The sequence below is a fragment of the Pristis pectinata genome, chromosome 13, assembly GCF_009764475.1.
Source record: "Pristis pectinata isolate sPriPec2 chromosome 13, sPriPec2.1.pri, whole genome shotgun sequence".
Lineage (NCBI taxonomy): Eukaryota > Metazoa > Chordata > Chondrichthyes > Rhinopristiformes > Pristidae > Pristis > Pristis pectinata.
Window position 1 is genome coordinate 3,928,766 of NC_067417.1, and position 144,179 is coordinate 4,072,944.

Here is a 144,179-nt window from a genome sequence, read left to right on the forward strand (position 1 = left end):
TGTTGCTGTATTTACTGCTGTATTTATTATTACTCTGTATCCTGTTTAATCTGTGAGCTTCATGCAAGCAAGGAGTTTCATTTCACCCTGGTGCGTATGACAATAAACTAATCTGTAGCTGAATCTGAATCTGAATCTGAATAACCACTGCAATTTACCCCCACAGCAACCTTGGACCTTGTCCGATTCGAGATATTCCCTGTGTCTTCTCCATCCTTTCCCACCTTCCCTACAATTTAAAGCCACCATTTTTTATTCTTTCCCTCCAGTTCTGATGAGAGGTCTCCATTTGGAAACATTCACTCTGTTTCTTTCTCCACAGATGCTGCCTGACTGGCTGAGTGTTTCCAGCATTTTCTGTTTTTATTTCAGATTTCCAGCATCTGCAGTTATTTTTTGATTTTCAACATAAGAGGCCAATTTACGCACAGCAGAATCAACAAATAGTGATGAATTAAGAAGCAATTAATCTTTTATTGGGTGGTACATTGAGAATTACTATCTCATAGCTCCAGAGACCCAGGGTCAATCCTGACCTCCAGTGCTGTCTGTGCGGAGTTTGTAAGTTCTTCCTGTGCTTGCTTGGGTTTCCCCCAGTTGTTCCGGTTTCCTCCCACATCCCAAAGACATGCGGGGTTGATGGGTTAATTATCTTCCGTAAGTTACACCTAATGGAGGTAAGCACTGGGAAAATCGGGGGGAGTTGATGGCATGTGAAAGGCAATAGATTACAGTCAAATGAATCGGAGAATGGGACTGATGGGAATTCTCTGAGAGCTGGCATAACTCAATGGACTGAATGGCTTATGTCTGAGAAATATGAGAATGAGAATAAGATTGATTGAGGATAAACATTGGTCAGCAGACTGGGGATCTCACATTCTCTTCTTCTATATAGTGCTGTGGGTCGACATATCCAACTGAGATGGAACCTCAGTTTAATGTCTTTTCCGAGTATGGTACCTCATTCAATACTTTGCTTCCTCATGGAGTGCCACTCTGGATTTTGTGCACAAGGCTCTGGAGTGGGATTTGAACCTGTAACATGCTGACCCCAACCCAGAGAGGGATAGAAAGCATCCTATCTGGATGCATCACAGCTTGGTGTGGCAACTGCTCTGCCCAAGACCGCAAGAAACTGCAGAGAGTTGTGAACGCAGCCCATCTCAAAAACCAGCCTCCCCTCCATTGACTCTGTCGATACTTCCCGCTGCCTCGGCGAAGCAGCCAACATAATCAAGGACCCCTCCTACCCCGATCATTCTCTCTTCTCCCCCCTGCCATTGGGCAGAAGATACAAAAGCTTGAGAGCACATAACACCAGGCTCAAGGACAGCTCCTATCCTGCTGTTATCAGAATCTTGAACGGACCTCTCATACAATAAAGCATGATCTCTCAATCTACCTCATCGTGGCCCTTGCATTTTATTTGCCTACCTGCACTGCACTTTCTCTGTAACTGCAACGCTAAATTCTGCTTTCTGTTTTTCCTTTTTACTACCTTGATGTACTTGTGTATGGAATGATCTGTCTGAATGGCACGTAAACAGAAGCTTTTCACTGTATCTCAGTACATGTGAATAATAAACCAATTCCAATTCCAATGCTTGCCTTCGTGGGTCAGGGCACTGAGCTTAAAGGTCCCCCCTCACAACAGAGAAATTGGAAAAAAGAACTCGAGTAGGTTCCAATTGCCTAAAGATTCACTGGCAGAAATGGGCATTGCTGAACAGGCAGGATTAGTTGTCATTCCCAGCTGACCTTCTGACAATGCTGACCCTTCCTCTTGAACTGCAGTGAATCTCTGTGTCCCTGGAGGCCAATTCAAAGGGCAGTTGAGGGTCAACCACACTGGTGTGGGACTGGAGATAAAAAGAACTGCCAGGGTTCCCTCCGCAAAGGAACCTTTTGTTTTTTAAAAAAAACAACAGTTCCACAGCTTCACTGCCACTTTTAGTCAGACCAGTGCTTTATCTCCAGATTTATTTATTATAACTGAATACAGATTCTCAGACAGCCCCTGGTGGGATTTGAACTCACAAACTCTGGATTATTGCCGCTACATATTTCGCGGTCCTCTGCTGAAGTCAAGCAGAGAGGAATGGGAAAGGGAAGAGGGTTGTTGGGGGGGAGGGAGGAGCTTGAATGGTGCAGGGATGGGAGCAGGAAGCAGGGCGGAGGGAGGAGAAGGAAGCGGGTTGATGCGATGAATGATCTGTCGGAGGTCCCTTGTATCTGGGTGTAAATCCTACGCCACTGCTCACGTTGGGTGCCAAGTCTTCACAAAAGGAACAGCAGATACAAAGGCATGTACAATACCAGGCTGTGAGTCTGTCAGAAAACTGTCGATGTAGCATGTGTAAAACAAACCAGGCTGCAGACAGTCCCAGTGGAAATAAACATTCTCTTAGTCCTCTTTCTGGTTCAATGTGCACTGATTTTCACACCGCAGACAAACTCCGATAATCTGGCATCTTGCGCACTCACTAGTCCAGAATGTGAGTCAGGAGTCCAGAGTGCAAGTGTGGTGTGTGCTCAGACCCAGGGGTCCAGAGTGCGAATAGGGTTGGGATTCGAACTGTCCCGACACAGGTAGACAAGGGGGTGAAGAAGGTGTTTGGCATCACACAAACCAGCCTCCCCCTCCACTGACTCTGTCTGCACTTCCCGCTGTCTCGGGAAAGCAGCCAGCATAATCAAGGACCCCTCCGACCCCAGTCATTCTCTCTTCTCCCCGCTTCCATCGGGCAGAAGATACAAAAGATTGAGAACACGTATCACCAGGCTCAAGAACAGCTTCTATCCCACTGTTACCAAACTCTTGAACTTATACACTAAAAGATAAACTCTTGATCTCCCAATCTACATTGTTGTGGCCCTTGCACTTTACTTGTCTGCCTGCACTGCACTTTCTCTGCAACTGTAACACTACATTCTGCACATCAGAATCTTGAATGGACCTCTCATACAATAAAGCATGAACTCTTGATCTCTCAATCTACCTCATTGTGGTCCTTGCATTTTATCTGCCAACCTGACTACACTTTCTCTGTAACTGCAATGCTAAATTCTGCTTTCTGTTTTTCCTTTTTACTACCTTGATGTACTTATGCATGGAATGAATGATCTGTCTGGATGGCACGCAAACAAAGCTTTTCACTGTATCTCGATACATGTGAACAATAATAAACCAATTCCAATTCCATTGCTTGCCTTCATGAGTCAGGGCATTGAGTATAAGAGTTAGGACATCATGATAAAGCTGTAGAAGACATTGATTAGACTGCACTCTTGTTGCAGTTCTGGTCGTCTAGCTACAGGAAGGATGTCACTAAGCTGGAAAGGGTGCAGAAAGGATTCCTATGTCTGGCCCTCTCAGTCAATGGCTGCTGTTTCCTGCCCTCTCTCCCTCCCCCAACCATACCTCTCATGAGAATCATCTAGTGGTGGAGGTTTATGTTACTGATGTCATGAATAACCAAAGGAGAGCTACTGAGACCAATACCACGTCCCAGCTCCCAATCCACAGACCTGCATCAAGTAATATAAGATAAGATAAGATAAGATATCTTTATTAGTCACATGCACATCGAAACACACAGTGAAATACATCTTTTTGTGTGGAGTGTCCTGGGGGCAGCCTGCAAGTGTCGCCATTCTTCTGGCGCCAACATAGCGTGCCCACAACTTCCTAACCTGGACGTCTTTGGAATGTGGGAGGAAACCGGAGCACCCGGAGGAAACCCACGCAGACACAGGGAGAACATACAAACTCCTTACAGACCGTGGCTGGAATCAAACCCGGGTCTCTGGCGTACCATGCTTGTGGAGGTGCTTTTTAAGCTTGAGGGGGATTTCTGCCCCAGCTCCCATTCCTTTCCCTGAAACCATACCAAATCACTCCTGGGTGCCTCACGTGTACATTGAACATCGAACATAGAGCGTAGAACAGTACAGCACAGGAACAAACCCACAATGTCTGCGCCAAACACGATGCTGAATTAAACTAAATCCCTTCTGCCTGCACGTGATCCATCTCCCTCCATTCCCTGCATGTTCATGTGTCTGTCTAACAGCCTTTTGAACACCTCCATTGTATCTGCCTCCATCGCCATTTCCCTTTCAGAAGACAATGTTGACTCTGCCCTATCATATTAGTGTTCTATTATCAGTTTCTCAAATAACACCCTCCAGACAACTCAATGTTCTAGAACTGGTTTCCTGACCTTCCTGTTTACTGGCCTCACCCTTTCCTGCACAGTGGCTCAACTTTTGTTGTTTTCCAACTTGTTGGAACCAGACAAATTCTGGAAGATCACGCCCACTGGATCCGTCTATCACTAGCCCACAGCCAGTAGAACCCAAGGCATGAGATTTCAGACAGCCTTTACTCAGACAATTTTGTTTAGCTTTTTTTCAATCAATGTTAATCCCTTCAAGATCCTCATTTTCCTTGTCCCTTGATTGCCTTCTATTTTTGGAAAACCTTTAGTGTCATTTACTGTGAAGATAGACACAAAATATTTGTGTAACATCTCTGCCATTTCTTGTTCTTCCTACTAATTCCACAGTCTCCACTTCTAACAGTACTTTTACCTGATTCCTTCCTCTTCTAAGTAGAAGCTAATGCAGTTTGCTTTTACATCCCTTTCTGTTTACTTTCATTCTATTTTTCCCTCAATCAATTTTTAGTCGTCCTTCGCTGGCTTCTAAAATTCTCCAAATCCCCAGCCTTGCCTTTCAGTCGAATGCTATCCTTAACGTCTTTACCAAGCTATGATGGATTGTTTTTCCTCTGGAATCTTTATTTATGGAATGTAAATTCATTGAGAATTATTCTGTGATCTGGCGCAGAGTAGCTTGTGAGTTTTCTCTGAGTTTCTTTGCTGCCTTAAAGAAGGATCCTTCTTTTTCTCCAGGTCCCTGAGCTCTTCACGAGAATATTACCAGGACTTGAGGGCCGAGTTACAGAGAGAGGTTGGCAGGCCAGGTCTTCCTTTATTCATTGGAATGTGGGAGATGAAGGGTGACCTTATAGAGGTGTATAAAATCATGAGGGGCATAGACTAGGGTGAATGCACACAGTGTTTTTCCCAGGGAAAGGGAATCAAAAACTAGAAGGACATAGAGTTAAGTTGAGAGAGCAAAGGTTTAAAAGGGACCTGAGGGCCAACTTTTTCACCCGGAGGGTGGTCAGTCTATGGAATCAGCTGCCAGAGGAAGTGGTTGAGGCAGGTACAACAAACAACATTTAAAGGACACTTGGACAGGTACATGGATAAGATAGGTTTAGAGGGATATGGGCGAAACGTGGGACTAGCTTGGATGGGTATCTTGGTTAGTATGGACAAGTTGGGCCGAAGGGCCTGTTCCATGCTGTATTGCTCTATGACTCAAATATGATCTAACTGGAATATTAGGGATCATCAGATGTCAAAAAATCCCTGGCCCATCACAAACATCCCAGTAAAGAACTTCCTCCTCATTTCAATCCTAAAAGGCTAATCCTTAATGCTGTACTGGGAGAATTGTTGGGGCCAGGCTTCCAATCTTCTTTGCTGACATAACTCAGCACAACAAATGATCTTGTGTGGGCGTCTGACTAAATAACTGATCCCAAAGAAAGGGCTTCACTAACAAACACAGATCCTGGTGCAAATTGGTTTGAGTAATGGGGACTAATTATCTTTCTGTTAGCAAGACATGCTGTAATCCAACTCAAACCCAACTGTCCCACTGTGTCCAACTGGTTGGATGTCCCTATCGGCACCTAACTCACTTATCAAGCAGTCCAGGCCAATGAAAGAAATATTTCTCATCAGATATTTTCTCTCTCTGAATGTCAAAGAAGGTGACATTTTGCCAGTGAGAGAGATTGCAAACTGTTTCATTAAAACCTATTATGTCCTGATGTTTGTGTACACACATTTGCACGCAGAGATGTGTAATAAGCAAGGAAAGATTTGATAGTTTAATATCAGCTGAGAGTTGGTTAAATGTCAATGACGTTCACCATTTTAATGCGGCAGAAACCGACTCTCCCATTCCTTAAGCTGCCTTTTCTCTGAGATTTGGGTCACTTGTCCTAATATCTCCTCATGTAGATTGGAGGCAAGTTATGCTCTATAACACAATGAAACAATGCACATTGAAGCAAAAAACACACTGCTGGAAGAATTCAATAGGTCGATGCAGGTGAAATATTGACCATCCCTCTGCCTCCACAGATGCTGCCTGACCCGCTGAGTTCCTCCAATGGATTGTTTTTTTTTTGCCCAGATTTTCAGAATCTATGGTCTCTTGTGCCTTCAGAACTATGCAGGCAGTCACCCAGTACATTGATGGATGGACTTTTGGATATTAAGTGATTCAAGGGATATGGGGCACAGGAAACAGGTACTGAGATAAAAGGTCAGCCACAATCTTGTAGAATGGCAGAACAGGCATGTGGCTCGAATGGCTGACTTCTGTTGCTATTTCTTATGTTTTTTCCTTGTTATGTTCTCCAATCACGAAACCAGCCTCCCCTCCATGGACTCCATCTACACCTCCCGCTGCCTCGGGAAAACAGTCAACGTAATCAAGGACCCCACCCACCTCGGACATTCTCTCTTCTCCCTCTCCCCCCATCGGGCAGAAGATACAAAAGCTTGAGAACACGTAACACGATGCTCAAGGACAGCTTCTATCCCGCTGTTATAAGACTCTTGAATGGACCTCTTGTATGTTAAAGGTGAACTCTTGACCTCACAATCTACCTCGTTATGCCCTTGCACCTTATTGTCTGCCTGCACTGCACTTTCTCTGTAACTGTAACACTTTATTCTGCATTCTGTTATTGCGTTTCTCTTGTACTATCTCGGTTGTACGTATGTTTTTGAAATGATCTGTATGGATGGCACTTGCAAAACTAAGTTTTTCACTGTACCTTGGTACGTATGACATCAATAAACCAATTACCAATACCAATCTCTCTGTGTTACTATCTCCTGGAGCCGACTTGCTTCATTGCTTTGCTTCAAGGTGAAGGAGGATTCAAGCTGTGCCTGGAAGCTCTACTTGGGGAACATCCATTTGTGACCATGGTCATGGGTGACCTGGTGTCACGGAACGTTCATTGCAGGGTCAGAGGGAAGGAAAGAATGCAGTTTGTCCCAGTTGCTCTATTGCACCACCCATGTGGCTGTCATAGAATAGCAACCCAAGTGTCTGAGGGTCATTATTCGATCGCTTGTGCTGCAGGAAACGATACTTATTATTCATGAAGTCACAGAGTCATACAGCACGGAAACAGGCCCTTTGGCCACTCGTCCACCACCAACTGTGTTGCCCAGCGAGCTAGTCCCCATCTGTTTGCATTTGGCCATGGCCCTCCCAAACCCTTCCAATCCATATACTTATCTAGATGGGTGTTAAGTGTTGCTAATGTGCCCAGCTCAACCACTATTTCTGGCAGCCCATTCCAAATACTCACCACCCTTTGAGGGAAGAAGCTGCCCCTGATTCTTCTAAATCTCTCGCCTCTGATCTTAAACCTATGCCCTCTTGTTTTTAGCTCCCCCTCCCTCCCTGGGGAAAGGTCTGTGCGCTTTCACCGTGTCTATGCCCCTTATACACCTCCATCAGGTCACCCCCTCAATCTCCTACGTCCCAGGGAATAAAGTCCTAGTCTACACAACCTCTCCTTGGAACTCAGGCCCCCAAGTTCAGGCAACATCCTGGTAAATCTTTTTCTGCGCTCTTTCTAGTTAATAACATCTTTCCTATAACAAGGTGACCAACACTGTACACAATATTCCAAGTGTGGCTTCACCGACATCTTATATAACTGCATCATAACTTCCCAACTCCTATACTCAATGCCCCGACCGATGAAGGCCAGCGTGCCAAACACCTTCACCATCCTATCTACCTGAGATGCTGCTTTCTGTGAACCATGCACTTGTACTTCCATAACACTCCCCAGGGGCCTACCATTCACTGTATAAGTCCTACCTGGTTTGATCGCCCAAAATGCAATACCTTTATGAAACATAATTTGAAACATGGCCAATTCGATTCATTGCACTTGACAAAGGAAGTCAGTGGGTGCAGAAGATTATTTTGGTTGAAACATCTCAGTAGTATGGAAAGCTTGAGGAACTAGGATTATTGATTAGAGAAGGTTTAAAGCATGTTTAATAGAGGCTTTCTATACCAGGATGGGTTGTGATGGATGTGAAAAGGAGAAAACTATTTACAGTGACAAGAAGCTTTTAACACGTAGAGTCATACAGCATGGAAGCAGACCCTTCAGCCACAACTGGCCCATGCTAGTCCCATTTAACCAGTGTTTGGATCATAACCCTCCAAACCTTTCCCAATCCATGTACTTGTTACCTGTTAAAAGTTGTAATGGACTTTCCAGTGGGATGAGTAGGTGTGGAGATATTTTTCAGCAGTGAGTTGCTTTGATTTAGAAAGCTCTGCCTCTAAGGGTTAGTGGAAAGCAGATTCAACAGTAAGCTTCAAAAGCAATCTTTGCAAGGCAGTTTCAGGATGGGCAATTCAACATTGGGACTTGTCACGGTTGCCCCCCATCTCCATGAATAAATAAAAAGAGAATTGGATAAGTACTTTGTTATGTCTCCATGAATGCATGGAGACAACATGGATTGGAGAGCATGTCTTATGAGGATAGGTGAGTGAGCTAGGGCTTTTCTTTTTGGAGCAAAGGAGGATGAGAGGTGACTTGGATGGAGCGTTACAAGATGATAAGAGGCATATAGATCGAGTGGACAGTCAGAGACTTTTTCCCAGGGCGACAATGGCTAACACGAGGGGACATAATATAAGGTGATTGAGGAAGATATAAGGGGGATGTCAGAGGTAAGTTTTTTCACACAGAGAGTGGTGGGTGCATGGAACGCACTGCCGGCAGAGGTTGTGGGGGCAGATACATTAGGGACATTTCAGAGACTCTTAGATAGACACATGAATGATAGAGAAATGGAGGGTCTATGTGGGAGGGAAGGGTTAGATAGATATCAGAGCAGGGACAAAATGTCAGCACAACATTGTGGGCTTGAAGGGCCTGTACTGTGCTGTAATGTTCTATGTTCTATATCCGATATACAGAGAGAGAGAGAGAGAGAGAGAAGACAGGTAATGATTTCTTTGCAAGGCAGCATACTTAAATTATTTTACATGTTGGGACTTCAAGCTAGCAGACTGACTGTCTATGACAATGTTACACTGCTGTATGACTCTCTTGTGAAATCAGGTTGAAAGTGTGAACACTAGAATGGACAAACAAGAAGTCCGTTCTTAAAGGTGAATAACATCCTTGGAAAATGGGATGTACAGAGTGCTGCCAAGGAATAGTGACAACTGGGACTAAGTGAGGAGTAGTTGCAAAAGAAATGAGGAGAAAGAGGTGGGATTTGGAGAAGAAGGCTCTTGGAGGCTAGTTGGTTGGAGGCAAGCATGTGTACAGGGAAGGTGCATCTGGGTCCCGTTGTAATCATCTAAAACTCTGCACGAATACGCAGCCTCGTGAGATCTCTTGAGCCACACCAAGGTTACTTTTAGAACAGACCCCAGCTAATTAAATCATATCAACCTATTCCCAATACATATCCCCAATAATTGTCTGGAAATCAATTCCATTGGTTTGCTGTGGCACAGTGTAATCACCTGAAGCAGCCTCCTCCTCAGAATGTCTGGAAAACAGCAAGAGAAACTTTTGTTTCTCTCTTGATCCATTTTTTAGGCTAAGGTCATCGCTGGTAAGGCTAGCATTTATTGTCCATCCCCTAACTCTACTTGAGGATCAAATAACTGTCAACGGGACTTGAGCGCCTGAGTTATAGAGGGAGGTAGACAGGCTGGGACTTTATTCCTTAGAGTGTAGAAGACTAAGGGGTGATCTTATAAATCCTGAGGGGCATAGATCGGGTGAATGCACTCAGTCTGTTCCCCAGGGTTGGGGAAATCAAGGACTAGAGGGCACAGGTTAAGGTGAGAGGGGAGAGATTGAATAGGAACTTGAGGGGCAACTTTCTTACACAAATGGTGGTACTTATGTGGAATCAGCTGCCGGAGGAAGTGGTTGAGGCAGGTACAATAACCACATCTAAAAGACACCTTGGACAGGTCCATGGATTGGAAAGGTTTAGAGGGACATGGGCCAAATGCTGGCAACTGGGACTAGCTTGGATGGGGCATCTTGGACAGCATGGATGAGTTGGGCCAAAGGGCCTGTTTCTCCGCTGTATGACTCTATGACTCTCAGAAGTAGTGCTGGAAGTCTGAATATAAAAATGGAAAATGCTGGAAACACTCAGCAGGTCAGGCAGCATCTGTGGAGAGAGAGATAGTTAGTGCTTCAGGTCCGGGACCCTTGACCAGAACAGAGAAAGAGAGAAAACAAGTTGGTCAAGAAAGCAGAGAAGGTGAAAAGGGCAGTCTGTGTAATGTTGAAATGAATTCATAGAGATACAGCACAGAAACAGTCCCACTGAGACTATCGACCACCCACTTACACTAAACCTACACAAATCCCATTTTATTCTCTCCACATTCTGATCAATTCCCCCCGATTCCATCACTCACCCACACACTGGGGGCAATTTACAGCGGCCAGTTAACCTACTAACCCGCACGTCTTTGAGATGTGGAAGGAAACCACAGCATATGGAGGAAACCCATGCGGTCATAGGGAGAAGGTGCAAACTCCACGCAGACAGCACCCGCGGCCAGGATTGAACCGGGGTCACTGGAGCTGTGAGGCAGTGGCTCAGCCAGCTGCGCCACTGTAACCATACGCAGTCTGACTATTCAAAGCAATGGAAAAGAGGAAAAGGTTGGCAGATAAAATGGTCGGGTTCCATTGAAACAGATAGAAGAAGAGTCCTTTCCAAATCGTCCTTGAACTGAGAGGCTTGCTGGACTGGGCCCAACATGTGATGCAATCATGGAGAAGGCACGCCAGTGGCTCTACTTCATTAGGAGTTTGAGGAGATTTGGTATGTCACCAAAGAATCTGCAAATTTCTGCAGATGTGCAGTGGAGAGCGTTCTGACTGGTTGCATCACTGCCTGGTAATGGAGGCTCCAATGAGCAGGATCGCAAGAAGCTGCAGAGGGTTGTAGACTCAGCCAGCTCTATCACGGGCACAACCCTCCCGGCCATCAAGGACATCTTTAAGAGGTGGTGCCTCAAGAAGGCGGCATCCATCACTAAGGACCCTCACCACCCGGGACATGCCCTCTTCTTGTTGCTGCCACCAGGGAGGAGGTACAGGAGCCTGAAGACCCACATTCAGCATCTAAGAAACAGCTTCTTCCCCTCCGCCATCAGATTTCTAAACCCATGAACACTATTTGTATTCTTTAATTTTGCACTATTTATTTCTTTATTCTGTATTTTATTGTAATTTCATGTCTTTGCACTGTACTGCTGCCTTGAAATAACAAACTTCACACATATAAGTCGGTGATAATAAACCTGGTTCTGATTCTGATTCCAATAATTGGTCTGGAGACTCATGGAGACCAGACCAGGTCAGGACAGTAGATTTCCTTCTGCTTTTATAAAAATCGAGGAGTGTTTTGTTGCAGTTATCTTTACCAACAGCTGAGTATTTTTTAAATTGCGATTGTTGAAATCCACAGCTGCTGTGGTGGGATTTGAACTCATGTCTCTGGACTGTTAATTCAGTCTCCCGAATTACTAGACTGGTAATTTAACTGCTGCACCGCAGCCCTGGGAACTGCTTTTATGCAAGTTCACAAGCAACATCATCCAGCTTAGAAACTTGGGGTAATGACCAGGAGATACTCAGCAGGTTAGCAGCATCTGGGGCGAACGTCATAGAGTCATACAGCACGGAAGCAGGCCCTTCAGCCCCAACTCGTCCATGCTGACCAAGATGCCCATGTTACCAAGCTAGTCCCCTTTGCACATGTTTGGCCCATATCCCTCTAAATCTTTCCTATCTATATACCTGTCCAAGTGTCTTTTAAATATTCTTATTGTACCTGTTGCTACCATTTCCTCTGGCAGCTCATTCGGTATGCAGACCACCAGCTGTGTGAAAAAGCTGCCCCTCAGGTTCCTTATAAATCTTTCCCTTCTAACCTTAAACCTAATTTTAGATTCCCAAACCCTGGGAAAGACCCTGTCTATGCCCCTCATGACTTTATATACCTCAATAAGATCACCCTTCATTCTACTGCGCTCCAATGAATAAAGTCCCAGCCTGTCCAACCTCTCCCAATAACTCAGTCCTCAAGTCCTGGCGTCATTCTTGTAAATCTCCTCTGCGCTCTTTCCAGCTTAATGGCATCCTTTCCTACAGCAGGGTGACCAAAACTGAACACAATACTCCTGGTGCGGTAGTGTAGTGGTTAGCGTAACACTATTACAACGCCAGAGACCCGGGTTCAATTCTGGCCACTGTCTGTAAGGAGTCTGTACGTTCTCCCTGTGTCTGCGTGGGTTTCATCTGGGTGCTCCGGTTTCCTCCCACATTCTAAAGATGTACGGGTTAGGAAGTTGTGGGCATGCTATGTTGGCGCCGGAAGCGTGGCGACACTTGTGGTCTGCCCCCAGAACACTCTACGCAAAGATGCACTTCATTGTGTATTTCAATGTACATGTGACGAATAAAGATATCTTGTCGTATTTTAATGCTTCAGGTCAAGGAAGAAGCTGGGATAAGATTTTAAAGAGCCTGCAGAGCACAGAAGAGCAGCAGAATGGATCTACTGTTTCAAGAATGAAGAAGTATGTGTGGATTTGATGTTGAATGAGACAAGGCAAACCCAGCATCAAAACTAAATTAAAAATGAAAATGATTACCCATCTGCTGGAACTGTTCAATATAGTGGCCTACATCAGGGATATGATGATAAGATATCTTTATTAGTCACATGTACATTGAAACACAGAGTGAAATACATCTCTTTGGGTAGAGTGTTCTGGGGGCAGCCCGCAAGTGTCGCCTTGCTTCCGGCGCCAACATAACATGCCCACAACTTCCTAACCCGTACGTCTTTGGAATGTGGGAGGAAACCGGAGCACCCGGAGGAAACCCACGCAGACACGGGGAGAACGTACAAACTCCTTACAGACAGTGGCCGGAATTGAACCCGGGTCACTGGCGCTGTAATAGCATTACGCTACCTGCTACACTGTCATGCCATGGATCTTTAGAGAATGAGTTCTGTTCCTGGAGATGATTAATTTCTGTGATTCTTTTATGGAGAAAATTGTGTGCATCTCACTGCTGTCTGTACACCAAGCATACACAAGGACATGACTTCTGCTTCATCAGAATTGAATCACCCAGTACCAGATTTCAGTGTGGTGTTAGAGAAAGTTCTACATTGTGCTGCTTGGGGACAATTACTTACAGACATCAAAAATAGCAGCAGTAAGCCATTCCTGCGTGATCATCCACATTCAGTACCTTGTTCTGGATTTAGAATCATAGATGTACAGCACAGAAACTGACCTTTATGGCCCACTTTCTCCATACCAACTGTGATACTTATCTATGCTCATCCCATTTGCCCGCATCCCTTCCTATCCAAGTACCTGTCCAAATGCCTTTTAGACGTTGCAATAGTATCTGCTTCTGCCACCTCCTCTGGCAGCTCATTCCAAATATTCACCACCCACTGTGTGAAAATTTCTCCCCATATCCCTTGATCCCTAACAACAATATCTAACTCTTTCTGGAATACATTTAGTGATTGGACTTCAACTGCTTTCTGTGGAAGAGGATTCGACAGTTTCACTACCCTCTGAGAGAAGAAATTTATCTTCATATCAGGCTTATCTGGCTTATCCCTAATCATTTGTAATAGTATTTTCTTTACAGTTTACAAGTGATCGTGAATGTGAGATTATTGGAAGGATCATAAATCTGCAAAAGCAGCAAATAAAACATTTGAATAATCCGTTTCATATTTTAGAGAAAATTCTTCTTAAAATAAAACTGTCTTTTGGCTAAATTTGAGTACAGAGCTATGATTTTAGATACTTTTATGTGTTCTTCATATTAGAACATAGAACATAGAACACTACAGCACAGTACAGGCCCTTCGGCCCACGATGTTGTGCCGACATTTTATCCTGCTCTAAGCTCTAGCTAACCTTTCCCTCCCACATAGCCCCGTATTTTTCTTATCATTCATGTGTCTAAGAGTCTCTTAAATGTCCCTAATGTATCTGCCCCCACAACCTCTGCAGCAGTGCGTTCCACACACCCACCACCCTCTGTGTAAAAAATTTACATCTGACATCCCCCTTATATCTTCCTCCAATCACCTTAAATTATGTCCCCTCGTGTTAGCCATTGTCGCACTGGGAAAATTTTTACTTGAGAAACACTTTGAACTTCTGTAACAGCTGGAGTAATTTTTAATTGAATAGTTTCGGCTTCAGAGGTAGAAATATTCAGGAGCACTCATAGTCTCTGCAAACTTTTGACAGCTGGCTAAACTGTCTTCATTTCTTCATTTGTAATATTTCTTCAGTTGTAATGCTACTTATGTAGTGGAATGCAAAGCTTTGCTGATGAGGATTGGTCCCTTTTCTGTCAGTAAATTCCTGCTGGTGGATCTGCAAGGTATATTCAAAGTTCTCAAGTAAGTTAACAGCCCGTTTGAGAGCGTGAGAGGTGGAAGCATCTCGGGGTGCAATGTTTGGGGCTTAGATTTTGTCTCTGCAGAGAAGGCAGTCGAGATTAAAAGTTCTGCAAATCTAAGAACAGATGAAAAGTGCCTTGAATACTTTGCGAAACACTTGGTCATTGAACTAAATCTGCAACAGCAACTTCAAGGTTACCAGCAAACACTCTAGCTCATTCTTACAGTGATTGCAGGGAATCCTACAATTTTCAATCTTTCAAACAGAAATATGGAGTTGATTTCTCCCCCCACCCCACCCCACCACACCCACCCCCATTTAATCCTGCAAAAAGTGAGAATTAAAAAGTATGGGGAAGCTCAGAGCTGTAAAAAAACTCAGCAAGCTGCTAAGAGACCAAAAGCAAAGAAAGTGAATAAAGAGCTTCGCTGCAGAGTTCCTGAGATGGATCAGCATTTTTCTGTACACCGCACCAAGCTTATTTCAAAGACTTGGGGATTGGACTGTGCTATATCTTTTCCTGTATTCAAGGACTGTAAAAAATATGATATCCTGTAAAACGACTGATATCCTGATAAATTTGACCCAGTGGTGCTTTTACCATTATTATCAATTGTAGTTACAAATGCAGAAGATCACTTTAATGGCAAAAGTGCATCCTTAGTGGATCTTGTGGGCATCCTGATAGTTTGTCTTCAACACCCAGTCAAGTTGAGTTTATTGTCATGTGCCCAAGGATGGAGAGAAGGGTTAAATTGATCGTGGAGTAGGTTTATATAGGTTGGCACAACATCTTGGGCTGAAGGTCCTGTACTGTGCTGTAATGTTCTATGTTCTATGTTTGTATAGTGAGGTACAAGTACAATGAAAAACTTGCGTTGCAGCAACCATCACAGGCACATAGGTTCAGACAACCACAGAACATAAATTATCCATAAATTATACACGCTATACAAGACAGTGAAGAAGAAAGACGGTGCAAACAAGACATTAGTAAAAAAAAAACATACAAAAAGTCTTGTAGACATAGTTGGCCAAACAGGAGGCAGGAGCTGGAGTTATCCATTTGTCCTCTCAAGCCTGTTCCAGTGTTCCAGAAGATCAGAGATGACCTGATCTTTCCTGGCAGATCCCCAATCCTCCTCTCTCACCTCTCGCCCAGGTATCTGATTATCTTGAACATATGCAGAAATATCCTAAAGTAAAGAAAGATGCAGAGACCTGTGGAAATCAAAGTTTCCCATTCACAGTCCAAGTACTTCAAACTTCCAATTCCCATATCTTGGATTCATGCTGCAATGGATTGTAGATAATTCTTGTTGGAAGTGGGAAAAAAAGTCAGAATCTTTTCCCCAGGGTAGAAATGTCAAACACCAGAAAACATGCTTTTACGGTTAGAGGAGGGAAAATTTAAAGGTGACGTGAGGGGCAAGTTTTTTACGCAGAGAGTGGTAGGTGCCTGGATTGAATTACTGGCGTAGTAGTAGAAGGAGGCAGTTTGGTGGAGGTTAAGAGGCTTTTAGATAGACCATAAGACCAGAAGACAAAGGAGCAGAAGTCAGCCATTCAGCCCATCGAGTCTGCTCTGCCATTCTATCATGAGCTGATTCATTCTCCCATTTAGCCCCACTCCCCTGCCTTCTCACCATAACCTTTGATGCCCTGGCTACTCAGATACCTATCAATCTCTGCCTTAAATACACCCAATGACTTTGCCTCCACAGCCGCCTGTGGCAACAAGTTCCACAAATTCACCACTCTCTGGCTAAAGAAATTTCTCCGCACCTCTGTTCTGAATGGGCGCCCTTCAATCCTGAAGTCGTGTCCTCTTGTACTAGACTCCCTACCATGGGAAACAACTTTGCCACATTTACTCTGTCAAGGCCTTTTAACATTCGAAATGTTTCTATGAGGTCCCCCCTCATTCTTCTGAACTCCAAGGAGTACAGCCCAAGAGCCGGCAAAGGTTCCTCATTTGTTAACCCTCTCATTCCTGGAATCATTCTAGTGAATCTTCTCTGAACCCTCTCCAACGTCAGCACATCCTTTCTTAACTAAGGAGCCCAAAACTGCACGCAGTACTTCAAGTGAGGTCTTACCAATGCCTTATAGAGCCTCAACATCACATCCCTGCTCTTATATTCTATTCCTCTAGAAAGGAATGCCAACATTGCATTCGCCTTCTTCACCACTGACTCAACCTGGAGGTTAACTTTTAGGGCATCCTGCAAATAGACACATGAATATGAAGGGAATGGAGGGATGTGGATGATACACTGGAAGAGGACATTTAGCATTAATTGGCATCGAGGTTGGCACAACATCGTGGGCCGAATAGCTTGTCCAGTGCCATCCTGTTCTATGGTCTATGGCCTAAGGAAGAATTTTTGGGAAATGCAATAAATAATTGTTTTCAAATGTTTTATATGCACTATGCCAGACAGCTTAACCACTTCCACATAACCTGCCTGCTCAGAGAACTTCACATCAAGTGGCAAAACAAGATTCCAGACACACAGGTTCTGTCCCAGAACAATCCTGCCCAGTATTTGCACATTGCTGAAGGAATCACAGCTCAGGTGGGCAGGACACATCAGAAGGATGTCTGTTGACAGAATATCAAAGCAGCTGCTTTATGGAGTGCTGACTGAGGGCAGAAAAAGGAGATTTAAAGACTCTCTTATAACATCCCTGGAGAGCTTCCACATTGACGCATTCCCACTGGGAACAGCAAGCACTGGATCGTCCTGTTTGGTGTACACCCTTTAAAAAGCAGTGCTCGCTCATATGATGAAGGTAGAATGGAGGAAGCAAGAGGAAATAGAACCACTGATGCTACAGCACCCCTACACCTCTGTCATCACTGTGAAAGGAGCCTTCCAGCCCAGACTGCTCTAATCAGCCATCTCTGTACACATGGCAACACTATAGACTGGATGTCATGGTCTTACTCAAGAGACAAACAATGTAATGTTTACATATAAAGCACAGATTCAAACACATGTAAAATTTAAAGCATTATATTGGATATACAAAAATGCCAGTGTTAAAGATCCGCAAAGATTGGTGCCTATTCTCTGAGGAATTCTGTTTGGTCTTGGACAGTGTTTAGATGCCTTCATGGTGCATGAATTTTCACAATAAGGTTGTACATACCGCTCTTTATTTCTGTACCCATCACAAGTACGGAAGGAAGTAATTCTTTCACAGGTTCCCCACCAGAGGAGGTTACCCAGGGAGGGGCAAGGTCAAAGGGTGGGGGGATTTGAGATTGTTGAAACATTGGCTTTCCCGATCAGTAGGTCGGAGAGTGCAGGGGTGAGAGGTAGCCGGCTGCAGACGTGCCTGCTCTTCCTCCTGATCCAAATCCTGGAATGTCTATCGGCCGGAAATCAGGAAACGACATCAGCCAAGCTGGATAGCCTGAACACTCCACCTCTAAATGAAAACAAGCTGAGGTCATAAATATTCTGAACAGCTCCCAAGCATAAAGTAGAGAGCGACACGGTTATGAACTATAATGAGGAAAAGCAGACATTAACTTCAACAGCTCCATACTGTGTGGAGCTGCAGTTAGACCCGATGAGATCAATACAGCACTTCAGAAAGAGCGTAATGGATCCTTATTATCTTTTAATCTTTGCCAGGCAGAGCTAAGAGGCTGTCAGTAATTAGGGAGGGTGTTTGCTTTGAGTGACCTTGGACTCAATTTATTATTTTCATCTCCCCTCAAAATGATAACGCGTGAGAATCCTATTGAGACTTTATTAAAATGGAAGAGGTGACATTGTACCTGGTTATGAATGATACGCGTCTCCTGTGTGACTGAAAGTCTATTGGTATTCCAGGGCTAAGAGTGCGATGCTGTGACCTTCCCCGTCACTCCCAGTTTGCTCAGCAGGTGACATGCTTGCAAAAGTGCCTGCAAGCAAAGCAGGGGAAGCGGCTTATGTTCTCTCTCTCTCTCTCTCTCTCTCTCTCTCTCTCTCTCTCGCTCTCTCTCTCTCTCGCTCTCTCTCTCTCTCGCTCTCGCTCTCGCTCTCGCTCTGCACAGTGCCACACCCAAGCCAGAGGAGGAGGTCTCCATGGCACCTGGGACAATCCTTGGACAGTTTCCTGCAAGCTGTGCTTAATCTGCCCTGAATTATCTCTGCACTGCTGATCGCGGTTATTGCCTTTAAGATAAGGAGAATCAGAAAGCATTCAATAAAGGGCCACTGGCATGAAAGCAGCTCTTTACTGCAGCAAACTTCCCCAAGACTCTTAACAGGAGCAATCTCCAACAAGATTTTCCCTCAGGCCTACATCAGAAGTATCGTCAGGGATGCCTGCTGTTATGTTTGTTCTTCATCAAGAGACAAACTTCGCGTGGGTTTAACATCTGAACATTTTTATTAACCAACAACAGACTTGTGTGCTTTCCCTCTCTTTTTACAGCCCCTTCCTGTTCCCTCATGTGACCCCTTGCATTGCCTACTGGGAACTGTAGTTCTTTATTATAACTACATAATAACACATAATAACACACCTGCCACCCTGGCTGTTCCATTTTCTCTCTTCTACCTTCTGGGAGAAGATGCAGGAGCTTGAAAGCCCGGACGTCCAGCTCAAGAACAGCTTCTTCCTCACTGCTGTCAGACTCCTGAATCAGTCACCTCTCTCACATCCCCTTCCCGGTGGTGGTGCCATGTTCTCGAACCCTTAATTCTACCTCTTCCGTTATTGTCACTTCAGCATTTCTTTTTGCATGACCTCAGTTTGCACGGCCACCTTTAACCCATTCTGCTGTTTTGTGCTTGTCGTTGAATTTATTGTTGTATTTATTATAACCGTGTACACTAGAGTCATAGAGCAATACAGCACGAATACAGGCCCTTTGGCCCAACCAGTCCAGGCCTACCACGGTGCCCACCCAGCTAGTCTCAATTTCCTGCGTTCGGCCCATATCCCTCCAAGAGCCACCCCCCCCCCCCCCCTTCCATGTACCCATCCAAGTGCTTCTTAAATGATCCTGTTGTACTTGCCTCACCCACTTCCTCTGGCAACTCGTTCCAAACACTCACCACCCTCTGCGTGAAAAAATTGCCCCTCAGGTCCCTGTAAATCTTTCGCCTCTCACCCTAAACCTAAGTTCCCTAGTTTTGGACTCCCCTACCCTGGGGGAAAAGACTGTTATTCCAGATGTTTATGTCTATTCCAGATGTTTTACACCGTTTATTCTGTGAGCTTCACGTAAGAAAGAGATTTCATTGCATCCTGATGGATATGACAATAGACTAATCTGATCTGATCTAATTTAGGGCCAAAAGTTCAGCCGAAGAGGTTGGTTTCATCTGAGAGGAGAGAGGTGGAGGGGTTGAGGTGCTTCGGAGGGAATTGCAGAGCTTTGGGCCTTGGCAGCTGGCGATACGGCTGTCAGTGCCGGAGCAATGGGAACAACAGTTTTACAGCAGTCTAGACTGTGCATTGGTCAATCATAAAAACTGCAGAAAACTCAACTGGAAAGAAATTTGTTATAAATAATGCTGGAGACACAGGGGACGACAGACGCTGGAACCTGGAGCAACAAACAATCTGCTGGAGGGACTCAGCGGATCGAGCAGCATCTTGTCCCCCACCCCGCAGATGCTGCTCGATCCGCTGAATCCCTCCAGCAGATTGTTTTGGGTCAAGACCCTGAATCGGGACTGAGAGTGGAGTGAGAGGGTAGTCAGTATTAAGAGGTGAGGGGGGAGTTGTGAGACTGGGGCCACTAAATAATGCTGGTCCCTGTCTGTATTCTTAATAAACCTGTGCATGGACCGGTGGAGCTGAGGCAGGCAACCTCACATGTTTCAAGCACTTAGTCTGTGCGGTTCACTGCAGAGATCCAGGATTCTGTGTGTGATTCATCAACATCTGTGTTGTCCCACACCATCTCACTTTGGGAGGGGAGGTACTGAGGGAGGGTCACACTGTGGGATGGGTACTACTGAGGAAAGCATCACACTGTGGGAGGGGCAGTACTGTCAGTGCTGAGGGAGGGTCACACTGTGGGAGGGGTAATACTGAGGGAGGGTCACACTGTGGGAGGGGTAGTACTAAGAGAGCGTTGAAACTATTAGACGAGATGTATAATTGAGATCCCTTCTCCTGTTTCATAAGGATGTGAAGGATTCCTATAAAGGAGCAATTCTCCTTGTACTGAGCCAAGATTCTTCTCTTAACTACCAGCACTGAACGGAAGACTTGCTGACTGCAGTGTTGGAATCATGCCTTGCCCCACCGAGCTTCAACCTCGACTCCCAGGCTAGTTGTCTGGCCTCATATTCATTGTCCCCGGTACCTTTTGGGAATGTTGTGGGTTGTTAGCACAAAGAGAGACACCTTCTTATGCACCTGCTGCTGTGATGTGGATACGCTGCCTGAAACAGCGAGGGAAATGGATTGAACAAAACTCTCAGAAGGGAGCTGGAGAAGAAAAGGAAAGTTTTTTGCGGGTAGTGAGGAAAGAGAGGCAGAGAGTTCTTGCAGAAAGATGCCAAGCATGGTGTGCAGATGCTGTATGTGGATGTTGTTATATTTATTCTAAGACGTTCTTACTGTATTAACAATCTCCTTATTGAATCTGAGAACGTGCTGCTTTAAGTGAATGCAAATTTAACAAGTTCCAATTATACATTGTTATTTACATAACAAATATCACAGGGTTCTTCACAGAAACAAAAACAGAACATGCTGGAAATACTCAGCAGGTCAGGTAGCGTCTGTGGAGAGAAGAACAGAATTAACATTCCAAGCCAATGACCTTTCACCACAACTGAAGGGCAGCACTCCATCATTACTGCCCCCTCTGGCAGGACGGTGTTCCCTCAGTACCACAAGAAATCCTGCGTACAGCACTCCACATGTAACCTCACTAATGCCCTATATAACTGAAGCACGCCTACTTTTGTATTCAATTCCGCTTGCAATAATCAGTAACATTCTGTTTGCTTTCCTGACTACTTGCTGTAGCTGAACACTAGACTTTTGTAAATCTGACACTAAGGCACTCAGATCCTTCTATATCTCAGAGTGTTGTGATCTCCCACCATGTGCATAATATGTTTCCTTCGTTATTTTTTCTGCCAAAATGGACCTTTTCATATTTTTCCACATTCTGCATTTCTGATAGTCCAGAGTTCTGTATCTCACTTTACATGGGCAAAGCATCAATGCTTTCTTTGACCCTGCTCTTGTTCAGTTTAGTAACACTATGACCAATATCAGCACTATGACTTTGATCACTTTGCATAAAATGGACTTTTTCTTTCCTTCCTTATTCTTTATTAGTCACATGTACATCGAAACACACAGTGAGAAGCATCTTTTGCGTAGAGTGTTCTGGGGGCAGCCCGCAAGTGTCGCCAAGCTTCCAGCGCCAACATAGCACGCCCACAACTTCCTAACCCGTACGTCTTTGGAATGTGGGAGGAAACCGGAGCACCCGGAGGAAACCCACGCAGACAAGGGAAGAACGTACAAACTCCTTACAGACAGTGGCTGGGATTGTACCCGGGTCGCTGGCGCTGTAATAGCGTTACGCTAACTGCTACACTGCTGTGCCTGCCCAGATGCTGGTGTTGGAAACTGGGACTTCTGCAGGGGTTATTGTTCTAATTGTGTTCTCCCTTGTAAAAATTGTTTAATTTATGTTGAGTTTATGTTTTTCTTGTGAATGCTGCTTATCTGATGTTCTGTGCTGTGATGCTGCTGTAAGTAAGTTTTTCATTACACCTGTGCACACATGGACTTCTGCATGTGACAATAAACTTGTCTTTGACTTTAATACCGCTTTGAGACAATATGAAAGCAATTCTGCTGCAGAGTTATCAACCAAACCATTAACTCTGTTTCTCTCTCCACAGAAGCTGACTGACTTACTGAGTGTTTCCAGCATTTTCTGGTCTTATTTCTTATTTCTAGAATGGGCAGTTTTTAACTTTTGCAAATATAACATTAAGCCACATAAGAACAGGTGAATTTTGTAAGACTTAAAAGAGAACAAAGAGGGAGAAGATTAGGAAGAACATTCCAGTCATAGAATCACAGAGTAATACAGCACAGAAACAGGTCCTTCAGCCCAAGTCGTCCATGCTGACCACGGTGCCCACTAAACTAGTCCCATTTGCCTACATTTGGCCTTTATCCCTAAAATATCTCTTATCCAAGTACCTACCCAAATGACTTTTGACTATTGTTATTGTACCTGTCTCAACCACTCTCACTGGCAGCTCATTCCACATACGCACCACGCTCTGTGTGAAGAAGTTGTCCCTCAGGTCTCTTTTAAATATTTCACTTCTCACCTTAGACCTGTGCCTTCTAGTTTTTAGTTCCCCTTCCCTGGGAAAAAGACTCTGTGCATCCACCCTATCTTTGCAATTCATGATTTTATACACCTCTATAAGATCACCCCTCAATTGCCTACGCTCCAAGGAATAAAGTCCTCGCCTGCCCAACATCTCCCTATAACTCAGGCCCTTGAGTCCTGGCATCATCCTCGTAAATCTTCTCTGCACTCTTTCCAGTTTAGTAATGTCTTTCCTGTAACAGGGCAACCAAAACTGTGCACAGTACTCCAAGTGTGGTCTCACCAACATCTTGTACAACTGCAACCTAGCGTTCCAACTCCTCTACTCATTGCCCTGATTGATGAAGGCCGGAGTGCCAAACACCTTTTCCACCATCCTGTCTACCTGTGATGCTGTTTTCAGAGTTTAAGTCTCAGGCAGCTGGGAAACAGCCACCAACAGTGCAGCAATTAAACTCGGGGACAATGACAGAGGCCTGTTTTAGTGTTGGTCAGTTAAAGCCATTGTGCATCATGTTATGGTAGGCCGAAGGGCCTGTTTTGTGCTGTCTGGTTCTATGTGTTGACAGAAATAAGATTTAAAAGACTACTGAGGAATAGAAGCCTTCATGGGAAGCCTGCTGAGAGGGCTGAGAGGCGGGTAAGAGTTATTATGCTTGGATGAAGTATTGTCATTCATGAAGCACCTATGGGCTGGGGTCCTCCTGTAATTGGAACTAAATTAATTCAGAGCCTGTGTCAGTCAGGGATGTGACAATCACCAAACAAAATGGGTCAAATGAAGGCAAGGTAAAGGAGCAATGTGGAGACAGATCATCAGCCTCCAATTTCACGGAGAATTTACATTGATCCAGTTAACCATATCTTGTTGGACATAGTATTTCATAAACTTTTGTTTTGCAACATGCTATCCTAACATACTACCCTCAAAACAAATTAGAAATTTAATTAAACATAATTTTGACCATGTAATTAATTTTGTTTTGGAGATGTCTGATTTGACACATTTTTGATGATGCGTGCAATTTTCATGGATTTGTTTCTGAATCAGTAATCAAATGCCTTGAGATACTCGGCTCGATGGTTCCAAGTTCGTATGAGGGAACCAGTTCTCGCTTGGGAGAGGGTTCAAATTCCAGACAAGGTGGGCAAAGAAAAATAGAATTAGAATCAGAATCAGGTTTATTATCACTGACAATGACGTGAAATCTGTTGTTTTGCAGCAGCAGTACAGTGCAAGACATAAAATTACTATAAATTACAAAATAAATAAATAGTGCAAAAAAGGAATAACAAAATAGTGTTCATGGGTTCATGGACCGTTCAGAAATCCAGTGGTGGAGGGGAAGAAGCTGTTCCTGAATCATTCAGTGTGGGTCTTCAGGCTCCTGTACCTCCTCTCCGAAGGCACGTCCCGGATAGTGAGGGTCTTTGTGACGAATGCCGCCTCCCTGAGACACCGCCTCTTGAAGATGTCCTCGATGGTGGGGAGGGTTGTGCCCATGACGGAGCTGGCTGAGTCTATAACCCTCTGCAGCCTCTTCCGATCCTGCTCATTGGAGCCTCCGTACCAGGCGGTGATGCAACCAGTCAGAATGCTCTCCACCGTACGTCTATAGTCGAGTTTATTGTCATGTGCAGAAGTATAGTGAGGTACAGGTACAATGAAAAACATGCTTGCAGCAATATCACAGGCATGTAGGTACAGCCAATACACAGAATATAGATATACACTAACTGTACATAAATTTATACATACAGTGAAAAAAATCTTTATGCTAAAAGAAGTCACAACCAGAGACAAGTCTTTGTCGTGCAAGAGTCCATCATTAAATCCATCATTGAGGACCCTCACCATCCAGGACATGCCCTCTTCTCGTTACTACCATCGGGGAGGATAAGATAAGATATCTTTATTAGTCACTGGCGCCAACATAGCATGCCCACAGCTTCCTAACCTGTACGTCTTTGGAATGTGGGAGGAAACCAGAGCACCCGGAGGAAACCCACGCAGACACGGGGAGAACGTACAAACTCCTCACAGACAGTGGCCAGATTTGAACCCGGGTTGCTGGCGCTGTAAAGCATTACACCAACCGCTACAATATCGTGCCTGCACTACACTACACTGCACTACAGGAGCCTGAAGACCCACAGTCAACAATTCAGGAACAGCTTCTTCCCCTCTGCCATCAGATTTCTGAACGGTCCATGAACCCATGAACACTATCTCGTTATTCCTCTTTTGCACTATTTATTTATTTTTGTAACTAATAGTAATTTTTCTGTCTTTATGTCTTTGCACCGTACTGCTGCCGCAAAACAATAAATTTCACGACATATATCAGTGATAATAAACCTGATTCTGATTCTGAATCCCAGAGGTGGTCTGTAGTGTTCCATTGCTGAGGTAGGGTTAGGGTTGTGCCCGTTGGTTCAAGAACCTGATGGTTGTAGGAAAGTAGCTGTTCCTGAACCTGGTGGTGTGGGACTTCAGGCTTCTTTACCTCCTGCCTGACAATAGCATTGAGAAGAGGGCATGACCCAGATGGTGGGGATCCTTGATGATAGATGCCACCTTCTTGATGCTGTCAGCGGTGGGGAGGGCTGTGCCCATGATGGACTGGGCTGTGTCCACTACTCTCGGCAGTCTCTTGCGTTCCTGTGCATCGGATTTACAGTACCAGGCCGTGATGCAAAATGCAAAGTGAAGAGGGAAGAGTTTGCAAGTCAGAGGCTATATTTTCAATCATTGACAGAATCAATGTTATCACCCATTCATAAGTGCCCCCAAACACTTGCTGGGTCATTTCAAAGTCAAACATATTATTCAGGGTATGGAGATACATACACACCAGTTATTTTAAGGACCTGATGCTTACAATAATCCAGTAGTTTCATATCACTATTAATGATAATGGCTTTTTATTCTATAAACATTTGCCTAATTAAATTTAAAATCCCTGGGTGCATGGTGGGACTTACTCATTATCATGACGTGAATGTCACCGGCAGGACCTGTGTGCTTGGTGATCGGAAAACCCTTGCTAAGTGCGATTAATTAGATGAACTCACTGTTGACGAGGTAGAACGATGCATGCGTTCTTTAGTAACCCACCCAAGATGCTGAGCATGGTCAGCATGGAGCAGATGGGTTGTCGCATTGGACAGGCTATGTTTGTATCTACATAGAACATAGAACATTACAGCACAGTACAGTACAGGCCCTTTGGCCCACAATGTTGTGCCGACATTTTATCCTGCTCTAAGATCCATCTAACCCTTCTCTCTCACATAGCCCCCTATCTTTCTATCATTCATGTGTCTATCTAAGAATCTTTTAAATGTCCCTAATGTATCTGCCCCCACAATCTCTGCCGGCAGTGCATTCCATGCACCCACCACTCTCTGTGTAAAAAACTTACCCTTGACATCCCCCTTATACCTTCCTCCAATCACCTTAAAATTATGTCCCCTCATGCTAGCCATGGTTGCCCTGGGAAAAAGTCTCTGACTGTCCACTCGATCTATGCCTCTTATCATCTTGTACACCTCTATCAAGTCACCTCACATACTCCTTCTCTCCAAAGAGAAAAGCCCAAGCCCGTTCAACCTATCCTCATAAGACATGCTCTCCAATCCAGGCAGCATCCTGGTAAATCTCATCTGTACCCTCTCTAAAGCTTCCACATCCTTACTATGATGAGGCGACCAGAGTTGAACACAATACTCCAAGTGTGGTCTGACCAGAGTTCTATAGAGCTGCAACATCACCTCATGGCTCTTGATTTCAATACCCCAACTAATGAAGGCCAACACTCCATACGGCTTCTTAACAACCCAATCGTCTTGCATGGCAACATTGAGGGATCAATGGACGTGGACCCCAAGATCCCTATGTTCCTCCACATCTACTGGAGTTTAGAAGGATTAGAGGTGACTTGATTGAAACATATAAGATCCTGAAGGGACATCAGACAATTTGCTGGAGGAACTCAGCGGGCCAGGCAGCATCTGAGGGGGGAAAGGAATTGTTGACATTTCAGGTGAAGGCCCACACTCAGGGCTGATGCTGCTCTACCCGCTGAGTTCCTCCGGCAGATCTTATGATGGAATAGTCGCCCAGCTCCAGTGTTCAAGAAACTCAACATCATCACATGCACAACCACCAGCTTGGTGGGAACACTGTCTACCATCCCCAACCTTCATTCCCCCACCATCAGTGCACTGCGGCTGGAGTGTGTACCATCTACAAAACTCGCCTAGCCTCCTCCGACAGCACCTCCCAAACCTCCTGCCACTAACCTGGGTTTTGACCCGAAATGTCGGCTGTTCCTTTCCCCCCACAGATGCTGCTCGACCCGCTGAGTTCCTCCAGCAGATGTGTGTTGCTCCAGGTTCCAGCATCTGCTGTCTCCTGTGTCTTCAAGATCCTGAAAGATCTTGACAGAGCGGAAGTCGAAAAGACATTTCCCCTTGTGGGAGAATCTAGAACTGGGAGAAGCTGTTTAAAAATAAGAGGTCACCCATGGAAGACAGACATGAAAATATTTTGTAACCTCTCTGGGGGCATGAGTCTTTCTCAAGGAGGATGGAAGCAGAGTCTTCAAATATTTTTAGGGCAGAGATAGACAAATTTGTGATAAGCAAGTGGGTGAAAGGTCATTGTGGACAGTCAGGAAGGCAGAATTGAAGTTATAATCACATCAGCCATGATCTTATTGAATGCGGGGCAGGCTTGAGGAGCAGAGTGGTCTCTGATTCACATTATGTATGTTCTTATATGCTGCCTTAAAGAGGCGATAATATAGCTGTTGCTTACTCGATTGCCCATCTCTTACTAATCAGAATCAGAATCAAGATATAAGTTATCTTTATGAGTCACATGTACATCGAAACACACAGTGAAATGCATCTTTTGCGTCGAGTGTTCTGGGGGCAGCCCGCAAGTGTCGTCATGCTTCCGGCACCAACATAGCACACCCACAACTCCCTAACCTGTACGTCTTTGGAATGTGGGAGGAAACTGGAGCACCCGGAGGAAATCCATGCAGACACGGGGAGAACATACAAACTCCTTACAGACAGTGGCCGGATTTGAACCCGGGTCGCTGGTGCTGTGAAGCGTTACACTAACCGCTACACTACCGTTTATTATCACTGACTTAGATGACATGAAATTTGTTGTTTTGCAGCAGCAGTACAGTACAAAGACAGAAAATTAGGATAAATTACAAAAATAAATAAATAGTGCAAAAAAAAAGGAATAATAAGGTAGTGTTCATGGGTTCATGGACCGTTCAGACATCTGACGGCAGAGGGGAAGAAGCTGTTTCCGAATAATTGAGTGTGGGTTTTCAGGCTCCTGTACTATAAGGTGGGGTTGAGATACCTCCTTGAACCTGTGAAGTTTTTTGGGTGCTCCCACGGTGCTGTTGGGGAGGGAGCTCAGGATAAAGTCCAAGTGATGATGAACCCCTATCTCTGGATACGTAACTTAATAGTTCAGTAGAGTAACCACTGTGGTTATGCTATCATAGCCCTTGAGAACATAGGATAACAAATGGAAGGACATCAAAGCAGGCAGTGTGCTTGCCAGAGACCAGAACTTGGGAACATAATTAAATCAAAATTAAGCCTTTCAGGAGACAAGATAGGAAATATTCTCACACCATCAAAGGAAGAAGTGCATCACTCTGTCTGCACTACAGAAGGAAGAAATTGCTGGCTAAATAAAATTATTGAATGAAGCTGAGATTGATAAGCATTTTGATATTCAGCAGTGAAAAACAGAGCAGTGAAATGGGGTGTTCATTTCTAGAGAACCTTCACAGGAGATAGTTAAACAAAATGAATACTGAGCCACAGATTGAGATAATAGGGTAGTTGGCCAATGGTTTGGTCAAAGAGAGGGTATATAAGCAGTGTCCTTAATGAGGAGAGAGGCAGAAAGGTTTAGGGAGGAAATTGCGGTGCCCAAACATTCTCTGCTTTCCTCTGATTTCCGTAATTAGTGGGATTAAACGTGTCTAAATTGGAGAAAGGCATGGACACAAGGGTCAAATATATAGAAGGATCTCAGGGTGCAAGTCCACAGCTCCCTGAGTGTGAAAACGCAATAGGATAGGGTGGTTAAGGTGTTGTACAGCAAGCTTGCCTTCATCAGTTGGGGTGTAGAGTACAAATGTCAGGAAGTCATGTTGCAGCTGTATAAAACTTTGGTCAGGCCACATTTTGGAGTGTTGTGTGCAGTTCTGTTCATCCCATTACAGGAAGGATGTGGAGGCTTTGGAGAAGGTGCAGAAGAGGTTCACTAGGATGTTGCCTGGAATAGAAAGTAATAGCTATAAGAAGAGTTTGTACAAACTTGGATTGTTTTCTCTGGAGTGTCAGAGGCTGAGGGGGGGGGGGCAACCTGAAAGAAGTAGATAAAATTATGAGAGACATAAATAGTGTTGATGGAGGTTTTTTCTCAGGGTGGAAATGTCAAATTCAAGTGGGCATAAGTTTAAGGTGAAAGGAGGAAAGTTTGAAGGAGATGCGTGAGGCAAGTTTTGACACAGAGTGGTGGGTGCCTGTAATATGTTGCCTGGGGTGGTGGTGGAGTTAGATGCAAAGCAATGTTTAAGAGGCATTTAGACAGACACATCAACAGGCAGAGAAGGAGGGATATGGACCATGTGCAGGCAGAAGGGATTAGTTTAGCTTGGTTCATGTTTGGCACAGACATGGTGGGCTGAAGGGTCTGTTCTTGTGTTGTACTCTTCTATATTTAAATACTTCCACAGTTTCTCTCTCCACAGATGCTGCCTGACTTGTTGAATGTTTCCAGCATTTGCTGTTTTGATTTCAGATTTCCAGCTTCTGTAATTTTTTTTGATTTTCAGTTCTGCGGCATTGCAGGAAGGGGCTTGTTTTACTAACACCTGAAATATCCCATCACCATCAGCACGGTGATCATAGAGTCATAGAGCACTACAGCACAGAAACAGGCCCTTCGGCCCATCTAGTCCATGCCACCTGATCTTCTGCCTAGTCCCATCTACTTGCACCCAGATCATATCCCTCCAAACCCCTCCCATCCATGCACCTATCCAAACTTCTCTTAAATGCTACAATTGAACCCGCATCCACCACTTCCACTGGCAGCTCATTCCACACTCGCACCACCCTCTGAGTGAAGAAGGTCCCCCTCAGATTCCCCTTAAATATTTCACCTTTCACCCTAAACCTATGTCCTCTAGCTCTAGTCTCACCCAACCTGAGGGGAAAAAGCCTGCATGCATTCACCCTGTCTATACCCTTCATAATTTTGTATACCTCTATGAGATCTCCCCTCATTCTTCTGCACTCCAGGGAATAGAGTCCTAACGTATTCAACCTTTCCTTATAACTCAGGTCCTCAATTCCCAGCAACATCCTTGTAAATTTTCTCTGCACTCCTTCAAGCTTATTGATATCTTTCCTGCAGGTAAGTGACCAGAACTGCACACAATACATTAAATTAGGCCTCACTAACTTCAACATAACATCCCAACTCCTGTACTTGATGCCCTAATTTATGAAGGCCGATGTCCAAAAAGCTCTCTTTACAACCCTATCTGCCTGTGACGTCACTTTCAAGGAACAATGGACCTGTATTCCCAGGTCCCTTTGTTCTACCGCACACCTCAGTGCCCGACCATTCACTGTGTAAGTCCTCCCAAAGTGCATCACCTCACACTTGTCTGCATTAAATTCCATCTGCCATTTTTCAGCCCATTTTCCCAGCTGGTCAAGATCACGCTGCAAGCTTTGATAGCCTTCCTCGCTGTCCACTACGCTCCTGATCTTGGTGTCATCCACAAATTTGCTGATCCAGTTTACCACATTATCATCTAAATCATTAATATAGATGATAAACAACAACGGACCCAGCACTGATCTCTGTGGCACACCGCTCGTCACAGGCCTCCAATCATAGAGACAACCACCTACTACCACTCTCTGGCTTCTCCTGCTAAGCCAGCGTTGAATCCAATTGGCTACTTCATCCTGAATACCCAGTGACTTAACCTTCTGCACCAGCCTCCCATGTGGGACTTTGTCAAAGGCCTTGCTAATGTCCACATAGACAACATCCACCGCCTTTCCCTCATCAACCTTCACCTTGAAAAACTCTACAAGATTGGTTAGACATGACCTGCCACACACAAAGCCATGTTGACTATTTCTAATCAGGCCCTGTCTATCCAAATACATATATATCCTGTCCCTTAGAATAACTTCATGACTGACGTCAGACTCACTGGCCTATAATTTCCTGACTCATTCTTAAACCCTTTCTTGAACAACAGAACAACATCAGCTATCCTCCAGCCCTTCAACTCCTCACCATGGCTAAGGATGTTTTAAATATCTCTGCCAGGGCTTCTGCAATTTCTGCACTAGCCTCCCACAAGGTCCGAGGGGACACCTTGTCAGGCCCTGGAGGTTTATCCACCTTCATTCACCTCAAGACAGCCAGCACCTCCTCTTCCATAGTGTGGATACGGTCCTTGACCTTGCTACTCTTTTGCCTCAGTTCTACAGTCTCTGTGTCTGTTTTCAGAGTAAATATGGATGCAAAAAATTCATTTAAGATCTCTTTCGGCTTCACACGTAGATGACCACGCTGATCTCCAAAAGGACTAGTTCTGTCCCTTGCTACCCCTTTGCTCTTAATATAGCTAAAGAAACCCTTGGAATTCTCTTTCACCCTGTCTGCCAGAGCAACCTCATGTCCTCTTTTTGCTCTCCTGATTTCTCTCTTGAGTGTTCTCTTGCATTTCTTATACTCCTCAAGCGCCTCATTTGATCCTAACTGCCTATACCTGATATGTGCCATCTTCTTTTTCTTTACCAGGGCCTCAATATCCCTGGATAACCAAGGTTCCCTAAACCTGTCAACCTTTGCTTTTTATTCTAACAGGAACATACCGATTCCGTACTCTCAATATTTTTTTGAAAGCCTCCCACTCTTAAGCATCCCTTTGCCAGGAAACAGCCTATCCCAATACATGCCTGCCAGATCCTTTCTGATGCTATCAAAATTGGCCTTACTCCAATTTGGAATCCCAACCCAAGGACCAGTCCTGCCCTTCTCCATAATTATCTTGAAACTAACGGAATTATGATCACTAGATCCAAAATGTTCCCCCACACACATTTCTGTCACCTGCCCTGCCTCATTCCCTAACAGGAGATCCAGTATCACCTTCTCTCTAGTTAGGACCTCTAAATATTGATTAAGGAAACTTTTCTGAACACATTTTACAAACTCTATCCCATTCAATCCCTTTACAGTATGGGAGTCCCAGTCAATACGTGGAAAGTTAAAATCACCTACTGTCACAAACTTATATTTCTTGCAACTGTCTGCTATATTTCCACAAATGTGTTCCTCTAAATCCTGCTGACCATTGGGAGGTCTATAATATAGTCCCATTAACATGGTCGTCCCTTTCTTATTCCTCAGTTCCACCCATGTTGCCTCAGTAGACGAGACCTCCAGTGTGTCCTCTCTGAGAACTGCCGTGACATTTTCCCTGATGAGTAATGCCACCCCTCTCCCTTTAATACCTCCCTCTCTATTATGTCTAAAACACTGGAACCCTGGAACATTGAGCTGCCAGTCCTGCCCCTCCCACAACCAAATCCCACTTATGGCTACAACATCATAATTCCACGTGCCAATCCATGCTCTAAGTTCATCTGCCTTACCTACTGTACTCCTCGCATTGAAATAGGCACATCTCAGAACATCAGTCCCACCGTGCTCATCAACCAGTCGATTTCGGTCTCTGCTTGTAGGCTTTACATCTACTTTCTCCACAGTCACTCTACTTGCTGCCCTGCCACTCTGGTTCCCACCCACCGAGCAGCACTTGCAAACCTTCCCACAAGTATATCGGTCCCCCTCGAGTTCAGGTGCAAACCGTCCTGTTTGTACAGGTCCCACTTGCCCTGGAAGAGAGCCCAATGATCCAAAATTCTGAAGCCCTCCCTCCTGCACCACCTCCTTAGCCACGTGTTAAACTGCACCATCTTCCTATTTCTTGCCTCACTAGCACGTGGCACGGGTAGCAATCCTGAGATCACCACCCTGGGGGTCTTGTCTTTTAACTTAGCATCTAACTCCCTGAATTCACTTTGCAGGACCCCATCACCCTTCCTGCCTATGCCATTGGTACCGATGTCGACCATGATTTCTGGCTGCTCCCCCTCCTCCTTAAGAATGCTGTGGACTTGATCCGAGACATCTCTGACCCTGCCACCTGGGAGGCAACATACCATCCGAGAGTCTTGTTCTCGTCCACAGAACCTCCTGTCAGCTCCCCTAACCAATGCATCCCCCCTCACTACCGCACTTCACTTTTCGCCCCTTCCCTTCTGAGCCACAGAGCCAGACTCAGTGCCAGAGACCTGGCCACTGTGACTTTCCCCTGGTAGGTCGTTTCCCACCCCCCCACCCCCCACAACAGTATCCAAAGCAGTATGCTTACCATCTTTAGCCAGTCTATGTGATTCCACTTTTTCTTCCTGTAACAACCTTGAAACCCAGTCAGTTGTATCACAGAGCTCGCTGTTCAAAGAGAAGGTTCCCTTCATCGAGCTCCTCAGTGGAATCAGAAACAGGCAATAAATGCCATCCATGTCAGTGAAGCCATATCCCGTGAATTAATCTTTAACACTTGGGAGGATTGTCAGTAATTGTGTTTCCATTTGAACCCTCTTGTGAAATTCCAATTTGGACAATAGACTTTTTTGAAGTAGCTTAGCTTGGTCTGATAAACTGACATGCAAGACATGCCCATAAACTAATCCCAGTGCCCCAGTGCCCCTGTGACTGGGCTTTGTCTCTTAACAGGTCTCCAATTGATTAATGACTCTTTAAAAAACAAGTCCCCTGCCTTCAATCTGTTAAACTGTCACCGTTTAACAGACTCACAGTTACTTAAATTACCTGGAATAATTCAGGCACATTAGGTTTCAGGTATTTATTGTTCCTCGCTGTCTGTGAAATTGATTTATTACCAGGGAGGGTCAAGTGTAAATCACGCGTCTTACAGTGTGTGAAGCACAAGAAGTCTTCAGATGGAAAAAATAATGTCTGCAATTCTAAGAAGATTGTTATTTGACTACCATGTCTTGTTAAAAATCTGGAAGAGGAGGACATGCCAGGAGATCTCAGTAATTGTAGAAATAGTAGTCAAAGTCAAGTCGAGTTTATTGTCAGATGCACCAATCCATGTGTGCACAGCTACAATGAAAAACTTGCAGCAGCATCACAGGCACATAGCATCAGATAAGCAGCATTCACAAGAAAAACATGTTAAACATAAATAATGCAAAAATAATACAAGAACATAAAATAAAACGGTCCATTGTAGTGCCAAGTGGTCAAAGTGGTCAGACTGGCTATCTCCTGTCTTTATTTCCAGTCCTGATGAAGGGTCTTGACTCGAAAAGTTGACTGTCCATTCCCCCCCATAAATGCTGCCTGACCTGCTAAGTTCCTCGAGCATTTTGTGTGCTGCTACAGGTTTCCAGCATCTGTTGTCTCTCTTGTGTCTCTAAAGTGGTCCCAGTGTTGCTATACTGAGGTAGTGATTAGGGTTGTGCAGGTTGGTTCAAGAACCGAATGGTTGAAGGGAAGTAGCTGTTCCTGAACCTGGTGATGTGGGACTTCAGGCTTCTGTACCTCCTGCCCGATGGTAGTTGCGAGAAGATGGCATGGCCCGGATGGTGGGTATTTTTGATGATAGATGCTGCCTTCTTGAGGCAGCCCCTCATGTAGATACTTTTGATGGTGGGGAGGGATGTGTCTGTAATGTATTGGACTGAGTCCACTGCTCTCTGCAGCCTCTTACATTCCTGCACATCTGAATTGCCGTACCAGACCACGATGCGACCAGTCAAGAGCAGGAAAAGGCTCTTCGAGCCTGCTCCGCCACTCAATATGATCATGACTGATCACTGAAATTCAGTATCTTAACTATAACCATCTCCAGGAAAGGAGGCAAACTTTACTGTGGTAACTACAGAGGGGCCTCTCTGCTGTTGGCTACAGGGAAGGTCATTGTCAGGGGCCCTCTCACCTGTCACCTCCCAGGGGCTGAGGATCTGCTCCCCAAATCACATTCTGTTAGCTTTCTTCATTACTTGCTGTACTTGCCTACTAGCCGTTTGTATATCTTGCACCAGGAGCATGCAGAAAGATGCCCCACGCTGCCTCTTGATTAACAGGATCAAGGCCTTTGGTGAGTCAAAAGGCATCATGTACAATGCAACCCCATGTTACAGAGAGGTTGCGTTCCAAAGAAACTGTTCGGATCTCCATTTTCTGTAATGCAAACCCTTGACAAGATTTGACAAAATTTGTTGTTTCTTTTACATTTTGTGTTTATTTAGCTATTTTTTTCACATAAATTCTATAAGAGTGAATCTTTATTCCATATCTCAAATTTTCTGGTAGTGATTTGTGAAGTTCTGACCTCTACGTTGCCTCACCATTTAGATAATAGGTCGCTCTTTTTAATTTTTCTTACAAAAAAATTCTCACATATAACACAGTTTAATGTGAGAATATAATATTCCTACTTTTAACTACATTGGCCAGATCTTTTCCCACTCACATAACCTATCTATATCTCTTTATAGGCTCCTTATCTCAGAATCAGAATCAGATTTATTACCACTGACTTATATGATGTGAAATTTGTTGTTTTGCGGCAGTAGTACAGTGCAAAGACATAAAATTACCATAAATTACAAAAGTAAATAAATAGTGCAAAAAGAAAGGAATAACGAGGTAGTGTTCATGCGTTCATGGACCGTTCAGAAATCTGATGGCGGAGGGGAAGAAGCTGTTTCTGAATTGTTGAGTGAGGATCTTCAGGCTCCTGTACCTCCTCCCTGATGGTAGTAGAGTGCGTGTCCCAGATGGTGAGGGGCATTTTCTTTTTCACAACTTGTTTTCCTACCTATCTTTGTGTCGTTGGTAATTTTAGAAACCATATGTTCCTTGCCTTTGTCCAAAGTCAGATAATTTTCAACGTTGCCTCATTATAGGAAGATGTGGAAGCTTTAGAGAAGGCGCAGAGGAGATTTACCAGGATGCTGCCTGGAGATTTACCAGGATGCTGCCTGAATTGGAGAGCATGTCTTATGAGGATAGATTGAGTGAGCTCGGGCTTTTCTCTTTGGAGACAAGGAGGATGAGAGGTGATGATAGAGGTGCACAAGATGATAAGAGGCAAAGATCGAGTGGACAGTCAGAGACTTTTTCCCAGGGCAAAAATGGCTAATATGAGGGGGCATAATTTTAAGGTGATTGGAGGAAGATATAAGGGGGATGTCAGGGGTAAGTTTTTTACACAGAGAGTGGTGAGCGCATGAAACACACTGTCTGCAGAGGTTGGGGGGCAGATACATTAGGGACATTTAAGAGACTCTTAGACACATGAATGATAGAAAAATAGAGGGCTATGTGGGAGGGAAGGGTTCGATAGATCTTAGAGCAGGATAAAATGTCGGCACAATATTGTGGGCCGAAGGGCCTGTCGCGTGCTGTAGTGTTCTATGTTCTATGTTCTATGTTAAGGCTCCAGCACCCATCCCTGAGGCAGAATCACTTGCTACAACTTGCTAACCAGATAAAGATCCAGTTACGTTGACAGAGACACCAGAGACTGCAGATGCTGGAATCTGGAGCAGCAAACAAACTGCTGGAGGAACTCAATGGGTTGGGCAGCATCTGTGGAGACAGAGGGATGGTCACCATTTTGGGTCCCGATGCAGGATCTTCACCTGAAACATCAACCATCCCTCTGCTTCCACAGATAGAACCTAGAACATAGAACACTACAGCACAGTACAGGCCCTTCTATCTACCTAACCCTTCTCTCCCACATAGTTCCCCATTTTTCTATCATTCATGTGTCTATCTAAGAGTCTCTTAAATGTCCCTAATGTATCTGCCCCCACAACCTCTGCCGGCAGTGCGTTCCACACACCCACCACTCTCTGTGTAAAAAACTTACCCCTGACATCCCCCTTATACCTTCCTCCAATCACCTTAAAAATTATGTCCCTTGTGTTAGCCATTGTTGGCCCTGGAAAAAGTCTCTGACTGTCCACTCGATCTATGCCTCATCATCTTATCACCTCTATCAAGTCACTTCTCATCCTCCTTCTCTCCAGAGAAAAGCACTAGCTCACTCAACCTAGCCTCATAAGACATGCTCTCCCAATCCAGGCAGCATCCTGGTAATATCCTCTGCACCCTCTCTAAAGCTTCCACATCCTTCCTATAATGAGGCGACCAGAACTGGTCACAGATGATGCCTGACAAGTTGAGTTCCTCCAGTAGTTTGTTGTTTGCTCCTGATTTTGTCAACTCTTTACTTCCTATCACCCAGTCAATTGTCTATCGATGCCAATATGTTATGTTCAACACCATGTGCTTCAATTTTCCACATTACTCTCTTATTTCACACCTTCAGGAAAGTACAGCACATCCAGTGGTTCCATTTTATCCAAAACATAGAGTTATAGAGTTACAGAACATCCAACATAGAACAGTACAGCACAGTATGCTGTACCTTTGGACCACGATGTTGTGCCAACCTATGTAAACCTATCCCATGATCAATCTAACCCTTCCCTCCTACACAGCCCATAACCCTCCATTTTCTTTTCATCCATGTGCCTATCTAAGAGTCTTTTAAATGTCCCCATTGTGTCAGCCTCTACCACCATCCCCGGCAGTGCGTTCCAGGCACCCACCACTCTCCGTGTAAGAAACTCTAACATCTCCTCTAAACTTTCCTCCTTTGACCTTAAACTGACCTTAAACTTAAAGTATACATTACAGATACAGGCCCTTTGGCCCAACTTGTCCATGCCGACCGAGGTGCCTCCCTGAGCTTGTTCCCATTTGCCCCAGGGAAGGGGAACTGAAAACGAGAGGGCACAGGTTTAAGGTGATTGGGGAAAGATTTAAAAGGGAGCTGAGGGGCAACTTCTTCACGCAGGGGGTGGTGCGTATATGGAACGAACTGCCAGAGGAAGTGGGTGAGGCAGGTACAACAGTATCATTTAAGAAGCACTTGGATAGGTACATGGATAGGAAATGTTGAGAGGGAAATGGGCCAAACACGGACAAATGGGACTAGCTTGGTGGACATCATGGGTCAAAGGACCTGTTTCTGTGCTGTTTTACACCATTATTAATGCCCCAGACTAAAAGACCAACACTAATTTTGTTAACTTCTTTAACTCTCTACAGAAACTCTCAAGCATACCTTCTCCAAACAGTTTTGTTCTTTTCACCTCCCGAACTGCCCAGGATTTTGACTTGGTTGAAAGCGCAGTCAAAGAGGAATTATTCCACCCTAAAGCCTTCAGCTACTGAGCTCCATATCACATCCTTTGAGTAAAACAAGGTACCGGATCTGTCGCTGCTGTTGTTTTAGTTAAGCTGCCACGACTGACATCGAAAGGGGCATTCAGTAAATCAAAACTGTACATAAAAATTGCTCTCAATGTGATGTTCTGCAAGGGATCAAACAGCTTGCTGACATTTCCTTGCCCAGTCTTCGCTGTGAAGTGAGGCTACTTGTGGAGAAGTACTGGGAAAATGTCAATGCCTGCGGAACACTATCCCAGCAGGACCTCTATACGCTCAATGGTGAATCAGGATGAAAGATTCATTAAAGCGGAATAAAATTATGCCAATTAATGCTGATTATTTCAGATCAGTGAATTCTAACCTTATTTCAGTTTTGGGTGTCCTGATCCCTGTCAGCTTAAACTGCCGACAACACTGCAAGTGTTGGAGAGAAGATGAAGGGAGCCGTCAAGCCCTCATTAGTTTGATGCTGCCGTGTTAACAGAAAGCAGTCTTTACCTTGTCTCTGTTTCACACCTTGTACACTGCAGGATCACTAACTCTGTGACTCCCACTGGTATCTGAGCATTGAATGTGAAGGTTTCCATTGTGTGTTCCTCGAAGATTTACCAGCAGTCAGATTCCACTGAGCTTTATAAAGCTGACAGAAGAATGAAAATGGACATTTTCCCCAATATACACTGTCATTATATACTCTGTCCTTATGTCAAAAATAGGAAAGAAAATAGGTTGTATATTTTGCTTCCTATTAGTACTGCTAGTTTATGGGAGAGTCATGGTTTAGACATGAGTAATCTCCCCTCTATATTGTCCCATCGCACACTCCCAGGGTAAGGACAGCATGGGTTAACTACAGAGTAAAGCACTCTCTAAACTTTCCCAACACACACTCCCAGGGTGGGGACAGCAGGTAGAATGGTTCCAGTGAAGAATATAGAACATAGAAAGGTACAGCACAGGAACAGGCCCTTTGGTCCAAAATGTCTGTACTGACCATGATGCCAATCTAATTAATTCTATCTGCCTGCTTGGATATCCATGTATTCCTTCCCTGTTCATAAACATAAAACACAAAATATTTGACACTTCAATCCTGGGAAAATGATTCTGGCTGTCTACCCTATCTATGCCTCTCATAATTTTATAAACTTCTATTAGGTCTCCCCTCAAAAGCCTCTGACACTCCAGAGAACCAGTGAAGGGGGATGAGAGGTGACCTGATAGAGGTGTACAAGATGATAAGAGGAATAGATCGAGTGGATGGCCAGAGACCTTTTTCCCAGTGCAGATAAAGCTAACATGAAGGGGCATAATTTTAAGGTGATTGGAGGAAAGTACAGGGGGGCTATCAGAGGTAAGTTTTTTTACACAGAGAGTGGTGAGTGCGTGGAACGCACTGTCAGGGGCGCTGGTAGAGGCAGATACATTGGGGACATTAAAGACACTCTTAGATAGGCACATGGATGATTGAGAAGTGGAGGGCTATGTGGGAGGGAAGGGTTAGATTGATCTTAGAGTAGGTTAAAAGGTCGGCACAATATCATGGGCTGAAGTGCCTGTACTGTGTTGTAATGTTCTATGTTCTAAAACAACCCAAGTTTGTCCAACCTCTTCTTATAGCTCAGACCCTCTAATCTAGGCAGCGTCCTGGTGAACCTCTTCTGCACCCTCTCCAAAGCCTCCACATCCTTCCTGTAATGAGACAGAATTTCACACAACACTCCAAGTGCAGCCTCACCAATGTTTTATACAGCTGCAACAAGTCTCCCTGACTTTTATACTCAATGTGTCTGCCTAAATGCCTCTTAAATGCCATTGTTTTATCTGCTTCCACTAGCTCCCCTAGCATCACATTCCAGGCACCCACCACTCTCTGTGTATAAAACTTGTCTCACACATCTCCTTTAAACTTTCCCCCTCTCACCTTAAAGCTATGCCCTTCAGCTTTCTGCCCTGGGAAAAAGGCTCTGACTACCTATGCTATCTATGGCTCTCATCACTCTTACATACTTCTAACAGGTCTCCCCTCAGCCTGGAGAAAACAATTCAAGTTTGTCCAACCTCTCCTTATAGCTGATACTCTCTATTCCAGGAACCATCCTGGTGAACCTCTTCTGCACCCTCTCCAAATCCTAAACATCCTTCCTGTAATGGGGCAACCAAAACTGCACACAATACTCCAAATGTGGCTTATCAAAGGTTTTATACAGCTGCAACATGATTTTCTGACTCTTACACTCAAAAGGTGAAGAAAGGTGGAAAGGAAAAGAAAGACCTTTCTGCTATTAACAAGTTGGTTACCAGGAAATATACTTGAAATGTCCATGAGCTTAATCTCAGCATTGGTTTTAAGAGATGTGCTCTTCAGGTCATTAAGGACATAGAACATAGAACACTACAGCACAGTACAGGCCCTTCGGCCCACAATGTTGTGCCGACATTCCATCCCACTCTAAGATCTATCTAACCCTTCCCTCCCACATAGCCCTCTATTTTTCTATCATTCATGTGTCTATCTAAGAGTCTCTTAAATGTCCCTAATGTATCTGCCCCCACAACCTCTGCCGGCAGTGCGTTCCACGCACCCACCACTCTCAGTGTAAAAAACTTACCCCTGACGTCCCCCTTATATCTTCCTCCAATCACCTTAAAATGATGTCCCCTCATGTTATCCATTGTCGCCCTGGGAAAAAGTCTCTGACTGTCCACTTGATCTATGCCTCTTCTCTGTAAATTTGCAGTAATGGGTACTGCATCTAAACGTGGTTGAATGTGTCATGTTGTATTTGAGTGTGTATCAAGAAAATGTAATGAGGGTGATGAGTCTCCTAACAAACATTACACATTGGTGACTTATGTTCCTGTCACGTTATACAAAGATTTGTAGACCGTTGACAAAATCTGAAACCAAATTGGTTTTAAAAAAGCGGTAACTTGACTTTTAAAAACAAAATGGGTTCAAAACGGAGTAGGGCTCCCTCTAAGCTGTACCATCACATACTCCCACAGTAGGGGCAGCAGCAGTTGGATATGAAGTAAAGTTCCTACCCTTACTGTGCCATCGTACAATCCCAGGGCAGCAGCTGCACAGACTGGGTACAAAATAGAACTCCCTCTACACTGTCCCATCACAAACTCCAAGGACAGGGACAACACAGATGAGATACAGAGTAAAGCTCTCTCTGCGTTGAAACAAGTAGACATGCATTTTTATAGCATCTGTCCTCATCTCAGGCCGCACTTTACAGCCAATGAGTATATTTGAAGAGTAGGAAATGGTGCCAATTCTGTGCACAGCAAGCTTCCATAAATAGCAGTGTGATAATGACATGTAATTTGTTTTGGAAATACCATAAATATTGGCCCAAGTCAGGGATAACTGTACTCTTCAAAATTAAACCATTGGATCTTGAGGGATCGGAAATCACCTCCATTTAAGATCTCGTCTGTAAATTAGTGCTCCTGACAGCACAGCAGTCCCACAGCACTGCAATGGAGTTGTCAGTCTGGATTATGTGCACGTCTCATGGAGTCATAGACAGCATGGGAACAGGTCCTTCAGCCCATCGAATCCGCATCGACCATCAACCATTGACACTGATCCTGCATTAATCCCATCTTTTTTATTCTCCTCACATTCCCATCAGCTTCCCCAGATTCTACCGCTCACCTACACATCATGGGCAATTTATAGTAGCTGATTAATCTACCAAGTCTCTGGAGCAGGGCTTAGAACCAGAACCTTCTGATTAGGAAGTTGTGGGCATGCCACGTTGGCGCCGGAAGCATGGCGACACTTGAGGGCTGCCCCCAGGACACTCTACTCAAAAGATGCGTTTCACTGTGTGTTTCGATGTACATGTGACTAATAAAGATACCTTAAATATTAATCTTATTTTAGGAAGGTTAACTACCCACTGAACCACAGTTAATGTGAACAGAGAATTCTAAGCTTCCGTTCCCCTCGATGTGAAGAATGGGTGGAAACTCTATCGACTGGATCCCAGCCTATTTCTCCAGTTCTCTCAATGTACTCAAACTGAAATTGTACATTGGATTGTGTAACTTCTCTCTATCTCCTTAAAAATGTCACAGAAGGTCCCTCTGATTGTGAAAGACGCCTTTGGGAGAATATGCTGCCCTCAAGTCAGTTTGCCGCATCTGCAGCTCACATTTGCTTTTGAGTTGAAGCAAATGGAGGATTTTTCCCAACAAACTGATTTGTTGCTATTAATTATCTCAATTTTGAACTTAATTAAACTAAAATTATCTCATTATGATGAACAGAAAAAAGATATAATTCATTGTAATGCTTGATAGCACATTTGCTCAACATTGCTTGGGAAGGGATAAATATTGTTTTACCTACTATTGGTTCAAGAGCACGATTGCATTCATGGGATCTGAGTGCAGATCTTGATGAGTGGAGCCTCACAGCTCCAGGAACCTGGGTTCGATCCTGACCTCAGGCGCTGTCTGTGTGGAGTTTGCACGTTCTCACTGTGACCACGTGGGTTTCCCCCGGGTGCTCTGGTCCCCTTCCACATCCCAAAGATGGGTAGATTGTTAGGTTAAGGAGTTGCTGTACCTTGCCCCGAGTGCGGAGGTGAGGGGAGTTGATGAGAGTGTGGGGAGATTAATATTCATAGAACATAGAACATAGAACAGTACAGCACAGAACAGGCTCTTTGGCCCACAATGTTGTGCCGACATAGCTATTCCCGCCTGCCTGCAGAATGCCCAGATCCCTCCATTTTCCTCTCATTCATGTGCCCATCCAAGCCCCTCTTAAAAGCCCCAAATGGATTTGCCTCCAACACCCCATCAGGCAACACATTCCAGGCATCCACCACTCTCTCAGTAAAAAACGTACCCCTCACATCTGTTCTGAACCTACCCCCTCTCACCTTAAATGCATGCCCTCTGGTATTGGATTGCTCAATAATGGGAAAAAGATATTGCTTGTCCACCCTATCTATGCCCCTCATAATTTTATACAGTTCCAACAGATCACCCCTCAGCCAATTCAAGTTCAAGTTCAAGTTTATTGTTGTCATGGGCAAACATTCACAGTGTATAAATGACACAAAAGTTAGCTTTTTGAAGCAGCAGGAGCACAGTACAAGATGAGGACAAACATAAGTTAACATAAACTTAAATTAACGTAAATTATACATAACTTACATGTGTGCAAAGTAAACATAACGGCACTAGTGCAGGATTGAGAGAGAGAAAAATACAGTCCGAGGTAGTATTATGACTTTTCAGGTCGGTTCAAGAACCTGTCGGCAGTGGGGATGTAGCTGTTATTAAACCTTGAGGTGTGGGTCTTCAAGCATCTGTACCTCCTGCCTGATGGCAGCATCGAGACCCAGGTGGTGGGTGTCCCTGATGATGGATGTTGCCTTCCTGAGGCATCGCCTCTTGTAGCTGTTCTTGATGGTGGAGAGAGCTGTACCCATGATGGAGCTGGCTGAATCCCACCACTCTCTGTAGCCTCTTGCATTCCTTTGCATTGGAGCCGCCACACCAGGCTGTGATGCACCCTGTCAGAATGCTTTCCACTGTACATCTGTAGAAGCTTGTCAGAGTCTTCGATGAATGCCGAATCTCCTTAAGTTCTAAGAAAGTTGAGACGCTGGCGTGCCTTCTTCACGGTTACATCTATGTGCTGGGCCCAGGATAGGTGCTCTGAGATGTTGACTCCCAGGAACTTGAAGCTGCTCACCCTTTCCACTGCAGACCCTTCAATGAGGACTGGTGTGTGTTCGCCTGACTTGCCCTTCCTAAAGTCCACAATCAGTTCTTTGGCCTTGCTGACGATGAGCGCGAGGTTGGTGATATGACACCATTCAACCAGTTGACCTATCAGTGTATTTGGATAGTTGATGGTCAGCAAGAATTCAGTGGGTCGAATGGTCTGATATTGTGCTGTATGAATAAATGTCTCTGTAGTCAAGGACTGACATATTCTTCTCTCCAAGTATTGCAGCAAAGTGGTGAATGTACAAAGGAAGGCATTTACACTAGAACATAAAATAAGAGGAGCAGGAGGATATTCAGCCACTTGAGCCTGCTCTGCCTCTCAATTAGATCACAGCTGATCCTTAGAAAGTGATATAGCATGGAAACAGGCTCTTAGGATCAAGAGACCCAGCAAACCATCAAGCACTCATTCACACTAATGTCCTATTTATTCGCCCCACATGTTCATCAACGCCTCTAGATTCTATCCACTCTCCTACACACTCGGGACAATCTACAGCAGCCAATTAGCCTGCCGATCCATACGGCTGTGGGATGTGGGAGAAAACCGGAGAAACCCACACTGTAACAGGGGGAGCGTGGAAACTCCACACAGACAGCACCGGAGGTCAGGATTGAACCTGTGTCTCTGGATTTTCGAGGCAGCGGGCTCCTCCAATTGCCCTCTGTGATCCTGTGCCTCATCTCTAATTTCCCACCCAATCCCCTCGTCCTTCAATGTCTGAAAATAAATGGATCTCAGTGAACGAGCATCTTTCAGGGAAGAATTCCAAAGATCCATCTGGTTGAGTCCCATAGAGTGAGCTGCCTTGCATCACTGGGACAAATGGGTTGGTCTCTCTGGCCAACGTTATAGCACTTTGAACTCAGCATCTGATGAAAGGCCATCAGGCTTTCTCATCTCCTGTGAAGCTTACTGACCTGCTGAGTGCTTCCAATATTTTCACTCACTGTCAACAAATCTGCCTTTCACTTCAAGAGCTCAATTCTGTTTTGGAAGAGAAGTACTGTTTTAATTTATTTATTTTTCTGCATGAGGCTCCCACTGATTGTGGCAGGGATTTATTGAATTGGAATTGAATCAGACTGGATTGGTTTATTATTGTCACATGTACCAAGATACAGTGAAAAACTTTTGTTTGCGTGCCATCCAGACAACTCATTCCATACATAAGTACGTGGAATTGAAATTGGAATAGGAATTGGTTTATTATTGTCACATGTACCGAAGTTCAGTGAAAAACTTGTCTTGCATACCGTTCATACAGATCAATTCATTACAACAGTGCATCGAGGTAGTGCAAGGGAAAACGATAACAGAATGCAGAATAAAGTGTCACAGCTACAGAGGAAGTGCAGTGCAGGCAGACAGTAAGGTGCAAGGTCATAACGAGGTAGATTGTGAGGTCAAGAGTCCTCCTTATCGTACTAGGGGACCATTTGATAGTCTTATAACAGCGGGATGGAAGCTGTCCTTGAGCCTGGTGGTACGTGCTTTCGGGCTTATGTATCTTCTGCCTGATGGGAGAGGGGAGAAGAGAGAATGTCCGGGGGGGGGGGGGAAGTGAGGTCTTTGATTATGTTGGCTGCTTTACAGAGGCAGTGAGAAGTGTAGACAGAGCCCACGGAGGGGAGGCTGGTTTCCGTGATGTGTTGACTGTGTCCACGACTCTCTACAGTTTCTTGTGGACAGAGCAGTTCCCACACCAAGTGGGGATGCATCCAGATAGGATACTTTCTATGGTGCATTGATAAGAATTGCTAAGGGTCGACGGGGACTTGCCAAATTTCTTTAGCCTTCTGAGGAAGTAGAGGTGTTGGTGAGCTTTCTTGGCCATGGTGTCTATGTGGTTGGACCAGGACAGGCTTTTGGTAATGTTCGCTCCCAGGAACTTGAAGGCAGTAAAAAGGAAAACAGAATACAGAATATAATTACAAAGAAAGTGCAGTGCAGGTTGGCAAATAAAGTGCAAGGGCCACAGCGAGGCAGATTAGGAGATCAAGAGTGCATCTTTTAGCATATGAGAGATCCATTGAAGAGTCTGATAACAGTGGGATAAAAGCTGTCCTTGAGCCTGGTGGCATGTGTTCGCAAGCTTTTGTATCTTCTGTCCGACAGGAGGGGGGAGAAGAGAGAACGAGGGAGTGGGAGGAGTCCTTTATTGTCCATTGCTAGTTTCCCTTGATCTGATTGGCTCATTTAGGAGTCAACCACATTGGTGGGAAGGGAGACACGTACGAACTTGGCCAGCTAAGAACAGCAGATGTGCTCCACTGAAGGATATTAATTAACCAAGTGAGTTTTTATGGCAATCAATAGTTCTGTGGCCATCATTACTAAGTGTTTTTTTTCCTTCTTGTTTATTCCATTTTATAAACTGCAGTTAAATATCACAACTGCCAGTGTGGGTTTTGAACTCAGATCTCTGGGCTGTGAGTGCATAGACCTGGATTACTACTGTTCCACAACTATTCACAGTCTTCCGTGCTATACTTATCATGTGAGCGTACTCCTACTCCAGGAAGTCTACCAATTAGTGATAGAAATAGAGGCTAACTTTAAATTTGTGAGCTGCGATTGTAAATTGCTGTCAATTTCTTTTGTCAGCTTTTGCCTCGTTAGCGTGTTGGAGATTTGCTTTAACAGTGCCTTGTGACTGCGTGTTAATGTATGTAAATCTGATGCACAAACTATTTAAACCGCGAGGTGTGATGTGAGCACGCTTGATGGAATATGAGTCAACCTGGGACAGGACCAGGTTAGAAGTGTAAGCAGGCACAGATACAAAGTGCGTTGGGAGTGGGAGAATGAACTCGATTGAGCTGAGTGGAGGGAAGAAAGGGGAAGGAGGGAAAACTCATGTCAGGCTGTCAGTGGAAGGTGAGGTGTAAAACCCAGCACAATAGAGCAGCTATAAATGCATTGTTGTAAATGAAAGGGCTGTTGTAACAGGGTATGATGACACAGTGGGTAAGTTACTGGAGCAAGCAGCCAGAGTACTGGGCCATTGGGATGGGTAATTTAAAGTCTCGTGATTCTACTCCGCCCAAGATCGCAGGAAATTGCAGAGAGGTGTGGACACAGCCCAGTCCATCATGAAAACCAGCCTTCCTTCCATGGACTCTGTCTTCACTTCTCGCTGCCTTGGTAAAGCAGCCGGCATAATCAAAGACCCCTCCCACCCCGGACATTCTCTCTTCTCCCCCCTCCCATTGGGCAGAAGATACAAAAGCTTGAAAACATGCACCAACAGGCTTAAGGACAACTTCTATCCCACTGTTATAAGATTCTTGAATGGACCTCTCGACTTCACAATCTCCCTCATTATGACCTTGCACCTTATTGTCTGCCTGCACTGCGCTTTCTCTGTAACTGTAACACTGTACTCTGTGTTCTGTTATTGTTTTCCCTTGTACTACCTCAATGTACTGTTGTAATGAAATGATGGTATGCAGGACTGCTGTCTCACAGCTCGGGAGATCTGTGTTCAATCCAGACCACCAGTGCTGCCTGTGTGGAGTTTGCATGTTCTCCCTGTGACTACGTGGGTTTCCTCCCACGTCATAGAGATGTGCTGGTCTCTTACTCAGTTACCATGAGTTACCCATAGTGTAGTTGGGTGGAGCAGACTTGAGGGAGGAGTTGGTGGAATATGGCTGGGTATGAGACTCAAGGGAAGAGAGAGCCAATGTTGACACCAGAGGCTGAATGGCCTTCTTCTATATTACATAAAAATAAATATGAATTTAAGAAACTCACCCGGTTTATATGTGACTCCTGATCCACAGTAATGTGATTGATTCTTAACTTCCCCTCAGTTGAGGAGCATCAAGGAATGGTCAATAAATGCTGGCATTGCCAGTGAAGGCAACCTCACATGAATGTCTAAAGATATCACAGGGAGCCAACAGGGTGGATGGAGAGTCAGCATTTACTCTCTGTTGGAGGGAGTGGAACCCAAAGTTAGAATCGGGAGTGATTAGGAATCTCTATATTTCTGTTGGACAGGAGATCCTTTTGCAATCTTCAGCAGGTCAAGAAGGTGGCTTACCATTACATTCTCAAGGGTAATTAAGATAAGATATTTTTATTAGTCACGTGTACATCAAAACGCACAGTGAAATGCATCTTTTTGCGTAGAGTGTTCTGGGGGCAGCCCGCAAGTGTCACCACGCTTCCGACGCTTACATAGCATGCCCACAACTTCCTAACCCGTACGTCTTTGGAATGTGGGAGGAAACCGGAGCACCCAGTGGAAACCCATGCAGTCAAGGGGAGAACGTATAAACTCCTTACAGACAGTGGTTGGAATTGAACCTGGGTCGCTGGCGCTGTAATCGCATTATGCTAACCGTTACACTACAATTAGTGATGGGCAATAAATGCTTGTTAGTGATGCCCTGATCCATTGAAGGAATTAATAAATTAGTCCCCTTCCTACTTTTTTCACTTCCCTTCAAAATTTTCCTGAAATATTTCCCCAAACCTTCTTTTAAAAATTCCGATTGAGTCAGCATCCATCGCCCTTTCAGTCAGGGTGGCTAAGATGACAACTTGATCTGTAAAAAATTCTCGATCGTTGCAAACATAACACAGATGAGTTGGGCAAAGGGACTGCTGTATAACTCTATGACTCTATCAATGTCTATAATATTTACTTAATGGAGCAAATAATTTCCAGGACTAAGGAAAAAGAGCAGGGAAAATGGGATGAATTGAATCTCTCCTTCAAAGGGCTGTCATTGTCATGTCTGTGACCAAATGGCCTCTTTCTGTGCCTTTGTGATGTTATGATCCCGCATCTGATTTCTAATAGGCCAAGCTCCCTCTGTCACTTCTGATTGCATTAGTATTCTGCTACCAACAATTGGTTTGAATTTATGCTGTTCATTAAAGCATCGAACAACACTGGGATTTTGAGCTCAGCTTTGATCATTAGAAAAAAAGGAATTTGCTTCCTGCAGGTAACTCAGCCGATGCCCTGGGGTTAGGCTTGGATTGATACTGGGACATGTTAATGCCATATGTGAAGGAGCCACAACAGCTCATACCTAGTGTGTACTGCAGTTAGCTGTTAATGATGTTTTTGCTCAGAGATATGAAGAGTACACATATTAATTCATAGCCTGTGTGAAAAGCCACCTAATCTAGTACACTGCAACTTATTTAACAGCATGAGAGGAGACCAGTAATTTAGCACGTCCTCGCAAAACTATAAAGCTATCCTTAAATCAGAAAAATCATATTTGAGGCCATTTGGCCCATCGTCACAGGTAGACAGCATGGTGAAGAAGGCTTTTGGCACGCTGGCCTTCATCGGTCAGGGCACTGAGCACAGGAGTTGGGATGTTATGTTGCAGTTGTACAAGACATCGGCGAGGACACATTTGGAATATTATGCTCAGTTTTGGTCACCCTGCTACAGGAAAGGTGCCATGAAGCTGGGTGCAGAGGAGATTTGTGAGGATGTTGCTGGGACTTGAGGGACTGAGTTACGAAGAGAAGTTGATAAGGCTGGGACTTTATTCATTGGAGTGTAGGAGAATGAGGGGTGATCTTATAGAGGTGAATAAAATCAGAAGGGGCATAGACAGGGTGAACACACACAGTCTTTTTCCCAGGGTTGGGGAATCAAGAACTAGAAGGCATAGGTTTAGGGTGAGAGGGGAGCAGGCACGGTAGTGTAGCAGTTAGCGTAACGCTATTACAGCGCCAGTGACCAGGGTTCAATTTCGGCCACTGTCTGTAAGAAGTTTGTACGTTCTCCCCGTGACTGCGTGGGTTTCCTCCGGGTGCTCCACTTTCCTCCCACATTCCAGAGACGTACGGGTTAGGAAGTTGTGGGCATGTTATGTTGGTGCTGGAAGTGTGGCGACACTTGCGGGCTGCCCCCAGAACACTCTACGCAAAAGATGCATTTCACTGTGTGTTTCGATGTACATGTGACTAATAAAGATATCTTATAATAGGAACGTGAGGGGCAACTTTTTCACCCAGAGGGTGGTCCATATATGGAACGAGCTGCCAGAGGAAATGGTTGAGGCAGGTACATTAAGAACATTTTAAAAAAATCTTGGCAGGGACATGCACAGGAAGGAGGGATATGGGCCAAACATGGGCAAATGAAACTAGCTGAGATGGGAATCTTGGTAGGCATGGTCCGTTTGGACCGAAGGGCCTGCTTCTGTGCTCTATGACTCTATGAGTCTATGTCCATCAAGTTGTTTAGGTTTATACCACCTCCATAGTCCTGTAGGTTAGGGTTCTTCAGGTCCCTATCCAGTACCTTTTACATATGGTGAGGGGTTTTGCAACCATCCTTTCAATCAGCAAGTTCCAGGTTGCCCTGCTTTCGTGGTAAGTCTCTCCTTTTATCCAATTAACTTAAATCTCTGCCCATATTTATTGACTCATCCACAAAGGGTAAGGTATGGTATGTCATTGGTTTATTGTCATGTGTGCCGAGATACAGTGCAAAACTTTGTGTGCTATGCAGACAGATCATGCCATATATAATTACCTTGAGGTAGTAAAAAGAAAACAGAATGCAGAATATAGTGTTACAGTTACAGAGAAAGTGCAGTGCAGGTAGACAGATAAAGTGCAGAGGACATGAGGAAGTAGATTGAGAGATCAAGAGTTCATCTTTATTGCATGAGAGGTCTGTTCAAGAGTCTGATAACAGCGAGAGAGAAGCTGTCCTTGAGCCTGGTGGTAGGTGCTGTCAAGCTTTTGTATCTTCTGCTCTCCAGGAGAGCCGAACCCATTCTGTGTACACCTCCAATGGCTTTTATACGTCAGCAGGCTGCAAAGTGGTGCAGCTAGCAGAACCTCTGCCTTGCAGCTACAGAGTCCCAGGTTCAATCCTGACCTCGGGAGCTGCCTGTGTGGAGTTTGCACACTCTCCCTGTGACTGTGTGGGTTTCCTCCGGGTGCTCTGGTTTCCTCCCACATCCCTAAAACATGTGGGTTGGCAGGTTAATTGTAAGTTGTCCCGAATGTGCAGGTCAGTGGTTGAATCTGGGGGGAGTTAATGAGAATGTGGGGAGAAAATACTTTAAAAAATGTGATCAGTGTAGGATTAGTGTACATAGAACGTAGAACACTACAGCACAGTACAGGCCTTTCGGCCCACAATGTTGTACCGACATTTTATCCTGCTCTAATATCTATCTAACCTTTCCCTCCCACATAGCCCTCCATTTCTCTATCATTCATGTGTCTATCTAAGAGTCTCTTAAATGTCCCTAATGTATCTGCCCCCACAACGTCTGCCTGCAGTGCGTTCCACGCACCCACCACTCTCTGTGTAAAAAGACTTACCCCTGACGTCCCCCTTACACCTTCCTCCAATCACCTTAAAATTATGTCCCCTCGTGTTAGCCATTGTCGCCCTGGGAAAAAGTCTCTGACTGTCCAAGGGTCCAAGTGTAAAAGGGTGGTTAGTGGGCAGTGAAGACGTAATGAGCTGTAGGGCTGTTTCCATGCTATAAAATAATTAATGAATCTCTCCCAGAAAGCAGCGCTCCAGCTCCAGTTTAGATAATCTCCTGTCATAACTATTGTTCACCAGCCCCGGAAACATCCTATGTTACCATATCCTTCCAGCAGAACACAGACCACCCTGATGTGTGTTATGCATCATGAGCTTCTCTGTTCTGCTATTCTGTACCTAGGTCAATAAAGTCAAGGTGCACAGAAGTCTTTGTAACCACCTCACTCAGCCGCCTTCAGAGATCTGTGGATGTTCTCCTCAAGGTCCTCCACACCTCTCAGTGTTTATCGAGGCAGGTTGCTGATGAACAGCCTGCCTAACCCACACACTGTTTCTCCCACACTTCCTCCGGGTACACTGATCCACGTGGTGGCTGCACTCAGCTGCTGATGAGATTTCGGTGCAGCTCAGGACACCCCACATGGCTGGTCTTTCCCCTGAGTGACCTTGGCAACCAGAGAGTCCCTTGCTCCTGGTGAACTGGTCCTGCCGAGCACTTCATCCTGACTTCCGGAATGTGGAATGGATCAGTTCACCATCTCAAGGTGTCTCTCAGGGCAACAGTTACACCAAAGTTCTTCCTCTAGACAGGCAGATCATGGTCATCCCTCGGACAGTAGGACCTCCTTCATCCATCACAGCTCTGAGGTGAGACTGTGCTTTCAATGTACAGGAGTTCTTTTCTCCCCTCTCCTCTGAGACACTTGGATCGGACTAACACAAGTCGTCTTCTAGATCTCTCCTCCCACCTGATGTGAGTGAGCAATCACAGCCCCACAGCGACACTATGGAAGAGAGGTCATCATTCGGCTACTAACTCCATGCTAGCCCTCTGTAGCAGGATCCAATTGATCCCCTTGGCCTGCTCTATTCCCATAGCCCTCCAAGTTCGACTCCCTGAAATGCGGAAGCATCCCGTCAAATCATTAATCTTCATCACTTCAAGCCAGTGTGCTGCTTGCTGTTCAGTTTGCCTCAGACACAGTGGGACCTGAGAGTGGAGCCACAGCTGGTCATTGACTCCGTCTACACTTCTTGCTGCCTCGGGAAATCAGCCAACATAATCAATGACTCCTCCCACCCCGGTCACTTTCTCTTCTCCCCTCTCCCATCAGACAGAAGATACAAAAGCCTCAGAGCACGTACCACCAGGCTCAATCCTGCTGTTATCAGACACTTGAACAGACTTCTCATGTGCAGGCACAGTAGTGTAGCAGTTAGCGTAATGCTATTACAGCGTCAGCAGCCTGGGTTCAATTCCAGCCGCTGTCTGTAAGGAGTTCGTACGTTCTTCCTGTGTCTGCGTGGGTTTCCTCCGGGTGCTCTGGTTTCCTCCCACATTCCAAGAAGTACAGGTTAGGAAGTTGTGGGCATGCTATGTTGGCGCCGGAAACGTGGCGACACTTGTGGGCTGCCCCCAGAACACTCTAAGCAAAAAGATGCATTTCACGGTGTGTTTCGATGTACATGTGACTAATAAAGATATCTTATCATATGTTTAAAGATCAACTCTTGAACTCTTGTTCTCTCAATGTACCTCGTCGTGGCCCTTGCACCTTATTGTCTACCTGCACTGCACCTTCTCTGTAACTGTAGCACCTCATTCTGCATTCTGTTTACCTTTTTACTACCTTGATGTACTTATGTATGGAATGATCTGTCTAGATGGCACGCAGGCAAAAGCTTTTCCCTATATCTCGGAGCAACACACAAAGGAGCTGGAGGAGCTCAGTGGATCAGGCAGTATCTGTGGAGGGAAATGGACAGCTGACGTTTTTGGGTTGAGACCCTTCATCAGAACTGGAAAGAGAGGAGATAGTCGGTATAAAAAGGTGGGGGGAAGCAGTGGAGCAAGAGCTGGCAGGTGATAGGTGGATACCAATACTTCCCCCTCACCTGCCCATCACCCCCTCCCCTTACCTGCCACCTGCCAGCTCTTGCTCCACCCCTTCCCCCCACCCTTTTATACTGGCTATCAGCCTCAGTTGCCTTGAATGGTGGAGCAGGCTTGAAGGGATGAGTAACTATTCCTGATTCTATTTTCTATATTTTCATGCTCTATTGAATCATTTTGACTCTCAGCCAAGCAGCCATTTGTCACCATCTCTGATAAGTTTATAACTAATAACTAAAACCTCTGCAAGGAAATTAATATAAATGTTCCATTAGCTACACTCCGGTGTGTCACTCATGATGTTTTCTTGTAACCATAGAAATTTTCCAGGAGAAATTCTGGAGAGATGTCAACCTTGCAGTAAAGGATACTGCAGCAATGACCTTTGGTATAATGTGTAGTCACTGTGGTCATATCACCATACAGACAGCACTGGATGAGAATTGAACCTGGGTCTCTGGAGCTGTGAGGCAGTGGCTCTGCTAGCTGTGCCACTGTTTAGACTATTACTCCACCCACCAATAAACCCCTGAGCACCACCTGTACCCCATCTCTAGCAACGTCACCCTTATCAACAGTAAATAAAACACCTCTATCGCAACTCCCATCAGAAGCAGCCATTACTAACGGCCTCAACCTCCACTCCACCGCTCTTACTCACCACCACCAGCCCATGAATAGAACATAGAACAGTACAGCACAGAACAGGCCCTTCGGCCCACAATGTTGTGCCGACATATCTATTCCCATCCACTCTCCCATTGTCACTACCTTACCCTGACCCCCTATAAACCTCCCACCACTGAGCCTTTGCTGACACATGAACTAGCCCCTCTCTCTTGGGTCTTGCTGGTGACAGACTCATTGATATTCATTGTCTCAGGGTAACAGGAACAAAGTGGGAGAGTGGAGGAGGATCATGCATCACCAGTGATCTAACAGATCCTCAGTGATCACCAGTGATCTAACAGAATGGTGAATGAGATTCAGTGGGCTGAATGGCCTAAAAGTCCTTGCCCAATTCTTTAATGATTCATGCTAAAAGACTTCTATTCGCAACCTATGTCCTTCTATGAGAGAACATTAATACCTCCGCCTGGATCTTTATGACAATCCACAAGCCTCTTGGACACTTTTGCAGAGATTTTTTTGTTCCAGAGTTTTTAAACTAAATTGAAATTCTCAAACTGCCCCATTGGGATTAGATGCGCCACAGAGCCTGTTTCTGTGCTGTAGTACTATGTAACTCTATGACTCTGTAACTCTTATTGGCTATGTCTGGATCACTAAATGCAAGACTTTGACAGATGCACCATAGAAAGCATCCTATCTGGATGCATCACAGCTTGGTATGGCAACTACTCTGCCCATAACCGCAAGAAACTGCAGAGAGTTGTGGACACAGCCCAGCACGTCACAGAAACCAGCCTCCCCTACATGGACTCTGTGTACACTTCTTGCCGTCTCAGTAAAGCAGGCCGACATAATCAAAGACCCCACCCACCCTGGACATTTCTCTTCTTCTCCCCTCTCCCATTGGCAGAAGACACAAAACCCTGAAGCACATACCACCAGGCTCAAGGACAGCTTCTACCCCGCTGTTCCCCTAGTATGATAAGATGGACTCTTAACCTCACAATCTGCCTCGTTATGACCTTGCATCTTATTGTTTGCCTGCACTGCACTTTCTCTGTAACTGTAACACTTTATTCTGTACTCTGTTATTGTTTTACCCTGTACTACCACAATGCACTGTGTAATGAATTGATCTGCATGAACGATATGCTAGACAAGTTTTTCACCGTACCTTGGTGCAAGGGACAATAACAAACCAGTTCCAATTCAAATTCCAATAAATAATTAAAAATGCTCGTAGAATATTAGACTTTACCTCAAGGTGCTGGAAGACAAAGGGGAGAGCTTATTTAATGTTCTACAAAGCTCTGGTTTATACCATAGAGTTATACAGCATGGAAACAGACCCTTCAACACAACCCATCCACTTTGGCCAAGGTGTCCATCTAAGCTAGTCCCATTTGCTTGTGTTTGGCCCATCTCCCTCTGAACCTTTCCTGTCCATGTTCCTGTCCAAGTGTCTTTTAAATGTTGTTATTGTACCTGCCTCTGACAGCTCGTTCCATATACGCACTATCCTCTCCATGAAGAAGTTGCCCCCCAGGTCCCTTTAAAATCTTTCCCTTCTCACGATAAATCTATGCCCTCTAGTTTTTGATTCCCTTTCCCCAGCCTGGAGTGGCTTAAGTTCAAATCAGATCACCACACTTCAGAAGGGAGATGTTCCTATGTAGTTTCACCAGTGGTAGCTGGATTCTGAGGGTTAAATGGTGAGGTTAGGTTACATCCCCAGGGTTGTACTCCATTAGGTTTTGAAGATTCTGGGTGAAGTACTTGAGGATCCTAGCTTGGTTACCATGGCGAAGGATTGTAGCTTGAGTTTTAGGCTGTGGCTGTTCTCCTTGGAGTAAAGATGGTTGATAAAGGGGCTCAGGATAGCAATGGGTTCACATGAGAAAAAAAACTGCTTGAGAAACTCAGGGAGTCAAACAGCATCTATAGAGGCAGAGATATAGTCAATGTTTTGGGTCGAGACCCTGCCTCAGTTGACCATCCCTCTTGTCTCTACAGATGCTGCCTGACCCACTGAGTTCCTCGAGTAGTTTGTTTTTTGCTCCAGATTCCAGCATCTGTAGTCTCTTGTGTCTCGGGGGTTACATGGGGGTCGGGAGCGGTGGAGGCAGTGTCAACTGATAGACACATGAACATGAAGGGAAAGAAGGGACTTGGATCATGTGCAGGAAGATTGGATTAGTTTCATTTTGCATTATGGTTGGCACAGACATTGTGGGCCAAAGATTGCTGTTCTGTTCTATGTTCGATGTGACATTTAAAAGGGAACTGGATAAGTAATTGAGAGAAAAAAACTGTAGTGTTACTAGGAGAAGGTGGGGAGAGTGATATCAACTGGACTCCTCGTACATAGAGTCATAACCAAGTCAAAGGGAGAGCAACTGTTTTGCTCTTACATAGAACCAGCACCAAGTCAATGGACCAAGTGACCTCCTCCAGCGCTGCAGTGATTCTACATTGGATGGGGAAGTTGGTAGGGAAGGAAGGGTGCAACTCTTCTCTCTGAAGGGTGGGTGGTGGGTGGGAGTGAACAGGAGGAGCACAGGTCGACAGGGTCTAACTTTAACATTGGAGCTAGTCCACTCAGGGTGATTTTGGGGAGCACTTCAGCACACAGAGAGGAGAGGGAATCTGGAACCTCACGACGCCCCCCCCAACAGGGAAGGGAAGGGCCTCAATTGGAATTTTCACAATGAACATTGGTATGGAAGCACGGTGGCTCAGCGGGTAGTGCTGATGCCTCACCGCTCCAACGACCCGGGTTTGACCCTGAACTCCGACACTATCTGTGTGGAATCTGCACCTTCTCCCCGTGACTGTGTGGGCTTCCCCCGGGTGCTGGCCACTATAAATTGTCCCTCACTGTAGGTTAATGGTAAAAAGAATTAAATGGTCATGTGTGAGAGAAAATAACATACAGGGGTACAAGCAAATAAGTAGAGGGAATATGAGATTGATGACATGGACCTGATGGGCCAAATGGCCTCTTTCTAAGATAAGATAAGATTTCTTTATTAGTCACATGTACATCGAAACACACAGTGAAATGCATCTTTGCGTAGAGTGTTCTGGGGGACAGCCCGCAAATGTCGCCACGCTTCCGGCACCAACATAGCACGCCCACAACTTCCTAACCCATACGTTCTTTGGAATGTGGGAGGAAACCGGAGCACCCGGAGGAAACCCCCGCAGACACGGGGAGAACGTACAAACTCCTTACAGTGGCCGGAATTGAACCCAGGTCACTGGTGCCGTAATAGCGTCGTGCTAACCGTTACACTACCGTGACACGTGGATGGCTATGAGTAAAAGGTTAAAAGGAAGCGAGCCATTGGCAAATTGATTGTTTGTGATGCTGAACAATCTCTGCTGAAGACCTGCTCCAGTGCACCTCCAGGTCCAAGACATTTGCATTAAATCCAAACAGTTGATGAAAGGATTGCCGAGAACACATTTGCCCATGATTAACAATAGAAAAGCAAGACGAAAGAAGTGTTATAGGACACACAGGATATGTCGACACCATTTTGTGAAATTACTTGTGGAATTCACACTTCACCGCTCATGAGAAGCCGGGTGATACTCCTTCCCTGTAAAAGTAACAACATTGCATGAATCACCAGACCATGTATTATGGGGCTTCTCTTAGTTAGTGGAGAATCAGGAAATCATTGTTAACATAAGTAAGTTATATAAAATAGTCCTTGTGAAAGTGTGCAGAAATTTAGGTCCATTAATTATCTGCTAAAGGAAATAAAAATGTGCATTAAAAGAATATTGCAATTTGATACAAGCATGTTACATTAAATAGCATTTTGCATTGTTTTATAGTACTGTTAAAGTATTTAATTTAATTCTGATAGATATTTTATTCTAGTTCCTTTGTCACGAGGTACTAAATTAAGTTCTAAATATAAAATGATTTCAAAACTGTAATGTTCTGGGAATCTGTTGTATGAAACTGATGCTAAAGAGAAAGCTTAAAATACCTTGTTCTCAATTTATTTTAAGTGCCCATGAACACATGGAATTTCAGATGAGAGGCAAAGACTAATCAAAAATGCTTGAAAAATGCATTTCTAAAAAGCAGAATATAATGAAAGGGTCCACAAGTCTACTTGATCCAGTGTTAGCATTCCTGATTCAGGGGTGGAAGATTGTCAAGACACAGGAGACTGCAGATGCCGGAATCTGGAGCAACAAACAATCTTCTGGAGGAACATTGGGTGTACTGAAGGCAGAGATTGACAGGTTCTTGATTGGCAAGGGGGTTAAGGGTTACGGGGAGAAGGCAGGAGAATGGGGTTGAAACAAATATCGGCCATGACTGAATGGCGGAGCAGACTTGATGGGCTGAATGGTCTAATTCTGCTCCTATGTCTTATGTTCTTATGGAACTCAGCTGGTCAGGCAGCATCTGTGGAGGGAAATGGACTGGTCCAGATGAAGGGTCTCGAGCTGAAATGTTGACTGTCCACTTCCCTCCACAGATGCTGCCTGACCCGCTGAGTTCCTCCAGCAGTTTGTTTTTTTAGGACATTGCACTTCCACACAAGAGAAACATGAATATATTTCGCTGACTTGGGAATATATCATTGTCCCTTCTTCACCACTGGGTCTAAATCTAGAACGCCTTCCCTCCAACACCACTGTGAGAACACCTTATGACACAATTATATAAAAGAAAGTTAAATATTACACAATTAAATAAAATTAAGAGCAAAAGGGTAGCAAGGGACAAAATTGGTCCTCCTGAAGATCAGCATGTTCATCTATGCATGGAGCCGAAAGAGATGGGGGAGATCTTTAATGATTTTTTTGCATCCGTATTTACTCTAGAGACAGACACAGAGACTATAGAACTGAGGCAAAAGCGTAGTGAGGTCATGGATCGTATCCAGATTATGGAAGTGGAGGTGCTGGCTGTCTTGAGGTGGATAAATCCCCAGGGCCTGACGAGGTGTCCCCTCGGACCTTGTGGGAGACTAGTGCAGAAATTGCAGGGGCCCTGGCAGAGATATTTAAAATATCCTTAGCCATGGATGAGGTGCCGGAGGACTGGAGGATAGCTAATGTTGTTCTGTTATTCAAGAAAGGCTCTAAGAATAAGCCGGGAAATTATAGGCCACTGAGCCTGACTTTGGTCATGGGTAAATTATAGGAAGGTATTCTAAGGGACAGGATATATAAGTATTTGGAAAGACAGGGCCTGATTAGGGATAGTCAACATGGTTTTGTGCGTAGTAGGTCATGTATAACCAATCTAATAGAGTTTTTCGAGGAGGTTACCAAGAAGGTCGATGAGGGAATGGTGGTGGATGTTGTCTACATGGACTTTAGCAAGGCCTTTGACAAAGTCGCACATGGGAGGCTGGTCCATAAGGTTAAGTCACTTGGCAGTCAGGATGAAGTAGCCAATTGTATTCAACATTGGCTTAGTGGGACAAGCCAGAGAGTGGTAGTAGATGGTTGTCTCTCTGACTGGAGGCCTGTAACTAGTGGTGTGCCGCAGGGATTGGTGCTGGGTCCGCTGTTGTTTGTCATCTATATTAATGATTTAGACACATAAGGATGTTGCCAGGGCTTGAGGACCTGAGTTATAGGGAAAGGTTGAATAGGTTAGGACTTTATTCCCTGGTGCGCAGGAGAATGAGGGGAGATCTTCTGGAGGTATATAAAATAATGAGGGAAATAATTAGGGTGAATGCATGCAGGTTTTTTCCCTTCAGGTCAGGTGAGACTAGAACTAGAGGTCATAGGTTTGGAGTGAAAGGGGAAATATTGTAGGGCAATCTGAGGAGAAAGTTCTTCATTCAGAGGGTGGTGTGAGTGTGGAATGAGCTGCCAGTGGAAGTGGTGGCTGCGGGTTCAATTGTAAGATTTAAGGGAGGTTTGAATAGGTACATGGATGGGAGGGGTTTGGAGGGATATGGTCCATGTGCAGGTAGATGGGACTAGGCAGAAGATCAGGTGGACATGGACTAGATGGGCTGAAGGGCCTGTTTCTGTGCTGTAGTGTTCTATGATTCTATGACTCTATCAAGGCCACAGCTGGTGCAGTTCAGGTCACCACACTATAGCAAGGACATAATTACATTGGAGAGGGTGCAGAGAAGGTTCACTGAGATGTTGCCTGGACTGGAGGGCTATTGTTATAGGGACAGATTGGACAGGCTGGGGTCATTCTCACTGGAATGTAAGAGGCTGAGGGACTACCTTATGGAGGTTTCTAAAATAATGAGGGGCATAGATAGAATTGGTAGTCAGAAACTTTTTCCGAGGCAGGGGAGTCTAGATCTAGAGGGCATAGGTTTAACGCGAGAGGGGAGAAATTTAAAGGAGATCTCAGTGGTAAGTTTTTCACACAGAGGGTGGTGGTTACTTGGAACAAGTAGCCAGAGGAGATGGTGGAGGCAGGTACAATCGTGTCATTTAAGAGGCATTTGGACAGGCACTTGGATACGAAAGGGTCAGTGGGATGACGGCCTAGTGCAGGCCAATGCGATCAGCATAGATAAGAATCACGGTCAACATGGATGAGGTGGGCCAAAGTGCTGTACAATTCTCTGGTTCAAAAAAGAAACAAGTGGACCGGAGGTAACTCATTTCACCAGGAGTGAGAGCTTCCAGCTGGCAAATTAGAACACAGAACATAGAACATATAACAGTATAGCACAGGAACAGGCCGTTCGGCCCATGAAGCTGTGCCGAACTAGTTAAACAATTAATTAAGCACCCTTCTGTCTTTACAATGTGCATATCCTTCCATTTTCTGCACATCCATGTGCCAACCTAAGAGCTTCTTCAACGCCTCTATTGTATCTGCCTCCACCCCTACCCCTGGCAGTGCATTCCAGGCACCCACCGCTCTCTGTGTAAAAAACTTGCCCCGCACATCTCCTTTGAATTTACCCCCTCTCACCTTAAATGCATGCCCTCTAGTATTAGACATTTCGATGCTGGGAAAAAGATACCGGCTGTCTGCTCTATCAATGCCTCGCATGTAGATATTAGGAAAGAGGAAGTGCTGAAACTTCTGGAAGGCATCAAGTTGGATTAGTCGCCGGGACCAGATGAGATGTACCCCAGGCTGCTGTGGGAAGCAAGGGAGGAGATTGCGGAACCACTGACGATGATCTTTGCATCGTCGATGGACACAGGAGAGGTTCCGGAAGATTGGAGGGTTGCAGATGTTGTTCCCTTATTCAAGAAAGGGAGTAGGGATAGCCCAGGCAATTATAGACCAGTGAGTCTTACCTCAGTGGTTGGTAAGCTGATGGAGAAGATCCTGAGAGGCAGGATTTATGAAGATTTGGAGAGGTATAATATGATTAGGAATAGTCAGCATGGCTTTGTCAAGGGCAGGTCCTGCCTAACGAGCCTGATTGAATTTTTTGAGGATGTGACTAAACACATCGATGAAGGGAGAGCAGTAGATGTGGTGTATGTGGATTTCAGGAAGGCGTTTGATAAGGTAACCCATGCAAGGCTTACTGAGAAAGTAAGGAGGAATGGGATCCAAGGGGACATTGCATTGTGGATCCAGAAATGGCTGGCCCACAGAAGGCAAAGAGTGGTTGTTGAAGGGTCGTATTCTGCGTGGAGGTCGGTGACCAGTGGTGTACCTCAGGGATCTGTCCTGGGACCCTTGCTCTTTGTGATTTTTATAAATGACCTGGATGAGGAAGTGGAGGGGTAGGTTAGTAAGTTTTTGGATGACACAAAGGTTGGGGGTGTTGTGGATAGTTTGGAGGGCTGTCAGAGGTTACAGAGGGACATAGATAGGATGCAAAGTTGGGCTGAGAAGTGGCAGATGCAGTTCAACCCAGATAAGTGTGAAGTGGTTCATTTTGGTAGGTCCAATATGATGGCAGAATATAGTGTTAATGGTAGGACTCTTGGCAGTGTGGAGGATCAGAGGGATCTTGGGGTCTGAGTCCATAGGACGCTCAAAGCGGCTGTGCAGGTTGACTCTGTGGTTAAGAAGGCATATGGTATATTGTCCTTCATCAATCGGGAAATTGAATTTAGGAGCCGTGAGGTATTGTTGCAGCTATATAGGTCCCTGGTCAGACCCCACTTGGAGTACTGTGCTCAATTCTGTTCACCTCACTACGGGAAGGATGTGGAAGCCATAGAAAGGGTGCAGAGGAGATTTACAAGAATGCTGCCTGGAATGTGGAACATGCCTTATGAAAGCAGGTTGAGGGAACTCGGCCTTTTCTCCTTGGAGCGACGGAGGACGAGGGGGGCCCTGATAGAGGTATATAAGATGATGAGAGGTATTGATCAGGTAGATAGTCAGAGGCTTTTCCCCAGGGCTGAAATGGTGGCTACAAGAGGACATTGGTTTAAGGTGCTGGGGACTAGATATAGAGGAGATGTCAGGGGTAAGTATTCTACTCAAAGAGCGGTGAGTGTGTGGAATGGGCTGCCGGAAACAGTGGTGGAGGCGGTTACGATAGGGTCTTTTAAGAGACTGTTGGATACGTACATGGAGCTGAGAAAAATAGAGGGCTATGGGTAAGCCTAGTAATTTCTAGGGTAGGGACCTGTTGGGCACAGCTTTGTGGGCTGAAGGGCCTGAATTGTGCTGTAGGTTTTCTATGTTCTATCATCTTATAAACTTCTACCAGGTATCCCCTCAGCCTTTACTGCTCCAGAGAGAAAAAAAAACACGTTTGTCCAACCTCTCCTTATAGTTCATGCCCTCCAATCCAAGCAGCCAAATTGGGTGCTCAGTTTGTCGACATAACCACGGTGTCTCAATGAGAAAGGGAAGCCAGTCCCAGATCTCCAAGTGTCCTGACAAAATTTCCTTTACTGCCCTCCCTCCGCTGAAGAAAATCCCCATCCTTACTGACGGCAGGGCTCAGCACTTGAGTGCTATGGACAAAATTAGCACCATGTGGAGCAAAAGACAAGCTGCTGAAGGAACTCAGCAGGTCAGGTGACATCTGTGGAGGGAAATGGACAGTTGACGTTTCAAGTCGAGTTTATTGTCATGTGCACAAGTACGGTGAGGTATTGGTACAATGAAAAACTTGTATCATCATCACTGGCATGTTGGTTCAGACAACACACAGAACATAAATTATACAAGACAGTGAAGAAAAAGATGTGCAAAATAAATACAATCAGAGACAAGTCCATGGCAGTGCAAGAGGTGGTCTGTAGTGTTCCGTTGCTGAGGTAGGGTTAGGGTTGTGCAGGTCGGTTCAAGAACCAGATGGTTGTAGGAAAGTAGCTGTTCCTGAACCTGGTGGTGTGGGACTTCAGGCTTCTGTACCTCCTGCCCGACAGTAGAGATAAAGAGTGTCGGCCTGAAATATTGACTATCCATTTTCCTCCACAGATGCTGCCTGACCTGCTGAATTCCTCCAGCAGCTCGTTTTGTGCTCCAGGTTCCAACATCTGCAGCCTCTTGTGACTCCAAGATTAGCAACATGTTCAGCCAGGAATGTGAAGCGGATGATCCAACTTAGCTCCCTCCTGAGATCTCCACTCACACAGAAGTCATTTCGATTCACTCCATGTGACATCAAGGAATGGCTGAGAGCATAGTGCACAGCAAAATCAATGGGAGTGGACAATCTCCCACTGGAACACTGAAAACCTGTGCTCCAGAAATAGCTGTGCCGCCAGCCAAGTTTTTCTGGTACAGTTATAACACTGGCATCGACCCAACTATGTAGGAAATTGTTCATGCATATCCTGTTCATACAGAGAAGGACAAAACCAATCTAGCTAATTACTACCCAATCAGCCTACTCTCAATCAGCAGTAAACTGGTGCAACTGTCACAGACAGTGCTGTCGAGCTGCATTCACTCAGCGATAACCTGCTCATGGATGCCCAGTTCGGATTTCACCCAGCAACACTTGGCTCCAAACTTCATCTTAGCCTCAATCCAAACAAGGACCAAAGAGATGAATTCCAGAGATGAGGTGAGAGTGACTGCACTTCACATCAAGACAACATTAAAGTAGCTTCAAGTTCCTGAACGTCAATGTTTTGGAGGGTCTCTCCTGGGCCCAACACATTGATGCAATCACGAAGAAGGCATGCCAGCGGCTCTACTCCATTAGGAGTTTGGGGAGATTTGGTATGTCACCAAAGACTCTTGCAACTGTCTACAGATGTACAGTGGAGAGCATTCTGACTGGTTGCATCACCGTCTGGTATGGAGGCTCCAGTGTGCAGGATTGCAAGAGGCTGCAGAGGGTTGTAGACTCAGCCAGCTCCATCATGAGCACAGCCCTCCCCACCATCGAGGACATCTTCAAAAAGCGGTGCCTCAAGAAGGCAACATCCACCACTAAGGACCCTCACCATCCAGGACATGCCCTCTTCTCGTTACTACCATTGGGGAGGAGGTACAGGAGCCTGAAGACCCACACTCAATGATTCAGGAACAGCTTCTTCCCCTCCACCGTCAGATTTCTGAATGGTCCGTGACCCCATGAACACTACCTCATTGTTCTTTTTCTTTGGCATTATTTATTTATTTTGTAATTTGTAGTAATTTTATGTCTTTGTACTGTACTGCTGACACAAAACAAGAAATTTCACATAAGTCAGTGATTCTGATTCTGCTCTGTCCACTTAACTGTCTGCCTAAATGCCTCTTAAACATGATTTGTATCTGACTTTACCACCTCCTCTGGCTGCTTGTTCCAGATATCAACCACGCTCTGTGTTATAAACATCCCTCAGATCCCCTTTAAAACTCCTTCCTATCACCTTAAACCTATGCCCTGTTGGTTTTGATACCCCTACCCTGGGAAAACGGTTTTGACTATCTACCTGAGGTACCCTGTGGTCTGTATTGGTATTGGTATTGGTTTATTATTGTCACTTGTACGGAGGTACAGTGAAAAACTTGTCTTGCATTCATACAGGTCAATTCATTACACAGTGCAGTTAAATTGAGTTAGTACAGAGTGCATTCAGGTAGTACAGGTAAAACAACAACAGTACAGAGTAAAGTGTCACAGCTACAGAGAAAGTGCAGTGCAATAAGGTGCAAGGTCACAACAAGGTAGACTGTGAGGTCAGAGTCATCTCATCATAAAATTCATCTTTTGCGTAGAGTATTCTGGGGGCAGCCCACAAGTGTTGCCACACTTCCGGCGCCAACATAGCATGCCCACAACTTCCTAACCCATATGTCTTTGGAATGTGGGAGGAAACCGGAGCACCCGGAGGAAACCCACGCAGACACGGGGAGAACGTACAAACTCCTTACAGACTGTGGCCGGAATGAAACCAGGTCGCTTGCGCTGTAATAGCGTTACGCTAACCGCTACACTACCATGCTGTAACGGTAACACTATATTCTGCATTCTGTTATTGCTTTTCCCTTTGTACCACCTCGATGTACTTATGTTTTGGAATGGTCTGTATGGATGGCACACAAAGCAAAGTTTTTCACTGTATCTCGGGACATGTGACAAAAACAAACCAATTGCCAATTACGTGGTCAGCCAATTGGATCTTTAATCTGCCTCCAGCAGATTCCTTATCAGTCCAGGTAACCCACAGACCAGACTAAAACTGGAAGAGCAGTCTTTTCGAGGAGGGATTGAGGCATTAGAGGATCCCACCGGCCTCGCACGGTAACCTATCATTCTTTGCTCTCTCACTGTCGCAATGACAGAAACTCACGTGAAACAGATCCTCCGGAACTTGATTTCTGTGTACCAGAAGGGAAGCAGGTATTAGTCCTGCACTGTCACAATTAACCATGAAGCACAATTCTGTACTGGTATTGGTGTTGGTATTGGTTTATTATTGTTCCTTGAGGCAATATTAATCAGTTCAAGCTGAACAAGAACATACTGACACACATAAAGACCTTTTCAAACAACAACTGATTTGCACATGTGGATAGGGTTAACGACATTATTTAAGTGTGTGTGTGCAAGTGCATTCGCAATCTTGTCACTGTAAAGGACGTTTTCGTTGCATCAGTGGAATGCTCCTGCATCTTTTATTTTAACAGAGGAGAATGTACATCACCAATTAGCATGGGTCATTTGTCATGATTCATTGATTAAGCAGAAAGTTACAGTGTGGCGGTTAGCGTAACGCTGTTACAGCTCCAGTGACCAGGCTCAATTCTGGCCGCGGTCTGTAAGGAGTTTGTACGTTCTCCCTGTGTCTGCGTGGGTTTCCTCCGGGTGCTCCGGTTTCCTCCCACATTCCAAAGACGTACGGGTTAGGAGTTGTGGGCATGCTATGTTGGCACCGGAAGCATGGTGACACTTGCCGGCTGCCCCCAGCACATCCTCAGTAACTCAAAAAGACGCATTTCACTGTGTGTTTCGATGTACATGTGACTAATAAATAAATATGTTATCTAGGAAGTCCCACACTACCAGGTTCTTTTCAACCATTCAGTTCTTGAACCAACCTGCACAACCCTAATCACTACCTCAGCATAGCAACACTGTGACCACTTTGTTCTGCAATGGACTTTATTTTCTTTGTTCTAATTATGTTCTTCTTGTAAAAATTGTGTATAATTTATGTTTAATTTATGTTTTTTTCTTGTGAATGTTGCTTATCTGATGCTATGTACCTGTGATGCTGCTGCAAGTAAGTTTTTCGTTGCACCTGTGCATATGACAATAAACTCACCTTTGACTTTGAAGACTTAAATACAGATAGGTTGACTGCTTTGTGGAGCACCAGCTTTTGGTCAACAGGATGACCCTGAGTTTCCAGTTTCCAGTCATGTAGTTCTCCATCCCACTCTGACCTATTTGTCTGTGGCCCCCTGTGATATTCTAAGGAGGCTCAATGTAAGCTTGAGGAACAGCATCTCATCTTCTGGCTGGGCCCATTGCAGCCTTCCAGACCCAACAGTGAATTCAACAACTTCAGGTAAATGCTTCGGAATTGAGCATTGTGCAGCCTGCAGTGACCTTCCCCACCTCTGACCTTGTGGTGAAAGGAAGGTCACTGATGAAGTGGCTGAAGATGGTTGGGCCTAGACATAGAAACATAGAAAACCTACAGTACAATACAGGCCCTTTGGCCCACAAAGCTGTGCCGAACATGTCCCTACCTATAACAGGCCCAACTCCATGCTGACCAAGGTGCCTACCTGAGCTAGTCCCATTTGCCCATCAACCTTTCCTATCCATCTTTTAAATGTAAATGTACCCACCTCTACCACTTCCCCTGGTGGCTCGTTCTACATACACACCACCCTCTGTGTGAAAAACTTGCCCCTCAGGTCCTCTTTAAATTTTACCCCTCTCTCCTTAAACCTGTGCTGTCTACTTTTAGACTCCCCTACGCTGGGAAAAAGTCTGTGCCCGTCCACTTTATTAACACCCCTCATGATTTTATGAACCTCTGTAAGGTCACCCCTCAGCCTCCTTCACCCCAGGGTAAAATGAAGTGATGTGGTGATGGGTTAGGGCTTTAATGACTCAGAATTAGAATCAGATTTATTATCACTGACACATGTAGTGAAATTTTTGTTTTGTGACAGCAGTACAGTGCAAGACATAAAATTACTCTAAATTACAAAAATAAATAAATAGTGCAAAAGAGGAATAATGAGGTAGTGTTCATGGGTTCATGGGCCATTCAGAAACCTGACGGTGGAGGGGAAGAAGCTGTTCCTAAATCATTGATTGTGGGTCTTCAGGCTCCTGTACCTCCTCCCTGATGGTAGCAATGAGAAGAGGGCATGTCCTGAGTAGTGAGGGTCTTTAGTGATGGATGCCTCCGACTTGAGGTCTTAAAGATGCCCTTGATGGTGGGGAGGGTTGTGCCCGTGATGGAGCTGTCTGAGTCTACAACCCTCTGCAGCCTCTTGCGATCCTGTGCATTGGAGCCTCCACACCAGGAGGTGATGCAACCAGTCAGAATGCTCTCCACCATACATCTGTAGAAATTTGCAAGAGTCTTTGGTGACAGACCAAATCTCCTCAAACTCCTAATGTAGTAGAGCTGCTGGAGGGAGGAGTTTTAAAAGAGACCTGAGGGATGTTTATGACACAGAGAGTGGGTGACATTTGGAACAAGCAGCCAGAAGAAGTGGTGGAGTCAGATACAAATCACTGTGTTTAAGAGGCAGTTAGACAGACAATTAAATAGGCAAAGCACAGAATGATATGGTCCTAATGTGGGCAAGTGGTTGTGTAGATGGGCACAAAGGTCGGCCTGGACCTGTTGGGCCAAAGGGCCTGTTTCTGCGCTGCACATGTCTCTGACTCTATGACACAGATGTCAGTTACATTATTTTCACCTTTCTAGGTCCGGTTTGTCTCAGTAAAATGAAGAGGTGTTCACAGGCAGCACCCTGGTATAGCAGCTAGTTCTGTTGCCTCACAGCTCCAACGACCCAGGTTCAATCCTCTGGGTGCTGTCTGTGGGGAGTTTGCATGTTCTCCTTGTGTCTGCATGCGTTTCCTCTGGGTGCCCTGACTTCCTCCCACATCCCAAACACTTGCCGGTAGATTAACCGGCTGCTGTAAATTTGCCCCCTAGTATATATTAAAGGCAAATTAATCAGGATAACCTGGTAGCTTCCCAACATCCGGGCCATGCCATCTTCTCGCAGCTACCCATCGGGCGGGAGGTACAGAAGCCTGAAGTCCCACACCACCAGGTTCAGGAACAGCTACTTCCCTTCAACCATTCGGTTCTTGAGCCAACCGGCACAACCCTAAACACTACCTCAGTATAGCAACACCATGACCATTTTGATCACTTTGCATTGAAATGGACTTTGTTTTATTTTGTTCTAATTGTGTTCTTTCTTGAAAAAAAACAAGTAGAAATTATGTTTAATTTATGTTTTTCTTGTGAATGCTGCTTATCTGATGCTCTGTGCCTGTAATGCTGCTGCAAGTAAGTTTTTCATTGCTCCTGTGCACACATGGACTTGTGCATCTGACAATAAACTCGACTTTGACTTTGACTTTGACGTTGGCTTCCTTGTCATTATTGCTGAAACTGACTTGATACTTAATTAGCTGCAATTAAACTTCACACCATCAGTCTCAGCCTCTGGACTATTAATCCAGGAATGTGAATCCTATGGTATCTCCAGCGGTTCATAGATAGATAGATATCTTGATTGGTCACATGTACATTGAAACACACAGTGAAATGCATCTTTTGCGTAGAGTGTTCTGGGGGCAGCCCGCAAGTGTCGCCACGCTTCTGGCGCCAACATAGCACGCCCACAACTTCCTAACCCATACGTCTTTGGAATGTGGGAGGAAACCAGAGCACCTGGAGGAAACCCACACAGACACGGGCAGGACCTCCAAATTCCTTACAGACAGCGGCCGGAATTGAACCCGGGTCACTGGCACTGTAAAGCGTTATGCTAACCGCTACACTACTGTGCCTGCTGTGCTACACTACTGTACTGTACTAGTGTGTTCGTCAGGTATCACCATGTTGCTTGAGAGGTTGTTCCACAGGACCCACCCAGTGACCAGTAGTGGCAGGATCTTAGACTGTGGTCCTTCCCCACAGATTCGTTAGGTTGTCTGCACTGAGCTTCAGTTTGTCCCTCAGCACGTACTCCCGCACCTTGGAATGTGCCAGTCAGCAGCACTCCCTTGCGGACGTCTCCTTACTCTGGAAAGCCAACGAGTTTCAGACAGACCAGAGTGCGTCTTTCACCGAGTTGATGATCTTCCTAATGAGCACCTGATGTTTGTCTCAGAATGTGTTCCTGGGAGCAGCCCGAAGATCAGAGAGTCCTTTGTTAGACAGCTGCTTGGGATGAACCTCGATAAGGACCATTGCATCCTTTCCTAGATCTTCTTGGCAAATGCACAGTCCATGAAGAGGTGGATGACATCTCAACAGCACCGCAGACACCTTGAGGCCAGAATGTGAGGCTCTGGTATGCAGAAGGGACCTGACAGGGAGTTCCACTCTCACTGAATTCCTTTCAGTGTCTACTTTCCCTGAGTGTGCAACAAGTGGGAGATTACAGCCATTCATGTCAACTGAACCTCCACAAGCTAAAGATGTCCAGATTTCCGGAACATTCTGCCGACAGGAAGCTATGTATCAGGTGCTGTTATTTTCTACACCAGCATCCTGACATGAATGATGGATTGGTTGCTGTTGAGGTAATTATTACCACATAATGCTGCCATATGCCAGCATATGGCCAGAGCTGATTTATACACACCACCATCTGTTCATCAACATTGGACTTGGAGCATTGGAAATAATATTTTCCAGTCTTAATCTCAATAACAATTGCTGATGTTTCCCCCTTGTTCAACTCTCAGGCAATTTGCTCTAGTCCTGAACTCCTGCGGTTCTTTGATTCCACGTTCCCTCAGCGCAGTCACCAGCTGAGGGTGCCACACTCTGACACCGATGGCTTTATGGCATTCCTTTCCAACAGTCACACACAGACACAGACACAGACACACACACACACACACACGCACTCTCTCTCTCTCACACACACTCTCTTTCACACACACTCTCTCACTCACACACATACACACACACTCTCACACAACTCTCACGCACACACACTTTCTCACACACTCACACACACATACACACACTCAAACATCCCCTCTCACACGCACACACACATATTCACTCACACACTCACACACACAGACACACACAACTCTCTCACACACACTCTTTCACACTCACATACACACTCTCTCTCTTACACACACACACTCATACACAGTCTCACACACACACATACTCTCACACACTCTCACACACACTCACACACACCTCACACACATTCTCTCTCACACACACTCAGACACACTCACACACACATGCACACACTCACAGTCACAAACTGTCTTTCAGACACACCCATACATATACACACATGCACATACAAACACACACATGTGTACACACATGTACACACTCTTACAATACACATACACTCACACACACATTCTCTCTCTCACAAACCCTTTTACAGGTATAGACACACACACATGCACTCTCTCATGAAACTTATACACTCACATGCACACACACATGCACACACAAACCATGAACTCACACAAGCACAAATGCATGCCCACACACACACTCACACACACTCATATGTATACACATACACACACACATGCACACACACATATGCACACACACACTCTCTTACAATACACACATACACACATTCTCTCTCACACACACATTCTCTTACGATACACACACCCAAACACATTGCATTAAACAATGTGCATTAAACGTGCACCCACGTACAGATATACACACTTGTGCACACATGATATACACATATTAACCCAATCTTACACATACCTACACACACACACACACACACACACACACACACACACACACACACACACACACACACACACACACATATATTGACTCATACACATCATCACACAGATACGTGGCCTCAATCCCACACAGTCGTTCTGTCACTCACTCACACATCCATACTCACACTCATAATTGTACGTGGGTTTGCAAGCACACAAGTGTACACACTCATTCATTAACGTGCACCCACATTAACACAGCTCACACTGAAGCTCACTCACATTCACTCACACACTAATACATTCAGACGCATACAAAGCCATAGTTATACGCACACACTCACACTGATTTGTTCACTAACACGGTCTGGCACACATTAAATTGGAATGGTGCAATAAGTGAACTCAATCAACTCAGGTGCAGAATGGGAAATAAAGATGGGAAAGAGGAACTGGATTGAGAGAGAAAATAGAGGGATTATTCGAGTCTCTAACAAGGATTTATACCTGTGGGAATGAGATACCACTCTTTCCATGCCAGCGACATGGACCAGCAGTAACTAACATTTATCAAATGGTTCAAAGGCTAAAACGGGCCAGGTGTAGTCAAGCTTGTATTGGCCACATTAACACAGTCTTCTTCTGTCATTCAAGGCATGTCCATGGTTACAAGTATTGGTATTGGTGTTGGTTTATTATTGTCGTTTGTACCGAGGTACAGTGAAAAACTTGTCTTGCATACCGATCGTACAGGTCAATTCATTACACAGTGCAGTTACATTGAGTTAGTACAGAGTGCATTGATGTAGTACAGGTAAAAACAATAACAATACAGAGTAAAGTGTCACAGCTACAGAGAAAGTGCAGTGCAATAAGGTGCAAGGTCACAACAAGGTAGATCGTGAGGTCAGAGTCCACCTCATCGTATAAGGGAACCGTTCAATAGTCTTATCACAGTGGGGCAGAAGCTGTCCTTGAGCCTGGTGGTACGTGCCCTCAGGGTCCTGTATCTTCTACCCGTTGGAAGAGGAGAGAAGAAAGAATGACCCGGGTGGGTGGGGTCTTTGATTATGTTGGCTGCTACACCAAGGCAGCGAGAGGTATAGACAGAGTCCATGGAGGGGAGGCTTGTTTCTGTGATGCGCTGCGCTGTGTCCACAACTCTCTGCAGTTTCTTACGGTCCTGGGCAGAGCAGTTGCCGTACCAAGCCGTGATACATCTGGATAGGATGCTTTCTATGGTGCATCCCAATGCTGTAATCTACAGCAAAGGAAAATGATGGGATATCTCAGCGGGTCCGGCAGGAGAGACAAAGGGATAGTCGATGTTCTGGGTTGGGGCCTGAAACACTGACTGTCCCTCTGCCTCCACAGATGCTGTCTGACCCATTGAGTTCCTCCAGCAGTTTGCTTTCATGTCCACGACTAACCAGCTCATGAGATGCAGACCCATAGCGAAGCAGTGGAACTCAAACAGCAATCTTTCAATATTTATGTTTAACTATGCGGCTGCCCCTGGGAACAAGGAACTGCAGAGTTTAAGCATGAATAATGGAAACTGCTATTGGCCTCAGAGAATCTGTGCTAAAGTCTCGGTTGTGGCACCAGGACAAATCTATGCCTGATGCCATGCCTTGGGACGGTTTACTACATTAAAGGTGCTACAGAAACATGGGCTGTTGCTGGTTATCTGAAGTTGGAATAGACCGCTGCTGTCCAATTGAGAGACAAAATTATCAGCCAAGGCTCTGCTTCCTTTCCACTGTCATCAGATGAGCAGCAACATGGTTGAATGAAGCAAGCAAGCCAAGCAGAACACTTCAAAGTGCTGTAAATAGATATAAAAAGGCAAGGCTACAAGAAAAGCATTCACTCAAAACCTATTATGTCAAGCAATAGAGCAATTAGCAGATTCAAAAAAGTCACTAAACACAAAGTATCATTTCCTCAGCATGTAGCTCATGGCTGAAAATGGAATCAGAAATTTGGAAAGGAGCAGCTTTGAGAGATTTTGAATTGGGAGGATTTTCTTAAATGGTCACACACTGCCAGTAAGACAAGGGGTGTTTGGATGTGGGATTGGGCACCTGAACAAAACATTAAACCATCACCAGGCCGGGAAAAGCATGTTAATCCCCTGTCACACACTCCCAGGACAGCAGACAAAAAAACTGGAGGAACTCAGCAGGTCAGGTGGCATCTATGGAGGGAAATGGACAGTCGACGTTTTGGGTCGAGACCCTTCATCAGGACTTAATCAGGGACAGTGCACGTTAGAGGTTGGACAAACTTGGATTGTTTTCTCTGGAGAGGAAGAGGCTGAAGGGAGACTCAATTGAACTTTATGAAGTTATAGGAGGCATAGACAGAGTAGACAGCCGGTATCTTTTTTCCCAGGTTTGAAATGTCTAATACTAGAAGGCATGCATTTAAAGTGAGAGGGGGTAAGTTCAAAGGAGATGTGAGGAGTGCTTTTCACACAGACAGCGGTGGGTTCCTGGAATGTGCTGCCAGGGGTGGTGGTGGAGGCAGATACGACAGAGACATTTAAGAGGCTCTTAGACAAGCACATGAATGTGCAGAGAATGGAGGGATGTGGACCACGTGCAGGCAGAAGGAATTAGCTTTATTAGTTTGGTACAACATTTTGGGCCGAAGGGCCTGTTCCTGTGCTGTACTGTTCTATGTTCTATGTTCTATACAGGGATAAACTTCCTCTGTACCATTCTGTCAAATACTCCCAGGACAGGGTCAGCATGATTAGACATAGAGTAAAGTTCCCTCTACACACATATTCCTTGGGCTGGGACAGCCCAGGTTAGACACAGCATAACGTGCCCTCTGTACTCTCCCACCAAACACTCCCAGGTAACCAGTCAGACAAAACGTTCCCTTTACACTGTCCCGTCACACGTTCCAGGTCAAGGACTGCATGAGACAGCGTCCTGCTTTCGGAGGGGGGAGTCTCGGCCTTCCGTCAACTGCTGAGGGACAGTGGGATGTTGGTGGTGACCCTCTGCTGATGTACCTGGGTAGGGAGATAACCAGTGGCCCTGGCTGATCACCACACTCATCCTGATCCTTGTCTCATTTTGCCATAAAGTCATAGAGTTATACAGCAAGGAAACAGGCCCTTTGGCCCAACTCGTCACTGCCGGTCAAGGTGCCAACCTGAGGTAGACCCATTTGCCTGCATTTGGCCCGTCTCCCTCTAAACCTTTCCTCTCTACGTACCTGTCCAAATGTCCTTGAAATAATACAATTGTACCTGCCCCTACACTTCCTCTGGCAGCTCGTTCCATATGCACAATACCCTCGATGTGAAAAAGTTGCCCCTCAGTCCCCTTTAAATCTTTTCCTTCTCACCTTAAACCGATATCCTCTAGTTTTAGATTCTCCTACCCTGGAAAAAAGCATGTGAACATTCATCCTATCTCCGCCCCTCATGATTTTATACATCTCTATAAGGTCACCCCTCAGCCTCCTGCACTCCAAGGACAAAGGCTCCGGCCTGTCCAGTCTCTCCTTATAACCCAAGCCCTACAGTCCCAGTAACATCCTTGTGAATCTTTTCTGCAATTTTTCCAGCTTAATGACATCCTCCCTATAGCATGTCAAACATCGAGGACATCTTCAAGAAGCGGTGCCTCAAAAAGGCGGCACCCACCATTAAGGACCCTCACCATCCGGGGCATGCCCTCTTCATGTTACTACCATCAGGGAGGAGGTACAGGAGCCTTAAGACCCACACTCAACGATTCAGGAACAGCTTCTTTGCCTCCGCCTTCAGATTTCTGAACGGTCCATGAACCCATAAACACTACCTCGTTGTTCCTTATTTTGCACAATTTATTTATTTTGTAATTTATAGTTTTTTTATGCCTTTGCACTGTACTGCTGCCGCAAAACAACACATTTCACATCATTTACAATAATAACATTGAAAAGACTCTTAGATAGGCACATGGATGAAAGGAAAATGGAGGGTTATGGGCTGTGTGGGAGGGAAGGGTTAGATTGATCGTGAGTAGGTTTATATAGGTCGGCACAACATTGTGGGCCGAGGGGCCTGTACTGTGCTGTACTGTTCTATGTTCTATGTTCCAGGTTCAAAAAGACAGTGATAATAAAGCTGATTCTGATTCTGAACCAGAACTGTACACAATACTCTAAGTGTGGTCTCACCAAAGTCTTGTACAGTTACATAGAACAACATAGAACATAGAACATTACAGCACAGTACAGGCCCTTCGGCCCACAATGTTGTGTCGACATCTTATCCTGCCCTAATATCTATCTAACCCTTCCCTCCCACATAGCCCTCCATTTCTCTATCATTCATGTGTCTATCTAAGAGTCTCTTAAATGTCCCTAATGTATCTGCTCCCACAACCTCTGCCAGCAGTGCGTTCCACGCACCCACCACTCTCTGTGTAAAAAACTTACCCCTGACATCCCCCTTATACCTTCCTCCAATCACCTTAAATTTATGTCCCTTCAAGTTAGCCATTTTCACCCTGGGAAAAAGTCTTTGACTGTCCACTCGATCTATGCCTCTTATCATCTTGTGCACCTCTATCAAGTCACCTCTCATCCTCCTTCTCTCCAAAGAGAAAAGCCCTAGCTCACTCAACCTATCCTCATAAGACATGCTCTCCAATCCAGGCAGCATCAAGGTAAATCTCCTCTGCACCGTCTCTAAAGCATCCACATCCTTCCTATAATGAGGTGACCAGAACTGAACACAATACTCCAAGTGTGGTCTAACTAGAGTTCTATAGAACTGCAACATTATCTCGTGACTCTTGAACTCAATACCCCGACTACTGAAGGCCAACACACCATACGCCTTCTCAACAACCCGATCGACCTGTGCGGCATCCTTGAGGGATCTATGGACGTGGACCCCAATATCACTCTGTTCCTCCACACTTCTAAGAGTCCTGCCGTTAACCTTGTATTCTGCCTTCAAATTCAATGTCCCAAAGTGTATCACTTCACACTTATCTGGGTTGAACTCCATCTGCCACTTCTCAGCCCAGCTCTACATTCTATCAATATCCTGTTGTAATCCACAGCAACTTTCTACATTATCCACAACACCACCAACCTTTGTATCATCAGCAAACTTACTAACCCACCCTTCCACATCCTCATCCAAGTCATTTATAAAAATCGCAAAGAGCAGGGGTCCCAGAACAGATCCCTGCGGAACACCACTGGTCACCGACCTCCAGGCAGAATATGCTCCATCTACTACCACCCTCTGTCTTCTATGAGCGAGCCAATTCTGAATCCACACAGGCAAGTTTCTCTGTATCCTAGTTGTAACATGATGTCCCAACTCTTGTACTCAGTGCCTACTTTCCTAGTTTATCTAGATGCTGTTGTAATCTTAGATAAACTTCTTCACTGCCCACTGTACCACCAACTACATTCTCATCCAAGTTGTTAATCTAGATGACAAACAACAGCGGACCCAGCACAGACCCCTGCACCATACCACGAGTCACAGGTCTTCAATCTGAAACACAACCCTCCACTACCACCCTGCAGCTCCTACCACCAATCCAATATTGTATCCAATTGACTCACTTACCCTGTGTCCCATGTGATCTAACCTTCCAGATCAGCCAGCCATGTGGGACCTTGTCAAAGCCCTTGCTGATGTCCATGTAGAAACATCTACCACGCTGCCTCGTCAATCCAATAGATTAAGTGCTAATAGATTAAAACCTTTCTCATTTCATTTTTTTTCTTGGATCCAATGTTTTAAAGCAAATCCCGTCTGTAGCAGCAGGTTTTGATTGTCAAAGGAAACCCGGATTAGACATAGAATATAACTCTCTCTACACTGATAGAGATGGGAATGTTTTAATTTAGTTTAGTTCATGTTAGTGACTGTGTTAGTCACTGTTATTGTCTCTGTGTTTGTTGTAGTTTTGTAGTACATCTGAGTTTTGTAATAAAGGGAATTGAAAAAAAAGGCAGGGACAGTACAGGTGAGACACAGACTAAACCTCCCTCTACACAGTTCTGTCACAGTCTCCCAGGGCAGGGACAGTACGGGTGAGACACAGACTAAACCTCCCTCTACACAGTCCTGTCACAGTCTCCCAGGGCAGGGACAGTACAGGTGAGACACAAAGGAAAGCTTTTTTTATAATGCATATTTTAATTAGTTCTGCAATGCCTAATGAGTTGGATTGAGGTTCACAGGTCACAACCACACATCCGACAGTGAGAGAAGGGACATATTACATTACTTTAGACTTGATTTAAATCCAGGTGTGACACTCGAAAGTCAGTAGGCCAAAAAAAAAGCCACTGTTCCTTTAACCAGAGCAGCATGTCCTTCGAAATGCTTAAAACCACATCAAAGAACCTGAGAAAGCATTGATCTGCCATCAATGTCCATCTCAAGCAATAAATAACCCACATTCCTCAATTCAGCCAGTCTATGCTGGGAGACTGGCCTGTGATGTGGAGTCAACCCTGGTCAACTAATTAGCCAACCCTTTTTTTGTACACCATATAGATTAATTCTGATCCTTTAATTAGGAGTTGCTGCAGACCCTGAATTTGAAAATAAAATGTTCCATTTTCCACTCTGTTTGCTTGAATCAGCCAAAGCTGAGTATTTCCTCAAACACCCTGCAGCTGTAATCTGCGACAATTGTAGGTTTTATTTCTGAAATGAGCAAATTATCTCAGTATGCTCTCAAGTTTGTCGTACTCAAAGCTCGCGCACGCGTGTGCGCGCGCACACACACACACACACACACACACACACACAGGGCATGGTTTGATGAATTAGCTAGGTCTGCTGAGAGAGATGATAGATGGGTTCAGTGGTGAGTTAGAGTGCTATCCACTCACCCCTGAGAGCCACACTCCACTCCAGCTCACACTGATAGACTGAGGCTCTCCTGTCTGGGAAGTGTATGAGGTAGGATGGAGTCGTCAATAAAGTGCAGATGGCTAGGATCTCTCCTCCGGAACAGGAGGAGGAAGAGGGCAGCACAAAGATCTTGCACCTCCCAAACCCAACTCAGACTGACATCCATCTGGTGTCTTTAATACATTCAAATAGAAGTACATTTTGGCTGCTGTTGCAATGTGGAAATTTATCCCGAGTGAGTTTCCACCAGCAGCAATGGGATCGCTGATCATATCGTTTGTTTCAGAGATGCTAGTTAACTGGTTAACTATTATTAAGGGCAGCAGGGACCTCATCTCTTCTTCAGAACTAAATTATAGCATCACAGAAGTTTAGAAATTTACAGCACAGAAGAAGGCGATTTGGTCCATTGTGTCCATGTTGGTCAAAATAGGCTATAGGGTAAGCTCACTTTGACAACGTCGGTCTGTAGACTTGCTGATTATGGTTCTTCAAAGGCTCATCATCCTTAAGCGTGGGGAGGTCTCCTGCAGTGAGCTTCAAACCCTTACCCCTCACTGAGGTTTCTCTCAACTCCTTCTTAATTTTTCTACCAATCAACGATATTGGTAGTTGGTTTATTATTGTCACATGTACTGAGGTACAGTGAAAAGCTTTTGTCTTTGTTATATATTCCATACATAAGGACATTGAGGTCATAGAAAGAAAAGCAGTTCTAAGACTATAAAATGGTCCCCTAGTACAATAAGATGGACTCTTGATCTACTAATTTACCAATTTACCAGAATGCAGAATATATTGTTGCAGTTACAGAGAAAGTGCAGTGCATCAGGACTGAGAGGGTTTTGACCCGAAACATTGACAATTCCTTTCCTGCCACAGATGCTGCTCGACCCGCTGAGTTCCTCCAGCAGCTTGTGTGTTGCATTGGATAGGCCAGGTCTGCTTTCACTGGAGTGATGTAGGCTGAGAGGTGACATCACGGAGGTATATAAAATTATGAGAGGCATAACTTAGATAACCAGTTAGATAGCCAGTGGCTATAAAAATAGCCAGTCTCTCAAGGACAGCTTCCATCCCGCTTTTATAAGACTATTGAATGGTTCCCCAGTATGATGAGATGGACTCTTGACCTCACAATCTACCTCATTATGACCTTGCACCTTATTGTCTGCCTGCACTGCACTTTCTCTGTAACACTTTATTCTGCATTCTGTATTCATATTGGTATTGGCTTATTATTGTCACGTACCAAGGTACAGTGAAAAGCTTGTCTTGCATGCCGATCGTACAGGTCAATTCATTACACAGTGCAGTTACATTGAGTTACCTTCTACTACCTCAAATGCACTGTGTAATGAATTGATCTGTGTGAATGGTATGCAGGACAAGTTTTTCACTGTACCTCAGTAGATGTGACAAGAATAAACCTATTAATTAATTAATTTATTAACTTGTCCTCCACTTTATTTGCCTCAGTTTGCACCACAGGAACAGAGTACTACTGCTCTAATATTCCACCAGACACCAGACCCACATACTACAAATGCCTTCCCCGCTGCATTCTTCCACCGCAGAGTAGTGAATTGGAAGTGGACGGCGCAGGGACAGGGGTGAACTGTGCGGCAGGTGATTTGGGGAGATGATGGTGAGAGGGGTGGTCAGAGGCTGAACGGTGGAGAGGGAGGGTTGGCAGGGAAGTGGTTTCGGAGGGGTTTGGGTCAGGTGACGACTGGTGGGCGGTTAAGCAGATGATAAGTGGAGGAGGGTTTTGACAGTGCTGGGAAGATGAGTGTAAATTAGTAAATTGGTAAATTGGTTTATTATTGTCACATGTACTGAGGTACAGTGAAAAACTTTGTTTTGCATGTCATCCATTCAGATCATTTCATCACATCAGTACATTGAGGTAGTACAAGGGAAAACAATAACAGAATGCAGAATAAAGTGTTACAGTTACAGAGAAAGTGCAGTGCAGGCAGACAGTAAGTTGCAAGGCCATAATGAGGTAGATTGTGAGGTCAAGAGTCCAATTAATTGTACAAGAGGTCCGCTCAATGGTCTTATAACAGCGGGATAGAAGCCGTCCTTGAGCCTGGTGGTACGTGCTTTCAGGCTTTTGTATCTTCTGCCCAATGGGAGAGGGGAGAAGAGAGAATGTCCGGGGTGGGTGGGGTCTTTGATTATGTTGGCTGCTTTACCGAGGCAGTGGGAAGTGTAGACAGAGTCCATGGAGGGGAGGCTGGTTTCCATGATGCACTGAACTGTGTTCGCAACTCTCTGCAGTTTCTTGTGGTTACAGGCAGAACAGTTGCCATACCAAGCCGTGATGCATCCGGACAGGATGCTTTCTATGGGGCATCAATAAAAATTGGTGAGGGTTGACGGGGACATACCAAATTTCTTTCGCCTCCTGAGGAAGTAGAGGTGCTGGTGAGCTTTCTTGGCCATGGCATCCATATGGTTGGACCAGGATAGGCTATTGGTGATGTTCACTCCTAGGAATTTGAAGCTCCAAACCTCTTGACCTCAGCACCATTGACGTGGACAGGACCGTGTACACCGCCCTCCCCTTCCTGAAGTCAATGACCAACTCTTTTGTTTTGCTGACATTGAAGGAAAGGTTGTTGTCATGACGCCATGTCACTAGGCTTTCTATAATGCCAAAGGTGAAATTTATACAGACCTTCAAAAGCTTCATTGATCAAGTTCTTCATTAAAGACACAAGAGAATGATGCTGGAATCTGGAGCAACAAACAGTCCCGAGGCAGGGTTTTGAACCGAAACATCGACAATTCCTTTCGCTCCACAGACGTTGGTTGATCTGTTGAGTTCCTCCATTAGATTGTTTGTTGCTCCTCATTAAAGACAGCTGATTGAAGTTGAAGTTGAAGCAACTGAAGATAGGATTATTGACTTGCTATTGGTTATTTGCTATTACACAGCTGGAGATAGAAAATATTGATCGTGGGCACAAAATTGAATTGGCAGCACGTGACAAGTGAGACTCAATAAATATCTGTGTTGAGGCTACATCTATAAATGATTTACATGAAGAATTGAAAGCCACTTATCTAAGCTGCAAATCTGGGCTACAGTAGTGCAGGAGTTAGTTCTCTACCTACAGCTCCGTGGACTCAGGTTCAATCCTGACCTCAGGTGCTGTTTGTGTAGAGTTTGCATGTTCTTCCTGTGACTGTGTAAGTTTCCTTTGGGTGTTCCGGTTTCCTCCCACGTCCCAAAGACATGCAGATTGGGAGGTGAATTGGCTGCTGAAGATTGCCCCAAGCGTAACGTGGGTGATAAAATCTGGGAGACACAAGAGACTGCAGATGCTGGAATCTGGAAGAACAAACAATCTGCTGGAGGAACTCAGCAGGTTGAGCAGCATCTGTGGGGGGGTAGGGTGGGGGTTGGAGAAAACAGGGTCTCGACCTGAAATGTCAACAATTTCTTTCCCCCCACAGATGCTGCTCGACCCGCTGAATTCCTCTAGCAGTCTGTGTGTTGCCCCAGGTTCCAGCATCTGCAGTGTCTTGTGTCTCCCAGCTTCAACCACCCACTTACAGTACAGTCTTCAGTGGCCAATTCAGGGTTGATGGAAATAAAGGGAGAACAGGTTATAGGGGAAATTAGTGGGTGAATGAGATTGCTCTGTGGGCTAGCATAGACTCAAAACGGGCTGAACAGTCTCCTTCTGCAGAGGGATCTGGGGGTTCATATCCACAGATCGCTGAAAGTTGCCTCACGGGTGGATAGCGTAGTTAAGAAAGCTAATGGGATGTTAGCTTTCATAAGTCATGGGATCGAGTTTAAGAGCCGTGAGGTAATGATGCAGCTTTACAAAACTCTGGTTAGACCACACTTAGAGTACTGTGTCCATTTCTGGTCACCTCATTATAGGAAGGATGTGGAGGTGTTGGAAAGGGTGCAGAGGAGATTTACCAGGATGCTGCCTGGTTTAGAGCATATGCATTATGAGGAGAGACACTAGGGCTTCAGTCATTGGAGAGAAGGAGGATGAGAGGAGACATGATAGAGGTGTACAAAATATTAAGAGGAATAGATCGAGTGGACAGCCAGCGCCTCTTTCCCAGGGCACCAATGCTCAATACAAGAGGGCATGGCTTTAAATTAATGGGTGGGAAGTTCAAGGGAGATATCAGAGGGAGGTTTTTTACCCAGAGAGTGGTTGGTGCATGGAATGCGCTGCCTGCAGTGGTGGTGGAGGCTGATATGTTGGTCAAGTTCAAGGGATTGTTAGATAAGCATATGGAGGAATTTAAAATAGGGGGATATGTGGGAGGAAGGGGTTAGGTAGTTTTAGGCAAGGTTTAAAGGTTGGCACAACATTGTGGGCTGAAGGGCCTGTATTGTGCTGTACTGTTCCATGTTCTATGTTGTAAGGGACAGAATGACAGAAGTATTGCCAAGTGGTAGAATCTGGAGGGAGTTGATGGAAAAGTAAAGACCAGCACAACCAGCTAACCACGGTGCTGCCAACTGAATGACATAATTGAATGCCAATAGAATGACAGAACATGCCTGAGGAACTGAATGGCCTACTTCTGTCCTTCTGTTCTGATGCCTGAATGAATCAGGAGGAAAGTGATAAGTTAAGTCCAAGACTCACACTATTAAGTTTGACGGCAGGTTGATTGAGTGGAAACATAATCCAAAATGTTTAAAATGCTGGAATGGTTGGATAATGCAAATATAAGCAGATTACTTAAATTAACATGAGACTGCAAATCCAGAGGACATCAGTATAACATTGGTAAGCCTCAGGCTAAACGAGGTGTTCGAGCAATTTGCAGATTACCGAATATGCTGAATAGACTCCCATCAAAGATAGTTATTGCCCTGTTGATTAAGTACCTTGAAAAGGAGCTGAATGTGTATCAGGATAAGGAAAGTCGAAACACTGCAGGATACAGCCGATGGCTGACATGTCAGTCTGGATCATCGATGGAACCTGGAGAGGTTAGAAGTGACAAGTGGGGAAATTGGTTATTTTTATTCATTAGTGACAGCTGCAGGAGCTCACTAACCCGTAACTTCTACAAGGACAGCAGGCTCATGAGCACAACCCTCCTCACCATCCAGGACATCTCCAAGAGGTGGTTCCTCAAGAAGGTGGCATCCACCACTAAGGACCCTCACCATCCGGGACATGCCCTCTTCTTGTTACTACCATTGGGAAGGAGGTACAGGAGCCTGAAGACCCACACTCAGCAATTCAGGAACAGCTTCTTCCCCTCCACCATCAGATTTCTGAATGGTCCATGAACCCATGAACACTACCTCAGTATTCCTTTTTTTTGCACTATTTATTTCTTTTTGTAATTTATAGTAATTTTTATGTGTTTGCACTGTACTGCTGCCGCAAAACAACAAATTTCACGTCATCTAAATCAGTGATAATAAATTTGATTCTGATACTGATTCTGACTGTAGGCTCCCTTCCAACATGCATACCATCCAGTATGTCACCCTTCCTTCCTCATCACTGGCTCAAGTTCTTGGAACGTCCCACCTAAACTTGCTGCTGGACCATTGCCATTGACAGCATCTACAGGACGCGCTGCCTCAGGAGGATGGCATCTGTCATCAAGGATCTCCACCATCTGGGCCATGCCCTCTTCTCTTTACTACCATTGAGCGGGAGGTACAGAAGCCTGAAGTCCCACACCACCAGGTTCATAGAATGTAGAACATAGAACACTACAGCACAGTACAGGCCCTTTGGCCCACGATGTTGTGCCGACATTTTATCCTGCTCTAAGGTCTATCTAACCCTTCCCGCCCACATAGCCCCCCCATTTCTCTATCATTCATGTGTCTAAGAGTCTCTTAAACGTCCCTAATGTATCTGTCCCCACAACCTCTGCCAGCAGTGCGTTCCATGCACCCACCACTCTCTGTGTAAAAAACTTACCCCTGACATCCCCCTTATACCTTTCTCCCATCACCTTAAAATTATGTCCCCTCGTGATAGCCATTGTCACCCTGGGAAAAAGTTCAGGAACAGCTACTTTCCTACAGCCTTCAGGTTCTTGAACTGACCTGCACAACCCTAACCCTACCTCAGCAACGGAACACTACGGACCACCTCTTGCACTATTGTGGACTTGCCTCTGATTGGGTCTTTTTGTTTGCACTAAGGTCTTGTTTGGCATGGTCTTTTATCCTCTCTCTCTTCACTGCCTTGTATAATTTATGTGTACTTAATATACAATTTATATTCTGTGTGTTGTCTGTACCTAGCTGCCTGTGTTGCTGCTGCAAGTAAGTTTTTCATTGTGCCTGTACCTTACCGCACTTGTGCATATGATGTTAAACTCAAATTGACTTGGCTTGACCAACTACAATATCGATTCCCTGCAAGTTGACTCTTTCTATTCCTTTGTGGCAGGTATTAGAAGAGTCTACACTGTTAGAATCTGACAAGGGATCGCAGCGGGATTGCTGGGCAGGAAGGTTCTTGGACTGATGGGGTTGCTGCACCAATAGCGGTGCTATCTCTTGGGTGCAGTTCCAAACCAAGGTCCTTCAGCCACTCTGCTGGATGCAAAAGACCCCACAGCACTATCTCCAATAACCTGATCCATTCCCTCATTCAACACGACAAAAATCTTCTCATTATCATGATGTTGCTTCTGGGAGATTCCTGTGCCAGGTTTCCTACATTAGAACTGAGAGTTTACTTCTACAGTACCTCTGGTTAAACCCATTTTTAAAGCAAAACTTGACTTACATTCACCCTCATATTGACAAGTGATTGAAGCCTCTAGCATCACCCTGGCACTTTCTTTCATCTTTAGGATGTGTGTGTCACTGGCAAGGCCAGTGTTTAATGCTGATCCCTAATTTGTAGAGATCTGCGTTCTTGAACCATTGCAGTCCTTCTAGTGAAGGTGCTCCCAGAGAGCTGTTAGAGAAGGAATTGCTGGATTTATACCCAGTGACAATGAAAAAAGAGATGTATTTCCAAGTCAAAATGGCATACAACAGGAAGGTTATTTTGGAAGTGGATGGGGCACTCATGTACTTGAAGCCCTTGTCCTTGAGGGTAGAAGTTGCATGTTTGGGAGATGTTGTAGTTGGTGAGTACGTCAGTGCTTTTGTAGATGGTACACACTGCAGCCACTATGTGCAGTGGTGGAAAGAAGGAATGTTTAGGATGGTGGATGGGATGTCGATCAAGCTGGCTGCTTTTCCTAGAACATAGAACATAGAACACTACAGTATCGGCCCTTCGGCCCACAATGTTGTGCCAACATTTTATCCTGCTCTAATATCCATCTAACCCTTCCCTCCCACATAGCCTTCTATTTCTCTAGCATTCATGTGGTTAAGAGTCTCTTAAATGTCCCTGATGTATCTGCCCCCACAACCTCTGTCGGCAGTGCGTTCCACGCATCCACCACTCTCTGTGTAAAAAACTTAACCCTGACATCTCCTTTATACCTTCCTCCAATCACCTTAAAATTATGTCCCCTCGTGTAAGCCATTGTCACCCTGGGAAAAAGTCTCTGACTGTCCACTCGATCCATGCCTCTTATCATCTTGTACACCTCTATCAAGTCACCTCTCATCCTCCAAAGAGAAAAGCCCTAGCTCACTCAACCATAAGACATGGTCTCCAATCCAGGCAGCATCCTGGTAAATCTCCTCTGCACCCTCTCTAAAGCTTCCACATCCTTCCTATAATGAGGCGACCAGAACTGAACACAATACTCCATGTGGTCTAACCAGAGTTCTACAGATGAGTTCTATAGAGTTCTACCAGAATTTCCTGGATGGTTTTTGAGCTTCTTGTAAATCGTTGGTGCTGCACTCCCCCATGTAAGTGCAGAGTATCCCATCATACTCCTGACTTGTGCCTGGTAGATGCTGGAAAACTTAGGTCAGACATTCCTTTACCTGAAGCAACTTCCAACCTGTTCTTGATGCCACAGTCTTTAATGTAGCACCCTTGTTGAGTTTCATGTCAATGCTGACCCACTGGATGTCGATGGTGGGGAACTCAACGATGGCAATGTCAATAGACAGTAGTTCAAAGTCAAAATCGAGTTTATTGTCACATGCACAAGTCCATGTGTGCACAGGTGCAATGAAAAACTTACTTGCAGCAGCATCACAGGCACATAGCATCAGATAAGCAGCGTTCACAAAAAAAAACATGAACACAATTTTCACAAGAAAGAACACAACTAGAACAAAAAAAAACAGTAGTCTCCTCATTGGAGATGTCTTTGCCAGGCACTTGTGTGAGGTGATTATTATTTGCCTCTTGTGAGATGAGCTTGAATGTTGGTCAGATCATGTCATGGGCAGGCATGGATTGCTTCATTCTTTGATGAACTACAAAAGGTAAGGTTGATAACTTTGGATAGGTGGAGAGTATAAACCACCAAGGGTAAATAAAGGAGTGAAAGTTACAAAAGGGTAAGAATTTTCCCTGGGAGTTGAGGGACACAGACAGATGTAGACATGCATAGGAAGATATGGATTGGTCTGGCACAGAGCATAGCATTGGGTGTGGTGGTACAGAGTGAAGATCAGGGTGACCTGAATTCAAATCTACTGGAGCAGCTGAAGCATTTAAATCCAGTTCATTAAATTAATCAGGAATTAGAAATCTAGCATCAGTATTGGTGATTGTGACATTACTGGAAAACCAATCTGCTTCACAAATGTTCTGCAGGACGGAAATCTTACTTGCTACGGTCTAAACGTGACCCCAGGCCAAAGGCAATGTTATTGACGAGATGCAGGAGACTGCAGGTGTTGGAATCTGGAGCAACACAGGAGACTGCAGATAGAGTCATAGAGTTGTACAGCATGGAAGCAGGCCCTTCAGCCCAACTTGTCCATGCCGACCAAACTGCTCATCGAAACCAGTCCCATTTTCCAGCATTTGACCCATATCCCTCTAAACCTTTCTTATCCATCTACCTGTCCAAATGTCTTTTAAATGTTGTAATTGAACCCACCCCAACCACTTCCTCGTTCAATATACCCACCACCCTCTGCGTGAAGGTGTTGCCCCTCAGGTTCCTTTTAAATCTTTCCCCTCTCACCTTGAACCTCAGTCTCCTACACTCCAAGGAATAAAGTCCGAACCTGCCCAACCTCTCTCTATAACTCAGGCCCTTGAGTCCCGGCAACATCCTCGTCAATCTACCTTGCGCTCTTTCCAGCTTAATGATGTCTTTCCTATAACAGGGTGACCAATGCTGTAGACAATAATCCATGCTGGAATATAGTGCTGATGCAGTGTTTTGAACTGAAGTATTGACAAATTCTTTCCCCTTACAGATGCTGCTCAACCTGTTTGGTTCCTGCGGCAGATTGTTTGTTGCAATGTTATTGACTTGTGACTGCCCTCTGAATTGCCACTCAGTTCAAGGGGAATTTGTGCATTGGCAGAGCTGTGCACATCCACTGGAAGGAGACCAACCAAAGAGCAACATATCACTAACACTATGGGTAGAGTTCAGAATGCGAAATAAGGAAATGGAACGGGAATGTGCCACAGCTTGTAGAACTGTTGCCCGGGTTCAATCCAGACCTCTTGTGCTGTCTGTGTGGAGTTTGCACGTTCTCCCTGTGACCCTGTGGGTTTCTTCTGGGTGCTCCGGTTTCCTCCCGCATCCCAAATACATGCCAGTCTGTAGGCTAATTGACAGCTGTAAGTTGCCCCTTGTGTGTCGGTGAGTGCTAGAATCTGGGGAGAGTTCAAGTTTAAGATCGATTTCATTGTCATAAGCATACACACCCAGGTATAAATGCCATGAAAATTAGCTTTTTGCAGCAGCAGCACAGTACGTTATAAACACATTAACGTGTTCATGGCTGCAGATACAAAGATTGGTGCGTTGTGGATAGTGTAGAAGATTGCCAAAGGATACACTGGGATATAGATCAGTTGAAGATATGGCAGAGAAATGGCAGATGGAGTTTAATCTGGCCTAGTATAAGGTGTTGCACTTTGGGACATCAAATGTAAAGGGACAGTACACAGTTAATGGCAGGATCTTTCAAAGTGTCGATGTACAGAGGGATCTTGGGGTCCAAGTCCATAGGCCAGGCACGGTAGTGTAGCGGTGAGCCTAACGCTATTGCAGCGCCAGCGACCCGGGTTCAATTTCAGCCACGGTCTGTAAGGAGTTTTTACGTTCTCCCCGTGTCTGCGTGGGTTTCCTCCGGGTGCTCCGGTTTCCTCCCACATTCCAAAGACGTACGGATTAGGAAGTTCTGGGCATGCTACGTTGGCGCCGGAAATGTGGTGACATTTGCGGGCTGCCCCCAGAACACCCTACACAAAAGGTGTATTTCACTGTGTGTTTCGATGTACATGTGACTAATAAAGATATCTTATCTTATTATATCTTATCTTATGGTTCCCTGAAAGTGGCTGCACGGGTTGATAGAGTGGTAAAGAAGGCATATGGCATGCTTGCCTTTATTAGCTGAAGCACTGAAATTAAGAGTCAGAAAGTTATGTTGCAGCTTTATAGAACTCTGGTTAGGCTGGAGTATTGCGTTCAATTCAGATCACCCCATTATAGGAAGGATGTGGAGGCTTCGAAGAGGGTGCAGAAGAGGTTCACCAGGATGCTGCCTGGATTAGAGGGCATGAGCTATAAGGAGAGGTTGGACAAACTCAGGTTGTTTTCTCTGGAGCAGCAGAGGCTGAGGGGAGACCTGACAGAAGTTTATGTTTATGAGAGGCAGAGATAAACGGCTGGTACCTTTTCATCAGGGTCGAAATGTCTAATACTGGAGGGCATGCATTTAAGGTGAAGGGGGCAAGGTTCAAAGGGGATGTTTGGGCAAGTTTTTTTACACAGAGAGTGGTGGGTGCCTGGAATGTGCTGCCAGGGGTAGCGGTGGAGGCAGATACGATAGAGGCGTTTAAGAGTCTCTTGGATAGGCACATGGATGTGCAGAGAGTGGAGGGATATGGACCTTGTGTAGGCAGAAGGGACTAATTAAGTTAGGTGTTCAGTTACCAGTTTAATTAATTTGGCACTACATCGTGGGCTGTACTTTTCCTGTGCTGTACTGTTCTATGTTCTATGAACGTTAATTAACATAAATTATACGTAACACTTGACAAAAGAAACAAAATAAACAAAATCAGTTGATGGGAATGTGGGAGAAATAGCTTGCAGGGAGAGGGTTTGCTCGAAGTGCCCGCTTAGACCGGATAGTTCGAATGGTCTCCAATGTTCGAAGGAAACAGGTAAGATGGAAAGAGATGACAGGGAACACCCAGAATTCTCCTTCACTCCTTTGATCGCTTGCAGATAAGCTGAACAAGAAGATGAGGTAGTGTGCCCTGTGAAGAGGCCAATTGTCCTAGAGAGATTGCATGTGGTTCCTAGTTTCCCAAACTCCCTCTAATTTATTAAACAACCTGATGGGGGTTAAATAACCATACAAAAAGATGAGAAAACGAAAGTGGGAATTTCTCTTTGCATCTTGAGACCAATGGTGCAGTACTCCAGGATATTGATTGAACTCAGCACTGCTGATGCTATTGGATGTGCTGTCTTTTGTTGACCAAAGTCTCTCTTATGGATTCAAAGGCTGCTATGGCACTACTTTGAACATGATTTCGAGAAAATCCAAGGTGTCCTGGCCAATATTTATCTTTGCTTTAGCATGAGTAGAATGACTTATCCTGTCATCATCATATTGCTGTTTGTGGGAGCTTGCCGTGCACAAATTAGAGTCATAGAGAGGTACAGCACAGAACAGGCCCTTCAGTCCACCGAGTCTGTGCTGTCCATCAAACACCCATCTTTGAATCAAAGTCAAAGTCAAGTTTATTGTCACGTGCACAAGTCCATGTGTGCACAGGTGCAATGAAAAACTTACTTGCAGCAGCATCACAGGCTCATAGCATCAGATAAGCAACATTCACAAGATAAACATAAATTAAACATAAATTATGCACAGTTTTTAGAAGAAAGAACACAATTAGTAAAAAAAAGTCCATTTTAGTGCAAAGTGATCAAAGTGGTCATGGTGTTTCTAAACTGTAGTGATTAGGGTTTTGCCAGTTGGTTCAAGACTTCAAGAACCCCACCCCAACCCATTTTATTCTCCCCACATTCCCGTCAACTTCTTTCAGATTCTACCATTCACTTACTCACCAGGGTCAATTTACAGCAGCCAATTAACCTACCAACCTGCACATCTTTGGGATGTGGGAGGAAACCAGAGCACTCGGAGCAAACTCGCCCGGTCACGGCGAGAACATGAAATATCCACACAACCCGCACCTGAGGTCAGGGTTGAACCGGGGTTACTGGAGCTGTGAGGCAGCAGCCCTACCAGCTGCACATCTCTGCTGCCCAAAATTGGCTCCTTCTCTTCGTACATTACAACTTCAAAAGAAGTTCATTGCTTGCAAAGTGCTCTGGGATGCCACGAAGAATTGATTGATGCAATGAAATGGAAGTCTTTATCTCTTACTGCTAACACTGGAAAATAACACAGCACAAGATGGAAGAGAAGAGTAGTCAGATGTTGTTGTGTTATGTTAGTGTCAGGCGATTGTATTGGATTTTCCTTTTAAGAATACTGTCTGCACTTCCTCTTTAATGACTGTGAGTGTGCCCCTTTATCCCGGATGTGGCAAGAAAGAAAGCAGCCACTGTTTAGATTATGTTCAGCAGTGAGTCTGTGTAATTAATCACAGACAGAAGGCTCCACCAGTCAGTTTATACCAGCCTTGGTCTGACAGACAGCAGATGTTTGAAAAGTGATGTACTCTATTTCCATTGTGGCATTCCAAAGACGTCTATGGCACTTTTGAAGTGTAGTCACTGTCGAACGTGGCACAGCAAGATCCCAGAAGCAACAATGTGTCAGTGGCGGAAAGGGTGAGCAGCTTCAAGTTCCTGGGCGTCAACATCTCAGAGGATCTATCCTGGGCCCAACACATTGATGCAATCAGGAAGAAGGCACGCCAGCAGCTCTACTTTGTTAGGAGTTTGAGGAGTTTGGTATGTCACCAAGGACTCTTGCACAGCTTTGTGGGCCGAAGGGCCTGAATTGTGCTGTAGTTTTTCTATGTTTCTATGTTTCTATGTACGGTGGAGAGCATTCTGACTAACTGCATCACTCCCTGGAATGGAGGATCCATTATGCAGGATCGCAAGAGGCTGCAGAGTGTTGTAGACTCAGCCAGCTCCATCACGGGCACAGCCCTCCCCACCAAAGAGGACATCTTCAAGAGGCTGTGCCTCAAGAAAGCGGCATCCATCACTAAGGACCCTCACCACCCGACACATGCCTTCTTCACGTTACTACCATCAGGGAAGAGGTACGGGAGCCTGAAAACACACACTTAACAATTCAGGAACAGCTCCTTCCCCTCTGCCATCAAATTTCTGAATGGTCCATGAACCCATGAACACAACCTCATGTTTCCTTTTTATGGCATTCTTCCTTTCTTTTTTGTAATTTATAGTAATTTCATGTCTTTGCACTGTACTGCTGCCGCAAAACAACAAATTTCATGTCATCTAAGTCAATGATAATAAATCTGATTCTGATTCTGAATACTAAACAGATGTTGGGTATATTGGAGCAGAATATCTCGATTCATTGGATAATGTAGCATGGAAACAGGCCCTTCGGCCCACCTTATCCATGCTGACAACTGATTGTCCATCTACATTCATCTTTCTTACCACCACTTCACTGGTAACCTTCCCAATCTTGGTAATTTAAGTCAGAGTCATAGAGTCATACATCATGGGAACAGGCCCTTCAGTCCAACCGGTCCATGCTGACCGATGCCCATCTAACCAGTCCTATTTGCTAGTGTTTGGCCAATCTAAACCTTTCCAATCCATGTACCTGTCCAAATGCCTTTTAAATTTTGTTATTGTACCTGCCTCAACCACTTTCTCTGGCAGCTTGTTCCACATACATACCACTTTCTGTGTAAAAAAGTTGTCCCTCAAGTTCCTGTTAAATCTTTCATCTCTCACCTTAAACCTATGCTCATTTGTTCTTGATTCCCCAGCCCAGGGAAGAAACTGAGTGGAATTAACACTATCTATACCCTGCATGATCTTATACAACTCTATAAGGTCACCCCTCAGCCTCCTACGTTCCATGGAAAAAGTCTCCAGCTTATCCAGTCTCTCCCTATAACCCAAGATCTTTAGTCCTGGGAACATCTTTGTGAACATTTTCTACACCTTTTTCAGCTTAATGAAATCCTTCCTATAGCTGGGTGACCAGAATTGCACACAATACTCCAAGTCTGGTCTCACCAAGGTCTTGTACAGTTGTAACATGATGTCCGAACTCTTGTACTCAATGCCCACTTTCCTAGTTGATCTAGATCCTGTTGTAATCTAAGATAAACTTCTGCAGGGCTCATCTCCTGACCTTTAAGGACACAAGCCAGGTGTGTGATGGAATACCCTCTACCTGTCTGGATGGCTGCATCATAAGGACATTCATGCCATCCAATCAAGTGTAATGCATTCAAACAGGTATCAACAGAGATTGGGCTCACCTCCTCCCACCTTGTTGCATAGACTCCAGTATAGAGTCCTCAAGGGAGGCTCCAGGGCAATGCCATGGGAGTGTACACAGAAGGACCGTTTAATCACTTCTCTTCAAGTCAAGTCCAGTTGAGTTTATTGTCATGTGCACAAGTGCAGTGAGGTACAGGTACAATGAAAAACTTGCTTGCAGCAGCATCACGGGCACGTAGGTACAGACAACACACAGAACATAAATTATACATAAATTATACCAGACAGTGAAGAAAAAGCCTATGCAAAACAAGTTATTGGTGTAAAAAAACCACATTCAGTCCACGGCAGTGCAAGAGGTGGTCCATAGTGTTCCGTTGCTAAGGTAGGGTTAGGGTTGTGCAGGTCGGTTCAAGAACCTGATGGTTGTAGGAAAATAGCTGTTCCTGAACCTGGTGGTGTGGGACTTCAGGCTTCTGCACCTCCTGCCTGACGGTACTCTTTCAGGAGGATATAAAATTTTCTGCGACATTATTTGACTGGGGGAGTACCCCAGCGACGTCTTCCGCAGTCAACATCACCAAAAAAACAGATTAGCTGATCATATCCCATTGCCGTTTGTGGGAGCTTGATGCACCTGGATTGTACTCTGGGTTTCCAGCATTATTGCACCTGGGCTTCAAAAGTACTGCATTGGCTGGAAGCACCATGCGGTGCAGTGGAAGTTGCTGTTTAATTGAAAGTCTCATTCTGTCAAACACCCCCTCTTTGGTTAAATAAATATATCCTCTTCTCTCTGAGGCTTCAAGTGTTTTCATCACTACTGTGCCCTGGCGTGAGGGGACAAAGGAAGGGAGGCAATATGCATGTTTCTGTGACAAAGCATTGAAGGGAAGAGCTAGAGAGTGAATACCAGACTTCACAGCCCTGTGGTGTTTACCAGACAGAGAGGGCTCCTGTTTAGGAGAGCTGTGTGCGGAAATGTGAAATAATCCAGCTCTCGCATTTTTTTTCTATAGATATCCAACAAGAGAGAAAATGGCCTGGCAAATATTCATCCATAAGAATTTGGAATTGGAATTAGTTTATTATTGTCACATAGACATAGAAACATAGAAAATGTAGAAAACCTACAGCACAATTCAGGATCTTCGGCCCACAAATCTGTGCCAAACACGTCCCTAGCCTAGAAATTATTAGGCTTACCCATAGCCCTCTATTTTTCTAAGCTCCATGTACCTATCCAACAGTCTCTTAAAAGACCCTATCGTATCCGCCTTCACCACCGTTGCCGGCAGCCCATTACACGCACTCACCACTCTCTGAGTAAAAAACTTACCCCTGACATCTCCTCTATATCTACTCCCCAGCACCTTAAACCTGTGTCCTTTTGTGGCCACCATTTCAGCCCTGGGAAAAAGCGTCTGACTATCCACATGATCAATGCCTCTCATCATCTTATACACCTCTATCAGGTCCCCCCTCATCCTCTGTCGCTCCAAGGAGAAAAGGCCGAGTTCACTCAACCTGTTTTCATAAGGCATGCTCCCCAATCCAGGCAGCATCCTTGTAAATCTCCTCTGCACCCTTTCTATGGCTTCCACATCCTTCCTGTAGTGAGGTGACCAGAATTGAACACATGTATAGGTATAGTTAGTGGAGCAGACAGGAGATTCTGTGGACGTGAAAGAGACTCCCGGATAGTACACTCCCTCCCAGGTGCCAGGGTTAGGGACGTCTCGGATCGGGTTCACAGCATTCTGAAAGGGGAGAGTGGGCAGCCAGAGGTCATGGTACACATTGGTACCAATGATACAGGTAGGAGAAAGGATGAGGTCCTGAAAAGTGAATATGGGAAACTAGGCAGGAAGCTGAAAAGCAGGACCTCAAGGGTAGTAATCTCTAGATTGCTGCCTGTGCCACATGCCAGTGAGGGTAAGAATAGGTTGATTTGGCAGATGAATGTGTGCAGGGGGCAGCGTTTCAGATTTTTGGATCATTGGGATCTCTTCTGGGGAAAGTATGACCTGTACAAAAGGGACAGGTTTCACTGTGGTTATTACTGAGACGTGGCTGACGTCAGGGCAGGAGTGGATATTGAATATTCCTGGTTTTTGGTGTTTTAAGAGGGATAGGGAAGGGGGGAGAAGAGGAGGAGGGGTGGCGATACTGGTCAGGGACACTGTTACGGCTGTGGAAAGGATGGATGTTGTAGAAGGATCATCTCTAGAGTCTGTATGGGTGGAAGTAAGGAACAAGAAAGGAGCAGTTACTCTACTAGGAGTATTCTATAGGCCCCCCGGTAGCGGTAGAGATATAGAGGAGCAGATTGGCAGGTAGTGTTTGGAGAGAAGAAAAAATAACAGGGTTGTTATAATGGGAGACTTCAACTTCCCAAATATAGACTGGAACCTGCTTAGTGCCAAAGGTTTAGATGGGACGGAATTTGTTAAATGTGTCCAGGAGGGATTCCTAACGCAGTATGTTGACAGGCCGACTAGAGGGAATGCCATGCTAGATCTAGTTTTAGGTAATGAATCGGGACAGGGGAAGGATCTATTGGTGGGTGAGCATTTGGGGGACAGTGACCATTGCTCCATAACCTTTAAAATTGTCATGGACAGGGACAGGTGCAGAGAGGACAAGAAGATATTTAATTGGGGAAGGGCGAACTATGAGGCTATAAGTAGAGAACTTGGGAGTGTAAAGTGGGATGTCCTTTTTGAAGGAAAATGTACCATGGATGTGTGGTCGATGTTCAGGGATCTTATGCAGGATGTTAGGGATAAATATGTCCCGGTGAGGCAGAGAAGGAATGGCAGGGTGAAGGAGCCCTGGGTGACGAGAGAGGTTGAATGACTAGTTAGGGAGAAGAAGGCAGCATACATAAGGTATAAGCAGCAAAGTTCAGACAGGGCCCATGAGGAATATAGGGTAGCGAGGAAGGAACTTAGGAAAGGGCTGAGGAGAGCTAGAAGGGGACATGAAAAGGCGTCGGCTAGTAAGGTTAAGGAAAACCCCAAGGCCTTTTTCACGTACGTGAAGGGTAGGAGGATGGCTAGGGTAAAGGTAGGTCCGATTAAAGACAAAGGTGGGAGAATGTGCCTGGAGGCGGCGGAAGTGGGAGAAGTTCTCAATGAATACTTCTCTTCGGTATTCACCAGGGAGAGGGGTCTTGACGCGGAAGGGAGTGCTGGTAGGGGTAAAGTTCTCGAGGTTGTAGATATCAAGAGATAGGATGTGTTGAAGTTGTTAAATAATATCAAGACGGATAAATCTCCGGGGCCTGATGGGATTTTCCCCAGGCTGCTTCGAGAGGCGAGGGAGGAGATTGCTGAACTGCTGGTAAGGATCTTTGAGTCCTCGTTGTCCACGGGGATGGTGCCGGAGGATTGGAGGGTGGCTAATGTTGTCCCCTTGTTCAAAAAAAGTAGTAGGGATAGTCCAGGGAATTACAGACCAGTGAGCCTTATGTCTGTGGGGGGTAAACTGTTAGAAAGGATTCTAAGGGATAGGATCTATGAACACCTGGAATATAATGGACTGATTAGGGACAGCCAGCACGGATTTGTGAAGGGAAGATCTTGCCTCACAAGCCTGATAGAGTTCTTTGAGGAGGTGACGAGGAAGATTGATGAGGGTAGTGCGGTGGATGTGGTCTATATGGATTTTAGTAAGGCGTTTGATAAGGTACCTCATGGTAGGCTTCTTCAGAAGGTCAGAGGCCAAGGGATCCAGGGAAGCTTGGCTGTGTGGATTAGGAATTGGCTTCCCTGTAGAAAGCAGAGGGTTGTGGTGGAAGGAGTGCCCTCGGATTGGAGATGACAGGGATCGGTTCTGGGACCTCTACTTTTTGTGATACTTAGAGATGACTTAGACGAGCGGGTGGAAAGCTGGGTTAGTAAGTTTGCGGACGACACTAAGATCGGCGGTGTTGTGGATAGTGTGGAGGGCTGTCAGAACTTACAGAGGGATATTGATAGGATGCAGAGCTGGGCTGACAAGTGGCAGATGGAGTTCAATCCGGAGAAGTGTGAGGTGGTACACTTTGGAAGGACAAACTCTAGGGCAGAGTACAGGGTAAATGGCAAGGTACTTGGCAGTGTAGAGGAGCAGAGGGATCTGGGGGTTCATATTCACAGTTCACTGAAAGTTGCCTCACAGGTGGATAGAGCAGTTAAGAAGGCCTATGGGATGTTGGCTTTCATAAATCGTGGGATTGAGTTTAAGAGCCGCGAAGTGATGATGGAGCTTTACAAAACTCTAGTTAGACCACACTTAGAGTACTGTGTTCAGTTTTGGTTGCTGCATTATAGGAAGGATGTGGAGGCATTGGAGAGGGTGCAGAGGAGATTTACCAGGATGCTGCCTGGATTAGAGCGTATGGAACATGAGGAGAGGCTTAAGGTGCTAGGGCTTTATTCACTGGAAAGGAGGAGGATGAGAGGAGACATGATAGAGGTACATAAAATATTGAGAGGAATAGATAGAGTAGACAGCCAGCGCCTCCTTTCCAGGGCACCAATACTCAAGACGAGAGGGCATGGCTTTAAGGTTATGGGTGGGAGGTTCAGGGGAGATGTCAGGGGGAGGTTTTTCACCCAGAGAGTGGTTGGTGCATGGAATGCACTGCCTGGGGTGGTGGTGGAGGCAGATACATTGGACAGGTTCAAGAGTTTGTTGGATAGGCACATGGAGGAATGTGAGATAGAGGGATATGCGGGAGGAAAGGTTTAGATACTGTGAGGGTGGTTTGATGGACGGCACAACATGGTGGGCCGAAGGGCCTGTTTTGTGCTGTATGGTTCTATGGTTCTATGGTTCACCTGAACTGGAGCGGGACCAATATTCCTGTGGGCAGGTTTGCTAGAGCTATTGTGGAGGGATTAAACTAGTTTGGCAGGGGGATGGGAACCAGAGTGATAGGTCAGAGGATGGGGCAGTTGGTGTACAGGTTGATGCAGCATGTAGAGAGACTGTGAGGAAGGATAGGTATTTGAATGGGCAAAATTGCAGTCAGTTGGATGGGTTGAAGTGTGTCTATTTTAATGTGAGAAGTATCAGGAACAAGGGTGATGAACTTAGAGCATGGAATCATACATGGAACTACGATGTTGTGGCCATAACAGAGACTTGGCTGTCACAAGGGCAGGGATGGCTACTGGATTTTCTGGGGTTTAGATGTTTCAAAAGGGACAGGGATGGAGGTAAAAGAGGTGGCAGAGTGGCTTTGTTAATCAGGGATAGTATCACAGCTGCAGAACGAGAAGATGTCCTGGAGGGACTGTCAACTGAATTAGTGTGGGTGGAGGTCAGAAACAGGAAGGGAGAAATCACTCTATTGGGAGTATTCTATAGACCCCACCTCCCCCAAAAAAAGCAACAGAGACACTGAGGGACAGATCGGGAGGCAGATTTTAGAAAGGTGCAAAAATAACAGGGTTGTTGTCATGGGTGATTTCAACCACCCATGCAAAAGGTTTGGATGGGCGGAATTTGTTAGGTGTGTCCAGGAAGGATTCCTGACACAATATGTAGACAGGCCGACTAGAGGAGAGGCCATTCTGGATCTGTTATGAGGCAATGAACCAGGTCAGGTGTCAGATCTCTCGGTGGGTGAGCATTTCGGAGACAGTGACAACAGCTCCCTGACCTTTACCCTTGCCTTGGAGAGGGTTAGGAGCAGACGGTATGGGAAAGTATGAACATGTCCTCATCCTTAACAACTTTACTTTCGATTCCCCTCACTTTCTACAGACTAAGGCCGTAGCTATGGGCACTCGCATGAGCCCCAGCTATGTCTGCCTCTTCGTTGGCTACGTTGAACAGTCTCCGTTCCAAGCCTACTCAGGCCCCATTCCTCAACACTTTCCCTGCTATGTCGATGACTGCATTGGTGCCACCTCTTGCGGAACTCGACAGTCTCATAAATTTTGCCACTAATTTTCACTCAGCTCTCCATGTCACTTGGACTGTCTCTGACACCTCTCTCTCCTTCCTTGATCCTTCAGTCTCCACCTCAGGAGATTCCTTATCCACTGACGTCTTCTACAAACCCACTGATGCCCACAGCTACTTCGATAACAGCTCCTCCCACCCTGTCTCTTGCAAGGACGCGATCCCTTTCTCTCAATTTCCCAGCCTCCGCCGCATCTGCTCCCATGATGAGGCTTTCCACTCCAGGACATCCAAGATGTCCAACTTCTTTTTAACCGGGGCTTACCCCGACTGAGGTCCAGAGAGAGCTCGCACCCTTATCTCTGCCATTTCCCGCACTTCTGCTCTCACCACCACCCCTCCCAGACCCAACAGGGATAGGGTCCCCCTTGTCCTAACATTTCATCCCACCAGCCTATGTATCCAACACATCATTCTCTGCCACATCCGCCATCTCCCACGGGACCCCACTATTAAGCATATCTTCCTCTCCCCACCCCTTTCTGCCTTTTGTAGGGACCGCTCTCTTTGCGACTCCCTCATTTACTCCTCCCCCCAACCCCCACCCCACCCATCCCGCTCCCACCCCGGGAACTTTCCACTGCCCCTGCCATAGGTGCAACACCTGCCCCTGCATCACCTCCATCCAGGGACCCAAACAGTCCTTTCAGGTAAGACACCTGCGCCTCCCTTAATATCATCTGCTGCATTCAGTGCTCCAAGTGTGGCCTCCTCTACGTTGGAGAGACCAAACGCAGACTAGGTGATCGTTTCGCAGGACACCTACGCTCTGTCTGTAACCGCGATCTGCATCTCCTCGTTGCCAGTCACTTCAACTCCCCCTCCCACATTATCACTGATATGACAGTCCTCGGCCTCCTCCACTGCCAGGAGAATTCCAAGCACAAATTGGAGGAACAGCACCTCATTTTCCGTCTTGGAATCTTTCAGCCTAACGGCATGAACATTGAATTCTCCCACTTTAGGTACACCTCATAGTGTTTTTCATCTAGGTTCCAGCATCTGCTGTCCTTTGTTTCTCTGGGAAAGTATTTAATTGGGGGAGGGGGAATTATGTTGCTATTAGGCAGAAACTTAGGAGTGTAAATTGGGAGCAGATGTACTCAGGGAAATGCACAATGTAAATGTGGAGGTTGTTTAGAGATCACTCACAGGGGGTTCTGGATAGGTTTGTCCCATTGAGGCAGGAAAAGGATGGTAGGGTGAAGGTTGACAAGAGATGTGGAATATCTAGTGAAGACAAAGAAAGAAGCTTGCTTAAGGTGTAGGAAGCAAGGATCAGACAGGGTCCTAGAGAGTTACAAGGTGGCCAGGAAGGACCTTAAGAATGGACTTAGGAGAGCTAGAAGGAGGCATGAGAAGGCCTTGGCGAGTAGGATTAAGGAAAACCCCAGGTATGTGAAGAACAGGAGGATGACTAGAGTGAAGGTAGGACCGATTAGGGATAGAGGAGGAAACATGTGCCTGGATTTGGAAGAGGTAGGGGAGGTCCTTAATGAATACTTTGCTTCAGTATTCACCTGTGAGAAAGACATTGATGTTTGTGAGGACAGCATAAAACAGGCTGATAAGCTAGAACATGTTGGTGTTAAGAAGGAGGATGTGCTGGAACTTTTGAAAAACGTTAGGGTAGGTAAGTCCCTGCGGCCAGACGGGATATATCTCAGGATACTACGGGAAGTGAGGGAAGAGATTTCCAAGCCCTTGTTGATGAGCATTGTCTGATTAGGGACAGTCAGCATGGCTTTGTGAGGGGCAGGTCGTGCCTCATGAGACTGATTGAATTCTTTGAGGATGTTGCAAAGCACATTGATGAAGGTAGAGCAATGGATGTGTTGTACATGGATTTTAGTAAGGCGTTTGATAAGGTTCTTCATGGAAGGCTCATTCAGAAAGTCAGGAGGCATGGCATCCAGGGAAACTTGGCTGTGTGGATTCAGAACTGGCTCGTCCATAGAAGACAGAGGGTGGTGGTAGATGGAGCGTATTCTGCCTGGAGGTCGGTGACTAGTGGTGTTCCACAGGGATCTGTTCTGGGACCCCTGCTCTTTGTAATTTTTATAAATGACTTGGATAAGGAAGTGGGAGTGTGGGGAAGTAAGTTTGCAGATGACATGAAGGTTGCTGTTGTGAATAATGTAGAAGGTTGTCAAGAGTTACAATGGGACATTGATAGGATGCAAAGCCAGGTTGAGAAGTGGCAGATAGAGTTCAACCCGGAAAAGTGTGAAGTGATTCACTTTGGAAGGTCAAATTTGAAGGCAAAATACAGGGTTAATGGCAGGATTTTTAGCAGTGTGGAGGAACAGAGGGACCTTGGGGTCCACATCCAATTACAATGTTTAAAAGATAATTAGACATGTACCTGGATAGAAAAGGCCTAGAGGGATATGGACCAAATGCAGGCAAATGGGACTAGCTCAGGTAGACACTTGGTCAGCATAGAGGAGTTGAGCCGAAGAGTCTGTTTCCGTGATGTATAACTCTATGACCCTACGACAATTGAGAATTTATTCCTGACTCCTTTATGCTGCTGCAGCTGCGCAAATTGATAGAGTTGTTAAGAAGGCGTATGGACTGTTGGCCTTCATTAGTCTGGGCATTCAAGAGCAGCGAGGTGATGTTGCCACTCTATAGAACTCTGGTTAGACCACACTTGGAGTATTGTGTTCAGTTCTGGTCACCTCATTATAGGAAGGATGTGGAAGCTTTAGAGAGGGTGCAGAGCAGATTTACCAGGATGTTGCCTGGATTGGAGAACATGTCTTATGAGGATAGGTTGAGTGAGCTCGGGCTTTTCTCTTTGGAGAGAAGGAGGATGAGAGGTGACTTGATAGAGGTGTACAAGATGATAAGAGGCATAGATCGAGTGGACAGTCAGAGACTTTTTCCCAGGGCGAAAATGGCTAACACAAGGGGACATAATTTCAAGGTGATTGGAGGAGGATATAAGGGGAATGTCAGGGGTAAGTTTTTACGCAGAGAGTGGTGGGTGCATGGAACGCACTGCCTGCAGAGGTCGTGGGGGCAGATTCATTAGGGACATTTAAGAGACTCTTAGATAGAATGAATGATAGAGAAATGGAGGGCTATGTGGGAGGGAAGGGTTAAATAGATCTTAGAGCAGGATAAAATGTTGGTACGACATTGTTGAGGCCATTAGGCCTATCCTGTGCAGTGTTCTTCTGTTAACCTTACTCCCCAATTCTCAGCTATCTTCGTTTCTTTCCTGGATTTTATCAAATTCCTTCCTGGAAGTTTCACGTGAATCTGCTTCCACTGCCTCTTCAGGCAGCACACTTCCCATCCCAATAATAAATATAACTCCCAGGAAATGTTCAGAAGAATCGAGATCTTACAAGAACTTCATCAAGCAAGGCTGCAGCAGCATAAAGGAGTCAGGAATAAATCCTCAATTGTCATAGGGTCAGAGAGTTATACAGCATGGAAACAGACCCTTCGGCCCAACTAGTCTGTCCTGACCTGAGCTAGTCCCATTTGCCTGCATTTGGCCCATATCCCTCTCGGCCTTTTTTATCCAGGTACCTGTCTAAATATCTTTTAAACATTGTAATTGTACCTATCTCTACCACTTCCTCTGGCAAGTTGGTCCACATACCCTCCACCCTCTGTGTGAAAAACTTGCTCCACAGGTCCATTTCAAATTTTTCCCCTCTCACCTTAAAACTATAAAGCCTCTTGTTTTAGACTCCCCTACCTCACAAATAGCCGACTCTAGAATCCAGTGACACCATCAATAGATTGGATGATTTGATCTGCAAAATCCTACTATGAGAGTAACTCATGGATCACAGATTCACCGGACGGAACCTCAGAGTTTTACAGAATAGAACAAGGCTGTTCACTCTGTTTTTCCTGGACCAATTCTGTCAAGGAGCTAGCTAATTTATTGTAACTTCATTGTTCAAGGGTCATCAAGCTGGAATGTTAACCCTGTTTCTCTCTCCACAGATGCTGCCTGACCTGCTGAGTGTTTTCAACATCTTCTGCTTTTATTTCAGATTTATAGCATTTACTTTTTGCTATTCACCCCACTTATAGAATTCATAGAGTTATACAGCATGGAAACAGGCCCTTTGGCCCAACTGCTCCACGCTGACCAAGATGCCCCATCCATCCCATTGCCTGTGTTTGGCCCATAACCTTCTAAACCTTTCCAATTCATGTGTCTGTCCAACTGTCTTTCAAAAGTACCTGCCTCAACCACTTCCTCTGGCAGCTCATTCCACATAGATACCACCCTTTGTGTAAACAACTTGCCCCTCAGGTCACTATTAAATGTTTCCCCTCTCACCCTAACCCTATGCCTCATTCTGCTTTTGTCCAAGACCCTGAGAAATAGTTTTTCCTTCGCCCAATGCATACAACTGCATTGTTGATATTTCACGCAGAATCAGATCCCATCACAGAGAACGTTTGTGGACGGTGTCTTGATGCATTGTTGGAAGTACCTCCCTCAGCAATTGTGACAAGGTGTCGCTACATTTTCGGGGACAGGAACAGCTCCTGACTGAAGACTTCAGACCAGAGCTTTCCACTTTGATCACAATCAGAAATCTGGCAGCAAATCAAGTTAGTTATCTGAAGATAATTAAAGGATCAAATTTCCATTCATTTGTATAATTACAAACCTTCCATTAACTCGAGCAATCAGGCAACATTTTAGATTGTAACTGTTCATTTTTATTTCCTTCTTGCACTGAAGTATGGTTCTTCCGGTATTTAGTTTAACTCATTGCCTTCTGATAATTCGGCTGAAAATGAGTTGATCCCCTTTGACTCTCACCAACTTTTACCGATGCACCATAGAAAGCATCCTATCTGGATGTATCACGGCTTGGTACAGGAACTGCTCTGCCCAGGACCACAAGAAACTGCAGAGAGTTGTGGACACAGCCCAATGTATCACAGACACCAACCTCCCCTCCTTGGACTCTGTCTTTACCTCTCGTTGTCTTGGTGAAGCAGCCAGCATAATCAAACACCCCACCCACCCGGGACATTCTGTCTTCTCTCCTCTTCCATTTGGTAGAAGATACAGGAGCCTGAGGGCATGTACCACCAGACTTAAGGACAGCTTCTACCCCACTGTGATAAGACAATTCAACGGTTCCCTTATATGATGAGATGGACTCTGACCTCACAATCTACCTTGTTGTCACCTTGCACCTTATTGCACTGCACTTTCTCTGCAGCTGTGACACTTTACTCTGTACTGTTATTGTTTTTACCTGTACTACATCAATGGTCTCTGTACTGACCCAATGTAACAGCACTGTGTAATGAATTGACCTGTACGATCGGTATGTAAGACAAGTTTTTCACTGTACCTTGGTACAAGTGACAATAATAAACCAATACCAATATCAAAAATACAGGTATTTAAATTCCAAGATTTTTTTATTTACAGGTTTACAGGTCCACCCCGTGTTACAAACACCCGACTTATGGACACCTGGATAATGTGAAGGTAAACCCAAAGGGTTTCTACAAGTATATTAAGAGTAAAAGGATAGTAAGGGACAAATTTGGTCCCCTAGAAGATCAGAGTTGTCATCTATATGTGGAGCCTCAGGAGATGGGGGCGATCTTAAACAGTTTTTTTGCATCAGTATTTACTCAGGAAACTGGCATAGTGGATATGGAAGGAAGGGAAATGAGCAGTAGTGTCATGGAACATATAGAGATTAAAGAGGAGGAGGTGCTTGCTGTCTTACAGGGAATAAAGGTAGATAAATCCCCTGGGCCTGATATTTCCTCGGACATCGAGAGAGACCAGTGTAGAAATTGCAGGGGCCCTGGCAGATATACTTAAAATGTCCTTAGCCACAGGTGTGGTGCCAGAGGACTGGAGGGTAGCTCATGTTGGTCCGTTGTTTAAAAAAGGATCTAAAAGTAAACCAGGTAATTACAGGCCAGTGACCCTGACATCAGTAGTGGGTAAATTATTGGAAGGTGTTCTGAGAGATCGGATATACAAGTATTTGGACAGCCAAGGGCTGATTAAGGATAGCCAGCATGGCTTTGTGTGTGGTAGATCGTGTTTAACGAATCTTGTAGAGTTTTTCGAGGAGGTTACCAAGAAAATAGATGAAGGAAAGGCTGTGGATGTTGTCTACATGGACTTTAGTAAGGCCTTTGACAAGGTTCAGAAGGTTCAGTCACTAGGTATCCATGGAAAGGTTGTAAACTGGATTCGAAATTGGCTGTGTGGGAGAAGACAGAGAGTGGTAGTGGATGGTTGTTTCTCAGACTGGAGGCCTGTGACTAGTGGTGTGCCTCAGGGATCTGTGCTGGGGCCATTGTTGTTTGTTGTCTATATCAATGATCCAGATGATAATGTGGTAAATTGGATCAGCAAGTTTGCTGATGACACTAAGATTGGAGGTGAAGTGGACAGCGAGGAAGGCTTTCAAAGCTTGCAGAGGGATCTGAACCAACTGGAAGAATGGGCCAGAAAATGACAGATGGAATTTAATGCAGACAAGTGTGAGGTGTTGCATTTTGGAAGGACAAATCAAGGTAGGACATGCACAGTAAATGGTAGGGCACTGAGGAGTGTGGAGGAACAAAGGGATCTGGGAGTTCAGATACATAATTCCCTGAAAGTGGCGTCACAGGTAGACAGGGTTGTAAAGAAGGCTTTTGGCATCCTGGCATTCATAAATCAAAGTATTGAGTATAGGAGTTGGGATGTTAGGGTGAGGTTGTATAAGACATTGGTGAGGCCAAATTTGGAGTATTGTGTGCGGTTCTTGTCACCTAACTATAGGAAGGATATCAGCAAGATTGGAAGAGTGCAGAGGAGATTTACTAGAATGTTGCTGGGTCTTCAGGAGTTGAGTTACAGGGAAAGATTGAACAGGTTAGGACTTTATTCCTTGGAGTGCAGAAGAATGAGTGGAGATTTGATAGAGGTTTATAAAATTATGAGAGGTATAGACAGAATTAATGCAAGTAGGCTCTTTTCATCCAGATTAGGAGAGATAAGTACGAGAGGACATGGCTTTAAGGTGAAAGGGAAAAGGTTTAGGGGGAACATTCAGGGGAACTTTTTCACTCAGAGAGTGGTGGGAGTGTGGAACGGGCTGCCATCTGACGTGGTAAATGCGGGCTCACTCTTGAGTTTTGAGAATCAATTGGATAGATACATGATGGGAGAGGTCTGGAGGGTTATGGACTGGGTGCAGGTAAATGGGATAGCGGAATAACGTTTCAGCACAGACTAGAAGGGCCGAATGGCCTATTTTCTGTGCTGTAGTGTTCTATGGTTCTATGGTTTTATAAATGAGCAAGCGTTTGGGAGACCGGTGGGATGGATGGGGATGGGTTTTCCAGCTGTTGCAGGTATCTTCTGCCGGGTGGGAACGAGGCACCTCCATGTGCCTTCTCTCCGCACCTCCCTCCCTCTGAACCACAACAGTCGGGAGTTGGGTGGAGACGAGCAGAACCGGGAGCACTGAGCAGACTCACTCGCCGAGTCGCTCTTTCTGCGCCTGCTCGCCCTCCCATCCCAGCTGCTGCTGTGACCCTCTCCCACACACTGTTTCTGTTCATTTCCCACTTAGAACATTTCGGATGACAAACAGTTCTCAGGAACGGAGCCCTGTCGTGACCTGGGGACTGCCTGTATTGATTTTTCAGCATGTTTGCATCACAGGCAAAGCCAGTATTTATTGCTATAAATGCCCTTGGACTGGGTTACTTACTGGGTTGGCACCAGAAGAGGGGCGACACTTGCGGGCTGCCCCCAGCACGTTCTCAGTAATGCAAAAAGATGCATTTCACTGTGTGTTTCGATGTACATGTGACTAATAAATAAATATCTTAATTCAGAGTCAATCACATGGGTGGGTCTGCAGTCACATACAGAGGGGAAGCGCAGTGAATTGGAATTGGTTTATTATTGTCACATGTACCGAGGTACAGTGAAAAACTTGTCTTGCATACCGTTCATACAGATCAATTCATTACACAGTGCATCGAGGTAGTACAAGGTAAAAGAGTGCAGAATAAAGTGTTACAGTTACAGAGAAAGTGCAGTGCAGGTGGACAATAAGGTGCAAGGCAGCTTGTGGAGTCACTGCCTCACAGTTCCAGTGAAGTGGATTCGATCCGATGCTACCTGCGTGGAGTTTGCATGTTCTCCCAAAGAACCTGTTTCCATGCCATGTGACTGTGAATTCTGTCAGAGCCTGTGGATCACCAGGCTGGCAACAGCTCCTACACCACCCAACAGCACCCAAAGGTGCCATGACTGAAGTTCAAGTCATTGAGTTTATTGTCATGTGCACAGGTGCGGTGAGGTACAGGTACAATGAAAACCTCACTTGCAGCTGCATCACAGGCACATAGGTACAGACAACACACAGAACATAAATTATACATAAACTATACATAACTATACGTTAATAATACAAGAGAATGAAGAGAGAAAAAAGACTGCAAAAACAAGACCTTCATGCAAAAAATAACACAGTCAAAGTCCATGGGAGTGCAAGAGGTGGTCCATATTGTTCTGTTGCTAAGGTAGGGTTAGGGTTGTGCAGGTCGGTTCATGAACCTGATGGTTGTAGGAAAGGTGCTGTTTCTGAACCTGGTGGTGTGGGACTTCAGGCTTCTGTACCTCCTGCCTGACAGTAGCAGCGAGAAGAGGGCATGATCCGGATGGTGGGGATCCTTGATGATAGATGCTGCCATCCTGAGGCAGCGCCTCCTGTAGACGCTGTGCCTGTGATGGACTGGGCTGTGTCCACTATTCTCTGCAGCCTCAAGAGTCTTGAGAGCCCTTTGCGTTCCAGTGTGTTGGAATTGCCGTACCGGGCCATAATGCAACCAGTCAGTGCATCTGTAGAAGTTTGTTAGAGCATTTGGTGACTTGCCAAATCTCCTTAAGCTCCTAAAAAAATAGAGGCACTAGTCACCTTCTTCATGATTGCATCAGTGTGCTGGGTCCAGGATAGGTCATCCATCTCCCCAACTCTCCACCAATTGTCCCCACATCACTCCCCTTCAACAGTGAGGTGAGGACTCAAGGTGATCAAGGCACCAACAGAAACAAGAAACTGCAGATGCTGGAACCTGGAGCAACACACAAAATGCTGGAGGAACTCAGTGGGTCAGGCAGCATCTATGGAGGGAAATGGACAGTCGACGTTTTGGATTAAGACCCTTCATCCCGTCCAGCGTTACTGCCAATGAAAGGTATGACATTGGATGGGATGGAGGTTTGGTGGGGCAGATCTTCAGCTCCTTCCAACTTTTCCAAGGTTTCATAACAGAATTTAAGTACCTTATAGTTGGTGATATTTAAAATCCATTAAGATTGATTCAAACAATTAAAAAAGTAAAACATTTTAAAAAGCAAAATGAATCAAAAACACATTAACACACTAAGAAATAATTTAAAAACATTAAAATAAAGTAATTAAGTAAAATAAAATAAATTAGCAAGGTTAGATTTTTTCTTCCTAATCTCCCAGTTGGGAATATCCATGTAAATGAATGTAGATTTGATCATGTGTTGGTCTGGTTGACAAAGATCATGAAGGCAGATATGCAGGATCATTCTCAGCATGGTTGGGGTGCGTGTTGGACTCCATGTGGAGAACAGCCATGGATGGGAGTGACAGATGTGCCAGCATCTGTCACTCTGCACGCTCCGGGCATATGGTTAGTCAGTGATAATCCAGGATTTATTGACCAGGATGGAGCCGAATGCTGATTGTCAGCTTGATTCAGCCCAGTGTGTCTGAAAGAACAAAACAGGACAGTGGCTGTCTTCATTAGTGTACGCCAGTCAGGTCCTTGGTAAACTAAACTCTTTTTAATGTGACCTTGCAATAGAAGAATCACAGATTAAGGACTGAAGAGTGAGGAGTGGGGCTAGGCCATTCAGCCCTTCAAGCCTGGTACAGCATACATTTTACAATCAGTGTTAATCTGCCCAGCACCATTTTCTAGCACTGTCCCCATACTCTTCCATTCCCTTGAAAGTCCAGAAATCTATCGATCTATAACAGAACATAGAACAATACAGCAGGGGAGTCTTGAATGAAGGGACATAGTTTTACAGTTAGGGACCAGTCAGTTCAAACTAAGGTCCATAGAAATTTTTTCTTGCAGAGAGAGTGAATTGTTGGAACTCTCTACTTTCTGCCTCAGAAGCTAGATCATCAGAAGAATTTAGAGTAGAGTTTTTGAAAGATTGCAGTATTGAGGTTTGGGGGAACTGGTACAGTCGAAGAGTTGAGGGTAGATCAGCCACAATCATTTGGAATGGTGAGGGGCTGAGTGGCCTACTCCTGCTCCTATTTTCTTGTATTTGTGTGCACAGGACAGAAACCTAGGCTGACCCTCCTGTGCAGTTGTTGGAGAGTGCGATCCAGCCAGAGGTGCCATCTCGGATGGACGGAAAACAAAAATCATGTGATACTATTTTGGAAAAAAAATGCTGAGAATTTAACCTCAGCATCTCCACTTTGTTAGGAGTTTGGGGAGATTTGGTATGTCACCAAAGGCTCTCACAAATTTCTCTAGATGTACGATGGAGAGCATTCTGACTGGTTGCATCACAGCCTGGTATGGAGGCTCCAATGCACAGGATCGCAAGAGGCTGCAGAGGGTTGCAGACTCAGCCAGCTCCAACATGGGCACAACCCTCCCCACCATCCAGGACATCATCAAGAGGTGATGCCGCAAGAAGGCGGCATCCATCACTAGGGACCCTCACCACCCGGGACATGCACTCTTCTCGTTACTACCATCAGGGAAGAGGTACAGGAGCCTGAAGACCCACACTCAATGATTCAGGAACAGCTTCTTCCCCTCCGCCATCAGATTTCTGAATGGTCCATGAACCCATGAACACAACCTCATTGTTTCTTTTTTTTACACTATTTATTTCTGTAATTCATGTTAATTTTATGTCTTTGCACTGTACTGCTGAGAACATGAGAAATAGGAGCAGGAGTTGGCCATCTGGCCCATTGAGCCTGCTCTGCCATTCAATAAGATCATGGCTGATCTGGCCTTGGACTCAGATCCACCTACCTGCCCTTTCCCCATAACCCTTAATTCCCCTAATATGCAAAAATATAACTGTGTCTTAAATATATTTAATGAGGTAGCCTCTACTGCTTCCCTGGGCAGAGAATTCCACAGATTCACTGCTCTCTGGGAAAAGCAGTTTCTCCTCATCTCCATCCTAAATAGATTCCCCCGAATCCTGAGGCTATGTCCCCTCATTCTAGTCTCAGCTACCAGTGGAAGCAACCTTCCTGCCTCTATCCCTTTCATAATTTTATACGTTTCTACAAGATCCCCTCTCATTCTTCTGAACTCCAGCGAGTATGATCCCGGGTGACTCAACCTTTCCTCATAGACTAACCCTCTCAAATCTGGAATCAACCTGATGAACCTCCTCTGCAACGCCTCCAAAGCCAGTATATCTTTCCTCAAGTAAGTTGACGACACAGGACTCCAGGTGCGGCCTTACCAGTACCCCGTACAGTTGCAGCATAACCTCCCTGTTCTTAAATTCAATCCCTCCAGCAGTGAAGGCCAACGTTCCATTTGCCTTCTTGATAAACTGTTGCACCTGTAAACCAACCTTCTGTGATTCATGCACAAGCACTCCCAAGTCCCTCTGCACAACAGCATGCTGCAATCTGTCACCATTTAAATAATAATCTGATCTTCTATTATTTAAATGGTGAAAGATTGCAGCATGCTGCTGTGCAGAGGGACTTGGGAGTGCTTCCACAAGACAACAAATTTCGCGTCATCTAAGTCAGTGATAATAAATCTGATTCTGATTTTGATTCATTGGGTCAGATAACACTAGATCTGGTCCATGCCACGAGCTACGTTAAGCAGTCCCCAACTTTCTGGATGCCTCATGATCATCTTGCAAACAGTCTGTGAATGTCAACTAAGCCTCAGGAGGTGAATCCAGAGACTTTGCATTCTCCCAACTCTTAGTGGTCTTGATGATCAGCCACTTCATCAGAGCAGAAGACCTTATGTAGTGTCTGTGATCCTCAGGAAAAAAATTGAAATATATTTCAATAATTATCAAACAAATTAAAAATAATAAATGCACTTGAAATCATGTTTCCCTCATATAAATTAGTTAAAAGCATTAATCATTAAATTAAAGAAAAAGACCCCATTTTTACTTCCCTTTTCCCTCCAAACAGGGAACCACAGTCCTGTGAATGGGTTGGGGCTAGATGCATCATTATGGCTGGTCTGAAACTGAGCAGTATCTGGCCCTCTGCACTGTGCATTACAGAGCTGCCACTGGGCTCAGTGCTGAGGTGGATAAGATAAGACAAGATGTAGGGACATGTTCGGCACAGCTTTGTGGGCCGAAGGGCCTGAATTGTGCTGTAGTTTTTCTATGTTCTATGTTCTATGATAAGATATCTTTGTTAGTCTAATGTACATTGAAACACATAGTGAAATACATCTTTTGCGTAGAGTGTTCTGGGGGCAGCCCACAAGTGTCGCCACGCTTCCGGCGTCAACGTGGCAGGCCTACAACTTCTTAACCTGTACGTCTTTGGAATGTGGGAGGAAACTGGAGCACCCGGAGGAAACCCACGCAGACACGGGGAGAACATACAAACTCCTTACAGACAGCGGCCGGTATTGAACCTGGGTCCCTGGCGCTGTAAAGCGTTATGCTAACCGCTACACTACATCTTGCCTCCTGCGCAGTCTGTTTTTCTGTGTTAATGCACAGTAAGGAACACACTAACCCATGCACTGGCATCGTCAGTTAGTTAGGTTAGTTTAGTTTATCGTCAGATACACCAGAGTAAACAGTATCCACTGTAATAATAAATACAACAATAAATACAGTGATGAGCACAAAGGCAATGGATTGGTGGAAAGATGGCAGTGCAAACTGAGGTAGTGCAAAAAGAAATGTTAAAGTGACAATAGAGTTCAGAGTCCGAGAAGGTGGCAGAACCACCAGGAAGGGGATGTGAGAGGTGATGGGTTCAGGAGTCTGACACAGTGGGGAAGAAGCTGATCTTGAGGCTGGACGTTCTGGCTTTCAAGCTCCTGTATCTTCTCCCAGAAGGTAGAAGAGAGAAAAGGGAATGGCCAGGGTGGCAGGCATCCCTGACGATACTGTTCGCCTTCCTGAAGCAACGCAATGTGGAGACAGATTGGATGGAAGGAAGTGAGGAGCCTCTCACAGACTAGGCAGTGTTTACCGCTCTCTGCTGGTTCTGTCGGTCCAGAGCAGAGCAGTTGCCGTACCAGGCCGAGATGCAAACCGTCAGGATACACTCTATAATATTGAGGGATTTTTTACAAAACCACTGACTGTCTATCTACATCCCAACATCACATTTCTGGTTGTGGGAGTTGTTGTATACCAATTAGCTGGTGTAGTTTCTCCAGTCATACATCGTCTTCCAATATTCCATAGATTCTGGAACAATCACAGAGCAACAGCATGGAAACATATCCTTTGGCCAACTGAGTCCACATCGACCTTCAAACAACCATTTTACACTAATCCGATGTTATCCTCTGCATATTCTCTTCAGATTGGCACGGTAGTGTAGCGGTTAGCGTAACGCTTTAGAGCGCCAGCGACCCGGGTTCAATTCCGGCTGCTGTCTGTAAGCAGTTTGTACGTTCTCCCTGTGTCTGCATGAGTTTCCTCCGGGTGCTCTGGTTTCCTCCCACATTCCAAAAGACGTACAGGTTAGGAGTTGTGGGCATGCTATGTTGGCGCCGGAAGCGTGGCGACACTTGCGGGCTGCCCCCAGAACACTCTACGCAAAAGATGCATTTCAATGTGTGTTTCGATGTACGTGTGACTAATAAAGATCTTATCTTGGATTGTATCACCCAACTAATATTTGGGGAAATTAACCTACCCACCTACATGCTTTTGGGATGCTGGAGGAAATTGGAGCACCCGGAAGAAAATGTGAACTTGGCATAGGCAGCACCGGAGGTCAGGAATGAACCTGACACTGGACCTGTGAGGCAGAAGATCAGCTCGTGTTGCTTCACTGTGCTGCCTTCACAGAGTTAAGGAGGATAAAGATAGGATAAGTGAATCGGCTAGGACCTGGTCGATAGAATATAACATGAAAAAGTGGTGGTCCACTTTAACAGAAAAATACGAAGGCAGAGTGTTTTTTGACTTGTGAGAGATTGAAAAGTCTTGGTTTAAACAGAGACCAGGATTTCATTGTACACAAATCACTGAAGATAAACAGAAACACACAGGAAATGCTGGAGGAACTCAGCAGGTCAGGCAGCATCGATGGAGGGAAATGAACAGTCAATGTTTCGGGCTGAGACCCTTCACCAGGGTTTACGAGGGGTCTCGACCCGAAACATTGACTGTTCATTTCCCTCCATCGATGCTGCCTGACCTGCTGAGTTCCTCCAGCATTGTGTGTCCGTTACTCCAGATTTCCAGCATCTGCAGTCTCTCTTATGTCACTGAAAATAAACATGTGGGTACAGTCAGGAAGGCAAGCAGTATGTTAACCCTTATTGCATGAGGATTTGAAGACCGAGTTGAGACATAGAATTGCAATTATGCAGGGCCCACTGGAATACTGGGCACATATCTGTCCCTTCTACCTAAGGATGGAGATGCTGGTGCTAGAGGGCTGGTAGTACAGTCCACAACATTGATATGTGGGATGGAAAAACTTGGATTATTTATGCTTGTTTGGACAGCCTTAGGTTGCTTTCTCTGGAGTGTCAGAGGCTGAGGGGAGACCTGATAGGAAGTTTATAACAACAGGAAAGGCATAGATAGGGTGGATAGAGTTGTTATCCCAGGGGACAAATGTCAAATAATAGAGGGTTTAGCTTTAAGGTGAGAGGGGTAAAGTTTAAAGGAGATATGCAGGGCAGGTTTTTTGCATAGAGAGTGATGGGTGCCTGGAACGGGCTCTGAGGGGTAGTGCTGGAAGCCGATCAAAAGTGGCATTTAAAAGGCTTTTAGATAGACACATGAACAGGCAGGGAATGGAGAGTTATGGATCATGTGCAGGAAGATGGTTTTACTTTAATTTGGCATCATGGTTGGCACAGACATCGTGGGCCAAAGGGCCTGTTCTTGTGCTGAACTGTTCTATGTTCGATGTTCTATCAGGTGGATTGTCCTATGAGGAAAGATTAAGCAGACCGAGCCTTGAAAAGAATGGGAGGTGGTCTCGTTGAAATGAAAAATGTTCTCTCGAGGCTTGACAGGGTGGATGCAGGGAAAATCTTTCCCCTGGCTGGGGTTTCTAGAACCAGGGGTCACAGTCTCAAAATAAGGGGTCAGCTATTCAGGACACAGATGAGAAGAAATGGCTTGACCCAGAGGATGTTTGGAATTGTCTTCAAAGAGAGCTGTGGAGGTTCAGTCGCTGAGTATACTGGGAAAGAGACTGATAGATGTTAAGGAAAGCAAGGGATATGGAGTCAGTTCAGGAAAGTACTCAGCAGAAACATCAGCTGTGATCTCATTGAATGAGCATGCAGAGACGGAGACAAAAGGGCTTATTCCTGCTCCGATATCTTATATTTTTATATTACATTCAGGACGGCAGTGACCAGGGTGATTGTGTTTCTATTATTTTCAGATTTCTTTTCTTCATATTGGTATTGGGATTGGTTTATTATTGTCCCACCTGGCAGGAGGTACAGAAGCCTGAAGTCCCACACCACCAGGTTCAGGAACAGCTACTTCCCTTCAACCATTTGGTTCTTGAACCAACCAGCACAACCCTAATCACTGCAATTTAGCAACACTGTGATCACTTTGATCACTTGAACTAAAATGGACTTTGTTTTTTTCTGTTCTTTCTTGTAAAAATCGTGTTTTATTTTTAATTTATGTTTTTCTTGTGACTGCTGCTTACATGATGCTATGTGCCTGTGATGCTACTGCAAGTTTTTCATTGTACCTGTGCATACATGCACTTGTGCTTTTGACAATGAACTCAACTTTGACTTTGACTTGACTTTGATATAGCAAGGTACAGTGAAAATCTTTAGTTTTGCGTGCCATCCAGACAGATCATTCCATGCATAAGTACATTGAGGTAGTAAAAAGAAAACAGAATGTAGAATATAGTTTTGCATTTTCAGAGAAAGTGCAGTGTAGGTAGACAAATAAACTGCAAGGGCCACGACAAGGTAGACTGGGAGATCAAGAGTTCATTTTTCAGCATATGAAGGTCCATTCAAGAGTCTCATAACAGCAGCACAGAAGCTGTCCTTGAGCCTGCTGGTACGTGTTCTCAATCTTTTGTATCTTTTGCCCAACGGGAGATGGGAGAAGAGAAAATGACCGGGGTGGGAGGGGTCTTTGATTATATTGGCTGCTTTCCTGAGGCAGCAGGAAAGCAGCCAACATGGCTAACACAAGGGGACATAAATTTAAGGTGATTGGAGGAAGGTATAAGGGGTAAGTTTTTTACACTGAGAGTGGTGGGTGCGTGGAACGCACTGCCGGCAGAGGTTGTGGGGGCAGATACATTAGGGACATTTAAGAGACTCTTAGATAGACACATGAATGATAGAAAAATAGGGGCTATGTGGGAGGGAAGGGTTAGATAGATCTTAGAGCAGGATAAAATGTCGGCACAACATTGTGGGCCGAAGGGCCTGTACTGTACTGTAGTGTTCTACGTTCTGTATTCTATGATGTGTAAACAGAGTCCATGGAGGGGAGGCTGGTTTGTGTGAAGGACTGGGCTGAGTTCACAGCTCTCTGCAATTTCGAGCGGTCTTGGACAGAGCAGTTTCCATGCCAAGTTTTGATGCATCCTAAGATGTAGAAGGATACCATTCAGCCCATCTAGTCTATAACAGCTCTCAGAGCATGTCCATTGCCCTGTATCGCCCACCTACACTAGGGTTAATTTACAGCTGCCAACTAACTTTCCAGCACATCTTTGGGACATGGGAGGAAAATGGAGAATCTGGAGGAAACCCAAGAATTCAAGGGGAAACCATGCAAATTCTAGACAAGCAGCACAAGGGGTCAGGATCGAACTCAGGTTGGTGGAGCCATGAGACAGCAGCACAAACTGTCTGTGAAGCACTTTGGGACATCCTGAGTTTGTAAAAGGTACTTTAGAAACGCTAGCCTTTTTTTCTTTCAATATATGGATTGCAAAGTGTGCTTTTAACACATTATTTTTGAATGGTGGCAGATTATTGAGTAACGGAATCAACTTGAGTGCAGTCGGGTTCGGCTACCTGACACTGACAGTGAGTGATGCAATGCCAGGTCTGGTATGCTCAACAATGCTCTGAGAGTTCTGGCGTCTGAAGATATGGATTAGTTGCTGTGAAGGTTTCCTGCTCACCTCTGAGAGAGCACTCTGTGCATTGCTCCATTATTCAGAGGAACTGAGTGCTGGAAAATTATGATCAGACTTTTCTATCAGCTTTATAAACCCTTGGAGCACCATGAGCTGGAAACAGTCCAGTCCAGAGGACTGTTAGTATTTATTGTTCATTGTCTATTGTCAAGTTTATTGCCACATGCACATGTCCATGTGTGCACAGGTGCAATGAAAAACTTACTTGCAGCAGCATCACGGGCACAGAGCATCAGATACACAACATTCACAAGCAAAACATAAATTAACAACATAAATTATAGTTATACAAGAAAGAACACAATTAGAACAAAAAAAAGAAAACAAAGGCCATTGTAGTGCAAAGTGGTCACAGTGTTGCTATACTGCAGCAGTGATTAGGGTTGTGCAGGTTGGTTCAAGAACTGAATGGTTGAAAGGAAGTCGCTGTTCTTGAACCTGGTGGTGTGGGACTTCAGGCTTCTGTACCTCCCGCCCAGAGGTAGCTGCGAGAAGATGGCACGGCTCGGATGGTGGGGATCTTTGATGATGGATGTTGCCTTCTTGAGGCAGCACCTCCTGTAGATACTCCCGATGATGGGGAGGGATGTGCCTGTGACGTATTGGGCTGAGTCCACTGCTCTCTGCAGCTTCTTACGTTCCATCATCACCTGTAGTTGTGCCCAGCACTTTGAGTTGCTGCTGTGCCTTTCTCTCTGATAGAAGCCCATTGTTTAATTTGTCGATTTTAGGTCACGAGCACACTGACCAGTGTTCTGACAGATCAGATCAGATATCTTTATTAGTCACATGTACAGTGAAACACATCTTTTGTGTAGAGTGTTCTGGGGGCAGCCCGCAAGTGTCGCCACGTTTCCGGCGCCAGCATAGCACGCCCACAACTTCCTAACCCGTACGTCTTTGGAATGTGGGAGGAAACCGGAGCACCCGGAGGAAACCCACACAGACACACGGGGAGAACGTACAAACTCCTTACAGATAGTGGCTGGAATTGAACCCAGGTTGTTGGTGCTGTAATAGTGTTACGCTAACTGCTACACTACCGTGCCTGCATGTAACTTGGACTTTTTTCAGCATCTTTTAACGAGGACAAGAATGTCGCAATGTGATTCACAGGCGTACCATTAATCAAAGTCCAACAGAATCCACATCAGGACCTTTGCAAGGGATGGCCCACTGTTTGGTCTGGAAGTTAAGTATTTTGGTGAATCTCAGAGGGAGTGGGAAGGGGGCGAGACAAAGAGATTTAGGGAAGGAATTTCAGAGCTTAGAGCATGGAAACAGGCCATTCGGCCCAGCTGATTAATGCTGGACAAGTTCCAATGGGCCTCGCCCATGCCTCTATCTTGGCATGTCCTTCCTTTTCCATGTATTTATTCACACTCTCCTTAAAAAAACATTTTTATTCAACATCCTCAACATCAGAAAATGTTCAAGGAACCACGTGCAAGCAATTATCAAATTAAATTTGACACTGGGGCAGGCACGGTAGTGTAGCGGTTAGTGTAACGCTCTACAGCGCCAGCGACCCGGAGTTCATTTCACTGTGTGTTTCGATGTACATGTGACTAATAAATAAATATCTTATTTTATCTTATGAAGATATTAGAACATAGAACAGTACAGCATAGGAACAGGCCCTTCGGCCCACAATGTTGGGCAGGTAACCAAAGGCGGGGATGAGATGGTATGTTCTCAGGAGTCATAAAGGAGGAGAGATGGTGGGGAAGTCAGGTAGAGCGGTCTCGGGAGGGAATTCCAGAGCTCGAGCCCAAGCAGCTATGGGCACAGCTACCACCGGTGGAGCGATGGTGGATGAGGAGGGCAGAAATCGAAGAGAAGAGAGATATCAGTTGTAGGACTGGTGTCGATTACAGAGATGGGAGTGGGAGACAAAGCCTTGGAAGGACTGGAAAGCAAAGTGAGACTTTTAAAACTGAGATGCTTAGTGTTTGTGGGAAAAAGGACGGTGCAAATTCGGGCATGGGTAAGAGTTCTGGGTGACTTTGAATAGTCATCTCTAGAAGTAACAAAGTTGTGGCTGAGGGTTTTACCTTGTTTATCATATTTCCTATGACATAGAAGGAGGCCATTTGGCCCATTGAGTCAATGCTGGCTCTCTGAGCAATCCCTTTCCTCCACTTATTTTCCTTGTAACCAATCAGTGAGTTATGTATCACGGAAGCATGGCTAAAATGTTTGCCCACTGTATCTGACCCAACCATCAACCACCCGTTTACACTAAACCCTGCGGCAATCCCATTTTATTCTCCTCACATTCCCCTCAACTTCCCCCAGATTCTACCCCTCACCTACAACACTAGAGGAAATTTAAAGCGGCCGATTAACTTACCAACCCGCACATCTTTTGGATGTGGGAGGAAACCGGAACACCCAGGGGAAACCCATGTGGTCACAGGGAAAACGTGTAAACTCCACACGGGCAGCACCAGAGGTCAGGATTGAACCCGGGTCCCTGGGCCTGTGAGGCAGAGGCTCTGCTCGCTGTACCACCATGCCAAACAATATTTCAAAGCATTCAGCAGTGTTGGATTTGACTGTTTTAAGTAGTTTTTTTAACATGTATAGTGTTTAATACACCTCAAGTGGCTGTACAAGGAATGGCCACTTCCGAGCTTATTGGCTCGTCCATCAGGTGAATATGTGTTTTCCTATTGGTTGGTTTTGCCACAGGTATCTAATAGGTTTCCTGATTGGACAATTGTTAGTAAAGTTGGACTATTGGATCTCTTATCTCAGGTATAAAAAGTGTCATTTTTTTGTTAATCCTCCTCTTGTTCACCTTTAGTTCCTTTTGTCTCGGCTCATCTCCCAGTAGTAAAGCCAGTGCCATGTGCTCTGTGACTGTTCCTTTGTTTTAAACTTTTCCAGTAAAACTTTGTGAAGCACCAAGTTGTTTTCAACTCATTCCTGGACTCCTGAAAGAACCTGTGGATTCGAAAATAACCGGATCCGACAGCAGTTTCTCAGGAGGTGACAGCAACATTTTGGTAAGTTTATACACTGTCAAGTGCCAGAGATCTGGATGGAGTCAGTGGCTGGGGAATAAAGTGTGTCGTGATTTCAGCTTCCCCAGCAATTAGTGGCAGGAACTTCCTCCTCCAGTCGTGTATGCAGAAGTCTTAGTCTCTGCTTTGTCTCTGACCTTCACTAGTTTCTCACAGCGGCACAGTTGGTAGATCAGCAGTCTCACAACTCCAGTGACACGGGTTCAGTGCCGACCTCTGGCAATGTCTGTGTGGAGTCTGCACGTTCTCCGTTGTGACCGGCTGCCTCCCACCTCCCGAAGACGTGCGGGTTAGTGAGTTAATCGACCACTGTAAATTGTCCCCAGTGTAGCGTGGGTGGTGAGATTGATGGGAACGTGGGGAGAACAGGTTGTGGTGAAAATTACTGGGGGCTTGCGATTGCTCTGTGAACCAGCATGGACTCGATGGGCCGAATGGTATCCTTCCATGCCGTGAGGAAATATGGAAAAATTGGGGCTGGGAGAGAGAGAGAGACTGTGAGTGGAGTGCCATACGAAGAAGTGATCCGAGGCGGCCTTATTTGTAAGGGACACCGGCAACAGGAGACTGGGGTCAAAAGGCAGACCGTGTATATTGGTTGGGGAGTTTTTATTGAGGAAGAGATAAAGGAAGGATGGAAGGGGGAGTGAACTCAGAGTCAGAGAGCACTGATTTCAACTATTCTTTGCAGTAATTGATTCAATGTTCTGACCGACTTGGTCGTTTGTCTGTCAAAGGTCATGTGGTCACTTTACGCAGAGGAGCATTAGTTGATTAGAGACCAGCTACCCAGTCTTTGCATGTGTTAGATGCTCCAGACTTTCTTTGTGCAGGCGATAAAAGTTTCAGATTGCCTATGCTGATTGTGTTTGTGAAACATCTCTGTCCATTCAAGTTAAATCAAGTTTATTGTCACGTGCATAAGTCCATGTGTACACAGGTGCAATGAAAAACTTACTTGCAGCAGCATCACAGGAACATAGCATCAGATAAGCAGCATTCACAAGAATTAATTAAACATAAATTATACACAGTTTTTACAAGAAAGAACACAATTAGAACAAAAGTCCATTTTAGTGCAAAGTGATCAAAAGGGGAAAAGATGTCTCAGTAAGTCAGCCTCAGTAGTGTATGTCGGTAGGGCAGCACGATAGTGTAGCGGATAGCGTAACGCTATTACAGCGCCAGCGACCCAGGTTCAATTCCAGCCGCTGTCTGTAAGGAGTTTGTATGATCTCCCCATGTCTGTGTGAGTTTCCTCCGGGTGCTCCGGTCTCCTCCCACATTCCAAAGACGTACGGGTTAGGAAGTTGTGGGCATGCTATGCTGGCACCGGAAGCATGGCGACACTTGCTAGCTGCCCCCAACACATTCCCAGTAATGCAAAGAGACGCATTTCACTGTGTGTTTCGATGTACGTGTGACTAATAAATAATCTTATAAATGAAGGAAGACAATGTTTTCTGACTGGTGCTTGATAGAACTTGAATCAGAATCAGGTTTATTATTACTGACATATGTCGTGAAATGTGTTGTTTTGTGGCAGCAGTACAGTGCAAGGCATAAAAACATAAAAATTACTATAAGTTACAAAAATAAATAAATAGTGCAAAAGAAGAATAACGAGGTGGTGTTCATGGGTTCACAGACGGTTCAGAAATCTGATGGTGGAGGGGAAGAAGCTGTTCCTGAAACATTGAGTGTGGGTCTTCAGTCTCCTGTACCTCCTCCCCATCTTCACCTCTTGCTCCCTTCTCTGCCTCTATTTTGGCACTTTAGTGTCCCAACAAACAAAACTGGCTAAGGACAGATTTTCTCCAATCAATATTGGGGAGTATTAAAGTATTTGTTTCCTCGTCATCCTTCCCTGGCAAGGAAAGCAGGCCACTGGCTAACTTGGGGTCATGCTTGACCTCTAGATGAGCTTCAGACCAAATGTCTGCCCCTTCACTATTACCTGCTTCCAACTCACTTGACCCTGCCTCTGTCCCAGTTCATCTGCTCTTGAAATCCTTATCCATGTCACAGGGTCATCGAGTTATACAGCAGGGAAACAGGCCCTTCGGCCCAACTGGTCCATGCCGACCAAGATTCCCCATCCAGGCTAGTCCCATTTGCCAGCTTTTGGCCCATAACCCAAACCTTTCCTATCCATGTACCTGTCCAACTGTCTTTTAAATGTTGTCATTGTTCCTGCCTCAACCACTTCTTCTGGCATCTCTGATGCCTTTGCTTTTTCTGAACTCAACAGTTCTAATGCACAACACTCTCCTGGCCAACATTCCTCATTCAACTCTCCATAAGTCAGCTTACCAGAGCGAGATAGGACACCTGGTTGAGTGGTGTCACAACAGCAACTTCTCACTCAACGTCAGAAAAACTAAAGAGCTGATTGTCGATTTCAGGAAGGGGAAGGGGGGTTGAACATGCAACAGCCTACGCTGGGGGATCGATGGTAGAGAGAGTCAGCAGCTTTAAGTTGCTGAATGTTACAAATTTGATGACCTCTCCTGGGCCCTGCACATAAATGCAATCACAAGGAAGGCACGCCAGCACTTTTACTTTCTTTGGAGGTTAAGGAGGTTCGGCTTGTCACCAAACACTTTAACAAACTTCTACAGATGTACTGTTGAAAGTATCCTGACTGGTTGCATCATGGTCTGGTGCAGCAATTCGAATGTGCAAGCGCATAAGAATCTGCAGAGAGTAGTGGACTCTGCCCAATATATCACGGGTACACCCTCCTCACCATCAGTAGTATCTACAGGAGGCGCTGCCTCAAAAAGGCAACGTCCACCTTCAAAGATCCCCACCATCCGGGCCATGCCATCTTCTCACAGCTCCCATCGGGCAGGAGGTACAGAAGCCTGAAGTCCCACACCACCAGGTTCAGGAACAGCCACTTCCCTTCAACCATTTGGTTCCTGAACCAACCGGCAAAACCCTAGTCACTGCACAATAGCAACACTATGACCACTCTGATCCTTTGATCACTTTGCACGAAAATGGACATTGTATTTTTTTGTTCTAATTGTGTTCTTTCTAGTAAAAATTGTGCATAATTTATGTTTAATTGATGTTTTTCTTGTGATTGCTGCTTATCTGATGCTATGTGCCTGTGATGCTGCTGCAAGTAAGTTTTTCATTGCATCTGAGCACACATGGACTTGTGCATGTGACGATAAACTCGACTTTGACTTCGACAATGATAACTTGGGCTCTGCACCTGCATCCTAGCCTGCACCAGGGATCGTTCACCCCTCACCCCAACTTGCAGTGACACTTGACAAAGCAAAGTTTTAATATTAAAACTCTCATCCTTGTTTTCCGCATTCCCTCATCGTCTCGCCCCTTCCATCTCCGTGTCACCTTGAAATTTGCACTTCTTTATTTCTGTCCTCCCAAATATCCCTTGAACTTCTGATTTCTCCAATGTTGTGTCTACCCCAAACCACTCTGCATGCATGTACTTAAGGTGAAAGGAGGTAAGTTCAAAGGAGATGTGCAGGGCAAGTTTTTTTACACAGAGCGGTGGAATGTGCTGCCAGGGGTGGTGATGGAGGCAAATACGACAGATGTGTTTAAGAAGCTCTTAGATAGGCACATGAATGTGAGGGAGATGGTAGGATATGGACTGTGTGGGCAGAAGGGATTAGTTTAGCTGGGCACTTGATTACCAATATAATTGGTTCAGCACAACATTGTGGGCCGAAGGGCCTGTTCCTGAGCTGTACTCCTCTATGTTCTATATTCTATCCCTCTCTCCTCCTGTAAGGTAGTCAAACCGCCCCAATTGACTGAATTTCTCATCACCTACCCTATCCGATGTGGCTCAGGTTGTCAATTTCTTTTGATAATGCTCATGAAATGCCTTGGGAATGCTTGATACATTAAGGGCTGCTATATAAATACAGACTGTTGCTGTGATAGGTGGTGTATCTAATGGTTTTCTGCTTCAGCCAGTAACCTTGCTGATTGTTACTGGAGTTCCTAATGCTTTACTTTTGTTATTAAGTGCTCCTCCCATGGGAAACAAAGTAAAAACATTGGAGGAAAATTATTCACTCACTTCAGTACGTTGCACACAATTCCCCCAACGGTTACACCACAACGGTTCGGAATAAATAGAGTCATTGAGCTACACAGCACAGAAACAGACCTTTAGCCCAACTCTTCCAGGCCGACCAAGTTGCCTACCTGAGCTAGTCCCATTTTGCCTGTGTTTGGCCCATATCCCTCTAAACCTTTCCTCTCCATGTACCTCTCTAAATGTCTTTAAAACATTGTAATTGTACCCGCCTCTACCACATCTTCTGGCAGCTCGTTCCACGCACCCACCACCCTCTGTGTGAAAATGTGCCCTTCAGATCCCCTTTAAATCTTGCCCCTCTCACCTTAAACCTGTGCCCTCTAGTTTTAGACTCCCCTAGCCTGGGAAAAAAGACAGTGACCATCCACCTTATCTATACCCCTTATTCTTTTTTAAACCTCCAGAAGGTCACTCTTCAGCCTCTTACTCTTAAAGGAAAAGAAGTCCCACCCTATCCAAACCCTCCAGTCCCAGTGACATCCTCGTGAATCTTTTCTGCACCCTTTCCAGCTTAAGGACAGCCTTCTTAAGGACAGACCAGAACGGCACACAATGTTCCAAGTGTGGTCTCATCAACGCCTTGTACAGCTGTAACATGATGTCCCACCTCTTGTACTCAGTGTACTCATCTTGTACTCCCTCATTATTGAAACTTTCGGGCTGTTACCTATGCTCACAGCTTTGCAGTGAAGTGAAGTGATCTCAGTGTAGTCCATGCAAATTTGTTCTTTCCACCAGCTTCAAGTGTGGGGGTCATTTTAAGAAACCAAATTGCTCACCAATAATCTCAGTAGAATTTGGCTTGACTCATATCTGATTCAGCTTCAACAACACAGTTTGGGTCTGCATTCCTTGGAGTTTAGGAGAATGAAAGGTGACCTTATTCAAACATATAAGGTCCTAAGGAGGCTTGACGAGGTAGATGTTGAGATGTTTCCACTAGTGGGAGAGTCATGAACAAGGGGACACACCTGCAAAATCAGGTTCTGGTCATTTAAACATGAGGTGCATAGAAATCTCTTCTCAGAGGGTAGTGAATCTTTGGAATTCTCTACCCGCAAGGATGATAGAGACCAAATAATTCGATATGTTTAGGGTGGAGACAGATACTTGTTGCGTCAAGGTCTGGTACGGCAATTCGAAAACACAGGAATGTAAGAAGCTGCAGAGAGTAATGGACTCAGTCCAATATATCACGGGCACATCCCTCCCCATCATCGGTAGTATCTACAGGAGGTGCTGCCTCAAGAAGGCAACATCCATCATCAAAGATCCCCACCGTCCGGGCCATGCCACCTTCTCACAGCTGCCATCGGGCAGGAGGTACAGAAGCCTGAAGTCCCTCACCATCAGATTCAAGAACAGTTACTTCCCTTCAACCATTCAGTTCTTGAAACAACCGGCACAACCCTGATCACTACCTCAGTATAGCAACACTATGACCACTTTGACTACTTTGCACTACAATAGACTTTGTTTTATTGTAATTTTGTTTTTTTTTTGTAAAAATTGTGTGCAATTTATGTTTTCTTGTGAATGCTGTGTATCTGATTCTATGTGCCTGTGATGCTGCTGCAAGTAAGTTTTTAATTGAACCTGTGCACACATGGACTTGTGCATGTGACAATAAACTTGACTTTGACTTTAAAATATTTGAAAGATCGAGGAATTGAAGGTTGTGGGGAACTGGCACAGAAGAGGAGTTGAGGCCAGTGTAGATCAGACATGATCATATTGAATGGCAGGGTAGGATTGAATGGCTGAGTCCTGCTCCTATTTTCTTGCGTTCTTCTGTTCTTCTGTTCTTATGACTCCAGCCATGGATTTATGTCTTCACTTGCACCATGCCCTGTGTTTATAAATCTCGGAATGGACAATAACTATCCCAATCCTGTGTTCTGCAAACCAATATAAATAATCCCTGTTCCAACAGCAATGCATAAACTCAGCACCTTGAACAAACAAAATATCCTAAGGCCTGTTGAAAGCCATTCAACATTAAAACCGATATGAAGCGACATGATAAAATCATTCTGCATTTGTCGGCGGTGTGGGAGAGATCCCAGTGGGTGAACGGTGACTGCTGGTCCCCTTTCTGGATGAGCTGGGGTCATGCTTGCCGAGAGTCTTAGCCTAGGGAGTCTGGTGGCTTCATCCATTGACTCCACCAGCTTCAACCTGCCAGTTGTAAGTAGGGCTCTTCCAGTTGTTAGTGCAGACACAAGCACATGGAAATGTTCAACATTGTTAATTGGGTTTAACAGGGTATTCGTGGGGTGATAAACAGTCTGCTAGAGGAAGTCTGCAGCATTTATGGGGGGAAAGAATTGTCTGTCCTAATGCAGGGTTTCGACCCAAAATGTTGACAATTCCTTTCCCTCCATAGACGGTGAAGTAACAATTACAAGACATTTAAAAGATATAACTTTGAAGGCTCCTGATTTACATATTCAGGCTTTTATTTCTCTTATAGCCAGGAGAGCTGTTTTGCTTAAATGAAAGGAAGCTACTCCACCAATGCACGTTCAATGGTTAGGGGATGTTATGTCATACTTGAATCTAGAGAAGATTCGCTGTTCAGTTTTTGAATCTAACCTAGACTTTCAAACTCTGTGGGGACCCTTTTTTGAATTATTTTCAAAATCTCTGATTTGGGGACTAAAATGCAGATATTGGCTGACACTGTTACGTTTTTTGAGGTTTTTCCTTGCTGTTTCTTCTATCTAACTGCTTCAGGTTTTGGTAGTGGGGGTAGATTTTTTTTGTAATAAAATATTTCAGTTTTTTCTTTCCTTATTAACTAACTACTATATGTGATTATTGACTTAGAGTATTGTAATCCTAAGTACGACTTAATACGATGTATTCAGTAGTATTTTTACTTTCTTTTTTGATGCATGTACTCTGTATTTTTTTCATGGATTTAATAAAAATATTGTAAAGAGAAAAGACATTTGGATGGGTGCATGGATGGGAAAGGTTTAGAGGGATACAGGCCAAACACTGGCAAATGGGACTAGCTTAGATGGGTATCTTGGTCGGCATGGACAGGTTGGGCTGTTCCTCCATCAAATTGCTAGTTGCTCCAGATTATTGCGACTGCAGTCCCTAGTGTCTCCATTCGTGGGGTGATGTTTCCCTGAGGAGATGTCTAGAACCAGAGGTCGCAATCTCAGAAAAAAGGATTGGCTTCACAGGATTGAAATGAGAGGAATTTCTTCACCTGCAAGGTAGTGAATTTCTGAAATTCTCTATTCAAGGGGACTATGGAGGCTCAGTCCCTGAGTATATTCCACAGAGGTCAAAATCTTTTTGGATAGTAAGGGACTCAAAGGATAAGGAGATAATATACTGTGTGTAAGCCCATGACAATAAACTTGGTGAAACTGAGGTAAAAGATCAGCTATGATCTTAGTGAGTGGTGAAGGCATCATTGACTAAATATCCTATTCCCACAGCTATCCCTTATGTAACAGATTCATAGAGTCATACAGCACAGAAAGAGGCCCTTCAGCCCAACCTGTCCATGGTGCCCATCTAAACTACTCCCATTTGCCTGTGTTTGGCCCATATCCCTCCAGACTTTTCTTATCAATGTACCCATCCAAAGATCTTTTAAACACTGTAATTGTACCCACCTCTACCACTTCCTCTAGCAGCTTGTTCTACATAACCATCACGCTCTGTGTGAAAATGTTGCCCCTCAGGTTCTAAATGAGCAGGAACAACAGGATAAATGCTAGCATTTGCAGGGAGCATAAGGACAGAATGGCCTGGGTGTTGTAAGTGGCTGGCAAGTTGCCTTATGGACAGGTATCTCTCATACTACTTCAAGCTTGAAACAGATCTAATACTACAGGCCTAAAGAGTAGCTTAGGGACCTGGTATATGTTTCTCTGTTTGCGTAAACAGTTCTTTAGCATCGAGCTAATGGAGAAGCTTACATTCTGTCAAAACACTGAAGTGATTAAGGTGCATAATTGTTTTCCAGCTCTGGTACTTACACACTGTGTTTTACTTTAAGTCTTGACAGTTCGGCAAATGTTTGAAATTGGGGACTGGTCTCTTGTGGAAGCTGCTTATGAAAGGAAATGGAAGGTCTTTTTACATTGCTGGTGACAGGAGGCTGAATATAAACAGAGGCTACATTAAACCTCTGCAGCACAAGCGATGTTAATGCAGGAATGCGACTGCAGTTCCACTGGGACCAATTCCTACATTAGTACAATTAGCTTCAGCAAAACATCCCAGAACGTGATAGGAGCACTTATTTTGCTTGCATGCTCAATTGGTTGAACATGAGTTTTGAAGGAATCCTGTGCCCTCAGCTTCACTTTGCAGTGCTCTCCAAGCTGGACAAAGAAAGCAAAGGGGCAGGGGAGGTGAGGATACAACTTCACGCAGTGGGTGCCCCTCAAGTGTATAAAGTTTGGGGAGACATTAAAATGCGCCCCACAACATGTACTCCTACACCTTGGAATGTGCTGGTTGGTAGCATCTGACTGCAACATCTATGTACACTGGAAGACCCAAGTTTAAGTCACACCAAAGTGCATTCCCTCACACAAACTATTTTGTTGTTTTAAAAAGTATACTTCATTCATAAAAATTATGTGCAATCAGAATCAGATTTATTATCACTGACGTATGATGTGGAAATTTGTTTTGCAGCAGCAACACAGTACAAAGACATAAAATCTATAAATTACAAAAATAAATAAATAGTACAAAAAAAAGAAATAATTTGTGGTGTTTATGGGTTCATGGATCATACAGGAATCTGATGGTGGAGGGGAAGAAGCTGTTACTGAACCGTTGAGTGTGGGTCTTCAGGCTCCTGTACCTCCTCCCCGATGGTAGTAAGGAGAAGAGGATGTGTCCTGGATGGTGAGGGACATACATTTTCTTTAGGACGTAGAACACCGAACAGTACAGCACAGGAACAGGCCCTTCGGCCCACCACGTTGTGCTGAACTAATTAAACTAATGCTGCTTAATCCCTTCTGCCTGCACATGGTCCGTATCCCTCCATTCTCTTCATATTCATCTGGGGCAGCACGGTAGTGTACCGGTTAGCGTAATGCTATTACAGCGCCAGTGACCAGGGTTCAATTCCGGCCACTGTCTGTAAAGAGTTTGTACGTTCTCCCCATGTCTGCGTGGGTTTCCTCCGGGTGCTCCGGTTAGGGTTAGGAAGTTGTGGGCATGCTATGTTGGCGCCGGAAGCGTGGCGACACTTGCGGGCTGCCCCCAGAACACTCTACGCAAAAGATGCACTTCACTGTGTGTTTCAATGTACATGTGACTAATAAAGGTACCTTAAAGTCTTAAAATCTTAGATTTACCACCACCTCTGACAGCACGTTCCAGGCACCCACCACTCTCTGTATTAAAAACTCCTAATATCTCCTTTGAACTTTCCCCTCTCACCTTAAATTCATGCCCTCTAGTATTAGACATTTCAACCTTGGGAAAAAGATACCAGCTGTCTACTTCATCTGTGCCTCTTGTAATCTTATAAACCTCTATCAGGTCTCCCCTCAGCCTCTGCCACTGCAGGGAAAACAACTAATTTGTCCAACCTGTCCTGATAGCTCATACCCTCTAATGCAGGCAGCGTCCTGGTAAACCTCTTCTGAACCTTCTCCAAAGCCTCCACATATCCTTCTTGTAATGGGGAGACCAGAATTGAATGCAATACTCCAGATGCAGCTGAACGAGAAGTTTTGCTTTTACATTCATTGTGACACCAAACCTCAGTGAAGCAACTGCAAAGGCTCTGTGGGGAAGGACCACAGTCTATGGTCCTGCTGTCAGTGGACACTGTGTAACGGCCTCTCAATCATTTCATGGGTGTATTATTTAAGAAGAAAACATGAGTGGTGTTGATGCATTGTATGAGAATATATTGAGGGGGGATCTCACTGAAACCTACTGAATATTGAAAGGCCTGAATAGACTGGATGTGGAGAGGATGTTTCCAGTAGTGGGAAAGTCTATGACCAGAGACCACAGCCTCAGAGTAAAAGGACATCCCTTTAGAACAGAGATGAGGAGGAATTTCTTGAGCCAGAGGATGCTAAATTTGTGGAATTCATTGCCACAGACGGCTGTGGAGGCCAAGTCATTGGGTATATTTAAAGCGGATGTTGATTGGTTCTTGATTAGTAAGGGCATCAAAGGTCATGCGGAAAATGGGGTTGAGAGGGAAAAATAAATCAGCCATGGTTGAGTGGCGGAGCAGACTCGATGGGCCGAATGACCTAATTCCGCTCCTGTGTCTTCTGGTCTTGTGATCTAATGATAGAATGAATGTAGAGAAAGATATGTTCCAATTGTATTTACTGTATACATGATGAATAAAGTATATTTTTGAAATTTCACGAAAGTAAGTAGAGTGGGCTGACACTCTCAAGAATTTAGACGAATGAGAATTGTTCCAGGGTTTGACTGGATTGATGTGGGTTTGCTGTTTGCCCTTGATTGGGGTGTCTAGAACCATAGGTCACAAATAAAGTCAGCCGGACAGGACAAATTTGAGAAGAAATTTTTGAATTTTATAAAAGAATGATGGTATCATAGAGGCTGCTTTATTATGGGCTTGCGGTGGTGTGGTGGTTAAGTCACTGGATTAGCAGCCAGAGTTTCTGGAGCTATGAGTTCAAATCCCACTGGGGAGTTTGAATTCAAGTCATTAAATAAATCTGAAATTAATGTTAGTATCAGCAGTAAACATCAATCTACCAGCTTGTTGTAAAAATCCAGCTGCTCTACTAAAAATCTTCAGGGAAGGAAACCTCTGTACTTGCCTGACCCAGATCTCACTCCTGAACTACCAATGCAGGTAACTCTTAATTTTCCCCTCAGTTCAGGGGTTACTAGGGACAGACGTTAAGTGTTGGTGTTATAGTCTATCCACATCCTTTTTTTTGAATGAGAGGTAAAATACATAGGTTGTTCACTTGGAATAAACTAAAACAAAGCTTTCTCGGAGATACAAGAGATTCTGCAGATGCTGGAATCTGGAGCAACCCACTGGAGCTGTGAGGCAGAAGGTCAGCTCATGCTGTTTCACTGTGCTGCCCTCACAGAGTTAAGGGGGATAAAGATAGGATAAGTGAATCGGCGAGGACCTGGTCGATAGAATATAACATGAAAAGTGGTGGTCCACTTTAACAGAAAAATACGAAGGCAGAGTGTTTTTCGACTTGTGAGAGATTGAAAAGTCTTGGTATAAACAGAGACCAGGATTTCCTTGTACACAAATCACTGAAGATAAACAGAAACACACAGGAAATGCTGGAGGAACTCAGCAGGTCAGGCAGCATTGATGGAGGGAAATCAACAGTCGACGTTTGGGGTCGAGACCCTTCATCGGGACTGATAGCTTTCTCAGTGTGTGCTGTGTTTTGGAAACTATCCCTGGACCAGGTAATCCTTGAGGCACTGGGAGAGGTGCCAAACAGTCTGCATCATTGCTGTGGTGAACACGGAAGTCCCACAGCTGGGCTAAGTTGGTGGAACATCTGCCCGAGGGATGGATGGGAGCAGATTTAAGAGGAGCCTTCAAAGGGGATTGGATAAAGACTGGGAGAAGCATTGGATGGCTATGTGTAAGAGCAGTGGGGAAAGGGATTAATTAGATTAAAATCTTCTCTCTTCTTCCTTCTGGGAGAAAGATACAGGAGCTTGAAAGCCCGGACGTCCAAATTCAAGAGCAGCTTCTCCCCCACTGTGTCAGACTCCTGAACCAGTCACCTCTCTCACATCCCCTTCCCGGTGGTGCTGCCACCTTCTCCAACCCTTAATTTTACCTCTTCGTTATTGTCACATCAGCATTTCTTTTTACAATACTTCAGTGTGCACTATGATACTTTGCACCATTTTATTGATTTGTGCTCAGCATTATATTGATTGTTGTATTTATTAGATAGAGTTCATTGAGTTATTCAGCACGGACACAGGCCCTTCAGCCCAACTGGTCCATGCCGACCAAGATGGCCCATCCCAGCTAGTCCCATTTGCCAGTTTGGCCCATAACCTTCTGAACTTTTCTGGTGAAGCAGCCAGCATAATCAAAGACCCCACCCACCCGGGACATTCTCTCTTCTCTCCTCTTCCATCAGGTAGAAGATACAGGAGCCTGAGGGCACGTACCATCAGGCTCAAGGACAGCTTCTACCCCACTGCGATGAGACAATTCAACAGTTCCCTTATACAATGAGATGGACTCTGACCTCACGATCTACCTTGTTGTCACCTTGCACCTTATTGCACTGCACTTTCTCTGTAGCTGTGACACTTTACTCTGTACTGTTATTGTTCTTACCTGTACTACATCAATGCACTCTGTACTAACCCAATGTAACTGCACTGTGTAATGAATTGACCTGTATGATCGGTATTCAAGACAAGTTTTTCACTGTACTTCGGTTACAGGTGACAATATAAACCAATACCAATGCATGCACCTGTCCAATTGTCTTTTAAAAGTTGTTATTGTACCTGCCTCAACCAGTTCCTCTGGCAGCTCATTCCACATACACACACACCGTATAACAAATTGCCCCTCAAGTTCCTATTAAATCTCTCTCCTCTCACCATAAACCTATGCACTCTAGTTCTTGATATTACAACCCAGGGAAAAAGACTGAGTGCATTCACCCAATCTCTGCCCCTCATGATTTTAAACATCTCCATAAGATCGCCTCTCTGTCTCCTACACTCCAAGGAATAAAGTCCTAGCCTGTCCAACCTCTCCCTATAACTCAGTGTCTCAAGACCTGGCAACATGCTTGGAAATCTTCTCTGCACTCTTTCCAGTTTATAACATCTTTCCTATAGCAAGGCAACCAAAACTGAACACAATGCTCCAAGTGCAGCCTCACCAGCGTCCTGTACAACTGCACCATGACCTCCCAACTTTTATACTCAACCCCCTGACTGATGAAGCCCAGCGTGCCAAGAGCCTTCTTCACCATCCTGTCTACCTGTGACCCCACTTTCAGTGAACATTGTACCTGTACTCCAAGGTTCCTCTGTTCTTCAACATTCCCCAGGGTCCCGCTGTTCACAGTGAGAGTCCCACCTGGATTTGACTTTCCAAAATGCAACACCTCACATTTATCTGAATTAAACTCCATTTGTCATTCCTCAGCCCACTTACTCAGCTGATCAAGACCCCCTGTAATTTTTGATAACAGTCTTCATTGCCCACTGTACCACATATTTTAATGTCATCTGCAAACTACTAACCAAGCCTTGTACATTCTTATGCAAATCGTTGTTATAGATGACAAACAACAACGGGCCCAGCACTGACCCCTGAGGCACCCCACTAGTCACCGGCCTCCAGTCCGAGGAACAACCTTCCACCATCACCCTCTGCTTCCTCCCATCAAGCCAGTGTGTATCCAATCCATGTGGAACCTTATCAAAGGCTTGACTGAAGTCCATATCAACAATGTCTACTGCCCTGCCCTCATCGACTTTCTTAGTCAAAAAACTCAACCAAGTTCGTAAGACATCATCTCCCACGCACAAAGCCATGCTGACTATCCCTAATCAACCCCTGTCTTTCCAGAAGCACATATATCTTATCCCACAGAATCCTCTCCAGTAACTTACCTACAGATGTTAAACCTACTAGTCTATAGTTCCCAGGTTTTTCTTTGCTTCCCTTCTTAAATAAAGGCACAACACTCGCTACCCTCCAGTCTACTGGGACCTTACCCCTGGCTAATGATGATGCAAATATCTCAGCTAGGGCTCCTGCAAATTCTTCTCCAGCCTCCCACAGTGTTCTTGGATAAACCTGGTCAGGCCCTGGAGATTTGTCTACCTTCAGACCTTTTAAGACATCCAGTATCTCCTCTGCTGTAATGCCGACTGTCCCCAGTCCTCCCCATTTACTTTTCCTAGATCTGAAGTCTTCCTGTCTTTCTCCACAGTAAAAAACAGAGGAGAAATGTTCATTAAGACCTTGCCCATCTCCTGCGGATCCACACAAAGATGTCCCCTTCGGTCTTTGAGGGGCCCTTTTCTTTCTCTCGTCAATCGTTTTCCTTAATATAAAATCTCTTTGGATTCTCCTTAATCTTCCCTGCCAAAGTTATCTCGTGCCCCCTTTCTGCCCTCCTGATTTCCTTCTTGAGTACACTCCTGCATTCCCTATACTCCTCCAGGGATTTGCTTGATCCCAGCTGCCTGTACCTGACCCAGGCCTCCTTCTTTTTCCTGGCCAGGGCCTCAATATCCCTCATCATCCAGGGTTCCCTACCCTTACCAGCCTTGCCCTTCACTCTATCAGGAACATGCAAACCTTGAGCTCTCACTATCTCACCTTTGGAAGCCTCCCACTTGCGTGTGGTCCCTTTGCTCTCAAACAACCTACTCCGATCAACCCTTGCAAATGCTTGTCTCATACCATCAAAATTCGCCCTGCCCCAATTTAGAACTTGAACCTGTGGACCAGCTCTGTCCCTTTCCATAACTCGTTTAAAACTAATAGAACCATGGTCACTGGTCCCATTGTGCTCCCCCCACTGACACTTCAGTCACCTGTCACGCCCTATTACACAAGAGTAGGTAGAGCTTTGCCCTGTCCCTAGTAGGACGCTCTGACCCAAGGAAATTCTCCTGAACACACTTAACAAATTCCACCCATCTTAGCCCTTAACAGTATGACAATCCCAGTCTAGGTTAGAAAGGTTAAAATCCCCTGCTATGACAACCCTATTATTCCTATAACTCTGCACAATCTCCCTGCATATTTGTTCTTCTAATTCCCATTGCCTATTTGGGGAACTATAGTACAATCCCAACAATGTGACCATCTCCTTCTTATTTCTCAGTTCCACCCATAAAGCCTCACTGGATGATCCTTCAGTAATTTCATCTCTGACTACTGCTGTGACATTCCCTTTGATCAAAAATACAACTTCCCTTCACTCTTTCCTCCGCCTCTATCCCTCCTAAAGCATCTGTACCCTGGAACATTAAGCTGCCAGTCCCGTCCCTGCCTTAGCCATGTTTCTGTAATGGCTGTAATGGCTGTAATATCCCAGTCCCAAGTAGCTATCCAAGCCCTAAGTTCATCCACCTTTCCTGTCAGACGTCTTGTACTGAAATAAATGCAATATAATCCAACACACTTTCCTCACTCCCTGCCAGTCTGCTGCATGTTCTGCCTATTCAATGCTGTCACTGACTTCTGCATCATTTTTCAGCATCTCATTTGCCTCCTGGATGCTTGGGACCCCACCTCCCCGCCAAATTAGTTTAAACTCACCCTAGCAGCACCAAGATTAAGATACCTTTATTAGTCACATGTACATCGAAGCACACAGTAAAATGCATCTTTTTGCGTAGAGTGTTCTGGGGCAGCCTGCAAGTGTCGCTACACTTCCAGCGCCAACATAACGTGCCCACAACTTCCTAACCCGTACGTCTTTGGAATGTGGGAGGAAACCGGAGCACCCGGAGGAAACCCACGCAGACATGGGGACAACATACAAACTCCTTACAGGCAGTGGCCGGAATTGTAAAAGCATTACACTAACCGCTACACTACCAAATCTGCCTGCCAGGATATTGGTCCACCTCCAGTTCAGGTGTAACCCGTCCCTCTTATACAGGCCACCTCTGCCCCAGAAGAGATCTCAATGGTCCAAAAATCTGAATCCCTGTCCCCTACACTAATTTTTCAGGCACACATTCATTTGCCATATCCTTCTATTCTTGCCCTCACTAGCACATGGCACTGGAAGTAATCCAGAGATTATTACCCTTGAGATCCTACTTTTTAACTTCTTCCCTTGCTCCCTATGTTCACTCCTCAGGTCCTCATCCCTTTCTCTACTTCTGTCATTTGTTCCAATGTGCACAACGACTTCTGACTGCTCACCCTCTGCTTGAGAATGTTCTGCAGCCGCTCCATGACATCCTGGACCTTAGAACCAGGGAGGCAACACACCATTCTGGAGTCCATTTTGCATCCACAGAATCTCCCATCTGTCTCCCTAACTATTGAGTCCCCTATCACTAGAGTCCTGTCTCCCTTCAACCATAAGAACATAAGAAATAGGAGCTGGAGGAGGCCATCTGGCCTGTCAAGCCTGCTCCACCATTCAATAAGGTCATGGCTGATCTGGCCGTGGACTCAGCTCCACCTACCTGCCTTTTCCCCACAACCCTTAATTCCCCTATTCAAAAATCTATTTAACTGTGTCTTAAATATATTTAATGAGGTCTCCTCTACTGCTTCCCTGGGCAGAGAGTTCCACAGATTCACTACTCTCTGGGAAAAGCAGTTCCTCCTCATCTCCATCCTAAATCTATTCCCCCGAATCTTGAGGCTATGTCCCCTCGTTCTAGTCTCACCTACCAGTGGAAACAACTTTCCTGCTTCTATCTTATCTACCCCTTTCATAATTTTCTATGTTTCTATAAGGTCTTCTCATTCTTCTGAATTCCAGCGAGTATAGTCCCAGGCGACTCAATCTCTCCTCATAGGCTAACCCCCTCATCTCCAGAATCAACCTGGTGCACCTCCTCTGCACCGCCTCCAAAGCCAGTATATCTTTTCAAGTAAGGATACCAGAACCGCATGCAGTACTCTAGGTGCAGCCTCACCAGTATCCTGTACAATTGCAGCATAACCTCCCTGCTCTGAAAATTCAATCCCTCTATAAACTTCATACGAGCAAGGAATTTCATTGCACCCTGGTGTATATGACAATAAACTGAATCTGAATCTCTGAATCTCTGAATCAAAGGGTCTCCAAACACATGTTGGGCCAAATGGCCTCCTCCTACAGTTTATACCCCACACCCTTCCTAAAGCTGGGTCCCTCCATCTTGAAAGATAAAGTGTTGAAGTCTGGTGATGATTTTCTCTGACATTTCTCTCCTTTGCAAGGCAGACAGGCAGTTAGAGAAGCTTTATGATTAATAGTAATCACTCGCATGTAGCTTTGAGACATGAGAAACATTTTTAGCTTCAATAATTGCCATAAATTGAGGCTAGCTGCCTGTGAGAAAGTGCTCGAGAGCAATATTAAAGTGTGATAGGCTCCAAAGTGACTGTCTGTTCATCCTGGGCTTCTGCGAATGTAATTCCAACTCCATGTTATTGCTTGCTGCAGTAAACACCACTTAAAGGTAATTTTTCACCTTCTGGATCCCTCCCTCCTCCAAATCAGCCACAGCTCATAGGGAAACAGCAAACACTAAGCCCGAAAGCGTGCAGAGAAGATTTACGAGGATGTTGCCAGAACTTGAGGGGTGAGTTATAGGGAGAGGTGGGCAGGCTGGGACTTTATTCCTTGGATTGTAGGAGACTGAGGGGTGACCTTATAGAGGTGTATAAAATCATGAGGGGCAGAGATAGGGTGAATGCACACCATCTGTTTCCCAGGGAAAGGGAATCAAAAACAAGAGGGCATAGGTTTAAAGTGAGTGGGGAAAGATTTAAAAGGAACCTGAGGGGTAACTTCTTTACCCAGGGTGTGGTGCGTATATGGAACGAGCTGCCAGAGGAAGAGGTTGAGGCAGGTAGAATAACAACACTTAAAAGACGCTTGGACAGGGACATGGATAGGAAGAGTTTAGAGGGATATGGGCCAAACACGGGCAAATGGGACTAGCTTACGCGGGAATCTTGGTTGGTATGGACAAGTTGGGCCAAAGGGCCCGTTTCCATGCTGAATGACTTGCGTGCCTACAAGATCTTATGTTTTCCCTGAGAGTTTTGCAGAAAGTGACATGCTTTCGAAGTACAGACAATTTGCATCAGCAAGATCCCACAGACAGTAATGGCCAAATAATCTGTCTTTGAACATAGAACATACAACAGCACAGAACAGGCCCTTCGGCCCACAATGTTTTGCCGACATCCCTATTCCCTCTTACCTACAGAATGCCCATATCCTTCTATTTTCCTCTCATTCATGTGCCCATCCAAGCCCCTCTTAAAAGCTCCCAATGAAGTTTGGTGAAGTTTGGTGAAGTTGAGGGGTAGGAGAACACAAGTAGGTGACTCATCAACACCTTCTCAAGGGGGCAATTAAAGTCTGGCCTTGTCAGCAATTCCGCAATATGACCAGTGAATTAGGGTGTGCAGTGGTACAGCAGGCAGAGCCGCTGCCTCACTGCTTCAGAGACACGGGTTCAATCCTGACCTCGGGTGCTGTCTGTGTGGAGTTTGCATGTTCTCCCTGTGATTGTGTGGGTTTGCCCCGGGTGCTCTGGTTTTCTCCAAAGTCGCAAAAATGTTTGGGTTGCAGGTTATTTGGCCACTGTAAATTGTCCCTAACGTGTAGGTGAGTGGTAGAATCTGGGGGGAGTTATGGAGTCACAGAGTCATAGAGTTGTACAGAAGGGAAACAGGCCCTTCAGCCCAACTGGTCCATGCCAACCAAGATACCCATCTAAGCTACTAGCATTGCCCACGCTTGGCCCATATCCCTCTCTATGTCTTTTAGTTGAAGAGAATATGGGGAAATAAAAATGGGATTAATGTCGGATTAGTGTAAGTGGGTGGTTGGGGGTCAGTTTCCGTGTTGTATCTCTCTGCGACTGCAGAACATGTGACTATCTCCGATGGGAAATTCAAGGGAAAGCTTTATCCTCAGAGACCGGTGAGAACATGGAGCTCCCTCCCACATGATGTGGTCGAGCTGAAGGCTTTTAAGGCAAAGCTGTGAACCGCACAAGGAGAAGGAGGAGACAGTGGTGGGTGGGAGGTGGAGAGATGGATGGGGTAGGAGAAAGAGAAGCTAAAAAAGAGAAAAGTACAGGAAAAGAATAATTGATCTCCTTCATCAGTCACTTTCAGGAGATCCTGCAGCACTGCACAACCATTGAGGGATTCCTGAAGCATCAGGAACACAAATATTTGCACAGCAAGATCCAACTCAAGAAGCTCAACAGCATACAGGACATAGCAGGCTGCTTGATAGCCACCCCGCTTGATAGACACCCCATCCACAACCATTGGAACCATTCCACAAGAATGTGGAAGCTTTAGAGAAGGTGCAGAGAAGATTTACCAGGGTGTTGCCTGGATTGGAGAACATGTCTTATGAGGATAGGTTGAGTGAGCTAGGGCTTTTCTCTTTGGAGAGAAGGAGGATGAGAGGTAACTTGATAGAGGTGTACAAGATGATAAGAGGCATAGATCGAGTGGACAGTCAGAGGCTTTTTCCCAGGGCGACAATGGCTAACACGAGGGGACATAATTTTAAGGTGATTGGAGGAAGGTATAAGGGGGATGTCACGGGTAAGTTTTTTACACAGAGAGTGGTGGGTGTGTGGAACGCACTGCCGGCAGAGGTTGTGGGGGCAGATACATTAGGGACATTTAAGAGACTGTTAGATAGACACATGAATGATAGAAAAATAGAGGGCTATGTGGGAGGGAAGGGTTAGATAGATATTAGAGCAGGATAAAATGTCGACACAACATTGTGGACCGAAGGGCCTGTACTGTGCTGTAGTGTTCTGTGTTCTATGTTCTATCTCCTCTCTTCTATGTTCTATGTTCATTCACTCCCTCCACCACCGACACACAGTAGCAGCAGTTTGTACCACCTACAGGACACACTGCAGCAACTCACCAAGACTCCTTTGACAGCACCTTCCAAACCCACCACCTCTACCAGCTAGAAGGACAAGGGCAGCAAAAGCCCGGGGAACACCACCCCCTGGGAGTTGCCCTCCGAGCCCCACACCATCCTGACTTGGAAATATATCGCCGTTCCTTCACCGTCGCTGGGACAAGTCCTGGAGCTCCCTCCCTGACATCATTGTGGGTGTACCCAGGCCTCAGGGACTGCAGCGGGTCAAGAAGGCAGCTCGCCACCACCTTCTCGGGGGCAACTAGGGAGGGGCAACTAAATGCCGGCTCAGCCTGTGGAGCCCACGTCCCTTGATTGAATAATAAAAAAAATTACAATGAGATAACAATGGCATGTTTTTGGTGTGTTCAGTGAGAAAAAGGTGTTGGATGTAAAGTATACTGTCAAAATGTGCCAACTCTTCCTCAAATAGTGGTGTGATCTGAGGGTGCGAAGTGACCACTGCATCATGTCTACGTCAAAGGATAGTTTAGGATTCCTTTGTTAGTCTGGGTAATAAGCTATTCACAGCTGCCATCTATTCTCTTCCATTGTCACATTGATCACATTACTGGTTCTTGGATCGCACTGTGTGAGGCGGCTGTGAATCCCAGCCACTGATCACGTGAGCAAACTTATGAAATCACTTGGCTGAACTACAAATGACCACCTGCAGCTCAGCCAGCAATCAAAAGACAGAGGCTAAACACTGGGGTGGGTATGGTGGTGGAGGTTTCTCCAACAGGTCCCTGAGTTACTCCAAGATCGATTGGTAAATTGGTTTATTATTGTCACATGTACCAAGGTACAGTGAAAAACTTGTTTTGCATGCCGTCCATACAGATCATTTCATTACACAGTGCATGACAAGCCTGAAGTCCCACACCACCAGGTTCAGGAACAGCTACTTCCCTTCAACCATTTGGTTCTTGAACCAACCGGACAACACTAATCACTACAGTTTAGCAACACTATGACCACACCGATCACTTTGCACTAAAATGGATTTCTTTTGTTCTGATTGTGTTCCTTCTTGTAAAATTGTGTATAATTTATGTTTAATTTATGTTTTTCTTGTGAATGCTGCTTATCTGATGCTATGTGCCTGTGATACTGTTGTAAGTAAATTTTTCATTGCACCTGTGCATACCTGGACTTGTGCATATGACAATAAACTCAATTTGACTTTGACTTTTGACTTTGAAGTACAAGGGAAAACAATAACAGAATGCAGAATGAAGTGTTACACTCACAGAGAAAGTGCAGTGCAGGCAGACAATAAGGTGCAAGGTCATAACGAGGTAAATTGTGAAGTCAAGAGTCTATCTTATTGTACTGGGGACCGTTCAATAATCTTACAACAACAGGGTAGAAGCTGTCCTTCAGCCTGGTGGTATGTGCTTTCAGGTTATTGCTTCTGAGGAATCCCTGAAACCAGGTTGAGTTCTACAGGGGTGCAGCAGTTTACAGCAATCCGTTCCATCTGGGCTTTGTAGTTGGTATGACATGTGCTTCCCATACCCACTTACATCGACCCAGATTTGAGTTACAAGCTGATATCAGATTGCGGGAACTCTGAAAATATTCTGCAGTCAGCTCACTTCCCTGAGAAACTGTAACTCCAAGGAAGGTACAGCTGTAGGAAGTGTAGAGACAAACTCCCCCCAGTCCCCTGATGGTTAACAGACCCTGAACCATATGGCCCCTATTAAAGCGAGGGTCCAGACTGAGCACAGCTCTCCCACACACATACACATACCGATTCAGCACATGTGAAGCCAATGGTGTTGAAAGTTATTGAGTGTGGGCGCCAACTTAGTGCATACCTCAGTCCCCAGGTCAAGCCTTGATTGAAATGTGTAGAGTCAGGAGCTATCTAGGCAGTGTGGATGTGGAGGGGAGGCTTCCTCTTGTGGGACAAGCGAAAGGTAGTGGTCACAGTTTAAAAATAAAGGAATGGCCATTTAAGACAGAAATGGGGTGAAATTTTATTTGTTGGAATGTTTTGAGTGTTTGGAACTGGTGATTGAAGCAGAGCTTTTGAGTTTTTTTGAGGCAAAGGTAGAGTCATAGAGTAATACAGCACGGATACAGGCCTAACTCGACGAAAGTGCCTTCCTGAGCTAGTCCCATTTGCCTGTGTTTGTTCCATATCCCTCTAAACCTTTCCTATCCATGTACCTGTCGAAATGTCTTTTGCACATTGTAATTTTCCCCCCCTCTACCACTTCCTCTGGCAGCTCGTTCCACACACCCACCACCCTCTGTGTGAAGAAGTTGCCCCTCAGGTCCCCTTTAAATCCTTCCCCTCTCACCTTAAACCTGTGCCCTCTGGTTTTAGACTCCCCTACCCTGGGGAAAAGACTGTGACCATCCACCTTATCTATGCCCCTCATGATTTTCTAACCCTCTATAAGTTCACCCCTCAGCCTCCTTCGCTCCAGGGAAAACAGTCCCAGGTTATCCAGTCTCTCCTTATAACTCAAGCCCTCCAGTTCTGGCAACAGCCTTGTGAATCTTTTTTGCACCCTTTCTAGCTTAAACACGAACTTCCTAAATTATGACGACCAGGGGTAGTTACTGGGGGTAGATGGGATGTGGAGCTGAGGTGACAGCTTGTTCCATATACCCACCACCCTGTGTGTGAAGAAGTTGCCCCTGAGGTCCCCTTAAATCGTTCCTCTCTCATCTTAAACCTCAGATCAGACATGGTCTTTTCGAAAGGTGGGGGAGGTTTGAGGGGCTGACTTGCCTTTGCCACCCTTTAATTTAAATGCTTGGACATTCATATATTTGTAAATCCTGCTCCATAATCTGGGTGTGCCCTTCGAACAATGAAAGGTTGTATCACCTCAGGGGGCCATGAGTGGCAATGGTGCTTTGGTTTTAAAAAATAAATTAACACTACTGAATGTAATGACCATGAATGTAAAAGTTTTGCACCGTTTCTTCTTTTGTATATTTTTATATTATGAATAAAGTTTATTTTTGGAATTAAAAACATTTTTAAAAAGCTCCATAATCTTAGTGGGGACTGCGAGCAGAGCCATCAAGGGAAGTGAGAGCCCTCAGTAGAACTCTGCTTCTCCTTTTGTACGTTCTCCCCGTGTCTGCGTGGGTTTCCTCCGGGTGCTCCGGTTTCCTCCCACATTCCAAAGACGTACCGGTTAGGAGCTGTGGGCGTGCTGTGTTGGTGCCGGAAGTGTGGTGACACTTGCGAGCTGCCCCCAGCACATTCTCAGTATCACAAAAAGATGCATTTCACTGTGTGTTTTGATGTACATGTGAGTAATAAATAAATATCTTATCCATCTTTTACCTTCAGACCTTCTTTCTGTATTTTAGGTGGAGTGAACCTAATAACTCAGGGGTAGTCTTTTCAATTCCCCATTAAGGACAGCAGCATCTTAGTCGGATACACCAGGATGTTGTCTCGATCGGAGGAGGGGTCACTGGGTTGGTTTGGGTTGTTTTTTCTGGAGTGGGGGAAGCTGAGGGGTGACCTGATGGAGGTGTACAAAATTATGAGGGACATCAATAGGGTAGATGGCAAGAATCGACACAAACCTAATCACTATGATGAACCCTCACCACCCGGGACATGCCCTCTTCATGTTACTACCATTGGGGTGGAGGTACAGGAGCCTGAAGACCCACATTCACCGATTCAAGAACAGAATTAGAATCAGAATCAGAATCAGGTTTATTATCACTGATCATAGAAATTTGTTGTTTTGCGGCAGCAGTACAGTGCAAGACATAAAGACATAAAATTACTCTAAGTTACAAACATAAATAAATAGTGTAAAAGAGGAATAACGAGGTCGTGTTCATGGGTTCACAGACCGTTCAGAAATCTGATGGCGGAGGGGAAGGAGCCGTTCCTGAATCATTGAGTGTGGGTCTTCAGGCTCCTGTACCTCCTCCCCGATGGTAGTAATGTGAAGAGGGCATGTCCCAGATGGTGAGGGTCCTTAGTGACGGATGACGCCTTCTTGAGGCACCGAATGGTCCGTAAACCTGCTTCAGGATTTCAGGGTTTCGACCCGAAACATTGACAATGCTGCTGGACCTGCTGAGTTCCTCCAACAGATGCCTTGCTCTAGGTTCCAGCATCTATAGTCTCTTGTGTTTCTTTCGAAGGCCGCAGACTGAATCCTTGTAAATGGGATTAGTCAAGCCGTCAAGTCAAGTCAAGGTCACTGTCATATGCACAAGTACGGTGAGGTACAAGTACAATGAAAAAATATAGATGTACAATAGACATGGTGGGCCACGGGGCTTGTTTGTGTAGTATATGACTCTATGACTCTACCTTGTCACTGTCGTTCTGCAGTACCTTGCCTGCACTATCCCCAACCTTCTGTGTCCCAACATTACGCACCCATTTACCTCCGATTCCCTCTCCCTTAACACATCACCCCAGCCTTCTTGGCCTGTGTGTCAGCAGCGTGTTAACAGTATTGTTGGCTGACGGAACTGGTGCTGCCTGACAGTAAAGCAATTCACCACGGGGTCAGTCAGTGGGTGGTCAGTCAGTGCTTCAGCTTCACATTGGTCTTGACTGGCTAGAGATTGCTGATGTGCGAATCTCACTAACAACCAGCATGAAGTGATCTCCCCATCCCCCCTGTATGAAGGATAAAGATATGCTAATGACATTGAGCTGGTCTCTCTGTGTGTCATGCTGCCAGGGAAATTAACACCTACCTTGGCTTCTGGCTCCTATTAATCAACTTTGGTGCAGACGTAGCTATCAGATGCTGATCAAACAAGCCTCCCCCTGCTGTGAAAATGGCTGTGGGTGACACTTCACTCCAGAACGTCCATGGCCTCTCGGGTCCTGCCACATAATCACAGAGCTACAATGAGACAAGAAAACAGGGGAACAATTGTGTCAGCGTTTTGTCACTGGGCTAATATTACAGAGAATGTAAATTCAAGTCACAACACTTCAATTCAGTTTTCAAAATTCTAGTCGTTAAAGTGACCTAAAGTTTTCAAAATGTTGTAGTGTTTCTAACTGGTTCACTCACATTTTAATTCTTGGATTAGATTAGATTAGTTTGTTGTTGTATATAGCAGGGTGCAATGAAATTCCTTGTTTGCATGAAGCTCACAGAGTAATCAGTATACATGGCGATAATAAATTGAACAATAGATTTCAAAATGAGTGTAAAACAGCAGAATGGTGC